The sequence below is a fragment of the Coenobita brevimanus genome, chromosome 13 (assembly GCF_032717465.1).
Source record: "Coenobita brevimanus isolate Jiangsu-jjx chromosome 13, ASM3271746v2, whole genome shotgun sequence".
Lineage (NCBI taxonomy): Eukaryota > Metazoa > Arthropoda > Malacostraca > Decapoda > Coenobitidae > Coenobita > Coenobita brevimanus.
In genome coordinates this window covers 4,148,733-4,267,533 of record NC_136966.1, presented here as the reverse complement: position 1 = coordinate 4,267,533, position 118,801 = coordinate 4,148,733, and the positions used below count along the sequence as shown (strand labels likewise).

The following is a 118,801-nucleotide window of genomic DNA, read 5'->3' as shown; positions in this document are numbered from 1 at the left end:
ACTACCAGGCAGACAGATACACAGACAGACAGACAGACAAACAACTAGACATATAGATAGATAGGCTGGTAGATAGCTTGATACTGATAGTAGGTATATTTACAGAAACCGTCAGACGCACAGACAAAGCGACAAGCAGACAGACGAGGACAGAGACAGATTGTAGACTGATATATAGACAGATAAACAGATAGTGGATACATAAATAAACAGAGCAGGCAAATAGTCCCACGATTTTCCTTTGCGTAATTGAAATATACGTTAGAAGGCGGGAAACATGTTTGGTGAGATTACTGATGCTTATTTCTGAGCGGGATCTGGAAAAACAGGTTCCACTATTGTTATAATTACCACCCTTTGTTATTTGATCTCTGTTTCTGTCTCTGTTTGTCTGTTTGTCTGTCTGTCTGTTTGTCTGTCTCTCTCTCTCTCTCTCTCTCTCTTTTTGCTTTTACTCCATCCACGTGCTTGTATGTTTGGTTGTGTCAGTAAGAGTAATGTTCCCGGACACCCCCACCCTTTCCGTAATCACTCTCACCATACCAGCCCCACACCCCTCTACACACTTTTTCCACCCTCACCCCTCTACCAGTACACACCTCTTCCGTCATCACCTTCTCACCCCTCTACTCACCCTTTCCGCCTTATCTCCTCACCTCACTACACAGCTCTTCAGCGATTATTCCTCACTGCATGCAACCTCACCCCCTCACTTCATTACCTACCACTTATGCCTCACCCACTTACCATCCTACACAGCCTCTTAGCCTCCCCTCAACACACTCTCCGCGTCACCCACTCGCCCCTCCACACGCCTCTCCGCCTCACCACTTCACTTCTCTTCACATCCTCTTCCTCCACACCCCTCTATACACTCCTTCAGCACTCAACACACTCTCGTATCTTTCTCTTTCATTCCTTTTCCTCATTTCACCACTATTGTATCTTCTAGACTTCGTGCACTAGTGCTGAATAATCCCTTTTCGAAGAGGACCAAAATTATAATTTGATCTCTAGACCATACTGTGAAGACCTACTGTATTTACCTTTTTTTCTTTTTCCTCTGTTTCTTCTTTTTCTTCTTCTTCTGCTACTACTACTACTACTAAGCTACATTCTTCCAAACACTTCTTCAAAAGTGGCGCCATTCCTTCATTTATTTACCAGTTCATTTCACAGTTGGCACTAATGTTCAATGGACAAAGCCCCCTCTACTCACTTTTTTTTTTTAGTAAGGCATTTTGGTGGGTTTTATGGGATCAAAGGCCACACCATGCAAACTCACCTATTTTCCGATCCTAAGTTCTTGTATATTTATTAATTAGAGGCAGCCTGCACACAAGTATGTCAGTGTATTTTTGCCGTGTGGAGACCATCCTGTGTTCCTTTGAGAATGTTGGCAATCTTTTTTAGAATGAATTTCACACCCTCTCACTCTTTATCTACACTTGTCCCTCTCCACATAAGCCTCTCCGTCCCCCATCTCCCTCTCTCTCTTTCACCACTTCCTTCATCTTCCCCATCCATATCCCTCACTCCCTTATCCCACTACACATCCCTTCCACCCACACCACACCACACCCTACCATTTCATTCTCACCCTTTACAGCAATCACGAAGAGAACAGATCTTGATATTGTCCCTTCCTTGTTTGGCCTGCTCTTGGAAAGACTGTTCTTCCTTTTACGCTTGTGAACATCAACCCCACACACTTAATAGCAGTTAGTGGTGCTTGAACCCACTCCAGAGCGACACGGAAATAGTGTCAAAATGACCGGACCACGGAGCCATCTTGCACTTTCTCACCTATTCCCCTCAAATCCCAACCTCAGTCCTTGGTCCGCATATAGGCTACATGAGCTTACGAGTGTTTCTAGCGCCATTTCCTTGGCGATTTATTTGCATATCACAACTTAATGTACCGTATGTTATTTATATATTTGTTATATTAAACGGACTGCATAAATAACAAAATAATATATCAATTTACCATAAGTAGATATAAACTAATGAGAAAAAGGTACTTGCGAGCCTCCTATGCCGACAAGAATAAGACCCCTTGCACACCCTATTCTTCTATCCCTCTGTTTTTCAACTATGCCATCCTCTTTCTGTGCCATCACGCTTACCTCTCAACTCATCTACACAGTGCCAGCCCGTCAGCGCCCACTGCACTTCCTCTTCACCCTTTCCACCCTCACTGCATCCCCTGTTCACCCCATCCGCTCTCACGGCATCCACTGTTCTTTTTATTGTGTGTGTGTGTGTGTGTGTGTGTGTGTGTGTGTGTGTGTGTTATTCTTCATCAATGCTTGTTTTTTAGGGAGTTTGTTGTTTGTGTATGCATGCTGTGGATCCTGCAATGGCACTGGCGAAGATATGCGCTCTCTGAGTGCTTTCTAGTTAATAATAATAATAATAATAATAATAATAATAATAATAACATTATTATTATTATTATTATTATTAGTAGTAGTAGTAGTAGTAGTAGTAGGCTATTAGTATTAGTATCAATAATATTAATACTGTGACTACTATTACTACTACTACTACTACTACTACTACTACTACTACTACCACTTCTACTACTACTACTACTACTACTACCACCACTACTTCTATCATCATTATTCAGTTGGAGATATTTGTTAGTTCTTCCTTTATCCTGTTTTTCTCTTGCTCTCTGGACCCTACCTCACTCCATCTTTGGGTGGGAAAAGATGATGATGATGAATTATTAGTACTCAGTAATCTACAGGTCGTTATAATTTAACTTAAGCAGGATATTTCGCATTGAAAATGTGAGGCTGGGTTGTGATAGGTTGGGGTAGAGATCGGCAACCGGCGGCTCTTTTAGGACACTTTGCGGCTCTAGGAGCTTCATAAATAATCATAATTCAGAACGAAGGCATCATATACCACATGCAAGGCAACATCAGGTTTTTAATTCAACTTCGAAAAGATCCACAGGCCTCAATCGTTATGTTTTCAAGAAATGCAAGCCATGTGTCTTTCCTAAGCTGAACTTATGCAGAAAGAGAGAGAGAGAGAGAGAGAGAGAGAGAGAGAGAGAGAGAAGGGGGGGGGGTAGGCCCGAGGTTTGACTCGTCCAGTTCCTGTCAGTTCCCTGATTCCCCACTACTGCCGGCATTGTCGCCAATTTACCTACTTTGCCACCAGAATTTTAGAAGATTTCGGTTTATGAGACAATTTTTTGTACTGCGGCTCCGAGAGTACCATAATTTTATAAAACTGCAAAATAAATGTCTCTTCTAGCTTTAAGGGTTGCTGATCTCTGGGCTGGGGAAAGGGAGGTTAGAGGGGTGGTGCTGGGACGGCTAGGGCAAAGCAAGGCTGTGAGATGGGGTGATGGCAGAGGGAGTGTTGGAGGGGAAAGATGGCGGATGGGGAAGGAAAGGAAGGGTAAGGGAAAGGTAGGAGGCGAGGAATGAGGGAAATAGGAAGAAAGAGTAGAAGTATGAGGGAGATTAAGGACAGTGTGAGGTGTGGGGATGAAGGTCTTTTTCATATTGTGTCTATTATCTTCCCACCATAAGCATATAAGTCTCCTAGACAGTGCCATTGAACGTCAAGTTAAGCGATGAATTCTAAAGTTCAGTATTATTTGCATCCCCTTCAGAGTGGGTGAAGCTAGTGATTACGAGTCTACTGGCGGTTTCTGTACCTTGTTCTGTTGTGTTTGGGCGATTTTTTTTTTTTTTTTGCATGGGGGAATGGCGGCTCAGTGGTAGAGAGTCTGACTTGAGACAGTCGTGACTTTGTGCCGAGCCCGGGTAAGCTGCCATGCCTGGAGAGGTTGCGCACTCCTGTCACCTAGCTGGTTGTAGCACCTGTGGCTCAGTGGGTCACAGCGCTCTGACCGAAGGGTCGGAGGTTCGAGTCAACTCAAGGGTCATTGGTTAACATCAGGAAGGGCAACCGGTCATAAAGTGCTACACGCTCCAAAACCAAAGTCCTCTACCCAGAGTAACGCCTTAGCCCTTATCGAAAAAAAGGGAACATGGCGAAAAACTTAAAAAAAAAAAGTCTTTGTTGCACTTTTGCAGTGCTTTCTCTGTTTTTGCCGTCTGTGGTTTTATTTCATTATTGCTGTTCTTGTGCTTATTCTCATGTAAGTAATGTTTTCTGTTTTTATTGTGCTTTTGTTGTTTCACACTCTATGCTGTCAGTTTCATTTCGGCATTTCGATGAGCTTTAGCTTTATTTTGTATTTCAGTCCGTATATTTCTGTCCTGTTATTCACTCGCAAGATTCAGTTTGCTCGCGTTTTAGCGTTACTCCTCTCTCTCTCTCTCTCTCCATGCCTTCTAATCTTCGCCATCCTCAGACAAATCTAAAGGAAGGGTTCATGAACTCGCTCGTCATTTCTTCGCTCTTAGAAATTCCTCTTGATTTCCCCCTTTCTCCCTCATCTTTTTCTCCTCTATATCTCTTTCTCTCCACTGTTCTTGCTTTCTCCATTACTTATCCCGCCTCGTCCTGCCGTTTCTTTTCTACATTATATCTTATTTTCTTTCACTATTTTTTTCCCCTCTTTTTTATTCACCTTCGGATATTTAGTAATCCATGGACACTACTGGATCAAGAAACAGACCAGGCGTAGCGAACTGAGGGTGAAAGCTTAACTAGGTGTGTTTATGAGTAAGTTGGCGGGAGGAGAAGAGGGAGTCAGAGAACGAGGTGGAAGGAGAAAGATGCAAGAGGACGAGTATATATAGTAAGGGCTGATGGTGTGTCGAGGTAGAGGGGCCCTTTATGAGTGAGAAGAAAAATGCCGCGTCTGTCCACTTCTCCCTGTGCACCGCTTTTTTCACCATGGTTTATTTTCAGTGAAAATAAACCATGATCAAACTGCAATTTTGTTAACATGCTGATCAGTGATTATTCATGTCACTTTTTCTACTTCTGTTCTTCTTCCATCTCAATTTCTTTCCTTTATGTCATGTTATTTTCATTGCCTTTCGCTAAAAAATTTTGAAATAAAATAATTTGAGGTCCAACACGTAGTTTTTAAAATACTTGTCATTGATTCCACAGTGTTTCATTCTTCCCACCTTACATCACTTCTTCTTATTCCTCTGTTTCCGTCCTCTGTGTCAGGTTATTTTTACCACGATTCACCATAAACTGCAGAAAATAAAATTGGGGAAGATTGAGGAGGCCGCAGATAAACACATCCATCATTGGTTCTTAGTTCATTTCTGTCTGTTCTCACCTGGTATAACACTTGTCATTTTCTCTCTTTTTTGTTTTAATGTCCCGTTGTTTTCAATATTATGCACTGAAAATTTCTGAAATGAAAAGTAAACATGGGGAGCTACAACGAGGATGTAATCTGTCAAACACGCTTTTAATTCATTCTACATTCTTTCATGTCTCCCTGTTCCTTTTCCGTTCTCTCCTTTTACCTCTTTCATGTAATATTTTCACTGACATCCGCAGAAAAACTGTGGAAAATGATACTGCAGGAAGGGTCGAGGAAACGAAAAATAAACACATCCACCATTGGCTTATTGTTGGCCTCCCTCCTTTCTCTTCTTTATAGAAGTTTTTCTCCTTTTCTCCTCTTAAGTCATTATTTTTCCTGTCATCCAAAGGAAGCAACTTTCAAATACTGTCATCACCTAACTTTAACTCTTCCTTTTTTTCTACTTCTCCCCTTCGTTTCCCCCATTCCCTGTTCCTCTCCTTTGCTTATCCTGTTAAATTTACTACCGTGGAGGGGAAAGGCCAGGTCAGGGAAGAAGCATGTACATGTTTATTCCCCTCCTTCTAATCCTTCTCTCTGTTCCTCTCCTTCCCTGTTCCTTTCCTTTATATATCCTGTTATTTTTACTATCATATCGTACGAGATATCAAGAAAGAAAAGGCAGGTTCAAGGAACAAGCTCGTATACTGTGAGCTCGTGCCTTACCAGTACTCTGCCACTCTTCACTCCAACCGGAATATTCCCCAAAAATTAGAGTGCCCATAGTACTTGGAAAAGTTTTCATAAAGTATATCATTCAAATGATGGCAATAAACAAGTTTCAATAAAAATGCATTAATATCGAAAATAAGACCCTTTACTTGTATTTTGACTTAAATAATAATCTGCCCAGAATAAAGACAGTAATCATAATAAAGCTTAACCATTTGTTATGATAAGAAGTTCCCATAAAGGTACAATATTATCAGAAGTACGTATGTGTGGTCGTATTTATTTCTTAGGCATCATCCTAGTATGGTAGTGACTCATTCGGCAACTATAGGTAAAAAAAAAAAAAAAGATACATTGAACATCTACGATCACTGAGACAGGTTAAGATCAATTTACTTCATGGATACGAACCCTGACCTCAACTTTTGCATCTCTCTCTCTCTCTCTCTCTCTCTCTCTCTCTCTCTCTCTCTGATGACGGGTTTCTCTGTCTCGGATGATGGATTATAAAATTAGCCGCCGCGACTGAAAGTATTAGGCTTCTGTCTCCTGATACACTAATATCAGTATTCGTGGCCGGCTTTCGTGTCAACAGTTTGCCTTTACCCTGCCTTCACTTGCAGTCCATGCCTGCCCCGCTGCAAATGAAACTGCCTACTGCAGGTGGCAGGAGATGGTGACGATTTTCATTACCTCGCTAAAAGTGCTCATTTTTATTTTTTTTATTTTTTTATTTTTTATCCTAGTGTATTGAATGACTTGAGTTAAAGAAAAAAATAAAGAGAAAGATATTCTGAAACTATCTCAATTAATCCTCAAACAACGGCTGACACGTTTTGAAATTTACTGTGGTTATGCCGGGTTAAATTCAGACGATGTTTTGCACCATGGGAACACCTTCCGTCTGATTTATATATATATATATATATATATATATATATATATATATATATATATATATATATATATATATATATATATATAGCTTACCTGTAATATACTTTCTAAGAAAGAAATCTATATCACGTCTGCCAAACCTCTCCAGCACTCCAAGCCATCAATCTGAATTAATCGCTCACTCTCTTGCTTTCTTTTTTCGAATCCCTTATACTATAATGTATAAGTAAGTATTTTCTTCATCATAATACCGGATAATTTCAGTGATTTCTTTATATTGTATATTTTTAATGTACAACTATTCCTTTTCACTAAATTTCTTGAGAACTTCCTAACTACTCATGTAAGGATATTTTCGCTAACATTCAAGAGGACTCCAATAAATTCGGTGTGGCGAGTCACGCTTGTTCCAACAATCCCCCCCAAACTCTCTCTCTCTCTCTCTCTCTCATAGCTTATTCGACTTCTTTTCGTCCTCATGTCTGCATTACCCTATTCATGTTTAGAGTTGAAGGGGGAAAAATTGTCTGTGAAAGAAGGGAAAAAGAGATGAAATAAATTTAAATGCTGTTGAGAGACGGAACAAAAAGAAGGAATGAAAAAAAAGAATTAGTAGTGGAAAGTGAGAAGGATCGATCACAAAAGGAAAATATAAAGGAGCAGGAGGACTACTGGGCCTTGGGATAGGCTACTGCCCCCGAGATATAGGCCCTGAAGCCTTTGCCCAGAGTCGGACACACATAAAAAAAAAAAAAAGAAAAAAAAGAAATGAGATAGGTAAACTCAATGAAGGAAAGAAGGAAAACTCACAAAGAGGAGGAAACTGGAGGGAAAGACTGACAGAGAGAGAGAGAGAGAGAGAGAGAGAGAGAGAACCCCCCCCCCTTTTTTTTTTGTTTAGTCCATCTCCTTGGCCAGACGCTTGCGCTTAAAAAATGTGCAGTTTTCTGTATTTTATTATATATATTAGACATTGTTGGCATTGCTCCAGCGTTTATGAAAAGCAAGGTTCTCTATTTCTTAGTTCATTGCCGAGAATATTTATCAGTATCATCGTTATATAAAAAGTATGTTGCGCATTGTTTTTATTGTATTGCGTACTAACTAAAGAATAAAGTACATGTACTACTTGTCTGTCCTAACGAAAGGCAATGTTTTTGTCTTGAAGACAGCTTTGAAGATATGTCGGAGCCGAATAAAGAGGGAGTCAAGACCCCCAGGACCCTCACACCAAGTGTCTTCCATTTTTCCTCGTTTTGAGGCTGGTTCAGTTTACACGCATCAGTTACAAGACCCCAAAACAGTTCATCAAAAGGCTTACCCATTTCTGAAAATGACGTAACTTTACACTTTATACTTCCTATATCCAGACGATTTTAGTCAGCTTATGGGAGACTCATGTATAGAGAAGAATGATGAAGTCAATATCTATCTCCTGCTGTTCGAGAAATCTCTGCGAAGCTCAATAAAAATGTCTGGGAATGGAAGAAAAAAATAAAGAGTGCGTCACCGGAGCAAAATAGTTAAATGAACAACAAAGGCAGTATCAGCGGAAGAAGTATGGCAGTCTGTCTTTCCTATAATATTCTTACTTTAACTTGGCCTAAAACTGTCTGCCATCTCTCCACCTTCAGTGCAAGAAATTAGCACCAGGATATGATGATAGTTGCGAAGCACTACGGACATACGTCGACCCGTGGCATTACGATATTCTGTCCCTGAGCGAAAAGACGCAGCCACAAATGGATAAATAATTCGTGTCAGTTGAAGGCAGAACTATATGAACCTTCTACCTACAACTACTCCCCTTCTTTTCAGTCCAAATGGTGGTAATACTAGTAAAATGATCCCCACGTGTCATTCTACTGACTCTGGACCCGTATTCACAAACAAACAAAAAATAAACTTTCCCTTAAGTAAGATTTTGATTTGCAAGAAGAAGAAGCACAGAAACTTTCTGTATTCCTTCCTTGTCCTGCATAAAAATAACAGCTCATGATAATTCTCCTTTCGTAACCAAAATTTGTTTTTGACGAAAGAAGAAAAGATATGCAGATATTCTTCCCTTTCCTTGTCCTTCCTGAGAACAAAAAATAATAATGAATCTGAGTAACGAGTGGGAATCAAGCGCATATTTGAGAATCTCGCCTCTGCTACGCTCTTTCACGTCTTTAAACCCTCATTACCTCGCATATTTCCTAATTCAAAACCCGCTCCAAATGTTTCCACCAGTTAATCACCACGGAACACAATTATTTACAATTTACCTTATATGGTCTCTTCCCGTTCACAACCCTCCCCCTCCTCTCTCTCTCTCTCTCTGCTATTATCCTCATTCTAATTTGTGTCCTTCTTTCTCTCTTTCTCTGCATTACCACTTTTTTTTTCTCACTCCCTCCTTCTCGGTCCTTATCTCCTCTTTGACTGCCTTTATATGCTCTAACTCACCCCTCCGTTTCCTTTGTCCCTGCTTCTCTCTCTCTCTCTCTCTCTCTCCCTCCTACAACTCAGCCAGCAAATAAATATCCCCGTTCCCAACATGGTTTATCAAGTTGAAGGTTTAGCCGAGTTTAGTGTGTGATTAACTGCGCCACGGTTGTGTTGGCAGCCCTGCGAGCGTGACAGATGCCTGGGGTGGAAAGGATGTAAAATTTGAGTCGAGTTTGGAGTATTTGCTGTGGGAAAATTTATTGATTTCTAAAGTTGCTGATTAAATCCTTGTCCTTCCGTAGCTTGTTAGGAAGAGAACATAAAGGCTCTGGAATGAATGAGTCATACTTATGCCCTTGAGATGTTTTTACCCTCCACCTGACAAAGTCAGAGGAGGGTGCTGTTATCACTGGGATCAATAGGTGTCCGTCCGTAGAGCTGGACGGCAGAGCGGCTGGCCAGGCGTAAAGATTTCGTTTCTCGGCCAGAACTCAGAAAGTATTCCCTATAGAGTCATGAAATTTCATATACTTATATGTCTCATAGTAAACTGGTGCCTTTTGATAGGTAGAATGCTGTCTTAAATAGTTTTTTTTTTTTTTTTTTTTTTTTAAATCACCCGGACCTCCTTTCCCACTCTAGGGCAGGGTAAGGAGTAGCAACGTCCAGACAGCCCAAGTTTGCCCAAGTCGATGGGCCACGCTTCCATTCACTCATCATTCAAGCCCACGGAATCCTTAAAAAATAAAATAAATAAATAAAGTCCCGAGATTTCCATGCAGCCTGGGCAAGGAATCGGAAGGGCTCAAGTTGTGTTTCTTCAAGGCGTTCTTCTTACGCCCACCTTTTAAAGACTGGGGAGGGGGGTGAGGGCCATTATGCCCTTAGTAAGGTTTGCAGGGAGGTTGGGGGGTATGTTTTTGATTAGGTGGTGGGTTGTCACAGCGTAGTGTTGTCTATGTTTATTTGTGAAGAAACACAGACTTTGAGGATCTTCACATATAAGCTAAAACAGCATATATGCATGAACAAATTTACTGCTTATTTTCCTTATCAGGAGTTTTATTTTGAGCTTGCTTAGTACACGGCTGGTTCTTCCGCAGACACAGAACTTTAGACTGAGATATAGTAGGTCGTACCTCAGCACTCAGATTATGACTGGCTGGCGAGCCAGCTGGCAATTTTAGGAGAGGACCCAGCGTCTGCCAATGAAGTTACCCTGCCGTGTGTGAACCTTCCGATCTGGTGGATATGAATCAATCACCGAGAATCACAGGTGCTACACTATGTGCTCGTATATTATTCTAGGTCTAATGTTCATGAACTGACAGTTTGGCAGTAAGGCGTAACCAAGTTTCTCGTCACTATTTCAAGCCGCCCCCGCCTCTGCCCTGTATGACTAAGGTGAATGACCTATGTGATGCGATCTGATATTGCCAATCATTCATGCATATCTTGGACCTGTGATAAATCTCTTGTCGTACAATAAATATATGGCATCAAACCCATATTCATCCACCAGTTTTTCGAGGAGGAACTCAACTTCAAATACTGTTCCATCTAACTGTGGCGTCAAGCAAATATGGAAGCGCGTCAAGAATTCCAGATGGATCTTGAGTCACGTAGCATGAATTTGCCGTGGTGAAGATTGACGAGTGTGGAAGTGGTTGATTGATGGGGTATCCAGTGGCAGGTGTGAGTGATGATTGGTGGCGCTAGAGAGGCAGCGTTGTGTGTGTATACATATATATATATATATATATATATATATATATATATATATATATATATATAGTGTGTGTGTGTGGTGGGTGGGTGTGTATGTTTAGATAGATAGATAGATAGGCATGTGGATCGATATATATATATATATATATATATATATATATATATATATATATATATATATATATATATATATATATATATATATATATATATATATATATATATTCTTTACAATAGAGAGGGTCAGTAACAATAGTCGTTTGTGTTTTTACCTACAGCGAAGCCGACAGGTCTATAAGTGGTACACCTTTTTTTTTTTTTTTCATTGTAGGATAGTTCGAATATCTGCTCTTGGAAAGCACTGAGCGATATTCTTATGACAAACAAAGTTGCTTAGCTTGAAGTTTGGAGTTGATTTAACATGTCAGCTGTTGCGTCAGCAGACGCATCAGCTGATTATTAGGTGATTTTAAATTTCGGTTATGAGGAACCATTTTAATGACTTTCTCATGAACTGCAAAGGGGCTCAGCTTGAAAATTTGAATTGATCTGACATGTCAGCTGTTGCATCAGCTGATTATTTAGCAATTTTCAATTTTTGCCCTAAGGAGGCACTTTAACCCCTTTGCGCCTCATGTCCCCAGTATGGGACAGAACTGGGCATTTTCAAAATTTAGTAAAGAAGGGAACCTCTGGGTGGGGACCTATGAGCTTTGCGACTATGAGCCGACAGGCGGAGGGCTTTGCGCCTAGCACCCTTCCAGCAAAATCCCTCGCACAGGCGCTCTGGGAGGTAAGAGGTTAATAACAACTTCACATATTGTATGATTTTCACGGAGTGAAACTTAAAAAAAAAAAAATGGATGCAATATTTTCGCCTCAGGTCTGTGAAAACAGTTTCTTGTTGTTGAGTGTTTGTGTACGCGCTTGTAAGTCTGTAAGATTTCCGTCAGAGTTTCAGTGGGTTGTCTAGCTAACACATTCCACATGCATCTTCCGCATCCGTTGACATGGTTCAGCTTTAATATTAAAAGAGACGCTAATTTTAAGATCGGATTAGGTTAAGAAAATTATTGCACTCTACAATCATGGAAAAAAGCTTGCCTAATATTTCACTACTGATTAACCTTTCTGTACTGAGAGGCTTGGCTTACTTCTCGGCCCATAGATGATTCTCCTTGATATGATTGGTATGCTAGGCCATGAAGGAAAATAACGGACATGTCCTTAGTGTGAAGTAAATGTAGTGGAATATTTGGCGAACTCTCATTCCCGAGTGTACTGTACATTGATCTCGTTCTTGGTTGTTATAATTTTCATCCCTCACTTTTGTTCGTCTTGTTTCAGCAAGAGAGTTGGTTGGTGAGGAGATCTGACTTCGTTGCTGTTTCTGTCACAAATTTCGTTGTCTAATCATAATACTAGACGACAGGTACCTAATATGGATACATTTATCTACCTCATTCATCTTTTTCTCAAGTCCTTATGCTCTTCCTTCTTCTCTTCACTCTCCATGCCTTCCTTCTCTTTCTGTTCTCTTCTAACCCTCTGAATCTTTTACCTTCGCTTGACGTCCTTATATCCTTCCTTAGCCTTTTCTTCTTTCCCCCAGTTACTCCCTTCCCTCACTCTCTCCTCTTCCTCTGCCTCCTCAATCAACCCTCCCCCTCCACACGTACTCCTTCGTCTTTACTTTTAACCACTCTCCCACTCCGCTTGTTCCCTGGGTCCCCTCCTTGTTTCACTTGAACAGACATGACCTCCACCACATCCAGTCTCACTCCTCAGCCCGTACGTCACACTGTCTGACCCAACCACACCCCACCCTGCATCACCCAACTTCACCCCACCCCACACCACATACCCTGTCTCTGCTTGATTCTTACTCAACCTACCTCACACTGCCTGGCCCGACCCTACTCCAAACAGCATCGCTCCACCTCACCCAACCCCATCCAACCCTGCCTCACCCTCTCTCACCTTACCCGGCCCCATTGCGTTACTTTTCATCCTGCATCACCACACTCTGCTTCACCCCTCCTCCTCCTGCCAGTACCCCACACTGTTGACCTCTCCTTGCCCTGCTTGACCCCGCCCAGTCCCACTCCTGACACGTGACAAGGCTTGGGTAAAAACATTCAGAGGTCCATCGATACTGCCCTCGCCCCTCGACACCCACCCACCATTCGATACCTTCATCCTCTCACTCTGATTTCCTTTCTTACTGGGTCGTACTGTAAGTGGCTTCCATTTCGATTTATCCTGCACGATACACATTGATATCCTCGTGTGTATTATTGAAGGAAGCTAGATCGACATTAAGCATTAAAAGAGCATACAAGAGAAAATGAACCTGTGATATACAAAATGAAATGCAAAGGAAAAAGTGCTACAAAGTCTCGTCTGTCACTTAGAATATTTGTCAACGGGATTTTGTGTAAATGATCTACTACGATATATATTTTGTTGTTGTTGTTGTTACTACTACCAGACGATTTAATTAAAGTTTAACCCTTCGATATAACGCCTTAGCTGAGAAATATCCGGCTAGAGTAAAAATAAAATTAGAAAAGCTGTCATTATGCTGAACAAGCTAAAATGACAGCTATGTGAGACCTTTTGTAGGCTAGTGTTATATTCCTTCTCTCTCTCTCTCTCTCTCTCTCTCTCTCTCTCTCTCTCTCTCTCTTCTGTTTTTACCTCCTGAGCTAACGCCGCACCATGAAAAGTGTGTTTGGATGTTCCCACCACATGTTGTGTGAGAGAGAGAGAGAGAGAGAGAGGATCAGCTCATGACGTCACTCCGTTAAACGTGGCAGGTGACGTGGTTCGGTCGGGAGTGATCAAGGATGAAAGCGCAAAACACAACCATAATATCTGAAACGAACTTGGTTTATGTCTTCCTGTCATAGATTTGTCTGCAAATTTCTTTCGTTTTCATCATCATTCTGTAAATTTCTTTCATCATTCTGTAAATTTCGCTCATCATCATCATCACCATCATCACCACCAGTATAATCTACCTAAACATCATTAAGTCCTTTCTTGCTCCATCAGGATTGTTGTCACCCGGGGCTGGGCTGTTCAGTTCCGACATTTAAAACATGCGTGATCAGCCTCCCTCCCTCCTTAGCTCTATGAACAATAATCCCTAACCATTGCTCGGATGTAAATCTTTACGGGACTCATCTGGTTGGAAGTCTTGATCCGCAGGACCACCAGGCTCCCATTAGGTTATATAGTTACACCCCAACTTCGTTTTTTTTTTTTTTTTCAGTTACAGGAAGCCATTTTATTTCTCAGTTTAGTCATTTAAAGGCAGCTTAATATTGGTTATTAACTAGATCTCCCCATGAACTCCATCATCATCATCAGTTACAGCTTCTCGTTAATATCATCATTATCATCATCATCATCATCATCATCATCATCATCATCTTCAGTTATATTTCTCGTAAATTCGATCATCATCATCATTACCATCATCTTCAGTTATACCTTCTCGTATCTTTGCTCATCATCATCATCATCATCACAAAATTATCTTGTAAATTTTATCATCATTATCATCATCACAAAATTATCTTGTAAATTTTATCATCATTATCATCATCATCAATTACATCCTCCCGAAAATTCGATCAACATTATCATCATCATCATCATCATCATCATCATCAGTCTATTCTCCACTGCTAATTCTACTAGATATTTTCGCATTACTGAATATGAGAATAACCTCTCTGGTAGCCGAACTTAATATCTACTAGTATGTATGCATGCTCACAGTTATTCTGCTACGGTGTCATTATTATAGCAGTATCCACTATTGACATAATATAATTGTAAATGCTGGATGAGTGTATAATGGGCGGGATTGAAGGCGAAATAGTTAATATCTTCGACACGATCACGTTTAATTTCGTCTTGGAAAAGACGACTTTATTAAGAGTAATGTTATTAAGTTGAGGAATGAGAGAAAACTTCAGCTATATCTTATGTTCTTATGAAAACTATCCAAGAATAGCAAGAATAAAGTATAAAAAGAAAATATGACTGAAGAGAGTAAATTATAAAGATTTTTTTTTTTTATACAAATATATTAGGCTGGCTTCACTTAGGTTAGCCTGGTTGAAGATGCCGACAGCCGGCCGAAGATACTGCATAGGTGGGAAGCGCGACGGGAAGAGAGTTAACAGCAGCTTAATTCCTGTGTTGTCAACTGCCTACTTCCGATGTTATTTCCTCCAACGCTAGACGATTTAGTAATTTCACTCCTGGAACCTCTTTCATTCTCTATTCCTGTGACTATTTGATACTATTATTTAGCTCTGTAGTGAAAAGGAAGATGGAGGCTATGTTTAATCTTCCAAACTTCGAAAAGTCTCTCCTAGGCTGAATATAATCGTGTGAAGATAGAAAGACTACTGAAAAACGAGTCAACGGAATCAAGGGGTTAGCTTTGCTTTAAGAAAAAAATTGGGAGCTGGAAATGTAATATTTTCATTGATAATGTATCGGCGGTGGAAAAAAAACTCTTACTTTATTCCGACCAACATCAGACGATTAGTAATCAGCTTGTGCGAGTAAACCAGTTCCGTTAGTGAAAGGAAACCAACAATAGTAAAAACATGAGGTCGACGTTGTGGTGACTAAAAATACAAAGGTGGTTATGAACTTTCTTACTAATGTTGTTTGTGACCCACACTAACTTAAACCTACAGTAGATCCAGTGGACTGCAGGCTAAAGTTGATCTTCTGCAGTCTGCCCTCTTCCTTTTGGGGGACAGGGAGGGAATTGAGGGGCGTTTGTATAAGTGAGTAGCGGAACGGTCAAACTACAACATATCGGTGACCTTGCATGAAGGGGTCCTCTCCGGATCAGGAAATCAAACACTTTTTTTTTTTTCTTTTTACTGAACAAATATGCATGCTTACCGTTCCGGCCCGACTCTTTGGTCAGGCAAGGGTGCTGTGTTTGAGGTTCGTGATCAGGCAGGGTTTACACTGCACACGAACCTTGTTATTTAAGCTGAACCAGGTTTCTGGCAAAATTGGCAAGGTGAACTAACCACTGACTGAAAACTTCTTTGCATTATATTTCTGCTAATGTCATATATTTTAAAATCAGGGCTTGAACGTTGATAGCAGAACTGCCCCACCCATGTTTGGTGTGTGCAAGCCGGTTGCTATATAGACGTATTCTGATAAAAGGCTACCTCTGGGAAATGCATCCATAAAGCACATGTCGGCACATATGAAGCCAATGGAGTGAGTCATTAACTAAATCAGACTCACAGGCAGATAGACAGATAGACAGATGGACAGATAGACAGATAAATAGGAAGGTAGGTAGGTAGACAAATAGTTGGATAAACAGAAAGATATACAGATGAGATATATGCGTAGACTGACAGACACCAGACAGAGAGACAAATAGACCAGTAGACCGATAGACAGACATATAGTTAAATAAACAGATAGCTGGGCAGCTAATTGGATGCATGAATAGATATACCGACAGACAAAGAAGACATGTGTCCTTAATCCAATTGCCGCCTCACGCCGTGCATGCAGTTCTGAGATGCAGCTTTGCCATGTGTTGCTGACTGATACCGTGCTGGTGCTGGGTGGATGTGAGAGTGAGGGCGAGTTGTGGCTGCAAAGACACAACAACCTGCAAAGGAGAGGAGTAAAATTGTTGTAATTCATGGAGATATGACGGAAGATTACAGCCGCAGTTAGAATGGGATAATAATGACCTTTGCAACAGAAAGGAGTAATACTGTTGAAAGATATGATTAGGAGGAATAATAGAATATGATCTGTAGCAGACAAGAGTAATAACTATTACTTAACCACCTGGATCCTGTGACATTTTTCACATGATTTTTAATAAGAAGATATTGTTTTATTCAAATAGGGTAGAAGTCTTGTGCTGGTATGATTACTGAAGACTACTTTTGGCTTGTCCATTCAGTAAAAGTCTGTCCTGATGTTAGTAATATCTGGTGGTAGCATGAACAGTGTGAATAAGTACACCATTGATGTGAAAGGATTAACTCTTACAGTATCATTACGTCTTCAGCAACAGAAAGGAATAATAGTGTTGTGTAGGTGAGCTGTCTGGGAAAATTAGGATTAAAAATCACTCTACAGTAGAAGTGACTGTATTATTTCCCTTAACTCTTCAGTACGAAGAATTCTCTTATATTTTTGCTCCTACGACCATCAGGCTACTTTATCCAGATTAGGAAGAAATCACCCTCACAGTACCGGGTCCATTGCTGCAGCAACTACACGATTTTATTCAACTTAAGGTAGATTTCATCGCAATAAAAGTTAAAGAGACTGTAATCACCAAAGAAGACATTTTGCCAAAGTATGGGGTAGCCTAATTTCTTTAATCGATACTAAGTTTAAGTAGACAGACAGGTAGATAGATAGATAGATAGATACGTGGAAAACAGATAGATAGCTAGATAAAGAAAGAAAGATAGAAAACCAAGTAGACTAATAGCTTGACAGCCAGGTGGAAGATCGTGAAAAAGAAACAGGGATGTGGGAGGGCATTCCGTAAAGAGAAGCAGGGGGAAAAATATAGGGGAAGTGAGGAAGAGAGGTGAGGCAGGGAGGTGAGGAAAAGGAGTGAGGCACGGCAGGGGAGAGGAAATGGGGGTGAAGCAAGGGTGCCGAGACAGAGGATGAAGCGGGGGGGGGGGAGGGAGTGAGGCAGAGATGATGAAGTGGTGACGATACAGGGAGGTCAGGAAAGGGAATGAAGCAAGGAAGGTGAAGCAAGTGGATGAGACAGGGGAGATGAAACAGAGAGTATGGGGTCTGGGAGGTGAATCATGGCTGTTGAAGAATGGGAGGTGAAGCAAGGGAGGAGAGGCAGAGGAGATGATGAAAGGGTGGAGGTCAGAGGTTGTGCGGCAGGTGAGGTGGATAGGGATAATGAGACAGAGGATATGAGGCAATATGATGAGGCAGAGCTGGTGAAGCGTGGTTGAAGCAAGTATAATGAAGCAGGAAGTTAGGCAGGGGTGGTGAGGCAGGTAGGGTGAGGTAGAGGTGATGAGGCAAGGGATGTGAGGTAAGATAGTGAGGCAAGGCTATTGAAGCGTGGTTGAGGCATGGGAGGTACGACAGGGGAAGTGAGTTGGGGTGAGGCAGGGTAAGTAATGGTCGTGGATGAAGACAGTGGATAAGAAGAATAAGGTTCTGTGTTAACTTGCTGATCTCAAGAGTAATGGTGCCAACATGGTATTTTTTTTTTTTCTTGGGTGTGCCATTAGTTACTGTGTGTGTGTGTGTGTGTGTGTGTGTGTGTTTTGGATCGATTTGCCTAGTTTAATCCTTCAATCTTTCTACTAGTATAATAGTCTCTCTCTCTCTCTCTCTCTCTCTCTCTCCCTCCTTATTTGTCTCAATTTTAATTTTCCGGTTCTTTGTCTCTCCTCTCTCTCGTGCGTCCCCCTCTTTCCCTACACGTTGCTTCGCCTTCTCCCTTTGTCTCTCCTCTCCTTCCTCCGTTTCTTTCTCGCTCATGTCTCCTTCTCCCCTCCTCTTTCGTGTGTGCCTTCTCTTCAACAAGTGAACGGAGAAAAGGAGGTGAAAAGAATGAAAGAGAAGAAGGGAAGGGAAGGGAAGAGAAGAAAGAAGTGATGACGTAGGGTGAAGAGAAAGGTGAGCACAAGACCATGATCGGAAAAAATCAGGAGAGATGTGTAGTTTGACGGGCATATATCAACACATACTGACAGATTAAGTGGTGATAAGTAAATGGGTAACCATGATAGACAATTGAAAAGACAGACAGATTAGAAGATAGATATCCTGACTTACACAGAGCAAGATAAAAAGACAAATAAATAGAAATGGGTAGAAATACAGTTAGGTAGACTGATGAATGTAAAGGGAATGACAGGGGTACAAGTAGGGAACTGAACATGAGGAGAGGTCTCTCTCTCTCTCTCTCTCTCTCTCTCTAAATCAGCTTATTGCCCGCACCCGAGTGAACTTACTGGCAATAATATCATTCCACTATTTAGTCCGGCAATTATGAAACTCTTATAATTATAATGTGAAAAAGCAATTGAGTTACGGAGATGGCAACACTGGGTATCGACTGTCATTATTCTGTCTCGTTCTTGATCGGAATGAAGTATTTTAGTATCTACGTCCCCAGTCGTATAATTTTCCGTGCAAGATAATTATGATAGATACGTTTGACTGTTTCTTACCTTGACTTATGTGCAGATCTTCACTCCATCCCTGACCAACTTCCTGAGTCTGCTGGAAGTGAGAGAGAGAGAGTAATCACTATCATCACCATCATTACCATCAACATCATCAACAACATCAACATCATTATCATCATCACCACCATCAACAGCATAAACATTATATGAACATCATCATTAACGGCATTACCATTATCATTCTTCCACAGTTTTTCCGGTTTCCATGGTAGGAGGAACTAGAATGTAATCCCTTGATCCTTCAGCATGTGTAAATCATGGAATATATTAAGAGGAAAGAAATGAGATGGGAAGAACGACAGGAAGTAGAGGTAAATAAATAAGAGGAGGAGTTGAGAGGAAAAGAAAGGGGGTTCACTAAAAATATGAAAGCTTAGAAGAAAAAAATGTAGCAGGTGGAATGAACTGAATAGAGAACAGGAAGAGGCAAGAGGAGGGAAAAGAATACAGGCGGTGAGATCCATTAGGGATATTTTGAGTCCGGTTGGGTACCGTAGAGGGAGTGGGGAAAAGGTTGGGAAAAAACAGAAAAGAAAGGAGAGGGAGAGGTGGTAGGAGGAGAGAGATAGGGGAGCAAATGTGAAAGTTAGGAAAAGTCAAAGAGAGAGAATGAAGGGTAGGGACACGGAACAAGAGGGGAAGGAGTGAGTAGGAGAGGAAGAAGGGCTGGATAAGGAAAGGAGAGACAGGGAGAGGTACGAGAGAGGAAGGGGAAGATAGAGTAAGAGAGGTAAAGGAAGGGCAAAAGGGCAAGGCCGACGGTAGAAGAGAGAAGAGAGAGAGAGAGAGAAGGTGAAGGGGCAACGAGTGGGAGAAATAGTGGGAGAAAGTAAAAGGCACTGTGAGAGAATGAAGGGTGAGCGTAGGAGACTAGAGGGGAAGGGAGAGGGTAAGAGAGGCAGGATGGAAGTTAAGAAAGGGCAGGATAGGATAGGGAAGGGGGAGGAAGAGGGGAAAGGAGAGGGTATGAGGGGTAGGAGAAGGAGAAAGGGACAGGGTGAAAAAGGAGAGATGCGAAAGCTAAAGAGGCAAAGGAAAAGGACATTTGAGTTAGGGAGAAGCAGAAGACTGGAAGAAGAGATGCAAGAAGATGGTATGAGGAAGTAGGAGAGAGACAGAGGGGCAGAGTGATGTGAAGGATGGAAGAGAGAAGGAATAGGGAAGGAGATGGCAGACGGCAGGAAGGCAGGGTAAATAGGGAACTGGCTGACCGTTTTTCCTCTGAGAGATCTTAGTTTGTCTTGGGTTCCGGTGGTATGTGAGGCCAACATGTGGGGTTGATCAAAGGGCATGAGAGAGAGAGAGAGAGAGAGAGAGAGAGAGAGAGAGAGAGAGAGAGAGAGAGAGGCAGATAGAAAAAGACAGAGAAAGTATGAAAGAGAATGGACAGAGAAAAGTGGTTATTTAAAGAAAGAGGTAAGGGAAGGGGAAGGCACGTAAAGAGAGGAAGAAATAAGTGAGACGATAAGAGGACAGTAAGAAGAGAATGAACGAATATTAAAAAAAAAAAATGAGAGAAGACATTCTGTGAATCACGGGTGCAGAGAAGAGAAAAAGGAGCAGCAAACGAAGGAGGAGGATATATAGAAAACAGATGCAAAGAGGAAAACATGAATTTAATAAGAAAGAGAGAAGGTGAGAAAAGAAGTACAGGGGTAAGAGGAAGAAGGTAAAATGGTGGGGAGCAATGGAATGAGAGAAAAGAGAAGAGGAAGGGAAGGAGAGGAAATAGAAGGAATGGCGCTGACAGGGAGGGAAAGAATGTGATGATATGGGACGAGGAAATGTGTGAGGGACAGGAAACAGCAGAGAGAGAGAGAGAGAGAGAGAGAGAGAGAGAGCGAGAGAGAGAGAAAGAGAGAGAGGGAGAGGGAGAGATGCCACTAAAAGGGTTAGTTTACTAATACAGGAGTGCCACGTGCTAGGGTAAAGGAGACGTTACCGCCCTGGTGATTCTCTCTCTCTTTCTCTCTCTCTCTCTCTCTACACACACACACACACACACACACACACACTCAAATCAAAGGCAATTTAAGGAAATCCTGTGCCTGTGAAGTTGACCCAAGAATATCGAATGTGTGAATGATGGTTAAATGCGCGTATCATCCATTTCACTGGGCACTGTTGGTAGTATTGTACTGCGGATGGCTGGTCATGTTCCTCGATTCTACACGCACCATATATCAACCGGAGATATCATTAGGATGATGATGATGATGATGATGATGATGATGGTGATGTGGAGAAGGAAGACGAGAAAGAGGAGATGCAAAAGGAATGGAAGATGGAGAACATTCAGTGAAAGTTTTGCTTGAAGGGACACCCTATCAAGGCCATCCCGGCTTTGTAAATCCACATGCTTAGTAAAGAAATATTTACAAAGACTGTAGGAAGCTAAAATTAGTCAATCGCATGCTTCATGAGAAAATAGGCATTATGAGAACCACAGAAAATCCAGCTTCGTGCATCTATATATTCATCTTTGAATATATTTTTGTTTAACTTTATAAATTCACATGTTCAGTAAGAAAGGATTTACAAATATATGCCACTTTTTAATGTCAGTTTTTATCAGGGAGTAGGATTGTTGCTGGGTTGTAAGGCAAATAAGGCTTTATGTGAGTGGGATCCTATAGATGGGCGATTGTTATACGCACGGTTTAAATCAAATCATGGCAACATCAGTCTGTTTGTGTGTTATGCACCTACTAATGATGCACTCGATGAAAGGAAAGACACATTTTATGAAAAGTTGCAAGAAGGAGTAGGAAGGGTACCTAGACATGATGTTTTGATCTGCGTTGGAGACTTTAATGCAGTAATGGGCTGTTCAAATGAGGGATTTGAGGCATGTATGGGTAAGATGGGAGTTGGTAGTAGGATGAGTGAAAACGGAGTGAGGTTTGGAAGCTTCTGTCTAGCAAATGACTTAGTCATCGGGGGCACACTCTTTCAGCATTGCAATATACACAAGACAACTTGGGTGTCGCCGTGTGGAAAATATAAAAATCAGATTGATCACATCGCTATCAGTAGGAGGCATAGAAGTTCTCTGCTAGATGTTCATGTTAAACGGGGAGCGGATATTGGTAGTGACCATCAACTCAGCATTGCAAAAATAAGGTTTAAACTTAAAAATCAGAAGAAGGAAAAATCTGGTGTTGGTAGATACGAAATTGTTAAGCTTAGAAGGGAAGGAGAAGAAAAGGAGGAATTCAGATTAGAATGTAGAAATAGGTTTTTGGTGTTAGAAACGTTGGAAGAGGGGGAGAGAACTGTAGATGAGATATGGGAGGATGTGAACAAAGTTTTGCATGAGACTGCTGAATGTACGATTGGAAGGAGACATAGATTCAGGAGAAGGAAATGGATATCAGAGGAAACGTGGGATATGATAAAAAAGAGAGGTGAGGCTAAATTGAGGAGTGAGATGCAATGCGTTGATGAACGAGAGATTGAATTAGCAAGAGCTGCGTACTGGAGTTTGAATTCAGAAGTAAGAAGGTTAGCTAGGAGAGATAAAAGAAGATGTGTGGATGAAAAGGTTGCAGAGACTGAAATCTTAATAAACAAAAATGATGGACAGAGTCAAAGAATAGCATATGAATCGATTAGAGAACTGAGTGGTAATGCAGGTAAACGCAAGGAAATACCAGTTAGAGACAGGGAAGGAAATTTATTGACCAAAGATGGAGATATTAAAAATAGATGGAAAGAGCATTTTGAGACAGTTCTTAATAGACCAATACCACCAGAAGAGGATATACCGTCTGCTCAGGAAGCTTTAAATATAGAAACAGGAGAGTTGAGGCTTGCAGAAGTGGAGAAAGCAGTAAAACAGTTGAAGAATAATAAGGCACCAGGGGAGGATGGTTTATTTCCGGAAATGTTTAAAGTGGAGGGGGATAGATTAATAATGATCTTGACCAAGCTATTCAATAATATATGGGTGACGGGGTTACTACCATCAGTTTGGAAGAATGGTGTAATTGTTAAAGTTCCGAAGAAGGGAGACCTGAGTGAATGTGGTAATTGGAGGGGAATCTCTTTGTCACCGATAGCTTTGAAAGTTTTCAGTAGAGTGTTGTTAAATAGGTTGGAGCCGGTGGTTGAGGGTATTCTGAGGGATGAACAGGCTGGTTTTAGAAAGGGACGTGGTTGCAATGATCAGATCTTTATAGTTAGGCATTTGATGCAGCAAGTTAATGAAATGAGAGTACCGTTAAGTCTTTGTTTTGTTGATTTTGGAAAGGCTTTTGATAGTGTTTCGAGAGAGACTATGGGGAAGATCATGAGACATTATGGAATACCAGAGGAGTTTGTGAGGGTCATTATGAACATGCATGAGGACACATTTTGTAAAGTGATGGTTGATGGTTGTCTGAGTGATTTGTTTGAAGTCAAGTCCGGAGTAATTCAAGGTGGTGTTCTATCGCCTTTACTATTTATAATGGTCATTGATTACATTATGAAACGCGTTGGAACAGAAACCGGTGCAGGTATACTTTGGGGAGAGAACAGGAAACTTTGGATTTAGATTATGCAGATGATATAGTTTTGATCTGTGATGGGCCAGAAGAGATGCAGAGAGTGTTGGACTGTTTGGTGAGTGAAGGTCGCAAGGTGGGTTTGGTTATTAATTGTGGAAAAACTGAAATAATCAATATGAATATGGAAAATGCGCAGGAATGTGTAATTGGAGGTATGGTTGTAAAGCAAGTTGATAGGTTTAAATATTTAGGTACTTATTTAGCCAAGGATGGTTCTTTGAACTTTGAATTCGAGGAAAGGTTAAAGAAGGCTAATCAGGCAATGGGAATGCTTAAAAATATTTGGAATAATAAAAATTTTTCTGTGCATACAAAAATCAAACTTTATAAGGTAATGGTTAGGAGTATCTTAATTTATGGACACGAGTCTTGGTACAGCACAGTGACTATGGAAAATAAATTCTTGGTGTTTGAAAACAAAGCACTTAGAAGAATATTAGGAGTTAAGTGGTGGGAAAGGATACCAAATAGTAGAATTAGAGAAATAACGGGAATGCAGCCGGTCGATGAATATGTTAGGTTCTCACGATGGAAGTGGCTAGGACATTTGTATAGGAGACAGGGAATAGTACGAGGTACACCAGGGTGGGTGGCACTTGGTAGGAGAGGTAGAGGAAGGCCAAAAGAGACGTGGGTGAGGACAATGAGACGGGAAGCTGGAGATGAGTGTTGGGGAGATCTTGAGGAGTTAGCACAAGATAGGATGTGGTGGTGTGAGTTCATCGAGGCCCTATGCATCCCCGAGGGTGCCACAGGAAATGATTGATTGATTGATTTTATCAAGAAATCATTTACAAGGACCACAGGAATACCAGCTTTGAAAATTTGTGTGTGTTTAGTGAGGAAAAAGCCAATAAAAACAACTAACTAACTGGATGGCTAGCCTGTGCGCCCTATGGCTAGAAAATCATGGAAATTTCTGGGAGGCCAAGGAATTAGTTTTTACACATTCTCCAGTTTTGCCTCCCCTGTTGTTTTTTGGTGGTGGTTGTCGTGGTTCTGTTTGATAAGAAGAAGAAGATAAGGCAGGAGGGGAGAGAGGGAAGTGGGGATAGGGGTTGCAAAGTAAGTGAGGAGAAGAACAGCGGATGAGGAGGGTGGAGAGTTAAGGGTGGAAAAATTGTGAGAAGGGGTAGAGAGGGGGCAGATGAGAATAAGAGAACAACCAACTAAGCAAACCTACATCATTTTGCTCTCAAATCACACCATCTGATTCATTATCTGTTCCATGCATTTATCCTTCCCTCCTCTTATTCCCCGTTTGACATTTTTCCTTATATTTTGATGGACATGGGTGTGGGGAGAAGAGAAAGGAATATGGTAAAGACAGGGGGAGGGGGTAACTGGAGGGAGGGAATGGTAGAAGCGTTGGTGGGTATAGCTACGGGATTGTGGAAGACATGAATAGAAATTGAATGAAGGCACATCGATAGGTGATGGAGGGGAAAATGGAAGGGAGAGAATATAAAGGGAGGAAATAGGGTGAGAAAAATGAGAAGTGGTGGGTAAAAATGGAGAAAAGTAAGTTGGTGGTTGAAAGAAACGAAGGGAAGGAAAAAACAGAGAAGGATAAGAAAGCAAGAGAACAAAGATCGAGAGGATATATTATGTGGAGAAGGAGGGGGAGAAGAGACGGAAAGGAAAAAAATAAAAAAGGAATGAATAAGTGTGGGGGAAAATGAAGGAGGAAGTGTAAGGGGTAGCGTTTGGAAGGGAGGAGGAGGAAGAAAGAGGAATAGTAAAGAGGGAAGAAAGGAGATAGACAGGAGTAAATTGAGGGGAAGTAGTGAAGCGCAGAGGAAGGAGAAATAGGGAGGACCGAGGAATTGATGATACTGGAGGGAAAATGGGGGACAGAGAGGGTAGAAAATGGAGGGATAGAGAACAAATTATAGTAAGGGATGGGAAGGGGGGTGGAATGAAGAAGGGAAGACAAAGGTAAAAATGGGGAGGAAGTGCGAAGATGAATATGAAGAAAGGAAGAGAGGGGAAAGTTACGGAAGCTAAAGAAAGAGAATGCGTAGGAGGTGAAAGGGATTGATAGACGTGAGAAAGAGGGTACATGTGGGTGGGATGTGCAGTGATGGACGAGAGCAATAGAAAGAAGTGTAGGGTGAGGGAAATTTAAGAGGAAGAAGTACAAAAGAGAAAACATGGGCAAGAATTAGGGAATGAAGGACACGTGATGGTGAAGTGAAGGGAAGGAAAGAAACCATAAACCAGAGAGAAGAGGAGCTTACCATGGAACAGAATGAGAGAGAAGGAATAAGTGATACAAGGGAGGGAAGAGTAACAGAGGGCAGAAAGAGATGGATGGTGGTGGAGGTGGGGGTGGGTAGTGGTTGGGAGAGAGGGGAGGGGGATCATTAGAGTGTGAGAATTGGAGGAAAGAGTGTGAGGGAGGAAGAAAAAGAGGTTGACAGGAGAGATAAAAGAGGGGGGGTGAGGGGGAGCAGAAACTGAGCTAGAGAGAGGAGAAAAGGGGTTTGAGAAAGAGAAGGAGGGGAGGGGGGAGATAGGGAAACGGGTGACAGAGGAGATACAAAAAGTGAGAGGGAGGAGAAAAAGGGAAAACGAGAGGGGGGGGGGGTCAGTGTCAGAGGGAGAGGTAAGGGGAGAAGGTAGTGAATGGAAATTCAAAGGAAAGGGAAGAGAGGAGATATGGAGAGGAGTGAAGAGAGAGCACATGATAAGAAAGGAGACAAAGAGAGAAAATGAGGTACAGAAGAGGGGTGGGGATAAAATTAGGCAGGAAGAAGAATGTGACTGTGTGAATGGGAGGAGAAACGCGACATAGGAGAGAGAGAGAGAGAGAGAGAGAGAGAGAGAGAGAGAGAGAGAAAGAGAGAGAGAGAGAGAGAGCAGATACGAGACGACAAGAGGGGAAGGGATGAAAGAGAAGTAAGAAAAGATGAATGTGCAATAGCAAGAAGGAGATAAGTAATGGAGGGCAGGGTGAGGGGAAGAGAAAAAAGGAAAATAGAGAGGACGGCATGCAGGAAGAGGAGAATGGGATGAGGCTGGAGATGGAAAGGAAAGGGAAGAGAAAAGGAAGGAGAGGAAGGGAAAAGCGTATATAGGAAGGGAAATGAGGTGGCGGCAGATAGTGAGAAAGAAGAAGCCGAGGTAAGGAGGGAAAGAAAGGACGAGAAGGTAAGGAGGGAGCGATAGAAAGCGTATGTATAGAGAAGGAAGGAGAGGAAGAGGAAATGGATGTAAAGAAGGAAAGGGAGGAAGAGGCAGCGGACGTAGAGAAGGAAGGAGAGGAAGAGGCAGCGGACGTAGAGAAGGAAGGAGAAGACGAAGCGGAGGTAAAGTAAAAAAAAAAAACAAGAAGGACGTAAAGATGGAGGGAGAGGAACCGGAAGGAAAAAGGAAGGGATCGGAAGAGACGTAGTAAAGAGGGAGGGACCGGAAGAGAGGAGGTAAAGAGGGTGGGACAGGGAGAGAGGAGGTAAAGAGGGGGGAAAAGAGACAAAGGGAAGAAGGTAACGAGGGATGCAGAGGACAGTACGTAGGTAAAGAGAGAAAGAGAGAGAGAGAGAGAGAGAGAGAGAGAGAGAGAGAGAGAGGTAACAAGGTAAAGAGAATGAGAAAGCAAGAGACGGTGAAAAGGTAGGGAGAGGATAAAGAAGTGAAATGGGAGAGAGACTTGGAGGTGAGGTGTATGTCGCGACGGGAAGGATGGTTTGTGAAGGAGGATGTGGGAAGAGACAGAGGAAAGGAAGAGAGGCTGAGGGGAGGGAGAATGAGGGATATAGAGTGAAAGCAGTAGTGAGGAGGCTGATTCGGTGGTTTTGTGCTAGTCTTACATTCAGAGGATTCACCAGAGTGGCGGGTTCGAGCCCCACTGACAGTCATTGGGATTGTGGTCTGGACGCTCACGATTAGTTAGAGAAACAGTCTAGTGTAGGACCGGAGGAGAGTTTGATACGAGACTGATGGCAAGGAACAGTATGATTGGCTCATTTACGCTAAAACAGAGTTTGCTGATCTTTGATCAGACCCTCAGCCATGTCAAAATGACATATCTAGTATGTATTCAGTACGCACGGTGGGTGTTGGTATGGCCAAGAGAATACTTGGATGTTAGCACTGATGTGTGACACGTGAAGGAATGCGGCACCAAGGAGTACTGCCGGGCCTCAGGTGTACTAATCATTACACCACCAGTCCCACCCCAAACCTACAGACATAGAAGGGAAAAAAGGAAAGAGATAGGCGCTGGAAAGAAGGTGCATGCGACTGAGTGAAGGGAGAGGGGAAAGGGTGAAGGAAAAGGCAACGAGAGAGTAAGAAGCGGGTGCAGGAGGAGAGACAGAGAAAGGGAGTGGGAGCTTGAACAGTATATGTATGAGAAGGGGAGAAGGGGCGAGGACGATGAGTAGATAATACAGAGACGTAGGTGATATGGTGAAAAAGGAGAATATAAAGAGAGAACTACAGAGAGGAAGAGGAGAAACGGATGCTCAGGGGAAAGGGGGTATAGGGAGAAAAGAAAGAGTACAAAGGAGTACAAAGGAAAGCAAACAGCAACAGACCTTATGGTCCTTTCAAGGCTGTTTGTTACAGAGTAGACTATGACTACAAGATCTAACTCTACATGCTGAAGGATAAGGATAGTAAAGCAAGAAGGCTCCTCCCGCCTTCAAACCCTCCAGTAAAAACTGGCAAGAAAAAGTGAGAAAAACCACCAAGCAGCATGGAAAAACTGCCATGGAAATTTCATAGGAAAGACTGAAAAGGAAAAGTTACATTCTATAATACTTTATCTATAAGCTACCAGTATGAATAACCTGGAAGAGGAAGTAGTAAAGTAAAATAGATAATCGAATAAATAAATAACTAATGCATGTCAGTACGGGTACGTTGAGTTGACGGGGCGTCTGCGGGCACAGCTTGGATGTTGCACAGTGCACAGTGTGGATGTTCAGGAGTGGTGCGGCAGCCTTGCTTGGCGTTATTAAGGTAGGCAGCAGTCAGTCAGGCCCCAGCTCCGTTCATTCCACTGAGACTAGGAACTTTCCAATGCTGGACAGGCATACAAGTCACCTCCTGCAGCAGTGACCCCTGCTTAAAATAATCCCGATGGTGGCCAGTTAACTAACTGGGACCCTCAGTGACCCACAGCCCATCACAGGTCGAAAGTATGAGTAGTGACAGTTAACTCAGGGCCATCTGTGCATATACTATATTTATATTCAATAAATTGATCCAGGGTCTAAAAAAAATAAAATAAAATGAAAAAAGAAGCATACGCAAGTGTTTTATTCAGGAGTAAGGTAAAAACGAGGTACAAAGGTAAGGGAGAGAATGGAGAGGGTGAGAGAAGAGGGAGAGAATGAGGAGGGAATGGAGAGGGGGACGGTTAGATTGGAAAGAAGTAAAGAAGGTCATGAAAATAAAGGGGAGGAGAAGGGGGAAAAAGAGATAGGGAGAATGAACAGGAAAAAGAGAGAAGGGAAAGGGAAGTAAAGAAGGAAAGAAGAGGGAGAGAAGGGGAGAGCAAGGAAAGAAGGGAAAGTAAAGGTAGAGTTAATGATATACACGGGGAATGGAAAGTGTAGAAAGAGGGAGACAATGAGGGAAGAGAAGAGGTAGATGGGAATAGAGAGAGAAGGGAGATGAAAGTAAGAGAAAAGGGATAGAAGATGACAGGGGGAGTCCTGAAAAAGAGAGGGAGATATGGAAAAGAAGTACGGAGAGGAAGTATAGTTAAAGAAGAGGGTGGGGAGTGCAAAAAAAATAATAATAATAAGTCGGGGAGGAAGATGAGACAAGGAAGGAAGGGAAAAGGAACTGGAGGGAAGAATAGAAGACGGGAGGGAGAGATGTGGAAGAGAGGGTGAATGGGTGGAGCGGATGGCATGGCATAAAGGAAAGACAAAGGGTATGAATGTGGCGCGGCGGGGTATAATTATGTTGTTACGGTAGGGAGGCAGGGTTGCTTTTTGCTTTATGTGCCTAGGACTTGTTTAATGGGTTGGTGTGGAGGGCAGTGACACTGAGGGACTGCTTCCTGTGGTAACGAGAGAGAGAGAGAGAGAGAGAGAGACTGATCATATGGAACTTGAGAGGGGAACAGGCGTTACTTCTGGCAAAATAACTTGTTAACCAGTCACGAAGATCAAAGAAAACAATCATTTCGCTCAGCACAGTATTTGTGTGTGTGTGCGTGCGTGCGTGCGTGCGTGCGTGCGTGCGTGCGTGTGTGTGTGTGTGTGTGTGTGTGTGTGTGTGTGTGTGTGTGTGTGTGTGTGTGTGTGTGTGTGTGTGTGTGTGTGTGTGTGCATACGAGCTGTGTTCTTGCACTTGTGTGCATGACTGGGTGGTTGTCTACCTGTGTCGTCCTCCTCTGGGGTAATAAACATAATGCTGGCAGCAGCGCGTAGTTTTGACTTGATCCCCCCGCGAGTACTATGAGCTTTCCTCATCTCTTATTGTGCACCATAAAGCCTTTTGATGCCTCACTCCAAAAGTTTCACCCAAAAGGTCCTATTCTAAGTGGCCTCGGGTATTTTGTATCACCTTTTCCTCTACAATTTATTTTATCTGTTCCACCTTCATGTAGAGTTGCTTTTATTGATGCATACTCTTTCGATATTAAATGTTACAAATAAATGGTGGAGAAACTTAAGAAGCAGTTGGTAAAATAAATAAAATAAATGGCTAAGGAGAAGATGCCACGAAGTCTCTTACACCACTAGACTACTAAACTATGTAACACTTAGATGACCCGTTTTTGTCTGCAAAATTACACTATGAAACTACTTCTCCGTTGCATTCCAACAGATCTGAAAATAAACGTAAAATTCGGATCTTCTCAGGATGATTTAGCGGCGCGTAACAAGTGACACATCTACCCAGAAGTTATTGCGAGGGGAAGGTACATAGACGTCAGGTGGAATGAACCTTACGCCTGTGATGAGTTTTGGTAGAGTCTGGATCAAAAGTTGGCTTACTACACCACTGTGTCTACTGCACACTTAGGTCATATCCGCGATTTTCCTCACTGACGTATTGTATCACAGAGAATCATCTATGCGTACAGAAACATACTAAGCCTCTCACAGCCTGAAAATATTAGCTAGTGGGGTAAGTGAGAAGTAGAGAAGGGGGACCTTTTGTTCCCGCCTGTACCCTTTACCTCTTCCGTCATCGTGTTCGACTATAAATAAAAAGAGCATAGTGAAGCATGTATATGTGTACTAGATACTGTATCATGTGTTACTTCTGAGGTTCACCCATTAATTTTACTGAAGAAGTTGAAATTGCTGGCTACCTAAGTGAATACGATTGCTGCAGCTGTGTTATACTGCACTGCGTCTAGATATGAATGCTGCTTGGTTCAGGTAGGGAAAGATGTATCTTCCTATATTTTGGTGGATGCAGCTTGGACAAGTGCAAGCATCCGAGGCATGCACTACCATAGTCTGGATGCAGCGTGGACAAGTGCAAGCATCCGAGGCATGCACAACAGTAGTCTGGTTAAGGGTTTGGTTATGATCTCCTAATTCTAAAAATTCATCAAAGCTGCGAGATTACGTCAATCCCTGACTGTATTGAACATGCATACATTTGTGTTTGAAGTTGTCCTCATGTGCATGAGTATGTGTGTATGTTCAAATGTATACGTGTATACATGTTTTATGTGCATGCATGTTTGCGTGTGCGTGTGTCGTGTATATCTGGTGTGTGTGCATACATTACTGTGTGTGTGGTGGCTGCCGTGTGACCGCAGGTGAGGTCAAATGACTGGTTGAATGTAAGTGATATCAGCAGGAATCCAATCTGACCTGATCCCTCACCACCACGCCTGCAAGGCTGAGACCAAGACAGTGGATGACCATTATGCATTCTGGGTAGGATAGGGCAGGTAAGGAACAGGATATATTCAGGGTAAGGTAAAAACACACTCATGCTAGAGTAAGCAGCTGGGACACTCACTAGGGACATCTTTAACCAGTCCACAATGAAATATCTTTCTGTGACTAAATGAAATAGTCCGAAGGTAACTGTTGTTGACAATCTGTTTCCTATGGCCAATACAATATGAACACTGCAACAAAACCCACAGATAGTAACTGTAGGGGATACTCTGTGCACCAACACTTAAACTGGCAAGTGATGACGGGTGACGGTATACCTGTAGGTGTGTCAACACTGTCCTCGCTCCGCGTCACCAGCTGTCAGCGCTATGTATAAATGACGCAGTGGCACATCCCCTGACACCACTATTGGTCCCAGATGATGCTACCTGATGATGACAACAACAGTATCGACAACAACAACAACAACAACTGTGTTCTATCATCCAAACCTTTCTTCCCTGATCAGAAGCGTAGGGGCCTCAGGCTAAGCTAATCAGTCCCGTCATTTAAGGCGAGGGTGACCAAACTCTCTGGTCCCTGAGTGGTAGGCTGTTGTGTAAGTAATAAGACCCAGACTTTTCTCAGATGTCAGCTCTTACAGGCATCATCTGGCTGTAGCGCCTGAACCCACCAGACCACCAGACGTTATTTGGTTATGTGGTCACCGACCAACGTATTAAATGGTTTCATGGATTACGGGAAATGAGCTGTCAGTCAGTGCTCAGTTATCCGAGAGTGGTACCTCATCGAGTGAGGGGATGGTGTGCATACCACTTACCATACAACAAAAGCGATTAAAATAATCCATTCATCATCCAACCCTGGACCGATCGGAAGCACTGGGGCCCGGGGTCAGGCTATCCAGTCCAGATCTTTAAAGGGAAAGTGATTAGTCGTTCGTCCTTTTAATAATAATAATAGTAATAATAATAATAATAATAATAATAATAATAATAATAATAATAATAATAGTAATAACAATAACAACAATAATAATAATAATAATAATAATAATAATAATAATAATAATAATAATGATAATAATAATAATAATAATAATAATAATAATAATAATAATAATAATAATAATAATAATAATGATAATAATAATAATAATAATAATAATAGTAATAATAATAATAATGATGGTGATAATAATAAGTAATAATAATGACAATACTTATTATTATTATTATTAGTAGTAGTAGTAGTAGTGTCAAGTGGGGTTGGTGGAGGATTAGTGCCCCTCCCTGTAAAACAATTAACTCTAAGCCCTTGACCACCCCGTTTGGGATATATGGCGTCTGGCAATGGATGGATGGATGGATTATTATTATTATTATTAGTAGTAGTAGTAGTAGTAGCAGTAGTAGTAGTAGTAGTAGTGGTGGTAGTAGCAGCAGCAGCAGTGGTAGTAGTAGTAGTAGTAGTAGTGGTAGTGGTAGTAGTATTAGTAGTAGTAGTAATAATAATAGAAGTAGAGGTAGTAGTAATATAAACATTATCAGTATAATTATATGTACGAGTAATGTACAGAAAATTGCTGTTTGAGACCACCTTTTCACGACTCGCCTTCTCCTCTGTCTAGAGAAAGGGCATTTTTCCGATGGACTCTTTACTGTTTGTATATAATATTTCCGTGTCGCCCTGCGAACTGGGCAGAAATCGACAGAACTTGCTGATAATTGTATGAGCGAGATAACCGAGCAGATCAGTATCATGCATGTGGTGGGGTGATGAAGCACGATATCAAAACTTAGTTATCCCGGATACCACGAAAACTACAGCGAACCCATGAACACTGTTTAGCTTATGGAAGAGTAATACAGTAGGTGTTACTTTAGTGACTTTTGTCCAGAGTCGCCACAATATTAAAAGTACTAAAAAAGCATCAAACTGAGCGCCAGAACGGGGTTATTTCGGAAAGTATTACAGCTATAGTGGACCTGTGTGCATCGTTAGAAAGCTAAAATAACATCAAGCTTGCCTTGATATAAGTTTAAATCTTTGAAATAAAGATACCAAAAAATTTAGAGTAGCTAAACATTTCTCTCGTATTTTTTAAATTCATATTTCTGTCAGGCGGGTCATCATCCTCATCATCGATATCATCGTCATCATTCCCGTGTTTCCCACAAAGTGTTGCTAAAGTAATACTTCTCTCATAAGAAGTTACACCTATAGCTCTATGATCATAATCATCATCATCAGCAGCAGCAATGATGATGATGTATTGATCCAGTCTACAATAAGTGTCTCTCCCCAACATTTTCCCCTCTGACTTACTGATGTTAGTCTGGTCAATCCCAACCCAACATACTAACTGCCTTCATCTCTACATCTGGTTTTCTACTCATACTTTCCACTCACTCCCTCGTCTCTGATATCCCTCCCACCTCTCAAGTAAGAGAGGTCTTCTCAAAACTGACTTAAATAGCTTACCAATAATAAAATTAAATTACACGTCATCGTAATGAGGGGTATAATGAAGACTGTTTGTACCCAGCCCATGTGTTCGTGGAAATAGGACTGGCATGAAAATATGCTTGGAGGGGCAGGAGGTGGCCAAACGGTGGACAAGAGAGGAAGTGGGGTGTTGTCCGGAAGAACACGAGATCTATCTCAGGTTAGGGTAAGGACCAAGCAATTTGCTGATTGGAATTTTTTAAAAAGTCTTAACAGATCATCCAAAATGCTCTCCGACTGACATACCCTCTCCCTCCTAGCTAATAATTTAGCCTACATCAGTCCTGAATGAAACAGTCTAAACATGTGGGTATTAAGGCCTGAGCACTATCTGCTGCATGTAGGAGGAATGTTTCGCTACAGGACTCAGTGTCACGTGTATGTCCCAGACTGAATTAACTGAAAAAACTAAGAAAAAAAAAAAAAAGCGCCAGGGAATCGCAAGCATAAAAAAAAAAGAAAATAACAAGTTGTAGCGCAGGGAAGGTTAATTATCTTCTTTTCCTTCCATTAACCATCCTTTCCCCTTCCCCCATTTTAACCCACTGTTCTCCTTTTCCCCCTCTTCACCCACCCCTCACATGTCCACCTACTCAAAAAGGCGTGTCACACAGGAGCCTCCCCTCTTGTCCCTTCATCTTTCCTTTCCCTTCCCCTTTCCCTTCTTGTCCCATCAGTTCCTCACTCTTCACACTTTCCTACTCCTCTTCCCTTTCGAACCCCTTTTCACTCCTCTCCTCCCGTTCTCCATTTCCCAGACCTCCCCTTAGTATCTCATTATCCCCTCTTCCCATTCTTCCCCTCCCTTTCGCCTTACTGGTTCCCTCAGCTCCCCTTACCCCCTTCTCACTCTATTCATCATCTTATGTCAACCCATTCTTACTCGTACCCTCACCTTTTCCTTCTCTTTTCCACTTCTCCATTCCTTCTTCTCTCTTTCCCCACACGTCCCCTCTCCCTCTTACCCTCCCCCTTCCCTCTCTTTCCCTTCCCTTCCCCTCTCCCTCCTCCCTTCCTGCCCCTCCCCACTCTAACTCTTTCACTGCCTCTCTCCTCATCTCTCCCTCCCACTAGTTATTTCATCTTTCCCCTTTCCTTCCATTACCCTCCACCCTCCAGCTCCCTCCCCTTCCCCCTGCCTCAGGAACTGCCAACCCTCGTCAGCTTTAAGGGGAACACTTGAAGGGGCGTGACGGACACTTGACAGAAATATGATCCTGTCACAGTTATTGGGATTAATGTGCATGTGCATGTTGATTTTCATGCCTGTGTGTGTGTGTGTGTGTGTGTGTGTGTGTGTGTGTGTGTGTGTGTGTGTATACTTTAGAGGAATGTGTTGTGGCAGAGGACACGAAAAGTTATAAGTACAAAGACAGGATGTGGATGACGTATGGCAGACGACACAACGGGCTCCGTCACACGGGAATTGTGAAAATCGTTCTTTGGAGTGGATCTTTATGATTGTGAGATGAAGGCCAGAAAACCAAAGCTTTCAGTGATGAGTGCATGGACGTATAACCCATTTCACTGGGCTTTCAATTTATAGTTTTTAACTTTCCTGATCATGTCTCTAATACCCTCCTCCACCACTGGTATTAGCCTGTTTGCTAGAATGGTGATGATGACCATGACAGATACAGAGACCTCACAAGCCTTACGGAATTACATACTCTCTAATGACAGGACTTTGGGAACAACATAACAGTGCATGAACCACACGTTACCTATATCCCGACATGCGCCTTAAACCACCAGACCACAACCAGGACTGTGTATAAGATAAGGGGTTTTATTCTAAGTGGCTTTGGAGATTTCGTAGTATGTCTTCCTCAGCTCTATACTATGTCTGTTGCACCTCAGTGTCCTCTTACATGTCACTGACACAAACTATGTCGATATTAAAGAGATAGAAAGAAATACGGAGAAATCTTAATAATAATTGGTAAAAAACATAATTAAGGAGAAATTGTTATGAAACCTCCTGTGTCACCTAATATAAGAATCAGAGGGGGATAAACAATTTAATATTGGAAAGAATATTAACTATGCAAGTCAAAAAATAAATAAGACGATAAATAAGTCTGCGAAAACTCCTCTGCAACCTAAAACACTGTCTAGAGAGCAAAGGGCAGGTGAGCATGGGGCGTGTAGTGGTGAGGTATGTAGGAGGGAGGGATGTGAGGGTCTCTTGTTGTTGAGGGAGGGAGAGAGGGAGGGAGGGAGAGGGAGAGGGGTGGAGAGAGAAAGAGAGGGAGAATGACTAATAGAGAGGGAGGAAAATAGACAGAGAGGGAGAGAGGAAGGGATGAAGTGGGAGAAGGGTAATGACTGATACACAAACAGAAAGGGGGAAATATGAGAAACACAGAGGAAGAGAGGGAGGAGGGACGGAGAGAGAGAAGAAAAATGACTCACAGACACTGGAGAAGGGAGAGAAGCACTGGAGGGAAGAAGGGAGGAAAATAGATCAGGAAGGAGAGAGAGAGAGAGAGAGAGAGAGAGAGAGAGAGAGAGAGAGAGAGAGAATGATAGGGGGAGAGGAGGAGGATGACTTATAGAGAGAGTGTAAAGGAGAGGAACATGAAGAGAAAGAGAGAAGGGAGAGAGAAAATCAGATGAGGCCAGCCTATTGGAAGGGAAGGAGTGAGAGAGAGGGAGAGCTACTAATGCAAAAAAAGATAAATACGGAATGGGAGAGAGTAAGAGATTGTTAGAAAGAGCAAGCCTGGAAGGGATAAGCCAGGGAAGGGGGGAAACAGACGTGGAAGGAGGGAGAGAGAATAAAAAATCGACAGGTCAGAAAAGAACGGGACTTGGAGGAAAGAAGAAAGGATTTTGGAAAGAAGGAAGAGGAATGACAGATTTGCATGTAGGGGGGGGGGGAGGGTAGGAAAAAAGAAAGACGGAGGAAAACAGACAGCAAAGGAGAGGGAGGAAATGGGGGAGTGGCGAATGACAAAATAAAAGAAAGAAAGAAAGAAAGAAAGGACAATGCAGGAGGAAGAGAGTGAGGGAAGTAGATAATAAGTTGAGAGAGAGAGAGAGAGAGAGAGAGAGAAGGACAGGTTAACTGAGAGAGGGAGAGGAGAGAGGAACAGGAAGCAAGGGGGGATTGACTAACAGACCAATCGGATGCTGGAAAGTATAGGAGAGTCGTAATGAAAGGAAGGGTGAGTTGTAGACAGAGGAGGAGAGTGGTAGGAAGGAACAGGTGAGAAGACGAGGAGGGTGAGAGAAACAGAAGAAGGGAGACGAAGGTGAGAGGCAAATAGAGAGGAAAGAAGAGAAAGAGGGAGAGTCAAAGAGAAAGGGAAGAAGAGTGCCATGTGTATATATATATATATATATATATATATATATATATATATATATATATATATATACACACACACACATTTTCATTTATATATGCGGAGAGAGAGAGAGAGAGGAGAGAGAGAGAGTAATAATAATAATAATAATAATAATAATAATAATAATAAACAATAGTGTTTATTTCCACTAACAGTGGCTGTTCTTGTTACACAATATATACACAAGGTATTTACAATACATGACTGAAGAATGACAGCCTAATATTTTTATCTAAGACTGCAACCTCATTTCAGTACATGTCCTGTAGCATTATAATTATAGAATGTGTTGTTACTTATTTAATTTTATCATTATTTGCATTGCAGTTTTAGACAGGGAATCTTAATATACTTATTACAGAAGTAATGAGGAACTCCAGTAGAATATACACCTGGATTACTTCATAGGTTCTTTCTCATCATTGTACACAGTTGGTGCCTAAGGGTTAAGTTCATTTATTGCACAATAAATAGATTTACACATAAAATGATTGTTTATGTTATTGTCAGAAATAGGTGAGTTAATTATAATAATAATAATAATAGTAGTAGTAGTAGTAGCAGTAGTAGCAGTAGTAGTTGTAATAGCAGTAGGAGCAGAGAGAGAGAGAGAGAGAGAGAGAGAGAGAGAGAGGATTACAAAGATACACAGTTGTCACAAACCTTACTGTCCTATATCGGTGGTCTGAACCAAACATTAGTAAGAATATTTTTTATTTTTCATTACAGAATATCAAGAAATGGATAACAAAGCGAAAACTTAAGCGCTCCATTCGGTTTTATATCTGTGTGTCTGTCTGTCTGTCTCTGTCTCTGTCTGTCTGTCTGTCTGTCTTTCTCGCTAACACTGTTTTCGTCCCTCCACATTCATTCTTGGTACTTCTTCCAACGATCTGTTCATACTGTACCTCTTCACCCCCCCCCCCTCCCCGGTGTCCGATGTTTCCGTCGCCACCTCTTCATTCTCTCTCTCTCTCTCTCTCTCTCACACACACATTTTTTTTTTTTTTTTTTATGACTGGCGTCACACACTGCCCCACCCCCTTTTGTGAGCACCAGAGTTTACCTTCACGATTCTATGCCTCTAAATTCATTCTCTCTCTCTCTCTCTCTCTCTCTCTCTCTCTCTCTATCTCTCTCTATCTATCTATCTATCTTTGTACACAGTACTAAGCCATTACATTTCTTATGCCTCCCTTCCTCCTTCTTTCATTTTCTCTTCTCTTTCTCCGCAACCTAACTCTTCACAGTTTTGTCTACAAGTTTTACAGCCACTATATTCCTTCTTCCACTGTCCCATCTTTATTTCTCCTGTCTTTTTCTCTCTCTTCTCTTCACTTCTAATATCTCGTTTCCATTGTTGTTACTGTTTTTCTCTCGTTTTTAATATCTCCTCTTCATTTGTTTTTCGCTCATTTTTCCTCTCATTTACTTCCTTATCTGTTTTACGTTCTCTTCCTTTTTTTTCTAACCTTCTTTTCCCCTATTCTCTTTTTCCTCTTTCTCTTTATGTCTCTCCGTCTATTTTTTATTCTCATATCCAATTTTTCTCTCCTCGTATATCTTTTCTATTATTCGTGTAACTCATTCAGGTCAGTACTTTTTCCTCTTGTTATCTCCAGATGATTTTATTCACTATAAAGGAGACGTTTCTAGCTGCAGAGGTTTAATACTGACTTCATTAAATTCTTCACTATTTGAGTGTTCTTTTCAGCTGAGTAAAATCACACTGTATCACCACAAAAATAATGAATACTACAGATTGCTAACACTCCCATGGGTATGGATAATGGTCTCCACACAGCTCCACTACACTGACATATGGAAAGACCAATACTTCTACGCAAATTCCCATTATGATTACTGAACGTACAGGAACACAGGATCTCAGAATATGTGCGAATTTATTAATTGACCATTGATCCCCTATAGTATTTTAAACTGCTTAAATTGGAAAAGAGAACATTAAAAATTAGAATGGCACTCAGTAGAGTGCATACCTCCGCCAAGGTCCAACATGCAGCTAGAAAAAGACTACCCCCCTATAAAAGCATATTTAAATCCGCTAGATCCGGAATTTTATATGGATCCAGGCCAAACTGTACACATTCGTAGATACCAACATCCTACATACACCTGATGTTTTTCATCAAGATCCATGCAATATTCACTGAAAAATTACGAAAATGTCGAAAAACGCCCTATCTCCCAATGTTAAAGAAAGTGAAAAAAAAAAAAAAAATCTTGGATCCGCACCTTTATCCGGATCCGCACCAAAATTTACAGGAGTCTATTCTAGGCCAAGGCCCATTCTTCTACCAGGTTTCGTTGAAATCCGTCCAGTAGTTTTTGTGTAATCTTGCCCACAAACCAACCAACCAACCAACAAACAAACGGACAGGGGTGAAAACATTACCTCCTAGGCGGAGGTAAGTATCCCTGGACATTAACCCAAGGAACAATTGTGCCCAGTGAGTAATATATAAGTGAACAAATGAACTGCAAAGTGTTGGTAAGAAAGAATGAATAAAGAAGCACGTGTATGAGTAAATACAATATGATCTATATAATAGTGTGAAGAGCATAATGACGTCCTCGGTTTGAAGAAGATGTCTCCCATTACTTATTTAGCCGGAGGGAATGCTGGGTGGCGTAAAGCCTTCCTCTTTTCCGTCCTCTTCTGCGCTATATATATCGTTTATATATTGGCAAAGTTTGCGGCAGGAACATCTATCTGTCTATCCATCTATAACCAGTCGCTTTAAATCCGAAAGGGATGAGCATAAACGAATCGCCCTCGAGTCACTCTGTCCTCTGCCATCAGGCTGCACTCTCTCCATCCCATACCACCCTCACTCATATGCTTCTCCACCCGATCCCTCCATCTCATTTCCCCTTCCTCTCTTCCCCTCCACCTCACTCACATACACAATCCTAGTCAATCTCCTAGTCTCCATTCTCTCATGGCCAAACTGTCTCACGGTACTTTTCTTAATTCTTTCTACATCAGTATCATGCAAAAAGATATTGAGGTGTACGTGAAGAACAAATCGCTAAAGAAAAGATTCTACAAAATATCCAGAGCCAATCAAGATATGATTTTTTCCTATATACGTACCTGTAGGTTAGATATTTAAGTGTGATCAGCTGTTCTGAAGTATATAACTTTGTGTACCATCTCAGTCTTTCTCCTTTCACCTTCTGCTTTCTTGCGTTTTCTCTTTTCTTCCTTTCGATTGTGTTTTATACTATGGTTTCTTCTTTGCGTTTTATTTGTTCATCCTGAATTCTACATTTCTTCCTTCTCAGTTTGCTGTTTTTATTTCTCTATCCTAATCATCCTCGTCTCTCTTCATTCTTCGTTCTTCCTTCTCAGTTTGCTGTTTTTATTTCTCTATCCTAATCATCCTCGTCTCTCTTCATTCTTCGTTCCATATATATATATATATATATATATATATATATATATATATATATATATATATATATATATATATATTGCCTTTATCTTTTCCTTTCTCTCTCTCCCCTTCTCCTTTGCCAAGTTTCATTTATTTGTTCCTGTCTTATTTTCATCCATTCCTTCTTCCTTCGTGTTTTTTCTCCTCCTTCTCTGACTTTGTATGTCCTTATATCTCTCCTTCGTCTCTGTTCTCTCCTTTCTCCATTCTCTTCCTTTGTCTGCCTCTGTCAATGCTTCAACTTACCCTTCATATCACCTTTCTCTTGACTTGATCTTTCATCCTCTCCTCCCTCTCTCCTCTGTTTGTCTGTCTATATAATATGTTTGTCTACCTACCTCTATCTTTCTGTTTGTCTAACTATCTATCTATTTGTCTGTCTGTCTGTCCATCCATAGTCCTCTTATCTCCAGGTTTCTAGGAAATTATAAGCGACAGAAGAGGATGTTATGAAATAGAAAAAAATGAAAGTGGAGAAAGAAGGAAACATGGTAGAGAGAGAGAGAGAGAGAGAGAGAGAGAGAGAGAGTCGTATTTTACCCCCTTCGAGGCTAGGCTAACTTATTCTATTGCATTTAACAGCATATAACTAGTCTACATTCCTTGGCTGCATTACATGACTGATAAATCTTCAGTTGCTTCATGGAGATCAAAATTTTGCACATGGTTGGACCATCACTCCAGCTGGGCCGCCTTGACCACTAGACCGCAAGGCGCCAAATATAGTATATCTATCCATAATCTATGCCTCTCCTGACCCATCAGGAGCGTAGGTGGCCGGGGCCAGGCTACTCCGTCCTGATATTCAAGGCGAGGGTGTCTGACGCACTGGCCCAGAGTGGCATTATGTGATCAATAAACACCAACCAATTCCTCTGACCGAAATCCCTTGTGGCGCCGTCCGGTTGGAGCACCATAACCCACTGAACCACCAGGTGTCATTTGGCTGTATGATTTCCACCCAGCGTAGGAAATGGTTTCCTAAGGTACAGTAAACCACTTGGCTTGTCATTCGCTGTAGTCAGCACCTACCACCAGAGTATAGGAAATTATTAGAAGGAAGACAGTGCGATGTGCTTACCAGTAACACGGTTCCTCCGAGTAAATAAAAAAAAAATGAGAGAGAGAGAGAGAGAGAGAGAGAGAGAGAGAGAGAGAGAGAGAGAGAGAGAGAGAGAGAGAGAGAGGTGGACTGGACGAAGGGAGGAAGTTATGTGTCTGGGTGGAGGAGACTGGTCGAGGGTCATAAAGGGTCATATACTGGCAGGGAGAGAGAGAGACTGGTTGTAGTGACAGGGAGGGAAAGAGGAAGGGGTTTTGAGGTGGAAGAGATTGAGGGACAGGGAGGGATAAAGTGAGGAAAAGATAGAGTAAATGAAGAGGAAAGGAAGGGATGGAGATAGAGGAGAGATGGAAGGGAGCAGGAGGGAGAGAGGGAAAAGGGATGGAGGTTAACAAGTGCAAAGTAGCCTACTGTACAAAGGAATATGAAGGAAAACAAACAACGACAAGCCAGTTGGTTCCCTCGAGGCTGTTTGAGTTAGGGAAATGAATAACTCCTGTAACTATTTTATGAGACAAAGGCAAGGAGAGGAAAGCAGAATGCTCTTCCCCACCCACTAAATCCTCCAGTCGCAGTTATATAGAGAGGAAAAGCATGGAAAGAGCTGTTATGAAACATGGAAAGGCTTTCATTAAAATATCACAGCAAACAATGAAAGGAAATCAAATTCTCCTTTATCCTACCTGATATGCAGACACTGAGGGAGAAGCGGAGAGGACGAGAGGGGAGGGACAAAGACGAAATGTGAGGTAGAAAGAAGTCCGAGCAGAGAGTGAAGAAAAGGGAAGGGATCAAGGAAGGAGGGAGGGGGTGAGAGAATGAGGCACAGGTAGAGAGAGGGGAACTGAAGGAGGGACGAGGAGAATGGTAGGGGTAAGAGAAAGAGGCACGAAGAGAGAGAGACAGGGACAAAGAGGGAGAAGACAGGGAAACATGAAGAGAACAGAGAAAAAGATGCAGGGGGCAGGGGGAAAGGGGGAAAGAAAGGGACAAGGTGGGAGGGAAGAAGTACGAGAAGAGGCAGGGGCAGAGGGAGGCCGAGAGGTAGCGTGCTAAGTAAAAAGGAAGAGGGAAGAAGGCGGAAAGAAGTCAACAGAGAGAATGTGAGGAAAGACTAGAAGAGCAAAAATGGAATAAGAAGAAAAAGTAATAGGCAAGCAATAGCAACAAATCAATTGGAAGTCTTAAGGCTACTTAGTATAAGATAGGCCAAGATTAAAGTATTTATTCAATTAGTCTAAGGCAAAAATAGCAATGTAGGAAGATAGACAGGATAGACAGAGAAGAAAGGCGGGAAAAAGAACAAAAAGAGAGAGGGAGGAGAGAAGAGGGAGCAGGAAAGGGAGAAAGAAATGGAGAGGGCAGGACGGGCAGAGAGAATGGGATTAGGAACCTGACTGGAAGAAGGAGGAAGTGATGGAAGGATAGGGAGAAAGGGAGAGGGTGAGGCAGAGAATGGGAGGGATGATGAGAAGAAGGGAAGGGAAAAGAGAACGAGGGATAGCGAGAGAGGGAGAGAAGATCGGAATAGAAGGTAGAAGGGAGGGATAAACAGGATAAAGGGATAGGAAGGAAGAGAGAAAGCGGAGAAGAAAGCGAAAGAAGAAAATGAGAGAAAGGGAAAGGGAAAGGGAGGGGCGCGATCGAAAAAAAGGTCAGGTGTGGGGGCAGCGATGGGGGCAGGGAGAAGCAAGGGTAGGGAGAAAAAAAGAGAAATATAAAGGGAAGGAAGTATAAGGTAAAGGGAGAAAAGGGAGAAGGGAAAAGAGAGAGGAAGTGAGGGAGGGCAGGACGAGAAAAGGAGGTGAAGCTCATGAAGGTGGACGGGAGAAGGTGAAATAAGTAGTATGGAGGACGGCGTAGGGATAGGTGGAATGAGAGCAGGGGAATGGGGTGAGGTGGAAGGGGAGCAAAAGAATGGAGGGAGGTGGAAAGGGAGCAGGGGAATGTGGAGAGGTGTAATGCGGGAAGAGAAGTTGGGCGGGGTGAGGGGTGATGCAGTCAGGGAGGGATGGAGAGGCAGACTGGCACGCATGACTGGAAAGTCACAAGAGTACAAAGAAATGAGAGATTAGGGCTATGGAGAGAAAATGTGGGGATGAAAGTATAGGAATGATAAGAGAATCATCATCCATATCATCTTTGAATTAGGGTGGGGAGACAGTGTCGTGATAAGTGATGGGTAAGAGAATCCTCCTCCTCTTCGACATCATCATCATCATCATCATCACCATTCCATATTTTATTCTCATCTCAAGCTGGGATGAGAGAAATTAAACAGTGCAGTCAGCAACGACATAGAGACGATTTGACTTCGTCACATGACTCCACAAAACTGGGGACTTCCCTTACCTTGCTGATATTTTTGTTGTTATTGTTCTTACTGTAACTTCAGGCTGTGGTCTTGAACCCAGTGGACTGTAGGTTAACGTTGCTCTTCTAATATAGTCCACAGTCCTCATTTGGGGGAACAAGGAGGCAGTTGAGGGAAGTTTGTTTACCCAGACAAGGGAATCATTTAGTTATACTCAGTCATCACGTGATGGTGTCCCTCTCCAGCCCCCATCTCATAAGCGCAGCAGATGAGTGATCGTAAGATTTTTTTTGTGAATCTCAGCTCACCTGAGTAAGATTTCCATTCACTGCCTCCTGGTGAAGTATCCATAAAGCATCTTAAGTAGTTTGTCTGGTCAGTAAGGCTCACCAGAAGAGACTTATTATTATCATTATTAGAAACACATTTGTGTGGCCATATTTGATCTCTTTAATATTTACTGTACTTCGAGTGTAAAGGGCATAGTAGCTGTATGAATATGGCTTAAAGTATAAATAAACAGTCTTATAAATAACCCGAGATCAAGGATGTTTCTGAGTACAGTTTTTTATCTATTTATTTATTTTTTTTGCACGTACTTTATTATTTTTATATTCATTCTGATTTGCTTGTGAAAGGCTTAGAGCTGTATGAGCGAGGCTAAAATTATAAACACAGAATTGTATACACCAGCCAATATCCAGGAGGTTTGTGTATAAAGCACATTATGATCCTCATTTGTGCTTCTTATCCATTGCATGTTTCGTCTATCTCGGGTTGCCCCTCCTGTCATTACTCAGGCTCCTCCTCGTTTGGTTTTAACGGTCGTGGTGTTAGAGTGTTCCCTCACCCCTTTTACTAATGAAGAAAAAAGTGTTGGGGGGGTGAGGGGAGTCATCTTAGGCCTTTTCATCATCATCATTATGAGACAGAGAGATTAAGAGATTTTGTCAGGTACATTTGACATCATTATATCTCACACCTTCCCCGTTCCCTTCTCGCTTTCTCTTCATTCACAATTCATTTCATCAGCTTCATTTCTATTTCTTTATTTTTCACGGTTAAAAATGTCTGAGTTAAATGTTAAAATGTCAGGTGTCTGAAGACATCCTAAATTAGGTATTTAAGCAAACCAATGAATCGCGATTTTAGAAAAAAAAAAAAAAAACATGTCTGTGAAGGGCTTAAAAAATGTATCAGTATCCCGTTCTGATTGTGAATATGAAGGATGGAGTGCTGGAAAAATGACATACACGAGTGAACTATAAATAATTAAAAGAATCTAGCCTTATCTTGAATAAAACATCTGTAACACATCTCCAAACCCTCAGATACATACAGTTCTCCATTGTTCAGTTTATGGCTCTTATACCCTTACCATCCAGTCCTCTCATTCCTAAAAGCTAATGGCATGTGCTTGAATGATGTGCACCGATCCAGCCAATAGTGACACAACTCCGCCTGATTTTTGTTGACCCATGATCTTTGCCTCTGATTTGTTACCGCTAATACACCAGTGCGTCTGCCGCCTCAACATGCCCTCCCTGCTTAAACTGCCTGAGGGACAGACTTTCATTTAGGCAGCTTGTGTGTCAGCAACTGTCTGCCTCAACTGGTCTCTCCCACTGTGTATAACCTTAAGTCTTATACATTCAGCGTGTCCATGCATCTCGGAAGGAACGGATCTTGACTCAGGCTTCCTGTTTGTTCATCTTTCTCAGCAAGGGACATATGTTGCAGGCTCTGATTCTGGGTTCATTTTTTTTTAAAGAAAAAAATCAGTAAAATAATATGGCTAGTTACAGGCTTGATTGAAATGAAGTTAAGGGATGTTTCTCCTTATATTATGGAATATCCGGTAACTCAGTTAACTGGAAATAGAGGCTGAAGCAAAATAATTTTACAGGGAAATATGATTATTGAAATATAACATCCAGTACAGAATTTTAGAGCTCTTCTTTTTGTGTAACTAGGCTCTTTCGTTGCTCTCCATCAAATTTTGCATTCCTGGCACAGAATCTTAAACCCTGAATATTAGCTTATGTCACTTAAATAAATCTTACTGGCTTAAAGGTTGCTAGTAACGTCGCCTATATATGTCTCTATGTTTAGTAAGGATTTCATTTACTTATATTTTCTTTATTTTATGGAGATAATGAGAAACAAGATAAAGTAAGAGGAAAGATTACTAATACAGGTATTATGTGTTTTCTGTCCATGATACCTTGGTTCTGTCATACGGTGACCTCAGTATGTACAAAATCCAGAAGACAACGACATTGGCACTGCACAATGGTAGCTGGTGAGTTATGCACTAGTCTTCGTGTTTTTTTTTTTTTTTTTTTTTAACTGAAAAGTAAGACAACATAACTACCACTGGGAGAGTAGAGGAGAAAAAATACTGGCCATGTATTACACACGTGTCTCTCTAAGAGACTAAAAGGGATGAGAATGCTGGTTGAAATCCAGCCTCGATTTATTGGTGCACTAGTGTGGCCACCTCCTACTCCCAACACGTTTACTGCAGGCAGCCTCGTACCTCGGGCACAGCAGGGAGGAACATTGTACCTAGGGATACCTTTCTGCTCTGATTCAGGCCCCGTGAGAGACTGAACCATTCAATCCTATAACACGTTTTATATTAAATTCTTGTTAACCCCAACAGAGTTTATTCATCTTCAAAATTATGTCTGGAAGAGAAGGACTTTATGGGAGCTACGTTTAGCCTCTCCAGTTTGTAAAATCACTCCTAAGGTAAATAAAATATTCTGGTAGTAGAAAGATTTATATACAAAATACGTCACCGGACTCATGGGAATTGAAAAACCCTGGCATTCATCTCTCCACCCCGTGTGAATATTTGAAATGGATTATGCTTCTCATGATTGAATGAATACCGCCAGTACTAAACCCTGACGGTGGTAGGTGGGAGCGCCCACTATCCACTCACTTTTTGTAGTGCTACCTACTTCTTCCTTCATATCTACCAATCTTCTTCTGTGTCTGTCTTCCGTTCTTCCTATATCTTCTAGCCTTCCTGTCTCTATTTATTGCTCTTCTTTGCACTTCAGGAGGGCACACACTGAGTGACAAGAGAAACAGTTCCCTGTAACTCAGGAAATCATATACAACGCTGGTTGGTAACCATACAGCCAAATAACGCGGTGACGCGGAGCCTACTATTATGCCCCTGTTAAATCGGTGGAGATGCAAATACGTCGTCCATCCAAGAATCAAACCTCCTGACTAATCCCAGCTCCGCGCTGTGGTGAGGCGCTGTGAGATGTATGGGAACATAGTTCCCATACATCTCACAGCGGACGAGGCGGTCCGGCAGCGACGGTTGCATGCCTGTGGTGGATGGGTCTGACTGATCAGATAGATTGGGACAGTAGATTAATGTTTACCCTTATCTACCTCCTCCAACTCGGTGACCTTGAAAATAATGCAAAGCCGTGAACAATTTTAGTACCAGGATTAAAGAAGGCTATACATTTTTTCCAAGCTGGTGTCTGTGGCTTGATCCAGGAAATGTTGCTATTGTGTTCTGGCCATTTTTTTGTTTGTTTGTTTGTTTTTTTGAGTGGATACCAGCCAGTGACCTCTAGTGCAGTTAAGGACAAAAGTTTGCCTACTGCTCCCCTGCGTCTACTTCACACCCAGGGCATTTCCGACACTTTCCTCTCAAACGCATCATATCAAAGAGAACAATCTAAGGACAAGGAAACATACCAACGGAGTAATGTGTGAAGTAAAAGAGGTGCAGTTTTGAATCTATGGTCAGAAAAACATACTAGCCCTGCCTCAGCTTCGGAATATTACCCAACATAGCAAAGTGGAAAGCAGAAAGAGGTGTAACATTAGACGAACTGGTGCCCCCTACTGTACCTGGCCACTCTGCCTCCACACGGACCACAAAGACCTCAGTGTAGTAAAGTGTTCATCCTTTATTACACTGGCAGTTTATGAGTGCATTAAGGATGATGGCTGAGGCTGCTACATTGTTAATCACGCAGCAGGTGACAAGATCTGCCTCAACACTCGCTCCCAACACGTCCTGCACAAGCTTTGCCGCTTCCACTACTCATCTCGCTAATTTGCACACCATTATTGCAACTACGTGTGTTGTGGATAAAGTTTACTAAGCACTGGTGTGTGTGTGTGTGTGTGTGTGTGTGTGTGTGTGTGTGTGTGTGTGTGTGTTCTTACCTAATTGTTCTTACCTAATTGTATCTTTACAGGAATGAGTCAAGCTCGTACTGTCCCGTGTCTTAAACCATATTTATCGTACATATCCTTAAATTTGTGAATTGTTTTGGCACACACTATTTCATTCGGTAGTGCATTCCATTGATCAATTGCTCTGTTTGGGAAACTGATTTTCCTTACGTCTTTATCACCTCTCTTCTTATGCAGTTTTTTGCAGTGTCCTCTTGCTGATGCTTCTCCATATGTTAAGTAATCGTTTATGTCTATTTTCTCCTTTCCTGATATGCATTTATATAGCATTATCATGTCACCTCTTTTCCTTCTCTCCTGTAGTGTTGGTAGATTCAGTTTACTTAGTCTTTCTTCGTAGCTTAGGTCCCTTAAGCTTGGTATCCATCTTGTAGCGGCCCTTTGAACTTTTTCAATCTTGTCTATGTGCTTTTTGAGATGAGGACTCCAGACTACTGATGCATATTCCAGGGTTGGTCTAATGAATGATGTTATTATCCTTCTTAGCATGTCTTCATTTATGTATGTGAATGCTATTCTCATATTTGCAAGCAGTGTATACATGTTCCGTACCTTCTCGCTGATGTGGTCAGCCGGAGATAGTCTGTTATTGATAATCACACCTAGGTCTTTCTCTCTTTCTGATGTATATAGGGTTTTATTTCTTAACTTATAATCCCAATCAGGTCTTTTTCCACTTTTACCAAACTTGATTACATGAGACTTGTTCACATTGAATTCCATTTACCATGTACTACTCCATTCATGAAGTTTATTTAATTCTTCTTGTAGCTCTTTACAAGAGTATGTGTTAGTAATTCTCCTTTGTATTTTTGCATCATCTGCAAACATATTCAGATAGCTCTCATTTCCAGTGTTACTGTTTATATCATTTATATACACTAAAAACATGATTGGTGCCAGCACTGAACCCTGTGGTACTCCACTAGTCACTTCTTTCCATGATGAGTAGTTTCCTCTTAGTACTGTCCTCATTTCTCTTTTTATGAGAAAGTCTTGCATCCAACAAAACAGTTTGCCTCGAATTCCTCCTTGATGGTACAGTTTCCATAAAAGTCTTTGGTGTGGTACTGTGTCAAAAGCTTTCTTGAAATCTAAATAGATACTGTCCACCCATCCTTCCCTTTCCTGTATTGTGTTTGTTACTCTGTCATAGTAGCTTAACAGATTAGTAACACATGATTTTCCTTTTCTGAAACCAAACTGTCTTTCTGTTATCATACTGTGTTCTTCTAGATGATTTACCCAAGCTTTTCTTATAAGTTTTTCTAATACCTTGCTTACAACACTGGTCAGTGATACTGGTCGGTAGTTGAGTGGATTTTGTCTATTTCCTTTCTTGAATAAGGGGACAATATTTGTTTTTTCCAAATATCTGGTAGTTTACCTTGACTCAAGGATTTCTTGAAAATTAAAAATAATGGTTTACATAACTCCTTTGCACATTCTCGTAATACCCAACATGAAATTTCATCAGGACCACTTGCTTTTCCTCTGTCTAATCTACTTAACTCCTCCTGTATTACTTTTTCTGCTATTTGTATATCTGGTAGTATGTGTGGACATGCGTGTTCCACATAGTCCCACTCAAAATTTTTTTCTTCTGTAAAAACTAATTGGAAATTCTTATTTAGTGCTTCACAAATATCTTTCTCTTGTGTATAAGTGATTCCCTCGTCCGTAATGGATTGTATTATATCTTTTACTTTAGTTTTGCTTCTGATATAGCTGTAAAACAGCTTTGGTTGTTCACTACTTTTATTTATTATATCCTCCTCAAACTGTTTTTGGGCCTCCCTCCTTATTCTTGTATAGTCGTTTCTTGCCTGTTTGTAATTATTGTACGCCCTTTCACAACTGTGTCTTCTGTATCTATTCCACAACAAATCTCTTCTTTCTTTTGATTTTTTACATTCTGTATTGAACCATTTCTGTATTTTCTTATCTGCTTCTTTGTGCTGTGGGATGTACTTCTGGACTCCTATTTCATAAAATTCACAAAAATTTTTATATACAGCATTTAAATCTTGTCCTCTAAGCTCATTTTCCCAATCAACTTCTAAGAAATACTTCTTTAGGTCTTGATAATTTCCCTTTTTATAGTTTAGGCTCTTTTTGTAACTATCATTGCTGTTTACTTTGTCATATGCTATCCTGAAGTTATAGTTTAGTACTGCATGATCGCTTTTGCCGAGTGGAGGGTGATATATTAAACTGTCAATATCATTTTCTTGCCTTGTAAATATTAGATCTAGCACTGAAGGTACATCAAGTCCTCTTTTTCTGGTAGTTTTCTCACATGTTGCGTTAAGAAAAACTCTTGTACGAGATCCAGGAGCTTTTGGTCCCAACAGCTTTCTTGGCTATTTATATCTAGAGTATTCCAATTTATATTTGTATTGAAGTCCCCAGTTAGTATAATTCTTTCCGATTTCTCTTCCATTTTATGTAGCAATGATCTTACACTCTGAATTGTACTCTCTGCCAGGTCCTCATATTCGTCTCTTTCCCATGTGTTTGATCTGGGTGGCATGTACAAATTGGCTACAATTACTTTACCTTCAGATGTGTCGATCTCTACTGCAATCAGTTCTACTTGTGATGGTATATCTAGTTTTATTTCCTTGACTTTTAGATTTTTCTTAGTTAATATTATAATTTCTCCTCCTTTTTTTAAATATGTCTCTTCTCCATATATTGTATTCCTCTAAGTTTAGTATGTCATTTGATATCCTTGGTATTAATTTTGTTTCAGTTAGGCATATTACTTGTGGTTCATTTCTCTGACATAATCATTCATCTCTAGTAATTTAGATACCATTCCATCCACATTTGAGTACATCAACTTTATCATCTTGTTTATATACTTGTCCTGACATGGTTCTACTACCTTCCTCCTTTTTCTTCCATCTTGTTTGTGTACCACTTTCCTACCTGCAATCCTATTACTTTGTAAAAAAAATTTCTTCTTGTCCTCTTCTGATCTTCCCTCATTTTTTGTTTTTGCTTCCTCCCTTTTCTCTTTCAGTAATTCCATTTCCTCTTGTGTTAGACATCTTTTTATCCATACATTTTTGAACTCCTCTTTTTCCTTAAGATTCTTTGCATTTTTTAGTATCTCTTCCACAGTGTTTACACTCTGGAAAGTCACCTTTAGAGGTCTTGTCTTGCTTTTCTCGTATTTCCCTAACCTTTTGTGTTCCTCTATGTCTTTACTACAGATTTCCTCTGATACTTCTTTCAGTTTGTTTTTTTAGTTAGTTGTTTTCCGGGGAGGGGCACTAACCGAGGATGAGATGGAGAGATGGGGTGGAGAGGTATATGAGAGAGGGGGGTGTGAGTTGGGAGCAGGGGAGTGAAATGGCGGGGGACAGGGCGACTTGGAGGCGATTAGTTTGTGGCCACCCCAAACGGGATTAAGGCGTCTGGCAATAGATAGATAGATAGGCTTCTTTCAGTAAGCTCATTACATTTGCCATCTCCTTTTTGTCTCTTGTGATCTTGTTTTTAACTTCATCCTCTTCTATACCAGTGATTACTATTGATTTGTTTATCTCTACTGAATCTCTGACTAACTTTGGATTGTTTTGGATTATTCTTTTCACCTCCTTTTTAATGCTTTTTTCCTCCACCCTTGTTTCTAAGTCTTTCTTTACTTTCACCATTTCTGCATACGTGGTTTCTACGTGTGTGTGTGTGTGTGTGTGTGTGTGTGTCTGTGTGTGTGTGTGTGTGTGTGTGTGTGTGTGTAGAACTAGATATTCAGGCATTACTTTGGGACCTCGACCACATCTGTCTAGGTCACTGATTATAATCGGTTCCACCCTTGCGTGCGTGGGTCTGTTTGTGTGTACGTGCGCGAATGTGGTGTGTGTGTGTGTGTGTGTGTGTGTGTGTGTGTGTCTGTGTGTGTGTGTGTGTGTGTGTGTGTGTGTGTGTGTGTGTGTGTGTGTGTGTGTGTGTGCTGGATTTCATATAAGACAGAATGACAGGAGAATTAGATTAAAACAAGAAAATATAATTTGACTCTGCTAGCGTAAAACTTTATATCTAGCTATATACCTAGGCTGCTTCCCACAAAGAAAGGGAGGTAGCCGAGACAGGACGACACACTCCCATTTTACTCATCCACACACACACACATTTATTCGTATCTTAGTCCCATGGGGAGAAGGGACATATCCTCACTGCACCAAACTATACACGAGGGTCAACTGCGCAGCCCAATCAGCGACATCCACAGCAGGGTTCGACAGCAGAGCTGGTTTACCCTAATAATCGACCCATCCCCCTACCCGCGCTAAGGTCCAATTTCCCTTAAGTGCACAGCATCGAGGTCCCTAGATGAAATGCTGGGTGAACAGGATCAAGGGGAGGAAGCAAACTTTGTCTAACAGTCTGATCGGTCGGAGAATAAGATCTGAAATCTTCTATCGTCAGCTGGATATAGTATCACTGCACTACCAGCTCCCCTTCTCGCCCTTGGAATATTTCTGTACTTTGTGTTGCAGCAAATATCTGGACAGACTGATTACATGCAGTGCATGAGGTCGCTGAAGCGCCTGTTTGTGTTTGAAAATTTATACAGCTTACTCTCTCTCTCTCTCTCTCTCTCTGCCAGTTGTCTTATATGGCTCTAAATTCCTGCTTAATCACAAGCAAAAACGATTTACACGACAGATATAAATGCTACTCTTAATCAACAGACTTTGACTGTCGTACGCGTGACAAAAAAAAAAAATAATAATAATAATATAATAAAGATAGAATATGGTTTCTTCTAGTGCTGATGATATTATACACTTACATTCTTACATTCATATATCTGTCTATGTCTACCTATCTATCTATCTATACAGTATATATATATATATATATATATATATATATATATATATATATATATATATATATATATATACAGTATATATATATATATATATATATATATATATATATATATATATATATATATATATATATATATATATATATATATATATATATATATATATATATATATATATATATATATATATATATATATATATATATATATATATATATATATATATATTGCTTCATTTTTTTTTTTTCGTCGTCAAAGTTTCTCAGGTAATCACTGCTTACTTTTTTATTGTCAAGTGTGTAATATTCACATCACCTGTTACTCACTGCTCATTGACGATATTTTTATTAACTGTTTCACATTTTCTCACTCAACTTCATGACATTCACTGGGTTTTCTTCAAAAACTGTACAATTTCATTTCCACTGAATTACCCGGAATCCTTTTATAAATGCTGTATAGCAATTTCTTTGGCAGTTTACAGTGGTGGAATACTCTGGTAAGATAAGGCTAGCGTTAACGGGCCTGGGTTTGAATAAAAGACATGACCAGTATGTTTGTATCTCGTCAAACGCTGCCACAGACGTAAGATGGTCCCCTACAGCTCAAATGATCTCCACTACGCTAACCTTACCTCGGGCTGTCCCCAAGCCCCGGGCCCGACAGTGCTCGCAAGGGAATTGACTGTTACCTTTTTCACCCTTATTCCCCGGTGCTGTGGAGGGACGCCCTCACGTGATGGCAAACACACGACCGAGAGCTTATAGCAACACCCCTCAAGGGTAATGTTGGCCTGTAGTACACTGGGTTAAAACTACCATTCATCGATCGCTGACTTTTTATCTTAAACATGCAAAATTTTCTCTCTCCGCTCTTCATTTCTCACACGCTTACATTATCAAATTGTATACCATGGATTCAAAGTCCTGTTTGCTTCTCGAAATGCACTTAGGACAGATAAGTCAAGAATGGAGAGGGTGTGGTGGAGGAGTGATGGGCATAGTGTTAAAGATGGTTGGGAAAGGGGACCGGCGTGATGGAATATAGAGTGAGGCTGACAGTGGACTCTGGAAGTGAGGGAGAGGTGAACCAATAAAGCACCGCAGAGGCTACGTCCACCATCACACACTGACACCCCGTCACAGATTAACTTTTTGAAAAGTAATTGAACTTTATCCTGTTTCTGTGTCATTGTTCCAAACTGATTAAATTTAATCAAGTTGTTCCATGGCTTTAGCTAGAACTATCGAGCCATATTGCATTGACCTAGGCCACTTTGTAACACATCTTCCTTAACTAAGTTGAGTTTTACGAAACACTTGTCCTGCATGTCATTCGCATCTTTATGGTAGCAGCACAGATTGCATCACTGATACACTGAAGGGTAGTGAAGTGTAGTGTGCAAAATGAATGGCTAAGGGAAGTGTTACTGTACCTCCTACAACAACGTGAATTAGGCGCAAAGCAGGCTTCATCACGATACCATGTCGCAGTGCACGAAGCCTTGGCACAAGAGTACCATTACTGGGAAAAAAATAAATGATGTTCGTTGATAACAGCAGGTGGCAATAATACGAGTTCTCCCACAAAATCAGGTTGTGATCAAACGCCTCTGGCCATACGAATCAAGAATAACTTTGGATGTCTGGCAGTTGCTCAAGAATCATCACCAACGCAGCAAGCTTGACTGACACGTAAAACATCACAAACATGCACCCACAGTACAATAAGGAACCGCCAGTTTGCAACACAATTAACTATTTTCACCTCTAGTGCGAAACAGCTGGGATAAAGAAGAACCAGGATAGTATTCTGAGTGGCTTGGGGATTTCGTAACAACTCTTCCTTAGCTATCTATTCTACACACACACACACACACACACACACACACACACACACACACTACAGTATCCTCTTGTACGTTACCGTTGCAAACTATGTCGTTATTATGCAGGTATAAATTGACAAATAAGATGATGCTAAGGTGCATTATGAAGTACATATTTAATGCCAAGAGAAAATTGCCACGAAGACTCTCATGTCACCCAAAATATGGATCCCTGTCCATAGGCACCGCAGAACAGCAATTGTATAAGACACTTTACTGTCAAAGAAACGTTACTTTTGTTTTTATTACAGTGTCAGTGCAGCTAATTTCGGTAATGTTGTGGTGCCATCTGACTAGCTTTGTTTTTTCTTTAACAATTTCTGCCTTATTGTGGAGAGGAATCTGAAAAGTAAGGTGAGATGTGTATGGGGGGGGGAGGGACAGGGGTGGCCTAGGAGAGAGTGACAAGTGTGTGATAAGCGTGAGGTTTAGTGGGGCAGGGAAAGGTGTTGGCTGTGACAGACACAAGCTATCATGATGTGATGGATGATGATGATGATGATGATGTGTGTGTGTGTGTGTGTGTGTGTGTGTGTGTGTGTGTGTGTGTGTGTGTGTGTGTGTGTTCAGATTCTAGCACACTCAACTCCACCGTACATCTGGCAGCAGCATACTTCACTCAACACAATGAAAAATGTCAGCCACGCTTAATCTTAATCTCTGGCTGTTGTAGTTTTTAGAATTTTCTCTCCACCTCCTCTGTCTCCTATTGTGTACAGGTTTTACTTTCATCACTCATATTTTATTATTCTCAGAACTTTATATTTAATGTAGTGTTGCTATATTTCTCTTTGAAAACACTTTACTATCAGAATCATAAGTTATTAGGTATTTGCATTAGCATGTTGATCAGAAGATTAATATGTATGTATTAAGTATCCCCAATATTATCCATTTACATTCTGATATTTGCCTCATTTCTAAATAATTAACTCAAATTCTTATTTTGTTGCTAGAATTTATTATTAATTTTTGTAAGGAAGGCTTCTTTTTTTTTTTGTTAAGTTCGTAGAAGAAGAAATGGAATTAACCTTACTTTTATAATGCTTGGTGTCTGTAAAACGAAAAGACATGATCTATAGCAGATAAGAAAAAGATGAAGAGAATGAATTAGGGAGCAGGGAGTGAAAAGGGAAATTGGATACAGATAGAATGGTAAAGGTAAAATTATCGACTAAAACTGAGAAAAAAATGTCCTGAAATGGTTACCAGGATCAACAGCCAAATGACGAAAGAAGAGAATAGGTGTAAAGTAAACTCATAATGTCTTTTGAAAATATCAAACACTAAAAAATGAGGGGCGATGAAATCGAACTGAAGACTGGAAAACAAAAGCGCTGTAAAGTGAATATTCTGAAGAAGAATGAAAAATATTTAAAAGGAAAGTACATTTGCGTGGTTTCCGATGAGACTGATGAAGTAAAACATATTTAAATAAACCACAGTGAACAGAAAAAAGAAAACATATCTATCTATCTATCTATCTATCTATCTATCTATATATATATATATATATATATATATATATATATATATATATATATATATATATATATATAACAAAAACAGAATGGGATAGAATGGAAGAAGCAAGGAAAAACTGATAGAGAGTAAAGGAAGGGAAGACTACACAAAACTGAAAATATAAAGGAATAAAAAATAAGGTGGCAGAGAGAAATGTGAGAGAGGGGACCGCTGGCGTCTTGGAGAGGCAATGATATAGAAGATAAAAGAAAAAGGACGTGAAGAAAGATTTTATGCTTGTGTGTGTGTGTGTGTGTGTGTGTGTGTGTGTGAGAGAGAGAGAGAGAGAGAGAGAGAAAGAGAGAGAGAGAGAGAGAGAGAGAGGAATGTACGAGAATGGAAGGAGAGTGAGAAAGGAATATACAAGGAGAGAAAGGAAGAGAGAGAAAGAGAGTGAGAAAGGAATATACAAGGACAGAAAGGAAGAGAGAGAAAGAGGGTGAATGAGTGTACGAAAATGGTGCAAGGGAGGGAGGGGATTACACGAATTTGAATAAAAAGAAAGAGGAGAGAGAAGGATAGTCACTGAGACCTCAGAAGAAGAAAAAGAAGCAAGGGGAGCGGGTGTGGGTTAGCCATGCATGAAACCTGTGTCAACCGTTGCGTCGGGTAACGTGTAGAAAAACCTGGTAATGTGGCCTAGCTTTCCTAACAGCTGGACATATTGCAATGGTTAGCCTCACTCAACACTTTTATGGCCTTGTATGATTTCAGATTTCATGAGAAGTTATCGTTTGGTAGGAGTTATTTTTATCTTTCTGTGGTAATCTTTCTGTCTCTTACATTTGCTTTATGTTTTGTCTATCAGTAGAAGGCTATCACAGCTCACAGACACCACATACACTACACTCCATACTGCCACTCCTACTTCGTCGTGACTTACAGTTACATCTCAGAATCTCACACTCACACTTCGCACTGCCACACCCCACAGTTACACGTTACAGCCACTCTTCACATAGCCATACCCCACACTGTTGCGTCTCAGCTACGTGTACACCTTACAGTTACACCTCATATTCACATTTCACACTGCCATACCCTACAGTATAGCACTTCATAATTTTACACTTCACCCGGTCAATCTTAACACTGTCACACACACAAGCGCACCTGACACCGCCACACCTTCAGTCTCTACTCTGCAGGCTTTGTTGACACCCTGTGTTTGCAGAAGTCGGTTATGTGCTGTGTATAGGCCTATGCATTTCCGTATGTGCTGGTATGGGTTTGTTTATTAGTTTTAAGTTTTGCTGACCTTATCAGTATTGACTACATTACATATAAACACAAACTTTAAGGGTACATTAGAGGTTGTAGTTTACAAACAAGTACATTACAGTCCAGTTATTTTATGTATCAACATCTGCACGTGCTGATGTATCTTAGTTCGTAAATGAATTATGAATTAGTTTAACTGTTACTGTATTTCTTATTAAATTCTATAGTAAGTGGCAGTGAATCAAAACATTTATTTTTTCTAACTTATATATAAGGTACAAATATCTGAGATCCACTGCTCGAAGGTTATTTATTTATTGCCCCTGACATTCATTTTGTGACTTCACAGATATTTTCAGCATAACAAAAGAAAAGATCTTAAAATGTAAAAAGAAAAAGAAAAATTTTCACGTATGCTAATCGTGGTAAGAAAAAAAAAAAAGGAAAGTTGTGAGCCATATTATTTTTGACATCAGACACAATGTTAAATGAAGATTCGACACATATTTCTCATGCTTACTCGATCTCATGCTCTCTCACCCTTTCTTCTTGACATCCAAATCCTGTTGTTGATTTTCCATAAGTAGAAAATAAGTCTTTTCATTAATACTAAGGAGAGGCCACTCATTAAGTACCTCGAGGTGGGGCGTGTATGGTGTGTGTATCCTATATAACTCTCTCTCTCTCTCTCTCTCTCTCTCTCTCTTTAATGCGTATAGAAATTTAACCATGCAGTAGTTACAACTCCTTATGTTTAGATGCAAGGGGTGGGCAGGAGAAAGGGTGTTCGTCGTAGATACACCTAAGGCTCGTAACTTCCTAAATTAGTATTGCTGCGGAGCCAAATTACTTTTTAAAAGCCCCGTGGGTAACTGATCGTGTTTTGTGGCTTCTATTATACCCGCACCTCGATGCCCTCTGGAGATTTACTATGACAGTTAATGTAACTTTTTTGTAATCTTAAACTGAACCTTCTTCGCTCGTCCACCCGCCAAGACGACTAGAATGCACGCGCTTTAAAACTTGTGGAAAAAGAAAATTGTAAACCTCTCAGTTCATTCTGTTATTTACGTGAACAGAGACAGATGTAGCTCGGGGGAAAAACAATTTACTGAATATTTTATCTCTCTGACCTTTCACAGTTCTATGTTGGCTAATAGTCCCATACTAAGACAGGTCTAGTATACGAGTATCTCTCTGCCTGCGTGAGACTTTGATATGAGGCGTCAGAGAGGAATTTCACAGATTTTCCTTAACACACACAGACCAGAAGAAATTTTATCCTTGACTGTAGCCCTGTGATGCTGATGTCTGAAATGAGTTACTTCCGAGTCTTGGTTGTGTTTCATTAATTGCCATTCATTTTTACTGCAGTATTTAATGAGATTTGGAACAAGGTAACCGTTGAATCCGGCGACGTATTCTTCTGCTTATTCTTGCGATCTACTGACGATATTCTCCTACTTGGGGGGGAACCTTTTTAACTGGAGCAAAGGGTATAACAGAAAAAGTTTCCTTTAGTACTACAGATCCTTCTCAAGTTGAATAACATCGTCTGGAGGCAGCAAGACAAATATCCGGCTCTGGTTTCCTTCCTGCCCAAGCTTTTCACTGTTATGATGTCTTTTAGATTTTGCTCTTGCTACCATCAAACGATTTTACTTGGCTTAGGAGAGACGTCTGAAACTGATCTAGTCAAATACGCAACTCCTTACACTGAAAAAGAAAGATTAACAGTTAAATATGAACACTGTGACGCCTGGACTGGATAACGGAGAGAGAGAGAGAGAGAGAGAGAGTAATAATAATAATAATAATAATAATAATAACAATAATACACTTTCTTTCCACATGAGTGGTTATTCTTTATACATAGTATTGACAAGGGTATATACAATGGTGTACAATAGTTTACATAAACTGATGTGCCTAAGTCAGAGAGAATTCCTTTAGTTTTGCTTTGAATGAATCTATATTACTGGCTTCTTTGATATTTAATGGGAGTTGGTTCCATATCTTAGGTCCCTTTACAGAGATGGATCTGGCACCAGTCTTTGAGTTTACTTTGGGGACGTGCAGGTTATTTTGTTGTCTGGTAGTACTTTGAGTTACACGATTTACAGTAGGGAGAGATAGAAGATAATCTGGGTATTGATTGTGTAGTTATCTGAAAACTTTGCTATGTTAAAGGTTATTATATTAGGAATATTTAACCACTTTAGTTCCTTTAAGATAGGGGTAACATGATCACATTTTCTATCTCTCCCATCTACTATTTTAGCCGCAAAATTTTGTAGTTTTTAGACGTTAATGAGTAAAGTGTTGTTTGCTGAGCCCCATATTGTAATACAGTAGTTTAGAAGGCTTAGTACAAGTGACTGACCAATGACTTGCCGAGTTGAACTATCAAAACTATTTTTTATTCTGTTAATATACATTAAGGCCCCTGTAACCTTTTTGCTTATCTCGTTCACATGGGTATCAATTATGAGGTAGTGGTCCATGTACACTCCTGATGTTTTGACATAGTTACTTGGTTTAATACGACTACCATCAAATTTAACAGTAGTGTTAGGTGGTATTTTTCCAATTAGCTGCCGGGTCCTTATGAAGATACACTGTCTTGTTTGTGTTCAACATAAATCCATTTCTCGAGAAATATCTTTTGGCGTTATTTAGAGTTTCTTTTGCCTTACTGATTAAAGCATTTAGTTCATTTAGTGTACCACTATGAAGGAATTGTGTGTCGTCAGCATATTGGACTAGTGTGCAGTCATTAAAGTTTTGTGCCATATCATTGACATGTACAGTCAGAGAAAGTTCCGCATTACCCACTGTTCGGAGCATTGGTAGTCAACGAATAGTCACGAAGCAGCAGCCAGACCCCATCTGTCTGGTAACTGTGAGTGGGAGGGAGGTGGGCGGGGGTGGGAGGGTTTAGAGAGTTGCTCACGTCACATTATCAATATATGTTTATTGTCAAAGGTATGCTTCTATGGTTTAGTTTTGTAATGATCTATCGGAATGTTATTTACGGAGACTGGTCTAATAATTAGGACTTCCCATGTCAATCTGTCTAAAGGAAAACGAAGAACCTGTTAATCGATCCTATAGATTTTTTTTTTAAATTATTACACACTACCTTAGACTCTAAGTTCAAGATGACTAATTACCAGAATAACCCCGAAAATGTTTGCAGGAGGATGTTTACAGTGGGATGACAGAGGATATACGAGTATATATAAATAAATATATATATATATATATATATATATATATATATATATATATATATATATATATATATATATATATATATATATAGATATATAGATAGATAGATAGAATGATAGATAGGTAGGTAGATGAATATATAGATAGATAGATAGATAGATAGATAGACAGATAGATAGGTAGGTAGATGAATAGATAGGTAGATAAATGTAGATAGATATAGATATAGGTAGATAGATAGAAAGATAGAATGATAGATAATATAGTGGTTTTGTTTTCGAGGCAATACAAAATATAAATATCTTATATCGTTACGAATATCTCCTCGGGAAACTCATGTTAAAGTCGAAAGGGAATGAAAGCATTCATATCTCCGTCCGAACCCAGCAAACATCCATAACTTTCCTGACAAAACTAACTCTACAGACAACTACGAAATTTTTCTCATAAAATGTTAGCATCACATTGTCATCTATCTTTACTAAATTAACCCAAACACACCGTCCAGGTCATACATTGCAGACTTACACGTGATTCCCAACCTATCACCAAACCCTCCTCTGCCCACAATCCCCCGCCTCCCCCTCCTTCACACTCACAGTTACCAGACATACGAGGTCTGGTAGCAGCTTCACACTCACCTGTCTCACACTAGTGCTTCGGGAGGTGGGTAAAGCGGAACTTTCCCTGGCTGTACATTGAACAGTATTGGGCCTAGGTTTGAACCTTGAGGGACACCATATGCCAGTTTTAAATTAGAGGACACTGTATTTTGCATACGCACTCTTTGTGATCTATCACTAAGATAGTTATCAAACCAGAAGCTATCAATGTTTACTTTATTTAGTTTATTAAGAAGAATATTATGACTTACACACTCAAGTGTTTTGGAGAGATCACAAAGAGTCAACAGAGATATATGTCTGTTTTCCATGTTTTTATATATATTTTCTATTATTACTGTAAGCGCTGTATCCGTAGATAATTTAGGTCGAAAACCATGTTGAGAGTTTGATAGGGGTTTGTCAGCATCTAGGAAGTTAGTATGATGATTAGCAACGATTTTTTCGATAATTTTTGAGAATATTGGTAATAATAAAATTGACCAATACTTGCCTATGTCACTTGTTACTGGTTTTATGAAGAGAGAGAGAGAGAGAGAGAGAGAGAGAGAGAGAGAGAGAGAGAGAGAGAGAGATTTCTACATACTCAAGGGGGAGGCTGTGACATGGTAAAAAATGTCTACCTTAAAGACCTCGCGCAGTCGATAGGCATTAGTCTTAAACCTTCTTCCTATTCATCATCATCATCATCATCATTATCATCTTTTTCTTCTTCTTGCTTGCTTGCTTACTTGTTTGCTTTAACTACGAGGCACACTCACAGTATTAATGACGATGCCCTTTGGCTCCCTCTGACTGAAGAAATAAGAAGCCGCGTCATGGCTGGCGGGGCGGGGAGATAAGTGTCGGGAGATAGCGGGATGGTCGTGCTGGGAGGCTGAGGGGGGTAGTAGCTTGGTTGTGAAGGAGGGACGAGACACGAGAGGTGAGGGTAGTTAAGTAGACACACGGACTGGAAGAAAAGATACTCATGGTTGCATTGATACACAGACCAAAGGAAGTGAGTTTCCGTGTCTTGCATCTATTCTATCCTCTTCCTGACCCTGTGTTGCTTTTACACGAGACACAGAGAGATGGGTCGTGTACCGAAGGAATAGAGAAAAGAGGAGAGTAGCTATATAGATGCAAAGAACAGAAGAAGGGAATTCTCAGTTCGGAGGTACAGAGACAAGTGGAGTTACATAGATAGATTACATTAAGGAGATTTACATATACAGTATACAGTGAAAGGAATTATATACATTAACACACAGACAACAAAAACTTTACAGTTCCTACAAGACCTTTGTGATTTAACAGAGAGAGAGAGAGAGAGAGAGAGAGAGAGAGAGAGAGAGAGAGAGAGAGAGAGAGAGAGAGATGCCAATAGCTAAAAAGAGCATAGTAGCTACGAACAGTGAGTGAAATAATAGAAATGCGTTATTTAATAACTCGTTGATGGGTGAACCATTGTTTATTCATAATAAAAACAACCTGCTTTTTATCACAAGATCTGTTAGAAATATTTCATGGATGTTGCTCTTACAGTACAGTATGAGTTATATACGGTACTGCTTTCATTTGCATATCCATCAGTCTATTTTTCTATCAGTCGATCTATTCCGTAACGTCATATCAAGGCATCTCATCCCGGGAGTGGCGACAAAATTGGCCAAATTCTTGGCGGCATAGGAGGCTTCGCAGCATTTTTTTTCTTAAGAGATTTATTATGCGTACTACATTATTTTTATAATCTCTCGTAAACTATTTGTGACATTTATATATTGTTACATAGCCTATGATTTCATCATCCTTAGTGTAATTCTAACGTATAGTATGCTGCATGTTTGATCACAAGCGTGTTCTACCTCACTCCCCCCTTCTACCCTTATCATAGAGTAGGTCGTTCTTTCTGTTGTTCGGAGCAGGATTGTCGACTCTTTGTCCCCTGTGGCTTCGTTTGCGCGTCCTTCTTGCAGGTTGTGCCGGGCTCTGCCGACCCCTGTATAATGAGCTCAGTCTCTGCATTGATTTCCACTTAGATCTACTCCTCATTTTGCTCACATCTCTGTCCTCCCCTGTGCAGTTGTTATTATTGTGAGTGCTCAGGAAGTCTCCAACCATCTAGCTGTGTAATTTGAGTATAACTGTTATTGCATTTTTTCTTGTACTGTGTAGCATAAGGTGTTAATTCTTAGGCCTAGTAAGGTTTTTGTGATTCATGTGTTTTGGGTGTCAGCCATTATTAACAATATTTTGTATCTGTAATAATATATCTTGCATTCACTGAGCATTAGCCGGTTTTCTCATTTTATTAGGGCTGACTTAGATAAATTTACTCTTGCTAATTTCGTGTTAATAGAGGCTATTGCAGTTAACCATATATTTAACCTGTCTTTTGCCATTACATTATCCTTATGAGTCCTGAATGTTTTGTTGTTAGTTTGAGCATTAAACTTTAACTTGTAATTTTACCTAACTCTTTTGTTTTGAACCTGGAACTTTACGGGACAGTAGTGATTTTTAGTATTCTCGCTTAAAGTGTACATTATCTTTCTCTGTTCCATAACATAAATTTGGCCACCTCTTATCAGGATATTCAGGATATTATCATAAGGATATTGCTTGATATTTTGTGACTGTGATTTATTCATGATGTCTACTATTACTACGCTTGATGAAACCAAAGATTTTTTGTCAAATGTGCAAACAGTGTGTGATGTAGAAAACAGAACAAAGAATGAACTTAAGCTTGTTGCTCAACAATTGGAAATTGCAGTTCACTCTCATCATTCTAAAGATCAAATTGTTGGCATGATTAATAAAAGCTTGTTTAATGTAACTCCTCCAAATGAGCAAACGCAGATTGAAATAGCTAAGTTACAGCAAGCTCTGCAGGAGGCTCGTGTTAAGGAGGCTGAGTTTCAGGCACGTGCTAAGGAGGCTGAGTCTCAGGCTAAGGAGGCGGAGTCTCAGGCTCGTATTCAGGAGGCTGAGTTTCAGGCACGTGCTAAGGAGGCTGAGTCTCAGGCTAAGGAGGCGGAGTCTCAGGTTCGTATTCAGGAGGCACAGGTACAGGCTCAGGCACATATTGAACTTGCTAGGATTCAGGCAGACCATGAGTATCGCATGAGACAGGGTGGAACTGGATCATCTGGCTCTGATGATTTTGATGTGGCTAAAAAGGTTAAACTTGTCCCTCCTTTTAATGAATCTGATTTAACAAAGTATTTTCAGTTGTTTGAGAGGGTAGCTACAGGTTTTAATTGGCCCGAAAAGTATTGGCCAGTACTCCTTCAAACTGTTCTCACCGGTAAAGCTCAAGTAACTTATGCATCTTTGCCTCAGGATCAATCTGATAACTAGATATAGTTAAGAGCTTGATTCTTAAGGCCTATGAGCTTGTTCCTGAAGCCTATAGAGTAAAATTTAGGACAACTTATAAACAAGATAAGCAATCCCATGTTGAGTATGCAAAAATCAAAGAAGATCTGTTAGAGCAGTGGTTAAATTCTAAGAATGTGGATTCTGATTTTGATAAATTTAAGCAGATGATTTTGCTGGAGGACTTCAAAAGGTGTATTAATAAAGATGTAAGCCTATATCTTGATGAGAGAAGAATAGATAATTTGTCTGATGCTGCAGTTTTAGCTGATGAATATGTCCTCACTCACAAGAGATATTATAAAGAAAAAAGGAAAGCTGAGAGTAAGTACGTTGCCTCTACTCAGACTACAGGTAACAGGAAAGAGAATAAAGATGATGTTTCTGTCACCCCAAAGTGGGTGTCTCCAGATTCTTTAAACTAACTGTACAAATGACATACCAGAATGTACAAAGAAGGATACACAAACAACCTTTGTATTTGCAATTAAAAATTTAATTCCGAATATCAGATTTAAACCCCATTTAAACTTACACAATTCCCTAATGGAACACATTAAGCTATATACGAAAGCATACAGTATATATCGGTATATATATATATAAACCTCTCCCTACAACAGGGACTTAGCAACACACACACATACACAAACACACACACACACACACAAACACTCACACACAAACACACACACACACACACACAAGACTAGAGGGAAACCAATTAGGATAACATACACCCAAATACCATACTTATTACTGTCCCACTTCAAAGCAACACCGCAGTCCCCCACACAATAACCCCCCTGGGACCTGAAACAGACTAACGGTGTATGAACTCGTACACCTCGCAGGGTATCAGCTACCTTTAAACTACCAGAGTCTCGGACTCTGATACAGCCAAACCTAGACACAATAACATAGCATATTAATACCAGACAATATGTAAATAACCAAAAGGAATGTGCTACCTGAGCTCCACAACAACTGCTGCCCTTCCACCGCCTCCACTGAACACTGTCACTCGCACTGAATTACTCGACTGCTTTATAATCTCAGCACTTAACTGGGGATCCCCTTAGCCAATGTAAATCCCGTCATACACCCAAGGTTCACCATAACACTAGCACCAGTAACGAGGCAGCAGGAGGCGCGGCACAGTCCGGGCAACAGCTGGTATGGAACTGCCAGGCCACTCTTCCTTCTCTCTCTCCTCAGCTCGGTAACTGGTTACCAAAATAGATTTGTATACATACGAGATACACCAAATCATTAACTAATGGTTCATACTTTTGCTTGCATTAAACAATTCCAAATACACACAACTCATTAAACTAACGAAAACCATTTGACAATATGAACAGAACAATTACTAAAGACTTATTAATCATTATCAGCTATTATTCAAATATCTGAACCATCCAGCCAAATTTGAAACAGGTACTCGACTCGTCTTCATAAAGCATACCGCCATAAATGAACCCTGGAAATATATATATGAAATAGTATCGAATTTATTAGACTACTCAAGGAGAGAAAAAAGAAATCAAAACAAAACCAGCGGAAAAGTTGCTGACAATACCTCCCCATTTAAGAAGAAAATCTATTTTCTGATTACATTCTGCTCAAATAATCAGCTCCTACATTTTCACTACCCTTAATGACCTTCATATTCAACGTGTATGGCTGCAGAAATAAGGCCCATCTCATCAACCTCCCATTAAGGTTCTTAGCGGATTGCAAGTACACAAGTGGCTTATGATCAGTTTCCAAATTAAACGGGTGCCCATACAAGTATGCCTCAAACTTTTTTACACCCCACACTAGAGCAAGACATTCTTTATCTATAACTGAGTAGTTTCTCTCCCTGGGTAACAGTTTTCTACTTGCATACGCGACAGGTTTCTTCACTCCATCTTGCTCCTGCAGTAGCACAGCACCCAGTCCTTGGTCAGAGGCATCTGTTCTTAGAGTAAAGGGCCGATTCACATCTGGCAGCAACAACACAGGATCTCTGGAGATACGAAACTTCAATGTTTGAAATGCATTATTTTCCCTATCAGTCCATTTCAACACATTTGGTTTCTGTTTCCTAGTTAGTTCAGTGAGGGGAGCAGCAATGGTTGAGTAGTGGGGAATAAACCTTCTGTAATATCCACTAAGTCCAAGAAAAGACCGGAGTTCCTTCTTTGTCCTAGGTGTGGGAGCTTCATTGATACTGGTTACTTTGTCCTTCATTGGTTGAAGCCTATCACCCCCCACAACGTGGCCCAGATATTCCAAGCTGGCCATGCCCACATGGCATTTGGAGGGACGAGCTGTAATTCCTGCCTCTTTCAGCTTCCGTAACACCTCACCCAAAATGAGCAAGTGTTCCTCCCACGTCTGTGTGTGGATTAATATGTCGTCCAAAAAGTGCTGTACTCCCGCCATACCTTGAAACACCTTCCTCATTAGCCGGTTAAAACTAGCTGGAGCGTTGACTAATCCGAAGGGGAGAACTTTGAACTGGAATAATCCTTTATCTGTTTGGAATGCAGTGTAGGGTTTACTGTCCTCTTCTAGTGGGATTTGCCAGTATCCCTTACTCAAATCAATCTTCGTGAAAAACTTGCTTCCATTCAATACTCCAAAAATGTAATCTGGGTCAGCCATTGGTTCACAATCAAAAACAGTTAAGGCATTCAATTTCCTAAAGTCCAGACATATGCGGTTGGACGAATCTTTCTTTTTGACTACCACCATTGGTGTTGAAAAAGGTGAGTTAGAAGGCTCAATGATATCCCATTTTTTCATCAGTTCTATCTCCTCATTTATGGATTCTCTTAAAGCATATGGAATGGTATAGGGTCGAGATCGCACTATCTGTGGTTGGGTTAGCTCTATCTTATGCTCAAGCAAAGATGTCAAGCCAGGTTTACTGGACAATACTGGACTAAATCTTTGCAGAAGTTCTCTTACTTGGGTTTGCTGCTCCGTAGATAGATATGGGTTGATGTGTACATCGGTGTAGGACTCCTTACCCTGTACCCCGGGCAGAACCAAATCTTCACTCCCGTAGTCTTCCTCATCTTCGATTACAGCCCCAACATAATCTGTTCCTGAATTACCATTCTGCCTGGTGAAATAATACTTGAGCATATTGGCATGAAACACTTTAAATTTCCCATTAATTTCTATTTCGTAATCCATTTGACCTTTCCTACGTTGGATGGTGTATGGACCTTTCCACTGTAGAAGCAATTTATTATTTGCAGTTGGGAGCAAAACCAATACTTTGTCCCCAATAGAAAACTCTCTCTCTTTGGCATTCCTGTCAAAATAACGTTTATACTTAGTTTTTGACTTTTTCAGCTGTTCCTTTGCTAGTCTACACGTCTCCTCCAATCTTTCTCTCAGGTTAAAAACGTATTGGTAGCTAGTAAGCACTTCTCCTTCCTGTTTTTCCTTGTCCCATAACTCCCTCAAAATACTAAGGGGGCCCCTGACTGTCCGCCCATACAAAAGTTCAAAAGGGGAGAACCCTAGGCTAGCCTGGGGAGCCTCCCTGTAGGCAAAAAGAACAGCGGGAAGGTACCTATCCCATAACTTTGGCTGCTCAGCACAGGTTTTTTTCAACATATGCTTAAGTGTTCCGTTATACCTCTCAACCAGTCCATTTGCCTGTGCATGATAGGGAGTAGTGGGAAGGTGACGAATGGAAAGCAACCTCCTTACCTCTCCCATCATATCAGAAGTGAATTGAGAGCCTCTGTCAGAAACAATTTCTTCTGGTACACCCACCCTTGAAAATATCTCCAGCAGAGCCTCTGCCACGGTCTCTGTGTCCACCTTACTCAATGCCACTGCTTCAGGATATCGAGTGGCATAATCCACCAGGGTCAAAATGTAGCGCTTACCGGACTCACTTCTGGGTTCAATGGGCCCCACCAAATCCACTGCCACTCTCTGAAAGGGTGTATCAATCAAGGGAACCTCACCTAATGGTACTTTACCCACCTTCCCTTTGGGAACTGTACGTTGGCAAATGTCACAGGATAAACAAAATCTTTTAACATCAGCCCCCATTCCAGGCCAAGCAAACTCCTGTTCTATCTTTCCCAACGTTTTATCACTTCCCAAATGTCCTCCAAAAGGCGATTCATGGGCAATACTCATCACCATCTCTCTAAATTTCGTAGGTAAAACCAATTGTTTTATATCCTTCCCTTGAACACACTTTGTTCTAAATAACAAACCCTTTTCCACAGAGAAACTAGCTTTCTTAACGGTTTGAAACCCAGAATGGTTATCTTGTGCATATTTGAGCCAACAGCGTAATTGTTCGTCATCCTGCTGGGCCTCCTTCATGTCTTGTGCATCCAATTGTAAGTTGTCCACAACTTTTAACTTCTTTGTGGTACGAGTTTTCTGGGATGCTGCCCTGGTTGCAACGGCATGGCTTTCTAGTAGACTTTCTAATTTTGTAGCACCTGCAATATTCCCAATTATTAATTCATAAACTGGATCATCCATGCAAACTGCCTCCACTTGTCCCGTGTAGTATGGAGTTTGAACTTCAAATTTTGCCAGCGGATGCTGTTCCACCTGTCCATTGACGAGTCTCACCTTCCTTTGCTGTCCCGTGAAGCACTCCGTCGGTACTAGTCCTTTCTTTACTACTACCGTACTGCATCCCGTGTCGCGCAGTACATCCACCGCATGGCCACACACAAACCCTTTGGACACTGGCATCCTCGCTAAAGCACTCACTACGTCTACTGTCTGTCCACACAGTTGATTCCTGGAAGTCTCGTCCTCACTGCCTGGGTTAGAATCAGTCTCTGTACAGAGATTCACTTGTGGTCGACTCCTGTAACCTGTACTCGCATTACATTGTCGTGCCTGATGACCTGGTTTACCACATTTGAAACACAATCCTTTCTCTACAAATAATGTCCTCTTATTACTTTGTTCCTCACTGTGTTGCACTGCAGCATCGGGTTTCTTTACCCCTGAAGAGGAGTAGCATGGTGTACGGGCATTCTGTAATAATCCACCATGAGCTCGGACAAAACCTTCTGCAAGATTTATCATCTCCTGCAGGTTCTGTGGTGTTCGTTCTCGTAGATATACCTGCAAGTTTTTTCCACAACAATCAAGAAATTGTTCTGCTTCAATTAATTCACACACCCCTTCGAATGATTTATCTGTATTAGATAACTCTATCCACCTGCTTAACAAATTTTGCAGCCTAGTTATAAATTGTGATACTTTCTCAAAACTTTGTGGTTTTGCCGTACGAAATCTCTTCCGAAATCCTTCTTCCGTGCACTCAAATCGGTCCATAAGAGCAGTCTTAACACACCCATAATGCACAGCTTCCTCCGCACTGAGTCTTGAGTACACCTCCAGTGCAAGTCCCTTTAGATAGGAACTGAGTAACACTGCCCACCTATCCTCTGGCCATCCCACAGCCCTAGCAAAAATTTCAAATCGTCGTATATATGAATCCATGTCGTCCGTTTTCTCGTCAAAAGGCGGCAGTGAAGGACCTTTAACTTGCATCTGTACCAACGACGGCTCTAACACTTCCGCCACCCTCCTGAGTTGACTGAGTAACCATCTGACCCCTAGTCTGAGCAAGTCGCTCTTCCAAGTCCAATCGCTCTTTTAATAGTCTTAGCCTCTCTTGCTCCATTTCTAATTGGTCCTTGTCCTCCTGTCGTCGTTCTGCCCTTTCTGCTCTCCTATTCTGTTCAACGTAACTTCTTTCAGCTTCAATAAATTTTCTCAGCTCTTCTCCTTCGTATCCCAACTCCTTTCCTAAACTGACCAAAGTCCCAAGGTCGGACATTTTGAGGTTAATACTGTCAGCACTCAAACCCCACAAATCCTCTTTGTAAATTCTGGTATCCTGGCAGGAGGTCGCCATATGTCACCCCAAAGTGGGTGTCTCCAGATTCTTTAAACTAACTGTACAAATGACATACCAGAATGTACAAAGAAGGATACACAAACAACCTTTGTATTTGCAATTAAAAATTTAATTCCGAATATCAGATTTAAACCCCATTTAAACTTACACAATTCCCTAATGGAACACATTAAGCTATATACGAAAGCATACAGTATATATCGGTATATATATATATAAACCTCTCCCTACAACAGGGACTTAGCAACACACACACATACACAAACACACACACACACACAAACACTCACACACAAACACACACACACACACACACAAGACTAGAGGGAAACCAATTAGGATAACATACACCCAAATACCATACTTATTACTGTCCCACTTCAAAGCAACACCGCAGTCCCCCACACAATAACCCCCCTGGGACCTGAAACAGACTAACGGTGTATGAACTCGTACACCTCGCAGGGTATCAGCTACCTTTAAACTACCAGAGTCTCGGACTCTGATACAGCCAAACCTAGACACAATAACATAGCATATTAATACCAGACAATATGTAAATAACCAAAAGGAATGTGCTACCTGAGCTCCACAACAACTGCTGCCCTTCCACCGCCTCCACTGAACACTGTCACTCGCACTGAATTACTCGACTGCTTTATAATCTCAGCACTTAACTGGGGATCCCCTTAGCCAATGTAAATCCCGTCATACACCCAAGGTTCACCATAACACTAGCACCAGTAACGAGGCAGCAGGAGGCGCGGCACAGTCCGGGCAACAGCTGGTATGGAACTGCCAGGCCACTCTTCCTTCTCTCTCTCCTCAGCTCGGTAACTGGTTACCAAAATAGATTTGTATACATACGAGATACACCAAATCATTAACTAATGGTTCATACTTTTGCTTGCATTAAACAATTCCAAATACACACAACTCATTAAACTAACGAAAACCATTTGACAATATGAACAGAACAATTACTAAAGACTTATTAATCATTATCAGCTATTATTCAAATATCTGAACCATCCAGCCAAATTTGAAACAGGTACTCGACTCGTCTTCATAAAGCATACCGCCATAAATGAACCCTGGAAATATATATATGAAATAGTATCGAATTTATTAGACTACTCAAGGAGAGAAAAAAGAAATCAAAACAAAACCAGCGGAAAAGTTGCTGACAGTTTCTCAGGAAGTAAATACCAGCTCCACCTCTAGATTTCAGAAAAGTAAATGTACTTATTGTAGTAAGTTTGGTCATACTACAGAGAAATGTTTCAGGAGACAGCGTGATGTGAACAAAAAGGAGTCTTTAAATATTCAGTCAATTGGTCTAGTGTCCACCCTTGAGAGTTCCCAGAATTCTTTAACTGAGTTAACTGAACCTGCTTTGAGGGGTAAATTAAATTCTCATGATGAAGCTCCTCTTTTGAGCAGTAACGTGGGTGACACTCTCAAGAGTTCATGTGCTAATTTCCTGTCTGATGGTTTTGTCAGTCCTCTGGACAGTAATGACAGGAAATCAGTTCAAATATATCGTGATACAGGTGCTTGCCAATCCCTTATGCTGACCAGTGTTCTAGGCTCTAATGTTAATTCCTCTGATGAAACTGTAATCTTACAAGGTGTAGGGAATAATTACTTCTCTGTCCCTCTGTGCAGAGTGAATTTAGAGTCTGGTTTTGTTAATGGTTCAGTTATGGTTGGATTGGTTGAGACACTCCCAATGTCAGGTGTAACTTTCTTACTTGGAAATGATATTGGTGGAAGTCAAGTGTGTCCAGCTCCTCAGTTGTCTAGTGAGCCAGTGGCTGCAGCCCAGGATTGTGGTGTCCCTGATGTGTTCTCTGCATGTGCTGTCACTAGGGCTAAGTCTAAAGTTACTGGTGACTTAGAGGATAATGATGATGATGATGTTATCCTAGCTGACACTTTTCTTGCTAATTTGGACCACTCACCAGATGAGGCAGTACCCCGTAGTGTTGATAATTTGTCTTGTCAAGAGTTGGTTGAGTTGGAGGTTGCTGACCCTGAGTTGAAAGGTCTAGCTAACTCTGCTTGCAGTGAGGAAGAGTCAGCTGGTGCTTCAACTTGTTATTATATAAAGTCAGGAGTACTTATGAGGAAGTGGAGACCCCTAACAGCATCAGCCGACTGTGAATGGGAGGTTGTACATCAAGTTGTCATCCCTCGTGTTTGTAGGCAGGATATCATTAGAGTGGCTCATGATTCCAGTTTGGCAGGACACCCTTGAGTGAGGAAGACTGTGGCATACATTTTGAAACACTTCTACTGGCCAGGTATCTTCAAGGATGTTTCGTGGTATTGTAAGTCTTGTCACACCTGTCAAGTTGTGGGGAAGTGTAATCAGCCCGAAAAGTTTGCACCTCTAGTTCCCATTCCTCCTTTTGAGGCGCCATTCACCCGTGTGTTGGTGGATATTGTGGGCCCTCTTCCTAAGACTTCTTCAGGATTTTCTTATGTGTTGACCCTGATTGATATGGCTACTCGTTATCCTGAGGTCATTCCACTTAGAAATGTCTCAGCAAAGAACGTGGTTAAGGAAATGCTAGGGTTCTTCACAAAGTTTGGTCTGCCCAAGGAGGTACAGTCAGACCTGGGAAGTAATTTCATGTCAAATGTTTTCAAGCAGTCTCTGAAAAGAGTTGGGCATCACCCAGATCACGTCTTCAGCTTACCATCCCCAGACCCAAGGAGCGTTGGAGAGATATCATCAAACACTCAAATCGATGCTCAAGAAATACTGTTTGGAACATCAGAAAGACTGGGATAAAGGTCTTCCATTCGTTGTATTTGCTGCAAGAGAATCTCCAAATGAATCACTGGGCTTCTCACCCTTTGAACTACTGTTTGGCCATGAAGTAAGAGGACCCCTTAAGCTACTCAAGGAATGCTGGCTGTCGGAGGAAGATGACGTCAACCTGCTGGAGTATGTGATGAAGTTCAAAGAACGGCTGTCCACTGCTTTACAGCTGGCGAGAGAGAATTTAGGAGCTGCTCAGGAGAAGATGAAGACTTGGTGTGATAAGAAGTCCAGGTTATGCCACTTTCAGCCAGGAGATCAGGTCTTGATTCTGCTACCAGTTCATGGGCAACCTCTTCAAGCCAAGTTTAGTGGTCCTTATTTCGTGGAGAAGAAACTCAGTGATGTCAACTATGTCATCGCCACACCAGATCGTAGAAAAAACAAGCAACTTTGTCACATCAACATGCTAAAGTTATATCACAGGCGGGACGAAAATAACCCAGTCTGCACTGTAGCTGTTCCACCCGAGTCTGCAAGTGAAGCTCTCCCATGCAGCATGAGCCTGAGTGATAGTTTGGGGAAGAATCCTGATATCATGAATGATCTCCAGACTAAGCTTTCTCATCTACCTCCCGAGGAAAGGCAGGAGTTTTCGGCATTACTGCAGGAGTACCCGCAAGTGTTCCGTGCCACTCCAGGAAGAACCACTGTGTTGATGCATGATGTCAATGTTGGAGAGGCAAAGCCAATTAAACTGCCTCCTTACCGTGTGAACCCAGTGAAAGTTCCTCTCATCCAGAAGGAGCTTGGCTACTTGTTGGACCACATGATGATTGAGCCCTGTCAGAGTGAGTGGAGTTCTCCTGTCACTCTAGTCCCTAAGCCAGGTGGGTCACAGCGGCTTTGCATCGACTACAGATGTGTTAATCAGATAACCAAAACAGACACCCTCTCCCTCGCGTGGAAGATTGCACAGACAAGATCGGAAAGGCTAGGTACATAAGTCAATTCTTAATAGAATTTCGAGTCAATTCTTAATAGAAAAATTTTAAGGCATCTTTCCTATCACAACCTTCTTTCCGATCGTCAGTATGGGTTCCGTCAGGAAAGCTCCACTGGCGATCTTCTCACCTACCTTTCAGACTCCTGGTCATCCTACTTTCGGGACTTTGGCGAAAGCTTTGCCATTGCACTTGACATCTCAAAGGCTTTCGATCGAGTCTGGCATAAATCTTTAATTTCCAAACTGCCCTCCTACAGTTTCTATCCTTCTATCTGTGCCTTCATCGCTAGCTTCCTTTCTGGTCGTTCTATAGCCGCTGTTGTAGACGGCCATCGTTCTTCTCCTAGATCTATCAATAGTGGTGTTCCTCAGGGCTCTGTCCTATCACCAACTCTCTTCCTTTTATTCATCAATGATCTTCTAAGCTGTACATCTAACCCTATCTACTCATACGCTGATGACTCCACCCTTTACCTTTCCATTCGGTTCCCGCAACGCCCATCTCAACAGTTACTTCAACAAACAAGGGATGAGGCTATGGCACACCTAATGTCTGACTTGGCTCGTATCTCTGACTGGGGTAAAAATAATATGGTTGTCTTTAATGCATCTAAGACTCAGTTCTTACACCTTTCAACCCGACAAAATCTTCCACAGGTATACCCACTAATGTTTAATAATATTCAGCTTAATCCTGCATCATCCTTGAACATGCTTGGGGTTTCATTTACTCGGGACTTATCTTGGAAAAATCATATTACATCTCTTGTAAAATCTGCTTCCAAGAGATTGGGTGTGCTAAGCCGTCTCCACTCTTTCTTTACCCCTGCGCAATTGTTGACTCTATACAGGGGTTTTATCCGCCCCTGTGTGGAGTACAACTCTCATGTGTGGGGAGGCTCCCCTCATACAGCTCTTCTCAATAGGGTGGAGTCAAAGGCATTTCGTCTCATTAACTCTCCTCCTCTTACTGACTCCCTTCAACCTCTGTCTCTTCGCCGCACTGTTGCATCTTTATCTCTTTTCTATCGCTACTTTAATGGTCACTGCTCCTCTGAACTGTCTGCTTGCATTCCTCCACCTTTACGACGGGCGCGTAGCACCCGTCTGGCAGCAAACTCTCATCCTTTTTCTGTCCAACTCTCTAATGCAAGAGTTAACCGTTACTCCCAGTCTTTCATTTATGCAACAGGTCAGCTCTGGAACTGTCTCCCTCTGTCTGTATTTCCTGCTGCCTATGATCTCCAGTCTTTCAAACGCAGTGTGTCCAGGCATCTCAAAATGATCGGATCTAGAATTTGGCTCTATATTGTATTTTGTTTTTCTCTTGGGGGGAACTGTTACTGCGGGCTCATGGCCTTTGGTTCCTTCTTCCTCGCATTAAAAAAAAAAAAAAAAGTAAGTTTGATTTGTTAAAGGGATACTGGCAAGTACCTATGACTGAACGTGCTAGGGAGATCTCATGTTTTGTAACACTAGGAAAGACTTTTGCATGTTCTGTAATGCCATATGGTATGAAGAATGCACCAGCCACTTTTCAGAAGCTCATGAATGTTGTAACAGAGGGTTTGGCAGGATGTGTTGTTTATAATGATGATGTATTAATCTTCAGTGACAACTGGAAAGATCACCTATGCCACGTCAGTAAATTTCTTGAGCGTTTGGTTCAGGCTAATCTTGTAGCTAATTTATCAAAGTGTGAGTTTGGTCAAGGTAAAGTTCAGTACCTTGGGTACGTAATTGGTGATGGACATGTTGCACCACCAGCAGCTAAGGTTCAGGTTATAAGTGATCTTCCCAGACCTAAAAGTAGGATAGAGCTACAAAGATTTTTGGGAATGGTAGGTTATTACAGGAGATTTGTTCTTAAGTTTTCAATTCTTGTATCACCACTTACAGACCTACTGAAAAAGGAAGTTAAATTTGTCTGGACCTATGACTGTGAATCCTCTTTCAGCAAACTTAAAGCTATCCTATTAAGTCAGCCAGTGCTCGCTACTCCAAATTTTGCTAAGCCTTTTAAGATGGCTGTTGATGCAAGTGATACAGGAGCTGGGGCTGTTTTGGTGCAAGAGGATGATCAGGGTATTGAACACCCTGTATCTTATTACAGTAAGAAGTTCACTCCACCTCAAAAGAACTACTCAACTATTGAGAAAAAGCTTTTGGCCTTGATTTTGGGTTTACAGCATTTTTCATTATATTTGTGTTCTGGTTTTGACCCCATAGTCATTTATACCGATCATAACCCACTGAAATTCCTTAGTAAGTTTAAAGATAAAAATCAGAGATTGACAAGATGGAGTCTACTTCTTCAGGAGTATTCATTAGACATACAGCATGTCAAGGGGAAAGAAAATGTTATTGCAGATTGCTTATCTAGACTTTAGACAGATTGTTTTAGAGTAATAAGAAATTTCATTGGAAATTTCTTTTTTCTTTGTGGGGAGGTGTTACATAGCCTATGATTTCATCATCTTTTGTGTAATTCTAATGTACAGTATGCTGCATGTTTGATCACAAGCGTGTTCTACCTCACTCCCCCCTTCTACCCTTATCATAGAGTAGGTCGTTCTTTCTGTTGTTCGGAGCAGGATTGTCGACTCTTTGTCCCCATGGCTTCGTTTGCGCGTCCTTCTTGCAGGTTGTGCCGGGCTCTGCCGACCCCTATATAATGAGCTCAGTCTCTGCATTGATTTCCACTTAGATCTACTCCTCATTTTGTTCACATCTCTGTTCTCCCCTGTGCAGTTGTTATTATTGTGAGTGCTCAGGAAGTCTCCAACCATCTAGCAGCTGTGTAATTTGAGTATAACTGTTATTGCATTTTTTCTTGTACTGTGTAGCATAAGGTGTTAATTCTTAGGCCTAGTAAGGTTTTTGTGATTCATGTGTTTTGGGTGTCAGCCATTATTAATAATATTTTGTATCTGTAATAATATATCTTGCATTCACTGAGCATTAGCCGGTTTTCTCATTTTATTAGGGCTGACTTAGATAAATTTACTCTTGCTAATTTCGTGTTAATAGAGGCTATTGCAGTTAACCATATATTTAACCTGTCTTTTGTCATTACATTATCCTTATGAGTCCTGAATGTTTTGTTGTTAGTTTGAACATTAAACTTTAACTTGTAATTTTACCTAACTCTTTTGTTTTGAACCTGGAACTTTACGGGACAGTAGTGATTTTTAGTATTCTCGCTTAAAGTGTACATTATCTTTCTCTGTTCCATAACAATATCGACATAGTTTACATGAGTGATTTACAAGGGGATATAAGAAATAGCTGTCAAAATAAATCGCTAAAGAAGAGGTGCTACGAATTTTCCAAGATAACATAAACAATAGTTTTCAACGTACCGGTAAGACATACCTTTAGCAGAGAAGGGGGTTAATGAAGACTTCATCTAATTACCCCAGCTCGATAAGTCTCCCCAAAACTAAATAAATCACTTTGTGGTAGCAGTGATAGAACAAATATACATCATCGGAGGAAGGTGTAATGTTTCATTCTTGCTGCTTCCAAACCATTCACTCTACGTATTAATCTGCCTGTGTGATATAACATGTGTGATAAGAACCTGAGCATGGCATTGTGTGTGCTGGTGCCAGGCCCACCAAGTGACCCGCCTACCATTTATTAACCCAACACCACCTGCACCATCCATAATAAAAGAGAAGAACCCTACCTCAAATGGAATTGGCTTCCATAGAAGCAGGAACTAAATTGGCCAGGTATTTAACCATTACTTTTGAAACTCAGTTTGGAGATATTTATATAAGGACTGACAGTGAGATTTGTCTTTACTGGATAGGAAAGGAAGACAGTAAAATTCCTTTCGTCCTCAACAGAGTGAAGACCATGAAAGAACTGTCTTCCAAATTTAGATTTATTCATGTATCCTTCAATCAAAACCCAACTGATCTGCCCTCTAGAGGCTCGACAGTAAGGAGATTGATCAGAGATTACTTGTGGTTCAAGGGTCCCAAATGGTTAATTGCTAAAAAATGGCCTAAGCAGAAACAGTATAGTATTGCTGAGGTTAGTGTTGTAAACCTTGATCCTGTAGTACCTGAGTCAGATGTGACAGACATCAGTAGATTTTCATCAATAAGACAATACCTTAACAATACTAAATTCTTTGAAAAATGTTTGAATAAGAAAGTGGGGTTTGAAAAGTTTGAGCCCATGGAATATTTGGTGAAAAAGCTGCAAAAGAAATATTACGGAGATATTTTTGACCTTTTTACGCCAAGGTACTAGCAGCAATAAAATGTTGGTAAGAGATTTAGGATTATTCTTAGACAGAAAGGGTCTAGTCAGATGCAGTGGCAAAATAGTAAAGGCTGATTTGCCTCTCCAAACTTGACATCCTGTGTTGTTACCCAAGAATAATTTATTTTGTACAATCAATTGTTAAGGAAGCCCATGAGTTAACTCTTCACGGAGGTGTGCCATAAAATTTGGCCAGAGTCCGAGAAACGTTTTGGATTCCTATGGGTAGACAGGTTGTAAAGAAATATTTCGAGTATAATTATATGTAGGAGGTATGAACAACGACCATGTGACTATCCAGGACCACCTGCTTTACCAAAGGATAGGGTAGATGTAAGTCGGCCCTTCAAAGTAACTGGAGTTGATTACACACGGGCTATAACTGTTACGGGTGAGGGAACTCCCTCTAAAGTGTATATAGGTTTGCTTACTTGCACCTATACAAGGGCAGCCTATCTGCAAATGGCTGAAGATTTATGTTCTGAGACATTTCTGAACGTATTTAGATTTGCAACAAGACGGTCTTGTCCTAGTAAATTAATAGGCGACAACAGAACCAATTTTGTTGGAGCATCACCTCAGATTTTAAGTATAATGAATGACGCAAAGGTTAAGTCGACCCTGGGAATCCGAAATTGTACCTGGCAGTTTGTAGCTCCTAGAGGCCCATGGCAAAATGGATTCATTGAACGAATGAATGATATTGTGACGAACTGCCTAAGGAAAGCCTTACACAGAACTAAACTCACTAGAGAAGAGCTAAGAACAGTAACAGCTGATATTAAGGATACAATTAATGATAGACCTTTAACATATCTGGATGATACTAGTGTATCAACTGAAGCCTTGACACCAGCTCATATGTTGTACGACAGAAAGCTCCGTCTGGTGCCTTGTGTTGATATCTAGGAGGAAGTAGATGATCCCATCATAAAGTATAATGATCTAGGGCAACATCTGTGTGAAGGATATCAACGTTTGAAAAAGGTATTGGACATCTGGCACAGACATTGGGGCGAAGATTATCTTTTGAGCCTAAGAGAGAGAGGTTTTATCAGGCTCAAGCTGCCAGTAACAAGTCATTCATAGACATAGGAGATTTGGTCTTAGAAGAAACAGATCAACCAAGATCCCAGTGGCCATTAGCTAAAGTCATCTCCACACATCCGGATTCGGAGGGGATGCTGAGACATGTTAAAATTAAATGCAGGAGACATATCAATACAAAAACCATTGCAAAATTGGTGCCCCTTGAGTTAACATCTATCCCTGAGATATTGAATGATGGAGACCAATTGAGTGAAGATGCACGATCTGGAAGGGCTGCAACACAAGGTTCTCGAGACTTGTGGATAGATCTTCTGGCTAGGGGTCATATTGCATGATACAGCGTATCATTCTTTGCCTGGCGCCAATATTGGAAACTATTTTTCCCCAGATCAAGATATCTTATGTTTAACAGTAAAATGTGCAAGTTGAAAATAGTTTTCCGTATTGAAAGCAGAGGAAAATTCCAGAGAAAGTTATTGCTGCTTCAAGTGGTTTATTTACCCAGGGATTTACTTTAGTTTCTTGTTAATTAATAAACCTTATTATTAATAAATTAAATGCTAATGCATTTAACTTTTATGGACAACTATAATGTAAATACATGTATAAATACTTAGGAAGATTCCACTGTACCCGAATGCGCCTGTGTGTTGTGGTGACGTGGAAAATGGGAGACGGTATTATACCTTAATGTACATAAAATAAGTATTTGTTCTTATTCTTATTTAAGATATAAGATTGATTTGTTACGTTACACCTCCCTTGTAAAAATCCTGAGGAAATCCATTGTATTTAAGTAACTGTAATTAAATAATTTTTGGCATCTCTGAATCCTGGGAGGGCGAGGAGATACGCCATTGCTCAGTCCCTTAAGTTCGTTCAAGCTGCATGCTGTAAATTAGTTGCACCAGGATGCTTGGATAGACCCTTGCAAACCTAACCAAGACTGCCAGCCCGTTGTCGTCTGTCATTCCGACACTATCTACAGGTATCTAAGTATTCTTAGAGAATTGGCCAAATTGAGAAGCAGCTAGGATATGAGGAGAAAGAATAGGTGAGTTAGGGTTAGTTATACCCACTCATTAAAAGACTCCTATTACATAGTATAACTTGGTGTTAACAGTAGAATAACTTCTGATCCAACGGGAGTTGATTCTTAGCTACAGAAGTTAAAATTACAGCAAAACTGCCCACAGCAAAACAGCCTGCTGCAATATGTTATTCATAACTGCTGAAAGCTCTCTGAGTTGTACAAGTACCTAACTTTCTGTCAATAGGAAAGAAAATAAGAAAGAATAAGAAAGAAAGAGAATAAGCTAATCAGTCAATTAATTACTGAGAAATAATTTATCAGGTTTCGGAGTGTCTGATTGTTATGTCTTAATTACCTTGAACAGTTACTTTATATTGTTTGTCCAGTTATATTCACAGTCAGACAAAAGTTTACTGGTAAAGAACTATTTAGTTTGACAATAACCATTGAGCTACGTGATATAGTTACAAAAGGACGATTATCTGGGCCATTTACAGGTGAAAGAACTATATGTGTCTCGACATGAATTTGCCCGTGACGCAACTCGTAAGATAAGTGGTGCTAACGTTTTTCATCTCATGGGCTTGTACAACTTCTTTGTGGCTGTAGGTTTGCCGGTGAAAACAAACACACATGGTTAAATGAACAGCCGCATACAGATATTTACAGATGTTGTAAGACCTGACGATGACTCGCTAAATATTTGTAGCGATAGACTTAGGACCTGGCTGCTGAGGCGGAACTGGGCCACTCCCACAACTTAAATAGCAAGTCGTGGTTGCATGAAATTGAATGAGTCTTAGTTATGAGGTAGGAATGAGTCTCTTTGGTTACTAGTCGAATCAACCCTCTATTCCAACTACACTTAGCCATCAACCGAGATAAAGATTACAGATTTTATGTCAGATAAGAGTAAACGCAGAGTTGTTATCTGCTTGGTATTTCACACATGCAACACTTACCTGCTGTGTTCCAGCACACATCTGTGTGTTGCACAAACTCATCACTACATCTGACACACGCATCACTTTCTTCTCTGTATTTCACACACACACTCATCGCTGTAAAATTCGGGTCCGAAAAACTTGCTTGGAGCTGCAAACATCATGTAATTACAGGTGGGTGGAGAGAATTATTTTTATAATGCCTTATAATGCAGGCAGTCATTAGCATGTCTAGCTGAGATAATCACAGAGGAAGCTGGTAATTAAAGCTGCAAGTGGGCTGAAGTTATGCTTAGATAACACCAGAACGGCGACAGTCAGCACTACGAGCATGCAGACACGTTAATGTGATGTTTATATGTACAGATAAGGTGCAGTAGGCAGGAGGAGGGAGAAACTATACTCTTTCCACATTAATTTGGCCTAAGATTAAAATATATACAAATTGATTCTTGATCCATAACAATAGATTAAAGCTAGAATATGATGCTAATCATGTAGTGTTATGAAAACGATGAATAGTCGAAGTATTGTTTTATTCTGTAACAGTGTTATGTGAAATAAGCTACAAAATGAAACAAATCTGGGCCAAGTTATGGTACAAAGAGTGTAGCAGGCAAACGCTACAAGTTGTTATTTGATGGATATATGTCTGTCTGTCATGGCAAGGAGGCATCGTTAACCTCTTCAGTCCGATGACATTCATTTATCTTTCTCGTGCTACCACCAGACGATTTTATTCGGCTAAGGTAGAACTTGTAGGTTAATAGTGAATGGGTCAGTGAAAGCTGTATCTGACTCCTCCAGTTCGAAAAATCTCTTCAGAAGTGGATAAAATCATCTGGTGGTAACAGGAATGGAATGAAAAATAGGTCACTGGAGTCAAGTGGGTAAACTATATAGTCTAATGATACATACTTCATTTATTCATACTACCTACAGACGAGTTTACGCAGGTTTAGTGAAATTTTTTGAGCTCAAGTGGTAGCATGTATATAAGTGTATGTGGCAGGGGAAAAAAAAAAAGACCATTGAGTCATTGCCTCCAGTAAGACTTATGCTGCATGAAAAACAAACCCTAAAATTTGGCTGAACCACAATATCTGTACATTGCATACACTGTTCGTATTTTTATGGAAGTACACGCTGGCAGTAAGGGTATTGTTCAGTTCATACTGCTTGACACAGAATGGTTTTATTCATACTGTACAGTCGGGGACACAAATTCACCTATATCACCCCTCTTCTGCTTCTGACTTTCATCGAAGGGAAATTATTTCTGAGTTGACAGGTATGCTTCTCTGTCCGGATGTGAATCTTTTTTAATAGGATGCGATAGCAGAGGTAAGGGTGTCTGAAGCAGACGCAGGGGAACAGTGGGTAAACTTTTTTCCCTGACTACAGACAGACCACACACTGTAGGTACACCTTGCACCCACCGCTGTTGCACTTTAAGTACTCACTGCTACACACGTAAGCTATTAATTAACAATGTGCATGACAGACTTGGTGGAACGCAGCCACAAAACGAAATTCATTCCCATGATTTAAACTAGATCGTTTGCACGTACCACCACTTCAATATATAAGAAAACTGTATCACACTGTAGTAGTAGTAGTGGTGGTGGTGGTGGTAGTATTAGTATTAGTATTAGCAGTAGTAGTAGTAGTAGTAGTAGTAGTGGTCATGGTCGTACCCGTGGTCTTGGTCGTAGTCGTCGTGGTAGTCGTCGTCGTCGTCGTCGTTGTAGTAGTAGTAGTAGTTGTATTAGAAGTAGTAATAGTATTAGTGGTCGTTGTCGTGGTAGTAGTCGCAGTCGTGGTAGTGGTATTAATATTATTGTTTTTATTATTATTATCATTATAATTTATAGCAGTAGTAGTAGTAATAACCCCAAGCTCATCTGAAATGTGATCCCAGCTGACTGAAGGCTTAAACTGACTTTCTCTCGCTGTGTTTGTATTCCCTGGCAATAGAGCCGCCTTATTATACCGGTGCCACCACAGGAAATTGTCCCTCTCCAATACCAAGTATCAAACTGTTAAAATAATATAAATATATTTCGCACATCTATAGCGTAAACTATACACGCGTTATGAACAATCCCTCTCAAGACAACGCGGATATGTATTACTACTATATAACATTTTAGTATTACGATAAAGCGCAGACAGATGATGAATGAGTCAAGTACGTGGCTTACACACGATCAGTATCAACACGGTGAGAGAATAAACGAGGCGGCTGTCCTATCAAACTGACGCAAATGACACGAAACCAACTGTTGAGACAAACAGTGGCCAGCAAACCAGGGTAACCTGTCACGCAACGGGCCATATATAGTCGCATTATTGTTCTTCTACTTTAACTTTGCAAATACCTTGGTCATCCTGTAGTTTATTTCATGTAGCTAAAAAAACAAAAAATACAGATATACATCCCTTTCATGGCATTTGGGGAATGCATCCCGACCCCCCACTACCCCCCACGACCCCCACACGACCGACCCATGGGGTGGGGCATCACACCTGGACCACCAATGACACCCAGTGTGAGGCAGGGCATCACACCTGGACCACCAATGACACCCAACATAGGGTGGGGCATCACACCTGGACCACCAGTGACACCCAGCATGGGGCGGGGCATCACACATGGACCACCAGTGACACCCAGCATGTGGCAGGGCATCACACCTGGACCACCAGTGACACCCAACCCCACCTTATATAACCATCCCAACCCCACAATATCCACACCAACCCCACATCAAATAGTTAACAGGTATAAAGACAGAGGTAATTGATGTATGGTAATAGATTTCCAGATTTTATTAAACAAAAGTAGGTTTTATTTTGAGTTGGCTTCATCAGTAGAGTTGTCAGTGATCAGGAAGGCTATGGTGGGTCAGTGGGCAGGTGGGTGGTTGGGTGGTAGCTGGGTGGATGGGTGGTAGGTGGGTGGCTGGGTGGTAGGTGGGTGGTGAGTGGCAGGTGGGTGGTGAGTGGTAGGTGGGTAACTGGTAGGTAGGTAAGTGAGTAGTAAGTGGGTAAGTGGTAGGTGAATAAGATGGTGGCAGGCGGGTACATGGGTGGTGGGTGGAGGCAGGTGGCAAGTTGGTGGAAGCAGGTGGCAGGTGGCTGGTAGGTGATGGCAGGCGGCTGGTGGGTGGTGGCAGATGGCAGGTGGGTGGTGGTAGGTGTGTGTGTGTGTGTGTGTGTGTGTGTACTACCCTCTGGCACCTCTCCCACACCGCAGTTGCCATGTGTGACCAGTGTTGCCAGATCGCCGACCATGCCAGGTTTCCCGCCAAGACTCTTGGCACACTCTTAGCACAGTCTGGACTTGGGCATAGTCCAGTCGTCATGTGGTCTTGTTGCAGTTGTCACATGGTCGTGAGCCATGATTCTGAATCTCCGAATGGGCTGTCAAAATGTGTTGCATGGTCGTCTCAGAGTTTGGGCACAGTCAGGTTGTGGTCGGTGACCCGTTATGCAGTCGTAACGTTTTTTTTGTCAGTGACCGCATCACGACACGCAACGAATGCATCATGACGCATCCAATTGAGCTAAGACTGCTACAGGACTGATCTATGACACTCCCGACTACGACTTAACTGTGACATGACTTTTGGCAAGTCGTGAGGCGGCCACGATTTTTCAACACGCGTGTTAAAAATCGTGAGGCTCGACAAGTCGTTCCAGGGGCTCACGATCGTCCTCAAGAGTCCGGGCTTTGTCGGCGAATCAAGAGACAATTGATGAAAAAATGCGTTACGACCTTGAATCGCGCTGTGCTCGGCCCTTGAGTCGCGTATGTGTGACAGGGGCTTAAGACAAATGACGTTACCGCCACGACGTGTCACTTTCTCCTCCTTGTCGGAGCCCACGCTGACAAATTTTGAACATTCCAAAAATTGTCGTAGCGTGCCAAAGACGGCAAAGAATGACCAAGTTCTTCACGTCAGCGCTACGTCATCGCTAAGTCACGCCACGTTACTTATGACGACATGCGGCGACACCCGAAGACTTGAATATCGTGGCGTGTCGTGGGAAAGTTCCTGACAGTGGGACATAGGCTTTATTCTATTCTTACATGTTACACATATCTCGTTTCTGTGGACAACCATCGTATAAATAACACACAAGTGTATATTAACATGCGAGATACAGAAATACACTAATAAGGAAGAGGTAAGTGGAAGTTTACTTGATTGACGAGAACACACACACACACACACACACACACACACACACACACACACACACACACACACACACACACAGATGGTGGGGTGAGCGTGTGTCCCCAGCTGCTGGCTCGTGTCACAATACTAGGACTAGTTTATAGAGACTTTTGCGACCGCGGCATCTGTGGCAAGTGTAAACATGGAACAGACAGCCAACGTGATCACGGTCGTAACAGTGAGCAAGGAGGGAACTGGGAGAGGACGAAGCTGAAGGGGAGAGGAGGAGAGCAGAAGGTGAGGGGCAGAGAAACGGATGAGGGCCAGAGGGGAGGATGAGAGAGCTAGGAGAGGCTGAAGGAGAGAGGAGGGGGAGATGCAGATGAAAGGGGGAGGAGGAGAGTGCAATGGAGTACAATGGAAAGCAAACAGCAACAGACTTATTGATCCTTTCGAGGCTGTTCGTTATAAGATAGATTATAACTAACGAAACTGTTCTATAAGTAAGAGATAAAGATAGGAAAACTGGAGGGAAAGGAGGAGAGCAGAATGTGAGGAGTAGAAAAGAGGGTGAAGGATAGAGGAAAGGGTGAGGTGGAGACGAGGAAGTGAGGGGGAGTGGAGAGAATGAGGTGGAGAACAGGAGGTGATGAGGTGAATGGAATGGAGAGGGTGAGGGTTAAGGAGGTTAGGGAGGTAAGAAGGTGAGGGGGAGAAGGGGACTGAGTAGGAGAGGGGGTTGAAGGAAATGAGAATAGGGGATAGAGGAAAGGGCCAGCAGGGTGAATAGGATGCGTGAGGATCAAAGTAATGAGATGAAGGAATAGGAGTAAAGAAATGAAAGGAAAAGGAACACTGGCAAACAAGAGACGTATCACAGATGAAGGTACAACAGTTAAAGAACAATCGGGGGAAAGCAGTGGGTGAACGTAGTTAAAGCGTGAACACACACACACACACACACACACACACACACACACACACACATGATGGCCTAAGTAGGGTTTAGTCTATAAATTGAGTTACAAGCCTAATGAGATGAATAACAGGGAAGAGGGAAGTTCAGTGAGCTTTTATCATATGAAAGTAAATTCTTATATTATTTATTTTATAACAGACTTTGAAATTTAATAGGTAGACGAAGAAACAGGTAGATATATACTTATGTAAGTACTCAGACAAAAAGATTGAAAAATAAATTGATAGAGGGACAAACTGACACACAGACTGACGTTAAGATATACTTAATGGCAAATAGAGAAGCAAATAGGGGAGGTGGTGGCTGAATCAGTAGATAGGCAGCCTGCAGTCTTAATGGACCCAGGTTCGAATCCCGGCTGCGGCAGGGAACAGTTTAAGGATTTGAATTTCACAAAAGCAGACTTTCCTGATCTACTAGAAGACCCGCCGACATGTAAAAGTACCCCCGCTAATACCAATACACTAGTCCAGTATGAGACAGCCCTAGCATGTATTCAGTATGGATGGTAGGTGTTAGCGCCGAAGTGGTGACATGTGGAGGTGTAAGAGGATTTCTGGGCCTTGGGATAGGCCACTGCCCCTGAGAAATAGGTCCTGAAGCCTTTGCCCGGAATCGGACAAAAAAAAAGAAAGAAAGAAAGAAAAGAAAGATAAACAGAGAGAAATTGTAGATCAACAGAAAATTGGGTAAATAAAAAAAAAATACTATCCATAAGGAGAGAGAGAGAGAGAGAGAGAGAGAGAGAGAGAGAGAGAGAGCACAGAAGCATAAACACACAGGAAAATCTAAAAATAAAACAAAATAAGCACAGGCAAGAGAATGACCCCAGATGAAAAAGTAAGGAACGTATTACTTAAGATGTATTAATAGTTACTTTCTGAACTTCGTAAAATCGTCTGGAGCTAGCAAGAATAAATTTTGAGAAAAAAAATCATCACCCTCAAAGGGCTTACTTCCTGTTTAGGTTAGGCCGAGTTATATTTTTCGTTCTTCTTCTACTGCTGCTTCTTCTTCCTTTTTATTTTTTTTTTTTATTTTGTGCCCGCCTCCCCCTCCCTCTCTTCCTCGCTCACTCTCAGCTCATCCCCTTCCTTCTTTTGTAGGCACTCATTTCTTTCGCTTACCTCCCTTTCTTTCCTTCCTTCCCCCTTCCTCCAGCGTCCTGTTCACTTCACAATCCCCTTTCCCTTCTCTCTCTCTCCTATCATTCCGTTTTCCTCCCTCCCTCCTCTCCCCTTTCCTCAATCCTCTCTTCTCATATTCTTTCCCTCCTTCACCTTCCTCTTCACTTCTCTGTTTCCTTTCCTCTCCCCCTCCTTCCTTTCCTCCTTCTCTACCTTCCCCATTCCCTCATTTTCCCTCATCCTTTCCTCTTCCTTCACTTCTCTCTTTCCTTCCTTCCCTTCCTCTTTTTCTCCATACATTTCCCCTATTCCTCTCCTTCTCTTTTATCTTCTCACCTCGCCCCTTCCTTTTACTCATTTCATCTCTCCCTCTGCACAGATAACCCTGAGTTAACGGTCACTACTCTTACTTTCGGCCTGTGATGGGCTGTGGATCACTGAGGGTCCCTGTTAGTCAAGTGACCACTATCGGGATTTTTTTTAATGTACCAGGGGTCACTGCTTCAGGATGAAACTTGTGTACTTGTCCCACATGGGAGAGTTCCTTGTCTCAGTGGAGCGAACGGAGCTAGGGCCTGATTGACTGCTGCCTACCTTAAAAGCGCCAGGCAAGGCTGCCGCACCACCCCTAAACATCCACATTGTGCAGTGTGTAGCTTCCAAGTTATGTCCACAGACTTCCCATTAACTCAATGTACTGGTTTATAATGTCATGCCGTAACTATTATTTTATTTGTTTACTTTCTCTTCCAGGTTACTCAATCGGGTAGCTTATAGATTAAGTATTATAGAATGTGACTTTTCCTTTCCAGTGTTTCCTATAAAATTTCTATGTCAGTTTTTCCATGCTGCATGGTGGTTTTTCTCACTTTTTCCTGGAGGGTTTGGTGGTGGGGGGAGCCTTCTTACTTTACTGTCCTTATCCTTCAGCATGTAGAGTTAGATCTTGTACTCATAGTTTTCTCTAACAAGCAGCCTCGAAAGGACCATAAGGTCTGTTGCTGTTTGCTTTCCTATGTAATCCTATGTAATCCTCCTCCCCCTCCTCCTCCTCTAACTGTTACTCCTTCTCCCTTTTGCTCTCTCTCTGAAAGGTTGTCTTTTAATTTTCATATTCTCTTTATCTCCATCTCCCCCTCTCTTACACCCCCTCTCTCATCCAACCCCTCTCGCTGAATTTTTGAACATTGCTGATGCATTTACCCTTGTGTGCGTGTGTGTGTGTGTGTAGTTCTAAATTAACCCGCCCCGTCCCGACGACGTATGGGTACGTTGCAACGATTTGCATTTGCCAGTCCCGGCGACGTACCAGTACGTCGTGCAATTGCAAGGTCGCTAATTTGCACAATTTTCAATTTTCGCACGTGATTTTTCGTATGTATACACGGGACACCTTCCTCTATTCCTGTACAAGATACCAAGCAGGGACAATGCCTTACACTGCATAACCTCCCCCCTCCCCCCCTCACGCCATTGTCTTGGCAAAGGACCTGTTACCAGTGACCTGGCTAGTAAAGTTATTCAGGGCCAGAGTGATTCCCCAATCGATAACAATGTGGAGGACAATGTTTACATAGCATTAGAAGAAGAAACAGCCAGAAATAATGATCAGGTAGTGTGGCAAAAATAGGTCAGGTATGGTGATTAGTTAGTGAGTGAAACAATGCTTATAATGCCTTTATTACTGCTTGAAAACCAATATACTGTCATACTACATATACATTCGTACCAAGTAAATAAATAAATACCGTTTATGAGTGGATAAAATAGTTACCCTCCCATAGAACTCGTTTTCTTTGGTGCCAGCATGTTAGAAAACTCACTCAGGTAAGGAGGAACTCCTACCTGGATTGGGCACTTTAAACCTCAGGTGAGCGATTTCTCTATGAATTTTCGATGTTTCTCACCAAAAGCGAAGGTTTTAACCAAAAAAAAAAAAATCGAAAATACCTCGGGACTAGGGGATGTCGGAGGTGCGGAAAACCTCGGGACGTGACGGGTTAACCTTTGCCAGCATTTTTCATAACGGCACAACTAAAACTTCAAAAAATGATATACAGTAAACAAAGTAAAATTCATCGTACCAAAAAACCAGCCTGGGACCAGCAGGTGGGTTGGGACCAGCAGAAGGGCTGGAACCATCAAGATGGCTGGGACCAGCAGGAGGGCTGGGAGCAGGAGGATCACGGCGGCGGTGATGGAAAACTCCGGAAGGATCAAACGCGTGGAGAGAGGAGGAAACGAGCCCCGCCCCTGCCCCCATCCACGCCCACACCCCAGAGCTCTCCTACCCCCTCACCCAAGCTCTCTCCTACCCTCTCACCCCAGTCTCTACGGCCATCCATACCTCCGTCGCCATGCCTTTATGCTGCATGGGGCCGCTTCTGGCAGGGCATAGAGGCCAGCGGTTTCCTCTGTACCTCTGTTATGTGCTTTCTCCTCCATCAATCTTTGTACTGTTCTCTCCTTCGCTTGACATGAAGCTTAAATGTGGTCAGCCTGCATGCCACCTCACACTGCGCATCCAGCTGTTGTGACCAAGGCTGCCTGAAATTAGCGGTTGTCTTTCTATCTGGTATACTACCATGATTTTTTTTAAGTGTCCGCCTCAGGGCATAGGCTTTAACATATCGTCCCTTTAGGTTTCCCAATCTTACTACATACCACACACCTTCACATGCCACCACTTGCTTGCCAGGGCCTTCTCTACAAGACTGGTGTACTGGTATTGGCGGGGTTGTTTCGTCATGTCAGCGGATCTCACTGTGGATCAAAAATGTCTACATACATTTATGTGAAAAAAATGACGCCTCACCTCCATGCAAGGTACAGCTGATGTTTGTATCGACTGGAGGCTAAAGCAAGTGCTAAAACCAGCTAAATACATCCTAACAGTTGTTGAAAACTCGTGAAAAAAAAATGAGATATGGAATAGTCTCACCTTGAACTTTGTCTACGGTAACTCAGAAGAAAGACCTTGAAGTGGCTGTGTTTGTGGCTGAACACTTCCTTCGTTAGGGTGATGACTGGATGGCTATATTCGTTTCACTCTAACTTGGCCCAAAAATTGCTATCTCTTCGTCTTGATTGTCGAACTGTAATAATAGATTAAAGCTAGAATGCTATGCTAGTCACAAAGAAATGCTATGAAAAGGATATACAGTAAATATATACATACATACATATATATATATATATATATATATATATATATATATATATATATATATATATATATATATATATATACCGGTATATATCATCATCATCATCCGTTGAGGTCCACTACAGGACCGGCCTATCCCTACCGAAGCAAGGACGATACAGCCAGTGTATCTCTACCCAGTGGCTTAGGCTGTCTGGAAGAGACTGTATACAGGGTGAGAAGTGCATGTGAGTGTGATTGTAGTGTTGTAGCGACTTTGGTTGTGTGTGTAGTCTGTGAACCTAGTGTTATCGGCCCACCTTAAGCCAACTGGATGCAAGCATACTAGTATGCGACCCTGGTTCAACCACAGCACCCCTTATATCCGCCAAAGCGCTCAGTGGCTTGGTGAACGCTTCCCAAAGTTTTTACAACTCTGGTGGGAGGCGAACCTGCGGCCACCAGCGTGCGAGATGCACACTCTACCACTGTACCACAGAGGCTCCATATATATATATATATATATATATGAACCGTAATAGCTGTACTGTCTTTGTTTGCCACTGGGATATGTGAAACAAGCTCGAAAAGATAAAAACAGTCAGGGCCAAGTTAACGTGAAAGACCTGTAATTACCAAGGTAATAGTAACACTTCACTCTCATGGTAATACTTACCAAGCGACACAGTAACCACCCATCTACTATAGTACTGTAGCCTACTTTTACACTAACTTGACCTAAATTTGCCATCCTTCCCCTTTCAATATTGAGTTGTAGCAGTAGATTAACACTAGAATACGAAGCTGAGTTGTGGCAGAAGATTAACATTAGAATAGAATGCTGTGCTCTAGCAGTAGATTAACTTGAGATGTCCCGTTGACATACGGGTACGTCTCCACGTTTTGTCACGGTGACACCTGATGAGGTATCCATATGTTTTGCAATTGCGAGGTCCATCATTTGCACATTTTTCAAATTTCATGCGTGATTTTTGGTACATAGACGAGGGACACCTTCCTTAACCTGAGGCCAGGCGGGGACAATGCCTTACCCCACGTGACCCCCCCCCCCGTACGCCATTGTCTCGGCAACTCACCTGTTACCAGTGACCTGGCCAGTAAAGAGATGTCGCGCCATGGTACGAAAGTCAAGGTGAGAGTGATTCCCCAATTGATGACAATGTGGAGGACAAAGTTTACGTAATGTTAGAGGAAGAAACGTGCAGAAACGATGAGGAGGTAACGTTGCCAAAGAGGGTGCTGTATGTTGATGTGTTTGTTAAGTGAAACAATGCTTATATCGCCTATATTACTGTGTGAAAACCAATATACTCTTGTACTACATATAAAGTCGTACCAAATAAATTATCTACCAATTCTGAGTGGTTTGGAATAGTTACCCCTCCCATAGAAAACGTCTTCTCTGGAGCCTGGCTCGAGAGAACACAGTACAGGTGAGGGTAGGGTCACCTGTACTGGCATTTCTAAGCTCAGGTGAGCACTTTCTCTCTGAATTATAGATGTTTCTGATAAAAAGCAGAGGTTATAGCCAAAACAAAAATTTTGAAAATCTGCCAGGATTGGGGGAGGTCATTGGTGAAAAATCTGGCGGGACGCAGCAGGTTAACACTAGAATAGAATGCTGAGCTATAGTAGTAGAATAACACTACAATAATATGTTGAGTTGTAATAGTAGACTAATGCCAGAATAGAATGCTGAGCTGTAGTAGTAGATTATCACTAGAGTAGAATGCTGAGTTATAGCAGTAGATTAACACTTGAGTGGAATGTTGAGTTTTATCCCTGACCGCCTTGGAGAGAGTTCCAACATACTTGATCTCTTCCTTACAACTAATCCTTCTGCTTACACCGTTAATCTTTCCTCCCCATTGGGCTCCTCCGATCACAACCTTATCACCTTAACCTGTCCTATCGTTCCAGTACGCCTGTGGACTCTCCAATGAAACGTCAGTTGTCACACTTTGGAGCTGCTGATTAGGAGGCCCTCTGGCAGTACTTCTTTGATTTTCCCTGGAATGATCATTGCTTCCATGGCCGAGAGCCATCTGAGTGTGCCTTGCCCATTACAGAAGTGTTCTCCCGGGCATGGAAACTTACATTCCTGTCTCATATCCTCTGACTAATGCAATGAAACCTTGGTTTAATCCCGCTTGTTCTAATGCTGTCCACAACAAGGAGAAGGCCTACACAAGGTACCGGAGCCATCCCACCACTGAATCTCATCTCTTTTATGGTTCTGCCCAGACTCGTGCTAATTGTGGCCTTTGCTCTGGTCAAAATGATTTCATCCGTACTAAATTATCTGAACTCTCCAGCTCGAATTCTTCCCGCTCCTTCTGGCACCTTGCCAAAAACCTTTCTAACAACTTCACCTCATCATCCTTCCCTCCAATTTTCCACTCTGATGGCTCTGTAGCTATTTCTTCTACTGATAAAGCAGATCTCTTTGCTCAGACTCTCTCCTCCAATTCCACTTTAGACGATTCTGGTGCTGTTCCTTCATTACTTCCCCCCCCTCTGACTTCCTTATGGTTAACATTAAAATACCTTCAACTGCAGTATTTTCTGCCATCATTGGGCTCATTACTAACAAGGTATATGGGTATGATGGGTCCCTCCTGTTGTTCTCATGAACTGTACTTCTGTGCTTACACCCTGCGAAGGTAAATTCTTTCGCCTTTGTCTATCAACTTGTACCTTTCCTTCTTTCAAGAAGTTTGCTCTCATTCAGCCAGTCCCAAAGATGGGTGATCATTCCCAACCCTCTAACAATCGCTAAACGCTTTAACATCCTGTATCTTAAAAATTTTCGAGTCTGTTTAAAAAAAAAAAAAAAAAAAAAAAATTAAAGCAGCTTTCCTATCACAACCATCTTTCTGATCGTCAGTATGGATTCCGTCATAGACGCTCCATTGGCGATCTTCTCCCCCACCTTTCAGACTCCTGGTCATCCTCCTTTCGGGACCTTAGCGAAAGCTTTGCCATTGCACTTGACATCTCAAAGGCTTTCGATTGTGTCTGGCATAAATGTTTATTTTCCAAACTGCCCTCTTACGGTTTCCATCATTCTACAATACCTGTACCTTCATTTCTAGCTTCCTTTCTGGTCGCTCTATAGCCGCTGTTGTAGATGGCTACCGTTCTTCTCCTAGATCTATCAACAGTGGTGTTCCTCAGGGCTTTGTCTTATCACCAACTCTCTTCCTTTTATTCATCAATGACCTTCTAAACTGTACATCTAACTGTATCCACCCATACGCTGATGATTCGACTCTTCACCTTTCCCTTCGCCTCCCTCATCACCCATCTCAGCAGTTACTTCAACAAGCTATGGCACACCTAATATCTGACTTGGCTCGTGTCTCTGACTGGGGTAAATGTAATTTTGTTTTTATTGCGTCAGAAACTCAGTTCTTACTCCTATCAACCCTTTCAAATCTTCCACAGGAGCATCCACTAAAGTTTAATAATATCCAGCTCAATCTTGCATCATCTTTAATTTGTGCCAGTTACTGCTGAATGCGACAGGAATTATTTAGTTTGTGTTTAACAATTACACTTGTTTCTTTCACTTGTTTAGTTGTTCATAAATACAACAAATGCTCTAAGTTTTCATTCTAAAGATGACTCTAGTTGAATATCATGTATGTGTGCCCTGCCCCCTTGGAAAAGCGAGTGCCCCCTCCCCCCCAACATGTGCCCCTCCTCAAAATGGATCCTAGCTACGCCACTGAATGACTTAAACAACACACTAGATTATAATAACAGACCAGATGAAGGAATAAATAGGTAATGAGAAAGTGCTATAGAGCTGCCATACCCATCAATAAACCAGTGGAATTTTTGGTTCTCTAAATAGTTCATTCTTTTAACTTTAACTTGGCCTAAAACTGACACTGGTACAACTTGGATGCTGAATTGCAACAGTGCATTAATACTAAAATATGATGGAAGTCACGAAGAAGTGGAATGATAACACTGTATAGCCGTATCATTGTCTTTATTCTGCTAAAGGAGTCCTTGAAACAAACAGCAAAAACAAGAAAATATCAGCCAAGTTGAGGTGAACAATATACAGTTCAGCTTCGAATGTTTCAGTAAGGGATAATCTACACCTGCAGTTTATGAAAATTATATTACCCAGTGATTTCCTGCGTGTCGTAAAGAGGTAAGTGAAAGGAGTAGGTGACTGAGACTTCCTAATATCTCATCGTTACCATTTCATTTCTGTTTATGGTTGGCTCCTTGTTGGGTTATGTAGTCTTTCTCGATGCTGATATACTACAAAGAACAAGACGTCAATACTGTGATCTAACCAACGGAGCACAAGATATTTTGGACAGATTCTAATATGACATGTTACACACTGACTCATCCCAGACCCACCCTTGGTATTTTCGGCCTGGCAGCGGCACACACCTCTGATATACAGCTTCACTCCTGGCATAATTTCTAACTCCATGGCGGCGCAGTCAACTTACGAGGGCATAACTCTGAGAGAGAAAGCTATGAAAAGATGACAGGGTTCGTATATCATGCAATTGGTTAGATGTGACAGGGGTGACGGCTGGCTGCTTGGTTAATGACACATGGATGTTGAGAGAGAGAGAGAGAGAGAGTGCACTGCCACCGCAAATACGTGAGAATTAGTTAGAGGTCCTTAAATGCTTTATAGATAGGTTACTGCTGCCACAAAAGTACGTGGCACTACTAATAGCTGACAGGGGTTCAGGAGGTGATGCCACCGTAAACCTACAGGACCTCAGCAGGAAAAGGACGACATGGAAATGGTAGGCTAGAGGACGTTAATTGTACCCACATGCTGAAATTGTGTTTATTAAGAAGGTACAGGAAACTCGAAAATCATCCATCTGAAAGTTAATGATGTTATGAAAGTCAGACCAACTTAAGGTATTCCTGTAGACTTAGGAGACGTCTTGACGTCTCTTCCTCATGGACTTAGTAACCCTTCAAGAGCTATCTCCACACCACTATACTCCGTTTAGCAAAATATTCAACTGGAGGAGTTGGATATATTCCCTGCACTATTAATGGCTCTCCCAAATCCAGGAAAGATACGGTGATCTGATAAAAATCGAAATCGGCAATCTAAGTGAAAGGGTATGCATAATGCACCTTAAACTTTGACAGTTGTTTATATCTTTTTTTATATGTACATAGTTTTCACTTGAGTCAACTGTAGTCGCTTCACATTAACCTGGTTCAGGTTTTTGTCCCTTTGCAGCTCATTACACGTAGCTCAATGGCAGAAGCAGACAATACAACGACTCTACATCCGTTCCATGTTACTGCTTCATGACTAGCATCATTTTTTTTTTCCTTAGATATTCTTGGAGGCGATCAATCAAACTGAAACTTTGCATGTAGTTAATAGAGACCAAGGCAATCACACCACTACTGAATAAACAAGGATTAGGTTCTTAACGCGAAGTACTTTGCGAGCAGCACTTAATCCCACGTTCAGACCTTCAAGCTGGGCGACTTTACCTCGTTGACATTATGCATATGTAGAAATATTATGGTTGGGAAGAGGTATTGGTGAGCCTGATAATACAGTACACAGAGAATACTGATCAACCTGACACAGATTTTCCAAAAATATTAGCTGGTTCCGTAAGGGGCAAGTGAGAGTTTTTACTGAAATGGCAACAATTTTACGTAAATGGATGATGATGATGATGATGATGAATTCAGACGCTAAAACATATTTGGGACGAAATTTATGTACGGTGGCCGCACTATGGGGTGGTACTACTACTCTGCGGCCAGGTTGTGTTAGGAAGAATACTGCCACCGTATTCCCTGCATGTCGTAAAAGGCGACTAAAAGGGGCGGGGTGAGGGGACTAGGGACCCCCTCCTCTGTTTTTTAGTTCCTAAAAAGAGACAGGCCAGAGAAAGGGATGGAGGATGGAGTTATCCCCGTACCCTGAAGATTGGGTCTATGAATGTGCGTGGATGTAGTACGATTGAGGCTAAAAGGGAGGAGATTGGGAGAATGTTTGTGAGAAGAAAGTTGGATGTGTTAGCTTTGAGTGAAACGAAGATGAAAGGGAAGGGGGAGTCTATGTTTGGAAGTGTGAATGGAAGATTGTCAGGTGCTGATAGATGAAGGGCAAGAGAAGGTGTGGCCTTGTTAGTGAGTCCGGAAGTACAGCAATGTGTGATTGAATGGAAGGAGGTGTCATCGAGACTGATGTGGGTGAAAGCGAAATTTGAACGTGAGTTGTGGGTGTTTGTGAGTGCATATGGGCCTGGTAGTGAAAGGGATGAACAAGAGAGGGAGTCTTTCTGGAATGATGTTGATGAGTGTCTGAAGAGTTTTGGAGCGAATGTGAATGTGGTAATGATGGGAGATTTGAATGCTAGAGTGGGAAATGTAGCAGTTGGAGGCGTAGTTGGTATGCATGGTGTGCCTGGAAGAAATGAAAATGGGGAACGAATGATAGCGATGTGTGTTGAGCGAGAGATGGTGATTGGGAATACGCTGTTTGAGAAGAAAGATATTTATAAGTATACATGGGTGAGACAGGAGGGTGGAAGGGTTGGTGATAGAGCTTTGATGGACTATGTGGTTGTGTCTAGGAATGTAATAGGAAGATTGTTGGATGTGAGAGTTCTGAGAGGGGAGGGTGGAGGTATGTCTGACCACTACCTGGTGGAGGGAAAGTTAAGAGTAGGTAAGAGATGGGTGAGAGCTAGGAGGGTTAGGTTTGGCAGGGAGGTTTTGAAAGTGAGTGAGTTGGATAAAAGAGAGAAAAAGATAGAGTATCAGGAGAAATTGAAAGACGAGTGGAACGCACTGAAAGATCGGGAAAATGGCAGCGTGGAGGAGGAATGGCAGTTGTTTAACAGTGCTGTGGTGGGGCATGCAGAAGAGGTGTGTGGTGTGAGACGTGTGGGTGGTGGTGTAAGAAAAGGAAGTGAATGTGGTGCGAGGAAGTAAGTATGGCTGTGGCTGAGAAGAGACGTGCAAATGAAGTGTGGCTGCAAAGGAAGGATGAGATGTCATATGAAAGGTATAAGGAGAAGAGGAATAGAGCGAGAAGGGCTGTGCGTGATGCTAAAGTGGCAGCAGATGAGAGGTGGGGTCGGCGGCTGACAGAGAATTTTCAACAGAATAAGAAAATGTTTTGGAAGGAGGTGAAAAGGGTGCGAAAGGGAGAGTCTGGGAAGGAAGAACGAGTAAAAGCAGAGGATGGAAGGATGTTAATTGAGATGGATGCAGTAAGGAAGAGATGGGCAGAGTGTTTTGAAAGATTGTTAAATGTAGAGGAGGAAAGGGTGGCTGAGATTGGGGCGGATGGAAGGGTGCAAGGAATAAATGTTTTGGGAGAGTTGAATGATTCTTTGATCACGAAGGAGGAAGTGGAGAAGGCAGTAAAGGAGATGAAAACAGGGAAAGCTGCAGGTATGGATGGGTGTGCTGTGGAATGCCTGAAGGGTGGTGGAGTGACTATTGTTGACTGGTTAGTAAGATTGTTGAATGTGTGCTTTGAGAAAGGTATGGTGCCAATTGACTGGGCAAGTGCTTGTGTGGTCCCGTTGTATAAAGGCAAGGTGATAAGTATGAATGTACTAGCTTTAGGGGTATAAGTCTGTTGAGTGTTGTAGGTAAGGTGTATGGTAGAGTGTTAATTATGAGAGTTAGAGAGGGTACAGAGGGAGTGATTGGTGATGAGCAGTGTGGCTTTAAGAGAGGGAGGGGATGTGTTGATCAGGTGTTTGCTGTGAGACAAGTGTGTGAAAAGTATTTAGCAAAAGGCAAGGATGTGTTTTGGGCATTTATGGATTTAGAGAAAGCGTATGATAGAATTGATAGGGAGGCTTTGTGGACTGTTTTAAGATTGTATGGACTTGATGGTAGGTTACTAAAAGGGGTGAAAAGTTTTTATGTAAATAGTAAAGCGTGTGTAAGAGTGGGAAATGCTGTGAGCAATTGGTTTCCCGTGAGAGTGGGGCTGCGACAGGGATGTGTGATGTCGCCTTGGTTGTTTAATATTTACATGGATGGTGTTGTAAGGGAGGTGAATGCAAGAGTTTTAGGTGGAGGTCTGAGTCTGGTGAATGTTGATGGTGGAGAGTGGAATCTGAAGCAGCTGCTGTTTGCAGATGATACTGCACTGGTGTCTGATTCAGAGGAAAGATTGAGACAGTTGGTAGAGGAGTTTGGAAGGGTGTGTGAAAGGAGGAAATTAAAAGTAAATGAGAATAAGAGTAAAGTGATGAAGTGTACGAGGTTGATGGATGGTAGGGGGATGAATATAGTTTCGAATGGTGAGTTGCTTGAGGAGGTAGATTGTTTTAAATATCTAGGGTCACATGCTCCTGTGGATGGAAGAATAGATGCAGAAGTGAAGTTTAGAATAAATGAAGTAGGAAAGGTGCTGGGAGGAACGAAAAAAGTGTTTAAATGTCGTTCGCTTAGAATGGATGTAAAGAGAAGGCTGTATGAGGGTGTTGTGGTACCGACTGCGTTATGTGGGGCTAAAACATGGAATATGGGTGTAGCAGAGAGGAAAAGTTTGAATGTAATGGAGATGAGGTGTCTGAGGAGTATGTGTGGAGTGACGCGTATGGATCGGGTGCGAAATGATGAAGTGAGAAGGAGAACTGGAGTTATTCGGGAGATGGCTGGTAGAGTTGAGCAGAGGGTGTTGCGATGGTTTGGGCATATGGAGAGAATGGATAATGAGTGATTGGTGAAAAAGATAACTAGATCTGAGGTGAGAGGTGTAAGGCTGAGAGGAAGACCACGAATAGGATGGATGGACAGTGTGAAGAGAGCGCTGGATGCGAGAGGGATGTCTGTTGAGCAAGGAAGAGTGGCTGTGCATGACAGAAATAAATGGAGAGAAATTGTGAATGAATAAGTGATGACGCAGCCCTGAGGGGATATTCTCCCGCATTTGGTCTGATCAGCTAGTCAGGTCAGGTGCGGGTAAGGGGATGGGCCTGCTATGATGTGGCAGGGGTAAACCAGTTCTGCTGTCGGGCCCTGCTGCGGATGTCACTGATTGCATTGCGCAGTTGACCCTTGTGCGGTGTGGTGCGGTGAGGATCTGTCCGTTCTCCCCTTTGGGGCTAAGATGCGAATGAATGTGTTTGAATGGATGAGTAAATGGGAAGTGTGTAGTCCTGTCTCGGCTACCTCCCTTTCCTTGGGGGAAGCAGCCTAGGTATATAGATAGATAGATTATGATTCAGTATTGCCAGACTCCTAATGCCAGGGTTCATCCCGGGTGGCTTTGATAAAACTGCCTGCAAGCTTCGCTGTCGCCATTTCCCCTTACATCTCACACCTGTCCTCCCTAATATACTCCTTCATTCTCCCTGTCATATCTCAGTAACATTTAAAACTCAGTAATCCAATTTTTTTTTTTTTTTTTATGTATAGAGGATTTACTCACCTTTGAAGAAACTCTTCAAGCTTCGTGCTCTCCAACCCTGAATTAAGTCATTCGTAACAGTAAGCATAACAAAAAGAAAAAATCGTCTAACTGAAAGGGAGCAATTGTTCTCTTATACGGTATACTCCTATATTCGTCCTATAATAACTCATCACCACCTCGAGTTCTTCTTTTTCTTTCATTCATTCTATCATAGTTGCTCAATACTCCTAGCACCTTCCCTCATACATTCCTCCATTCTATCACAGTTCATCATTACTTCCTCTCCTATTCACCACCCCAAACTGTTCTCCCTCATTCCTCCATTCATCTCAGCCACCCTTCTTCATATACTCTTATATTCTCTCTAGTATATCCTATCACCACTTCCCCTTTCTCTTCCCGGCCACTCTAATCCACCTTCCCTCATGTCCTACTTCATTTTCTGTCTCGTATGCTCTTCCATTCTCTCTGTCATATCTCACCACCAGCCCTCTATGTCCGCCACGGTAGGCCAGCTTCCCTCATATTCTGCTCTGTGTTATATTCCAGTTTGTTTATTATGTACCCTGGGTTACAGCAGCCCAGCCTCGCACCACTACATTTCGAAGTGGGTGAAGTAGGGTTGGATTTTTATACAGTTCTCCATCTTTGACAACTGCGACACCCTCCCTCCCAGTATGCCACGACACCAACAGGCTTACAACACTCTCCAGTGCCTCTTCCTTCGCTGTCCATTAGTATTCTATTGGATCTTTTGCCTATCTTTTATCTGTCAGCTGAATAATATCATCTGGTTTTAGCGAGAATAAAGTTTAGTTATTGGTGTGTAATGATAATGTACCAATGGCGGAAATAAATCGATGAAAAAGTGGATGTGAACAGAGTGTAGAAGTGTACAGAAGTGTACTATTTATTCTGTTCTACACTTGTGCATTATCCCCCACCTCAACATTACTGGATTATCCCCCTATGAAGATTAATATAAATATCATTAGCCCTCCCATCATCAGATAATTATATTCATCTGAGAGTGAATCATGGGAGTCTGAGAGTGTTAATGTAGGCTATATCAGATAATTATATAAAGCTGAGAATGAATCATGAGAGTGTTAATGTAGGATATATGTAACTCATCTTGTTCGACAAGTGCGTCATAACCCGATTAAAATCATTCGGTGATAACAAAAAAAAAAAAAAAAAAAAAAAGTCATGGTATTCAAGAGTTCAGAATAGATATGGGTAGTTTGCAGTGTGTAAGGTATCGATGCTTCATCATGGAGTGGTTATTATAGAAGGCCACTGCCTTTGTAACCATGCACAGTTCATCCTATCATCACCTGATTTGCGGATAAACCTGAGAAGAGTAATCGGAAAGGAGAACTTCTGACGAGTAAATATCATCTGTTCTACTCAGAGCCAAGTTTTGCGCATATAGCTTCTTGTGTGAGTTTATTACTACTGATCTCCACTCTCTCTCTCCGATTTTCATCATACTTACTGAAAATGTAAAACACCCTGACCTTATTACACTGACCCAGTCTCAGCGACCTTGACCAATTCTTTAAAGTCACAGGTCAAAAAAATGTCCAAAAATCATGCATTTCAACCCCAATTTACTCCAAAACTATCACAGATACATGAACATGGAAGTACACATCGTGATAAAATTATTTTCCAAATATGAGTATAGAAAAAAACTGAAGGTCATTCAAGTGTGAAATTACGGTATTTAGGACACCCCAATTTTCAACAGTTTTCAATTGCTGTTTCATAAAGGAAAAACAAAACATTAATGAGGCACTTCATGAACTTTAAGAAATTTTGTCTGGTCCTAAACCAGGTCTGTGTACTTTTGGTGGCACCAACGGTTTATGTCTTTCTGCAAAAAACTAGAGGCCCCCGAAGCGGGGAATCACACCAGCCGCGAGCGATCATATCTAGTGTGACTCGGAATAAGCCCTTGACCTTAACCTACTTTCACGAATTTCGAATTCGTAAGAAATTTTCATCCCTACTACACACCTGCAAAATTTTAGGATATCTTGAGAGATCATCAGAGAAATTACCAATATGCCGGGAATCGAACCCGGGACTCTCAGGTGAAAGCCAGGCAGCATACCACTACACCACGACCAAGTAAGAGTTAACTCATGTTGTCACAATTTGTAACCAACGTCCCTCCGCCCCCACTGTGGGCATGAAGAGAATGAGTTAACTCCCTGGTCGTGGTGTAGTGGTATGCTGCCTGGCTCTCACCTGAGAGTCCTGGGTTCGATTCCCGGCATATTGGTAATTTCTCTGATGATTTTTCCTGTGTAAAAAATACAGGTTCTCTCTTCATTCTGACTTGCCGTAAGTGTTTGGGATAGATTAAAAGCATCTACTTGCCCGAGTGCCAGGGGGTTAACTCATCCTCTTCATGCCCACAGTGGGGGCGGAGGGACGTTGGTTACAAGATTGTGACAACGTAAGTTAACTTTTACCTGGTCGTGGTGTAGTGGTATGCTGCCTGGCTCTCACCTGAAAGTCTCTGGTTCGATTCCCGGCATGTTGGTAATTTCTCTGATGATTTTTCCAGTGTAAAAAATACAGGTTCTCTCTTCATATCTTGAGAGGATGCAAAATTATCGTGCTAACAGATAAACAAACAGACAGACAAAATGAAAACAATATTAGTAGAAGATTTTCATCCCTACTACACACCTGTCAAATTTGGTGATGATAAAATTGTTTTCCAAACATCTGTATGGAAAAAATTTGAAGTTCATTCATGCGTGACATTACAATATTTCGGCCACCCCACTTTTCAGTTGCTCTTTCATTAACGAAAAACCAGAACATAAATGAGACATTCCTTAGCCCTAGTAGATTTATCTAGTCCTGGACCAGGTCTGTATACTTCCTGGTGGTAGTATGACCATTGTTCCTCCCATTCTCTTCCCACCCCTCCCATTCTTCTCCCTTATCGCCACTTTCCACCCCCTACTCTTCTCCCCCTTTTAACTCTTCCCTCCCTCCGCTCTTTTCCTCCATCACCTCTTCCCCCCAACTCTTCTCCCATATCACCTCTTCTCTCTTTTCCTTACCTCATTCTTTTTCCTGTCTCTCCATTTCTTTTCTATTTCTCCTCTCCATTACCCTCGCCCTTCTTCCCTTTCTCTGTCCCCTCCGTTTCCCTCACCTTTCTCCATCTCTCCCTCCATCACCCTTACCCCTTACCCTTCCCTTTCTCTCCTTGGATCACCCTCAGCATTCTCCTCCCCACTTCTGCATCACCTTCACCTCTATTCCTCCGTTCATATCTCACCCTTCTTCCGTCCCTTGATCACCCTCATGATCCTCATTCCCTCCCTCGATCACCCTCAACATATCTCCTTCCTCTCCTCCATCACTCTAACCCTTCTCTTTCCCACCTTGTATCACCCTCATCATTCTCCTTCCCTCCCTCCCCACACATAGCCCTCACCTCCTCTATTCCTCCGTTCACCTCTTAGCCTTCTCCTTCCTTCCATTGATCACCTTCCCCCTTCTGTCCTCTCTCGATCACCCTCACCCTTCACCTTCCCTCCCTCGATCACTTTCAACCTTCTTCCCTCATTCCATCACTCTTACTGTTCTCCTTCTCTACCTATATTACTCCTCACCTATCATTCTTTCGTTCATTTCTCATCCTTCTCCTTCTTTCTCTCCAGTTTCCTAACCTTTCTTGTTCCCTCCCTCCATCTCCCTCACTCCTCATTTTCTCCCTCCATGTCCCTCATTCTTATCTCCTTCCATCTCACTCATTTCACACCCTCCGTGCTCAACCCTTTTGCCCATTTCACTGTCTTATTTTAGACCCGTATTCACAACAGATCCAAACCAATTTTTAAGATAGACAAGTCTCCTATGGCAGTAATTTGTTATCAGAAACCATATTGTTTTGCCGTGTTTTCGTTTTTTTTTTTTCTTTTTCTTTTATGTGGCGGTCATTCCAGTTTGGTTGTGAAGTGTTTCTTTGCTGACTGAGCAAAGACAAAAGTATAGGCAAGCATCCTTATACATAATTTTTGTTTAGGATATTTTATGAATACGTCTCTCTCTCTCTCTCTCTCTCTCTCTCTCTCTCTCTCTCTCTCTCTCTCTCTTTCTCTCATCATCATCATCATCATATTCCCTCCTCCCTCTTTTCTCTCTCCTAATTCTCCCCCCCTCCCCTGCCCCGTCCCTCAGGCCTCAGCACCTCCTGCCACCACTCCATCACCATTACCGCTCCTTCTCCTCACTCTGCCGTTTTTACCCTAGCGTCTGCCACTTCGCTCCCTCCCTTCCTTTCGTTTGCCTGTCTGCCGAGATACATTTTTGATAAATGCAGAACTTTTCTGAAACATTTCCATGTAATCCTATTATTTAAGTAGCAATTAGGGTAGGCTACTACAGAGGTAGTACTTTATAGAAACAAAACGTGTTCACTGTTCATTTAATGCTTTCAGTTACTGTCTTTGTCTCCTGTATCTTTACCAATATTTGCAAAATATAGTCTACTAGTCCTGGAGTGAACTAACATCTTAAAATTCGAGCTTTCATCGTGAAGGATGCAATACTGTCATGCAAGGATCCACTCACGATGCTGTACTGCCTACTTCTTCCTTGGGTGAGTCTGCTTGGCAAACCTAATGGCTTCGTGTAACCCAGGAAACTACAGTATTTATAACCATGGGTGGAAACCACATAGCTAAACAAGAAACGATGATAAGGCACAGCAAACCTGTTCCCGGCAGTCATTTTAGTGCTGACGTATAAACACAACAGGATATCTAGTCAAATATGTCAATTATCAAATTTGGAGTAGTGACGATTACATGCCCATTTGAAATTTTAGGCCCGATCCACCTGACACTGACTCCCCTGCCGTAAACTGGGGGGTGACCACCCTGATGTAATGAGGCATGTTATAGGATGCAGATTTGAAAGATACACTTTTAGGTTTTTGTTTCATCTCGTTATGACCAATCTGAAAGGAGTTATGGCAAAAAACGATTTTTTTTTTTTTTTTTTACAATTTTTGGCTCTACGACCTGGGCCTGGGGCAAATTTGACCCAAAATATAATCATTTGATCAAAAAATCATAGCCCATCATCCCTGGACTTTTGTCAAAATCGCACCAGTAATTTTCGCGTAAAGTTGTTAGCAGACAGACAGACAGACAGACAAACAAGCAAACAAATAAACAAACAGACAGACATACCGAGTGTAAACAGTACCCGTCCCCAGGCCCCTCCGGGACGGGGACGGGTAATAAAAGGGCGATATGGAGCCTAATGGTGCCCATGTTGACTGGGTGGCTAGACGCAAATGCGGCAGTCATCCAAGAGTCAAAACTCCACACTCTTCCCTGCGTCTCGTTGTGGCGAGGCGCTGTCCACCACAAACGAATATCGGTTCGTTGTACGGACAGCCCCACAAGGACGATTACTTGCCTGCGGTTTATGGGTCTGCTTGCCCAGAAAGACATGGGTTGATCTACTACTACTATTACTACTGCAACAACAATAACAACAACTACTACTACTTCTACTACTACTACTACCTCTACTACTACTACTTCTACTACTACTGCTACTATTACTACTGTTACTACTACTACTACTACCGTTACTACTACTACTGCTACTACTACCACTACTACTATGTACATATTCACCTCCCTATTTCTTGTCACCGCCGGCACTTTACCTGCAACTCTCTTTCACTTTCTTGCATTTTTTCCTCAAACACCCGGCTTTGCTCATCAAACTACTCTAGATATCTGAAACCGTTCACGTTTTCCATTTCCTGATTAATCACTACTCACTCCTGCACTTGATTCGTCTTAAATATAGGGAAATAATGCTAGGCAATTTCTGTAACTCTAAGATTCAACTTCTTCTTTAATATAGTTCTCGTATTCTCGTAACTTTTTACAGGAGATGCTCAGTATTTGCCAAGGTCCTACTCATGTATTGTCTTTTTGATGTTCATGTATTTCTATGCTCTGTATTTAATGAAAATTTCATAATAAAAAGGCAAAGTTGTAAAATTCAAGTTTATACTAATTATAAGCCAGCCTGAGGCAAGTGTGAGGATGGTTCTGTGATCACTAAGAGGAAAGATCAGGTGAGACAAGTGAACCGCTGAGAGAACCCCATCACGCTCATTATATACCAGCCTCGGGAAGGAGTCTGACCAGCGATGTGATCAATTATGCTGTAGTCAAGGATGAAAGGGTAACAGTTAAAAAAAAATAATAATAATAGCTTATCTCCTTACGGACCCACGGCCGCACTTTCTAACAAGCTTTGGTGGAGTAATTATACGAACCTTCTTAAACCCTCTCCCTGCCACCTGGCTTAGTCGCATCCATTTTATCAATACTTAGTTACTCCATTTCTTTCCTTCTAACTGTTGATTCTTCCACTGACAGAGATGTCGTTCACTTGCATGAAATCATCTGGTGTTAACCTGAAAACAAATTGTAAGCCTGCCTCAAACAATAAAACGAGATATTGCACTCCCCACTTGCAATAGGTCCTGTTAACCATTTCATTCCCATGGAGTATTTCATATTCCGTCATGGCTGCCACCAGACAGTTTTATTTACTTCTGGAAAAACTCTTCACTCTGAAAGGAGTTAGATATAAGCTTCCTTATGAGCTTCCCTACTACCGTCTTAAGTTAAGGAAAATCATTAGATGGTTGAAGAAAATAAATAAGACAAAACGTCATCGGAATGAAGAGGCTATAATGTACAGCGTCTTTTACCATATAAACTTTATGACTGAAACACACACACACACACACACACACACACACACACACACACACACACACACACACACACACACACACACACACACACACACACCTTATTATATCCTACAGCTCACTTCATCAGTTCTCCTTGTTACATTTCTCTTTCATCCATATTTTCTACACCCATCTTTTCTCTGGCGAAACCTTATCAGTCCGATGACATTTTTATTCTGCATACCACGCAACTGCTACATTCAAACTGGAAGAGACTTCAAAACGGAGTGGTGAAACAGCTACATCAACACCTTCACTATAAGACGTCTGCCCCAAGCTGAATAAAATCGTCTGGCAGTAGCAGACAAACTGAAATAAGACGTGCATCTTAATGTGTGTCTTGAATCTCCTGAAATTCCTACATATGTCTATCGACTCTTCTTCCCATTGTTGACATTATATAGGCATTATATAGGCATTAGCATATATCTCATAAACACAATGTACAGGATGTAGTGTCTGCTGGACACGTACACAGTTTCTCACTAGGAAATACAATCCACATAATGTCTGTCCAAAATCTTGTTGTCCCAGACCATCAAGAATCCTTAACCATTTGATGTATTTCAAACATCCTCGTAGGCCAGACGACCAAGAATTTCATGACGTATTCAAACACGTGGAGTAACCAGCCCTAGTCGGTTAGTCAACGTGATGGAAATCTACCAGACACTACAACACACATACACATCCTCTCCAAGCTGTATATAATGTCGGAGAGATTCCCTTCAGATCAGAAAAGGGAGAGAGGGGCTAGAGATGGCCCGACGCTAGGGTCATTAGGCTCCGTTACACTGTAACTCACTATATAACCGTGTAATAAAAACTCAGTAACCCAAGAGTGCTGTAACTCACCTTGCTGACACTATGTCTCACGACTTTATTCTGGCTGAGCTTGACGATCCACAGTCGACTTCCCTATTTCCCTACAGGTACTTACGACCACGCTATCGAGACCATATCCTCTTTTTCTTCTCTCTCTCTCTCTCTCTCTCTCTCTCCCTCTCTCTCTCTCTCTCTCTCTCTCTCTCCCTCTCTCTCTCTCTCTCTCTCTCTCTCCCTCTCTCTCTCTCTCTCTCTCAGTACATTTTCATTCTCCTCTCCTCTCCCCTCTGCTCACCCCTCTTCCTTCTTCCACTATCTCAACCCGTCTCTCTGTACCTTTCCCCCCCTCCCCCTGCCCCCTTACTCCTTCCTTCGTTCTCTGTCCCATGCCCCCCTCCTCCTCTGTTAAGTACGTAGTTCAGGAGGTTCCTACTCTCGTGTGAATACCTTCGTCTCAGCGAGGGTCCTTCTTGCCTCATCTTACACGGACTCTTGTAACTATCTCTTCTTTCTTCCGCATTCATTACACGACGGGGTAAGTAAACAGACAGACGCACACTTGCTATTATACACATGGGTCTCCGGGTACACCAAGCAGAAAAGTGAATAAGAGTGAACACAACTAACAAAATAAGTCACTGCTCAGAAGGGTTTGGCCTCCTTTGAGTTTGCCCCAAATAATACATACAGAGAGGCACTACTCACAAGGCTTGCCACTAATATTATACTCGCGGTGCGCGACTCTGAGGTTGTTATTATCGTGCCCTGGCAGTCTATCATTCAAAAGGACGTCTGATTTCATGTATAGTATGAGACGCATGTGATTCGTGTATAATATGTTCGTGTATATTAATATTCGTGTATAATATATTAGTGCATAATACTATGATTTCGGTATAATATGATAAGAAATCGGACGCACATTAGAATGGTACGTTGCCAGGGTACGATAATGACAACCTCAAAGTCGTGCGCCACGACTGTAGACAGAAAGCAAGGGTAAAAAACTGGCGTGTACCTTACTCTGCATCCATTTCAGTCCTTGTGAGGTCAAATGTAGAGCCGATAACTCTCCCAGACGGAGAGTGCTTGGTGTAACCTTTCCTTATTCTGGTTATGTATGAATGAGGTAGGGCTTTGAGCCTGTGATGGGTTATTCACCCATTTTACTGGGATACAGATCCACTGCATCGTCCATTTTTTTCTTTTTTTATGCCAGGAAGAAGGAACCAAAGGCCACTGGCCCGCAACAACTGTTCCCTCCAGGAGAAAAACAAAATACAAGAAAGAGCCAAATTCAAGATCCAATCATTTCGAGATGCCTGAACACACTGCATTTGAAGGACTGGAGATCATTGTTAGCAGGAAATACAGACAGAGGGAGACAGTTCCTGAGCTGACCTGTTGCATAAATGAAGGACTGTGAGTAACGGTTAACTCTTGCATTAGAGAGTTGGACAGAAAAGGGATGAGAGTTGGAGGGATGCAAGCAGACACTTCTGAGGAGCAGTGACCACTGAAGTAGCAATAGAAAAGAGATAAGGATGCAACAGTGCGGCGAAGAGACAGAGGTTGAAGGGAACCAGTAAGAGGAGGAGAGTTAATGGGATGAAAAGCCTTTGACTCCACCCCACTGAGAAGAACTGCAAGTGGGGAGCCTCCCCACACATGAGAGTTGTACTCTACACAGGGGCGGATAAAACCTGTGTATAGCGTCAACAATTGTGCAGAGGTAAAGAAGGAACGGAGTCGGCTTAGCACACCTAATTCTCTTGGAAGCAGATTTTACAAGAGATATAATATGATCTTTCCAAGATAAGTCCTGAGTGAATGAAACCCCAAGCATGTTCAAGGATGATGCAGAAATAAGCTGAATATTATTAAACATTAGTGGATACTCCTGTGGAATATTTTGTCGGGTTGATAGGTGTAAGAACTGAGTCTTTGTTATATTAAAAACAAGATTATTTTTACCCAAGTCAGAGATACGAGCCAAGTCAGATATTAGGTGTACCATAGCCTCATCCCTTGTTTGTTGTAGTAACTGCTGAGATGGACGTTGCGGGAACCGGATGGAAATGTGAAGGGAGGAGTCATCAGCGTACAAGTGGATAGGGTTAGATGTACAGCTTAGAAGGTCACTGATGAATCAAATGAAGAGAGTCGGTGATAGGAGAGAGCCCTGAGGAACACCACTGTCGATAGGTCTAGGAGAAGAACGATGGCCGTCTACAACAGCGGCTATAGAACGACCAGAAAGGAAGCTAGAGATGAAGGCACAGATAGAAGGATAGAAGCCGTAAGAGGGCAGTTTCGAAATTAAACATTTATGCCAGACTCGATTGAAAAAACCCTCTGAGATGTCAAGTGCAATGGCAAAGCTTTCTCCAAGGTCCCGAAAGGAGGATGACCAGGAGTCTGAAAGGTATGTGAGAAGATCGCCAGTGGAGCGTCCCTGACGGAACCCATACTGACGATCAGAAAGAAGGTTGTGATAGGAAATATGCTTTAAAATTTTTCTATTAAGAATTGACTCGAAAACTTTTGAGACACAGGATGTTAAAGCAATTGGACGATAGTTAGAGGACTGGGAATGGTCACTCTTCTTTGGGACTGGCTGAATGAGAGCAAACTTCCAGCAAGAAGGAAAGGTACAAGTTGATAGACAAAGGCGAAAGAGTTTACCTAAGCAGGGTGTATGCACAGAAGCACAGTTCTTGAGGACAACAGGAGGGACCCCATCAGGCCCATATGCCTTATTAGTATTGAGGCCTGTGATGGCAGAAAATACATCAGCTGAAGAAATTTTAATGTCAGTCATGAGGAAGTCAGAGGGGGGAAGTGATGGAGGAACAGCACCGGAATCTTCCAAGAGGGAATTGGAGGAGAAAGTCTGAGCGAAGTGATCTGCTTTATCAGTAGAAGAAATAGCTACAGAACCATCAGAGTAGAAACGAGGAGGGTTACCCTCTCTAGGGTTATCCTAGGTACACATTTTTACCTACCATCTCATAAAAACAGGATGAACACCTGACCCAAATGACACCAGCTGCCCGTTTCAGGATTTGGACCCTGGAGCTGTCGGGCCATCAGCTACATAGCTTGCAATGCTGACTGCTCGGCCTCCGTGCCGGTTAGGTGGTCATCCTAACCGCTGTTACCATCAATACTATATAATGTTTCAATTGAAAGTGGTGTTCAACTGGTCAACCTTATATCAAGGACTATATCAATCTATATGTATACCTAAATCTATCTATCTATCTATATCTATATGTCTATCTGTCTATGTATATATATCATATCTATATATCTATATCTATATCTATCTATCTACTATCTATCTATCTATCTATATTTATATTTATATATTTATTTATTTATTTATATTTATATCTGAAGAGGATCACCAGGAGAACACAAACATCGTAGAGAAGGAAGGGCCTTTATTTGCTAACGGTTTGGAAATTGCTTTCGGGAATTTTAATTGACTTCGTTTATGTACTTACATGTGTTTAATCTTCTTTTGATCGTTATGAGATATAGAAATCTTAACTGTGTATATTTTTTGATTGTGGATTTTGCTCTGAATATGGAATAAGCAATTTCCAAAACGTCAGCAAATAAAGACCCCAACTTCGCCAGGATGTTTGTATTCTGCCTGGTGATCCTCTTCCTATATATATATATATATATATATATATATATATATATATATAATAATTATCATCAGCTGTTTGAGTGTCCACTGCAGGACTGGCCTATCCCTACCGAAGTGGGGACGATACAGCCAATGTATCTCTATCAAGTGGCTTAGGCTGTCTAGCAGAGATTGTATGTAGGGTGAGAAGTGCTTGTCAGTGTGAATGTAGTGCTGGAGTGACTTTGGATGTGTGTGTAGTCTGTGAACCAAGTGTAATCGGCCTGCACAAGCCGGCTGGGAGCAAGCATACTTTATAGTATGCGACCCCTGATGTCCGCCGAAGCAGTACGCGACCGAAAAAACTCTTACAAACTTTATTACTCTAGCGGGGCGCGAACCCTCGTTCTTCAGTGTACGAAAACGCACACTTTACCACTGTACCGCATACGCTAACTTTACCAATGTACCGCAGAGGATATATATATATATATATATATATATATATATATATATATATATATATATATATATATATATATATATATATATATATATATATATAGATATATATATATATATATATTTGTTACGGAACAGAGAAAGATAATGTACACTTTAAGTGAGAATACTAAAAATCACTACTGTCCCGTAAAGATCCAGGTTCAAAACAAAAGAGTTAGGTAAAATTACAAGTTAAAGTTTAATGCTCAAACTAACAACAAAACATTCAGGACTCATAAGGATAATGTAATGGCAAAAAACAGGTTAAATATATGGTTAACTGCAAATAGCCTCTATTAACACGAAATTAGCAAGAGTAAATTTATCTAAGTCAGCCCTGATAAAATGAGAATAGCAGATGATACTCAGTGAATGCAAGATATATTATTACAGATACAAAATATTATTAATAATGACTGACATAAAAACACATGAATCACAAAAATCTTACTAGGCCTAAGAATTAACACCTTATGCTACACAGTACAAGAAAAAATGCAATAACAGTTATACTCAAATTACACAGCTGCTAGATGGTTGGAGACTTCCTGAGGACTCACAATAACAGCTGTACAGGGGAGGACGGAGATGTGAGCAAAATGAGGAGTAGATCTAAGTGGCAATAATGCAGAGACTGAGCTCATTATATAGGGGCCGGCAGAGCTTGATACAACTTGTAAGAAGGACGCGCAAATGAAGCCATGGGGACAAAGAGTTGACAATCCTGCTCTGAACAACAGAAAGAGCGACTTACTCTACTATAAGGGAGGAGGGGGGGAGTGAGGTAGAACACGCTTGTTATCAAACATGCAGCATACTGTACGTTAGCATTACACAAAAGATGATGAAATCATAGGCTATGTAACACCTCCCCACAAAGAAAAAGAAATTTACAAAGGAAATTTGTTCTTACTCTAAAACAATCTGTCTAAAGTCTAGATAAGCAATCTGCAATAACATTTTCTTACCCCTTGACATGTTGTATCTCTAATGAATACTCCTGAACAAGTAGAACTCATCTTGTCAATCTCTGATTTTTATCTTTAAACTTACTAAGGAATTTCAGTGGGTTATGATCGGTATAAATGACTATGGGGTCAAAAACAGAACACAAATAAAATGAAAAATGCTGTAAACCCAAAATCAAGGCCAAAAGCTCTTTCTCAATAGTGGAGTAGTTCTTTTGAGGTGGAGTGAACTTCTTACTGTAGTAAGATACAGGGTGTTCAATACCCTGATCATCCTCTTGCAGCAAAACAGCCCCAGCTCCTGTATCACTTGCATCAACAGCCATCTTAAAAGGCTTAGCAAAATTTGGAGTAGCGAGCACTGGCTGACTTAATAGGATAACTTTAAGTTTGCTGAAAGAGTAATCAGTTATCGGTCCAGACAAATTTAACTCCCTTTTTCAGTAGGTCTGTAAGTGGTGATACAAGAATTGAAAAGTTAAGAACAAATCTCCTGTAATAACCTACCATTCCCAAAAATCTTTATAGCTCTTTCCTACTTTTAGGTCAGGGAAAATCACTTATAACCTGAAACTTAGCTCCTGGTGGTGCAACATGTCCATCACCAATTATGTACCCAAGGTACTGAAAACTTGACCAAACTCACACTTTGATATATTAGCTACAAGATTAGCCTGAACCAAACGCTCAAGAAATTTACTGACATGGCATAGGTGATCTTTCCAGTTGTCACTGAAGATTAATACATCGTCAATATAAACAACACACCCTGCCAAACCCTCTGTTACAACATTCATGAGCTTCTGAAATGTGGCTGGTGCATTCTTCATACCATATGGCATTACAGAACATGCAAAAGTCTTTCCTAGTGTTACAAAACATGAGATCTCCCTAGCACGTTCAGTCATAGATACTTGCCAGTATCCCTTTACAAATCAAACTTACTTATGTACCTAGCCTTTCCGATCTTGTCTATGCAATCTTCCACGTGAGGGAGAGGGTAAGTGTCTGTTTTGGTTATCTAATTAACACGTCTGTAGTCGACACAAAGCCGCTGTGACCCACCTGGCCTAGGGATTAGAGTGACAGGAGAACTCCACTCGCTCTGACAGGGCTCAATCATCTTGTGGTTCAACAGGTAGCCAAGCTCCTTCTGGATGAGAGAAACTTTCACTGGGTTCACACGGTAAGGAGGCAGTTTAATTGGCTTTGCGTCTCCAACATCGACATCATGCATCAACACAATGGTTCTTCCTGGAGTGGCATGGAAAACTTGCGGGTACTCCTGCAGTAATGCCGAAAACTCCTGCCTTTCCTCGGGAGGTAGATGAGAAAGCTTAGTCTGGAGATCATTCATGATATCAGGATTCTTCCACAAACTATCACTCAGGCTCATGCTGCATGGGAGAGCTTCACTTGCAGACTCGGGTGGAACAGCTACAGTGCAGACTGGGTTATTTTCGTCCCGCCTGTGATATAACTTTAGCATGTTGATGTGACAAAGTTGCTTGTTCTTTCTACAATCTGGTGTGGCGATGACATAGTTGACATCATTTAGTTTCTTCTCCACGAAATAAGGACCACTAAACTTGGCTTGAAGAGGTTGCCCATGAACCGGTAGCAGAATCAGAACCTGATCTCCTGGTTGAAAGTGGCGTAACCTGGACTTCTTATCATACCAAGTCTTCATCTTCTCCTGAGCAGCTCCTAAATTCTCTCTCGCCAGCTGTAAAGCAGTGGACAGCGGTTCGTTGAACTTCATCACATACTCCAGCAGGTTGACGTCATCTTCCTCCGACAGCCAGCATTCCTTGAGTAGCTTAAGGGGTCCTCTTACTTCATGGCCAAACAGTAGTTCAAAAGGTGAGAAGCCCAGTGATTCATTTGGAGATTCTCTTGCGGCAAATGCAACAAATGGAAGAAATTTAACCCAGTCTTTCTGATGTTCCAAACAGTATTTCTTGAGCATCGATTTGAGTGTTTGATGATATCTCTCCAACGCTCCTTGGGTCTGGGGATGGTAAGCTGAAGACGTGATCTGGGTGATGCCCAACTCTTTCAGAGACTGCTTGAAAACATTTGACATGAAATTACTTCCCCGGTCTGACTGTACCTCCTTGGGCAGACCAAACTTTGTGAAGAACCCTAGCATTTCCTTAACCACGTTCTTTGCTGAGATATTTCTAAGTGGAATGGCTTCAGGATAACGAGTAGCCATATCAATCAGGGTCAACACATAAGAAAATCCTGAAGAAGTCTTAGGAAGAGGGCTCACAATATCCACCAACACACGGGTGAATTGCGCCTCAAAAGGAGGAATGGGAACTAGAGGTGCAACCTTTTTGGTCTGATTACACTTCCCCACAACTTGACAGGTGTGACAAGACTTACAATACCACGAAACATCCCTGAAGATACCTGGCCAGTAGAAGTGTTTCAAAATGCGTGCCACAGTCTTCCTCACTCCAAGGTGTCCTGCCAAACTGGAATCATGAGCCACTCTAATGATATCTTGCCTACAAACACGAGGGATGACAACTTGATGTACAACCTCCCATTCACAGTCGGCTGATGCTGTTGGGGGTCTCCACTTCCTCATAAGTACTCCTGACTTTATATAATAACAAGTAGAAGCACCAGCTGACTCTTCCTCACTGCAAGCAGAGTTAGCTAGACCTTTCAACTCAGGGTCAGCAACCTGCAACTCAACCAACTCTTGACGAGACAAATTATCAACACTACGGGGTACTGCCTCATCTGGTGAGTGGTCCAAATTAGCAAGAAAAGTGTCAGCTAGGATAACATCATCATCATCATTATCCTCTAAGTCACCAGTAACTTTAGACTTAGCCCTAGTGACAGCACATGCAGAGCACACATCAGGGACATCACAATCCTGGGCCTCAGCCACTGGCTCGCTAGACAACTGAGGAGCTGGACACACTTGACTTCCACCAATATCATTTCCAAGTAAGAAAGTTACACCTGACATTGGGAGTGTCTCAACCAACCCAACCATAACGGAACCATTAACAAAACCAGACTCTAAATTCACTCTGCACAGAGGGACAGAGAAGTAATTATTCCCTACACCTTGTAAGATTACCGTTTCATCAGAGGAATTAACGTTAGAGCCTAGAACACTGGTCAGCATAAGGGATTGGCAAGCACCTGTATCACGATATATTTTAACTGATTTCCTGTCATTACTGTCCAGAGGACTGGCAAAACCATCAGACAGGAAATTAGCACATGAACTCTTGAGAGTGTCACCCACGTTACTGCTCAAAAGAGGAGCTCCATCATGAGAATTTAAGTTACCCCTCAAAGCAGGTTCATTTAACTCAGTTAAAGAATTCTGGGAACTCTCAAGGGTGGACACTAGACCAATTGACTGAATATTTAAAGACTTCTTTTTGTTCACATCACGCTGTCTCCTGAAACATTTCTCCGTAGTATGACCAAGCTTACTACAATAAGTACATTTACTTTTCTGAAATCTAGAGGTGAAGCTGGTATTTACTTCCTGAGAAACATCATCTTTATTCTCTTTCCTGTTACCTGTACTCTGAGTAGAGGCAACGTACTTACTCTCAGCATTCCCTTTTTCTTTAGAATATCTCTTGTGAGTGAGAACATATTCATCAGCTAAAACTGCAGCATCAGACAAATTATCTATTCTTTTCTCATCAAGATATAGGCTTATATCTTTATTAACACACCTTTTGAAGTGTTTCAGCAAAATCATCTGCTTAAATTTGTCAAAATCAGAATCCACATTCTTAGAATTTAACCACTGCTCTAACAGATCTTCTTTGATTTTTGCATACTCAACATGGGATTGCTTATCTTGCTTATAAGTTGTCCCAGATTTTACTCTATAGGCTTCAGGAACAAGCTCATAGGCCTTAAGAATCAAGCTCTTAACTACATCATAATTATCAGATTGATCCTGAGGCAAAGATGCATAAGTTACTTGAGCTTTACCGGTGAGAACAGTTTGAAGGAGTACTGGTCAATACTTTTTGGGCCAATTAAAACCTGTAGCTACCCTCTCAAACAACTGAAAATACACTGTTAAATCAGATTCATTAAAAGGAGGGACAAGTTTAACATCTTTAGCCACATCAAAATCATCAGAGCTAGATGATCCAGTTCCACCTTGTTTCATGCGATACTCATGGTCTGCCTGAATCCTAGCAAGTTCAACTTGTGCCTGAAACTCAGCCTCCTGAATACGAGCCTGAGACTCCGCCTCCTTAGCCTGAGACTCAGCCTCCTTAGCACGAACCTGAAACTCAGCTTCCTTAACACGAGCCTCCCGCAGAGCTAGCTGTAACTTAGCTATTTCAATCTGCGTTTGCTCATTTGGAGGAGTTACATTAAACAAGCTTTTATTAATCATGCCAACAATTTGATCTTTAGAATGATGAGAGTGAACTGCAATTCCCAATTGTTGAGCAACAAGCTTAAGTTCATTCTTTGTTCTGTTTTCTACATCACACACTGTTTGCACATTTGACAAAAAATCTTTGGCTTCATCAAGAGTAGTAATAGTAGACATCATGAATAAATCACAGTCACAAAATATCAAGCAATATCCTTATGATAATATCCTGAATATCCTGATAAGAGGTCGCCAAATTTATGTTACGGAACAGAGAAAGATAATGTACACTTTAAGTGAGAATACTAAAAATCACTACTGTCCCGTAAAGTTCCAGGTTCAAAACAAAAGAGTTAGGTAAAATTACAAGTTAAAGTTTAATGCTCAAACTAACAACAAAACATTCAGGACTCATAAGGATAATGTAACGGCAAAAAACAGGTTAAATATATGGTTAACTGCAAATAGCCTCTATTAACACGAAATTAGCAAGAGTAAATTTA

The 118,801-nt window shown here is 41.5% G+C and overlaps 1 protein-coding gene across 1 annotated transcript; it reads right to left on the bottom strand.

The window, feature by feature from the left end:
* Positions 1–16,539: 16,539 nt before the first annotated feature.
* LOC145414589 (uncharacterized) lies at positions 16,540–71,115 on the bottom strand. Its single transcript, XM_080284115.1, has 5 exons — positions 70,849–71,115; positions 69,549–70,394; positions 68,997–69,227; positions 67,166–68,393; positions 16,540–16,673 (listed from the first exon to the last, which is right to left on the bottom strand). Exons 1-5 carry the CDS (start codon positions 71,113–71,115, stop codon positions 16,540–16,542), a joined length of 2,706 nt encoding a protein of 901 aa, XP_080140241.1.
* Between the last annotated feature and the right edge of the window lie 47,686 nt (positions 71,116–118,801).

Excerpts from the sequence above, each read along its gene's own strand:
- LOC145414589 (XM_080284115.1), bottom strand. The coding sequence starts at position 71,115 with ATGTCCGACCTTGGGACTTTGGTCAGTTTAGGAAAGGAGTTGGGATAC. Across the intron at positions 70,395-70,848 it reads CTCAGGAGGGTGGCGGAAGT|GTATATCTACGAGAACGAAC; the intron begins GTTAGAGCCGTC and ends AAAAACTTGCAG. Across the intron at positions 68,394-68,996 it reads CTTCTGATATGATGGGAGAG|AATGGTAATTCAGGAACAGA; the intron begins GTAAGGAGGTTG and ends TTCACCAGGCAG.